Here is a 144,179-nt window from a genome sequence, read left to right on the forward strand (position 1 = left end):
AACAAAAATGATATTCACAGGGTTTCATGTATGTGCATAAGTGATCCCACAAGACAATCAAGCAATACCACAAGACCACAAGACCACAAGACAATCAACCAATACCACAAGCCCACAAGACAATCAGCGAATAGCACAAGACCATTACCTTGAAATGTTGATTGCAGAAGGCAGAACAGAGGATGACCACGACGACGGCAAAGGAGGGCGAGGGATGAGGTACGCTTCAGTGTGGGTGAAGATGCCTGCCAACTTTGGGCGCTGAGAAGACGACAACGGCAAAGGAGGAAGCTGAAGAGAGAGTGCGCGCGAAGAGAGAGTGGGAGGGAGAGTGTGCGCGAAGAGAGTGTCTGTGGTACGTTGAAGTTGTTTGAAAACTTCAGAAATTGAAAGATAAGGGAGAGAGAAAGATAGAGGAAGCTTATAAGCTAAGCCAAAGGGTTGCCTGCTGTCACATGTGCGTTGCACATGTCTTTTTTTTTATAGATATTTAGCTGTTAACCTCTAAATCTCTGTTACACAGGTTAGCTTTTTCTTGTTTTGAAAAATAGCATACTCGTCCCCCAAGTCCCAACGGAGCAGATTTGACTCACCCTGAGAATGGAGAAGCTTCCAGTCCCTCCATTGCTATTGTAAAATTCTTTACCACCAGGAACTTCTTTCCGCAATGTAAGTTGAGACCTTGTTGCTAATGGATGTTTGTACTATTGTAGGTAGTAGCTTCCCAGGATTGGCCTGAAGTGACCAAATATGTTGGATTAGTTTGTGCTGAAGCTCAGAGACAGGAACTCATTCAAGATTTATATAAAACATGGCAAGACCCTGTTCGTGGCACAGTCAGTGGTGGCATGATCAGGTATGAGAACTCTAGAATCACTTCTTTTGAACTTTCTCAAGCTGCAGTACTTCATTGGTTAACTCCCATTTGCTTGTACCAACCTTCTCTTGCCTATAGGCAAGCACACCAATATTCCCCAAAGTCTAAACTCATACAGACCCTTCAATTTGTTCCTTCGATATTCTGCTTGCATATAATGCTACTCCATGATAGAAATTGTTGCCATTTTATCTTTTTGTAAGGTGTTAATATTCTATCTCAATATCATATTCTCTTTTGTCCAGGGATCTTCTGGTTTCGTGTAGGAAGGTAACAGGGCAGAAGCCACTAAGGATTATATTTTACAGGTACATGTTTGTATTCCTAGGTCAGTCTGTGCAACAAAATTTGACATTGGCACTGCATGTTTGTAAAAAATACTTGGGTTACCCTTCAACTAGGCTGCTTTGTTCTTATTTGAATGGTAAATATTTCTGATCAGGGATGGCGTAAGTGAAGGGCAATTTTATCAAGCCTTACTGTATGCGTTTTATGCAATCCGAATGGTGATAATTGATTCATTTTGCTTCATTATCACTAGTATCAGAATGTTGGAGATAAAAAACGGAAATTTTTGTTGCAAGGAGCATCTAGATGTCTTAACACAATCATGAATCCATTATCAAATCAACTACATGTCTTAAAGCAATCTTGGAAATCCATTATCAGTTTACCCCTCCCCTCTAGAAAAGAGTTATTAAAGAAAGAAAAACAAGGATTCAACAATTCAACAAGAAGAATATAGTCTGAACTTTTCTTAAAGAAGCAAGTACCCTTCATTGTTAATTTACTTGGCATAGAAACCTACAGGTCATTCTAATTTACTTTCAATATACTTTCAGTTTCTCTCATTGTAGTTTTCTGTTATTTTTTAGTGTTTGTTATAAGTGGGTTTTGGTTGTTTAATTCTTGATTCCTCACCCAGAGGTAATGTTGCTTTTCTCTTTTATTTATTTATAATTTTTGTATGAATGTTTTATATGTTGAGGAGGAGCAGGTGTATTCTTTATTTTCTGTCATGTTCAAACAATGGATACTGCAGGCAGAAATTTGTAGCTATCCATATGTTGTGCAATTACATTCATTCATGATGCAGTAAGCCTTCAGTTGTTCTTTTGATGATCCACCTTTTTTCTTTTGGATGTGAATGTATATTCAATGTAAAGGTTGTAGCTAGAGGATTATAGCTTAGTATATTTTTCTCTTTTTTTTTTTTTTTTTTGGTTCTCTACAATTTTTTGAGACTTACCATGACTTCAATTTTGTACTAGTTATGGAAAAAAGAAACAGGGATACTAATGGTGAAAATGAATGTTTTTTATATTTTCTCTCAAAGGTGAAACTATGGGCTGCTCTCGAGCTATAAGGTATTTTTGAGATATTTCCATTACGAAACCTCAAGTCAGTAGTAGCTTAAGTGCATAATTTCACTCAGTTCTTGATTTGCTGCTAATTATATTTGGCTACCCACTCATTTTTACCCTGGTCTCCTTAATTAATTCATTACAAGTATGCCCACAAGTTTATGACTCTGCTCCCCATTTGCTTGACCCATTTTTTTTTTTTTTCATGAAGGACTCCTGGGTTAAGCAAACCAACATTCACATTTAAAGAAGTAAATCTGAAGGTGTTTGATCTGCAAGACAAGGTATTGTTGCAATTATGTTTCTGGATTAAGAAAATAATTGATATATTCTTTTCTTCCATTTCAAATTTCAAATTTCATTTATGCATATATTCAAATCTCAACCATGTTCTTTTCTTAATGATATGAAAAAAGTGCATAAATGCAGTTTTTTATTGTATGCAATTTGATAACAAAGTCATCTTTATTGAAGCATCCCAAATAATATTTAAGATATAATGTTTCAATACTTTAACTTTCTCGTTTAATTTTTTCATTTTAATCACAGCCTATTTTATGTCATCACTTTCATCTAATTACAATATTATAACATTTTACCTTTTCATCCATTACAATATTTGTCTGCGGCATCAAATATTGTTTGTTTGCCTTTTCTTTGCGTTTGCTTGCTTGCCTTCTGTTTTTCTTCCTGGGTTTGGTTTGCTTGGTCGTCTGCATTGACCTGCAAGGTCGTCGAGCCTGTGAGTTTGTTTTGGGGGTGGCATTGTTATCAAATTCCCTCCACTTAATGCATGTGAATTTAAGCTTGCTAATTTTTTCCCTTTATGTTGGCAAAGATGGCAGTCTTTGATTTTCGTTATGGACTTGATTTCATTTGGTTTGCAACCCTTGAAAGGTTGGTTATGTCTAAGGCTGGTCTTGAAAGTAGGCAAATGAATGAGATAACTATATATCTCAGGCCATCAAATATTTAGGACCCCAAAATTTTATAAACCCATTGTATATTATGTCTGCTTTTGGCAAGTTTCTACCTAAACAATAATGTTAATAAACACATAAACATGTTTTGAAATCATTTATTTTATCTTCAGGTTTCTTAAATAGTTGATCACATGCCCAAGAATAAGATGGTTTAATGGTGAATATTGTCTATGTATAGATATAGCTACTTAGCAAAATATAGACGTCGCTTAATTGACTTTGAAAGCTAATTCATTAGGTTTCTCAATTCAATTGTCCAACATAAAATGGACATGCAGTCATTTGGGCTATGGCTTTAAGTCTCTTAAAATAGAGATTAGGCTTTATGGTTTTCTTTTTTCCTTTGTTGAGGGGTGCTGTGGAAAAGTGGTTCCACTTTTTTGCCTTCGTATATAGATTATGATTTTAGTAGGTATCGATTCATGATTAAAACACTCTGATTAATCAAACAGTTTGATTAAAATATTCTGATAATTTGAATTAGTAGATCATACTTCTGTATTGCTTAGTAAGTTAGAGGTTCGTCCTTTGTTCTCAAAATTTGCATTTGAATACATTTTTACAAATCAGTTAATTTGTACTACTGTGCGAAATTGCTTTTGACTGCTGATCTTTATGCTTAATCTATTAATTAGTATACGTTACCAATTATAATAACATTTGAACTTGCAAATTCAAATAAAAAACATTTGAAAACAAAAGGTACAATTAGGATTGGTTTGGCTGCTTGGAACCTCAATTACATAAACTTTGGTAGGCTCCTAATTTCATACACTTGCTCCAAATTTTATACACTAACTGCACATTTGCACATTTTATAGGCTTCATACAGAATATTATGCATTGGTTGAAAATATATTTGCCTTTTTTTTTTTACTTTATTTCCTTGCATTGGTATCAAATTATGAAATGAAGTTCATTCTTATCTTACAGCTACTTTAAATTTGGTTAGAAATCTCATGTCCCCTTACATGAAGTTCATTCTTATTTTTCAAAATTTGCACCCAAGCACAAAACAAGCCCCTCACAGAAGGCAGCCAGCAAGAACCACAGCCCCCTGTCCCACAAAGCAATGAAGAGAAGAATACCCCAGCACAAGAGATTTAAAGCCCTCAAACATACTTCTTGGGGATGACATGTGGGCCTAGGTTGTTGACTTTGGTTTGGTTAATACATAAAGGGGTATTATTGCAGCTGGCATCAAAATACAAGCATGTGTATTGGCAAACTGTGTATTGGCACTTTTTGGTACTTTGATGTGTAAATGTGGATATGTTGCAAAAATATGTATTGACACTTTGGTAAATATTATTGGTGATACATGCGGATGTTTTCTTCAGTGATATGCCCTTATTAGGATAATGTGATACATGAACATTTGGAATAAATATTATTGCAATGTCAATCCATTGCAGCCCGATGTGCAAATGCTATATCAAATTGGCAGTTTGACACCCCTGTTTGACGCTCACATTTGGACATGCAATCAATTTATATTTTAAAACTTTTAGAATACATATATTGTGGTTTACAAAACATAAGATGTTTTCTTGTCAATCTTAAAGGATTTTTGAGTACCGATATTGACCTATAATATATTGTCTGAGTTAATTTTGATCAATTTACTTGATATAGTATGTAGTGGGATGATCGAAAGTGCTTTGTGCATTTATTGGAGGCTTGCAATAAAAGTTACCAATTTTCACCTTACAAAGTTGAAATGGAAATGAAAATTATCATTCCCCGCCCAAAAACTTAAAATAGAAACCAAAATTGCTTCCCCTCCCAAAAAATGTGTTTTTATGAAACTAAAATTCATTCCCTGCCCAAAATATTGAAATTCAAACCAAAATTCCTTCCCCGCCCAAAATTATTCAAATTAACCCACCCAAGTTGAAAAAAAAAAAAACACTGTTATCATGTCATTTATTTTTGCTTAGCTTGTATACCCTTTGCAGTCAGACTTTAATTTATGAATTACCACGTAGTTGTAGAAATTAATGTCTAAGTTGATTAATGCATAAGACAAAAGGTCTGAAAAATGTGGCTGAAGCCAACATTTTCAGAAAATTCTACCTACTTCTGGGCAAACCCAATTGTTCAAACCCCAATCACCCAATGGCTAAATCTGGCCAAATCCCAAAACATATATAAATGTAATAAAAAAAATTAAAACCACAAAACATATGTTTTATATAAATTGTAATACATATCTAAATCAATAAATGTAATAAAAAAATCGAAATCCCACTTAAAGATCATCCCTGCAAAAAAATCGGCGCAATCGGAGATGTGGAAGTTAGGCCCATTTCAACAATTGTGGTTGGTCTAATAAAAATTAGAAAAGCTGAAACAACAATCATTTAGCAATTATTTAGAAAAAGACAATATAAGTATAAGACAAATAGCAATGAGTTAACAATCATTAATTGGTCTAGGGTTTACAGTATACGATATAGGGTCTAGGGTATAGGGTATAGGATATAGGATATAGGGTATATGGTATAGGGTATAGGATTTAGGGTCTTGGGTTTAGGATTTAGGATTTAGGGTATATATCTAATTATCTATTAAATTATATGTTTTATATAAATTATAAAACACATATCAATTAAAAATTTAAAACACATGTAAATGTGTAATGTATATAGTTTTAGACTTTTAGTATAAGGTTTTTCATTAAACTTGTTAATACTTAATACCCTAAAAAATTTCTTCTAACAAAAACCAAAAAACCCCCTACAAAATTTAAAATTCAAAAAACTAAAACTGAAAAATTACTAAAACAAAAAATTAAAACACAAAAAACTGAAATTGAAACCAAAATTCCATCCTTGCCCTAAATATCAAAATTAATCCACCCAAGTTGAAAAAAAAAATGAACCTCTGGCGCATTTCCAGACTTGTCCAATATTGTAATTTTGAATTGTATGTCAAAAACTGATTGTCAAACAGGAGCTTGTATTTATTAGTCTGAGAATGTAATTGCCCTTTTGTCTATACACAGTTGCAGTGCGAAACGTTTTTTGGTCCAGTGATTTAGTTATCATTTTCTTGAGATTTGGTTCAAGAAAATTGTAACTTGGATCAAGAAAATGGTAACTTACAATTTCTTGAGAAAAACTTTCCATTTCTTGAGAAAACAAAATCCAGAAAATGGAAAGTTTGGTCAAGCTTGGGCTGGATTACCACATTCTTGAACCAAGTTACCATTTTATTGATCGATCGATCAAGAAAGTGGTAACGTGTTTTACTTGGCTGATTTGGTTACCATTTTCTTGATGTTTGGTTCAAGAAAATGGTAACTTCGATCAAGAATGTGGTAACTTACTATTTCTTGAGGGAAAAAATCAAGAAAATGGTAAGTTTGGTCAAGCTTGGGCTAGGTTGCCACGTTCTTGAACCAAGTTACCATTTTCTTGATCGATCGATCAAGAAAGTGGTAACGTGTTTTGCTTGGCGGATTTGGTTACCATTTTCTTGATGTTTGGTTCAAGAAATGGTAACTTCAATCAAGAATGTAGTAACTTACCATTTCTTGAGAAAATGTTACCATTTCTTGAGGGAAAACATGAAGAAAATGGTAAGTTTGGTCAAGCTTGGGCTAGGTTACCACATTCTTGAACAAAGTTACCATTTTCTTGATCGAACGATCAAGAAAGTGTTACGTGTTTTGCTTGGCTGATTTGGTTACCATTTTCTTGATGTTTGGATCAAGAAAATGGTAACTTCGATGAAGAATGTGGTAACTTATCATTTATTGAGAAAATGTTACCATTTCTTGAGGAAAAAAAATCAAGAAAATGGTAACTTTGGTCAAGATTTGGCTTGGTTACCACATTCTTGACTGAGGTTACCATTTTCTTGATTGAACGATCAAGAAAGTGGTAACGTTTTTTGTCCCACTGATTTGCTTACCGTTTTCTTGATGTTGTGTTCATGAAAATGGTAACTTCGATCAAGAAAATAGTAACTTACCATTTCTTGAGATTAAGTTACCAATTCTTGAAAACAAATAAAAAAAATGGTAAGTTTGGTGAAGATGTATTTTTCTGATCGCATGTCCAAACCTGATTGGCAAACAGGAGCTTGTATTTAATACTCGGAGAATGCAATTGCATGATTGTCTGTATACAGTTGCCTGCATATGTGGTTATCACATTCTTGATGTGAAGTTACCATTTTCTTGAATATAAAATCAATAAAGTGGTAACTTGGGTTTTAGGCAGTTTTGTGAAGTTACCACTTTTTTGATGGATCCCTTAAGAAAGTGGTAACTCTTAGTCAAGATTTGGTAAGTTACCAAATCTTGACTAAGTTACCACTTTCTTGAGGGATGCATGAAAAAAATGGTAAAACCCAAATCACACAGAATTTCCGCTCAGCTCACTCTCCATTCAAAATAAATAACCTAGCCTCACCTAGACTCTCTCTCGCTGCCCTCGCCCTCTTAGTCTCTCACTTGCTCACTGAATCCTCGCCCTCTCAGTCTCCCACTCTCTCACTGAATCCTCGCCCTCTCTGTCTCTCACTCTCTCATTGAATCCTCGCCCTCTCGCCACCCTCGATCTTGTCATCCTCTCACCGAAAACTTAGCAACCCATCCTAGAAAGATCAGACTCTCTCTCGCCGTCCTCGCCCTTTCGTTGAATCCTCGCCCTGTCGCCACCCTTTCGCCATCCTTTCACCAAAAAGGCAAAAAACTCAGAAACCCATCCTACCACGTTCATCGCCCATCATCCATCATCCCAGAAAACTCAGACCCTCTCTCACTGAGTTTTGAAACCTAGAAACCCAAAAAACTCACTCTGACTCTCTCTCTCACCGAGTTTTGATCTCTTAGAAACCATAAAACTCAGACTCTGTCTCGCTCACCCAGGTTAGGGCTTCGATTTGTTTACATTTGTTTTTGTAGTTTTATTCATATGTCAAACTCTCTAACTCTTTCATGAACTTAATATTTGGATTTTGAACTAATTTATTCAGGCTCAGAAACAGGCACTTGCAGCAATTTACATTGCTGCCAAGACACGTTGGAGTTTGGTTTCAGAACAGGAGCAAGGTAAAATTTCGATATATCATATATGCAGATATGCTTATATTTGTTTTTGGGAATTAAAAAACAAATAATAAAAAATTATCTTACATAAGCGTATTAGAAAGCTAGTATTTTCTAAATGAATTTAGTAAACTAAGTTGTGAGATTGGTTGCTTAATTTTATGGATTTCATTTCTGACAGGTTGATACCTGGGTGCTAACTTGTGAGTAATTTAGTAAACTAAACTGTTATTGGTTGCTATACTTGCTTGCTGCCTGTTATTGATTAGGAATTTTTAAAATTTATTGTTAATGTCAACAATTAATGAGAGTTGTAGAGCTGAAGTAGTCCTAAAAGGGGCTGCGGCGGCTGCCCCTCTTCAATCTCGTACGGAAGTTACTCAAAATAAGTAAAACGTGGGATTTTTTCTCTTTTTGATCATCTCTCTACCCTTGTATTTGTTTTTGCTGTAAAGGTTGGGTATGTTTGTAATTTGTTTGTTTGGAGTTTGTTTTTATTTTTTTCGTGTGGTCAGTTTTTTTTTTCTACTGTCATACACGCGGATGTCTAGTTATTTAGTCTTAAGAAGACAAATATCCATTTTAGGTTCTCCCATTTCAGGAAGGAGTTTGCAAAATGTTTCATGAAAACAAAATGAATGGCCATAAAAAGAAAGAAGAAAAAGCTTCTTGACAAGACTATCATTTTTCCTTCAAAAGCATTATTATCTTGCTGCAGTTGAATATTGGAAATTGCCTAAATTGTGTGTTATGGATCAAATTTCACATTGTTAGATATTTTTGCATAATATGTTTGCAAAGAATAAAGACAATGTGTTTTTGTGCAAGTAGGAACATATGGCCAACGACTTAGGTCCACGGTGCTTAGTTTGCAATGGTTCAATGCAATATATTGCCAATTTTGAAGGTAATCAACGTCCATCCTGGGGATGCGAAGGGACTAATGTAAGTGAACGTTGTTGTTAAGTTTGCCCAGTCCTTAAAGCAACCAAAACATTGAAATGTCATAATGCATGTGTTTTGTATTAGGGTAAGGCTGACTGCCACGGCTGGATCTGGGTAGATGAGTACAATAGCTGTGGATTCACCAATGTTTCGGCATCACAACCACCCAAAGATACCAAAGTCTCAAATGTCGTGGATTCATCACAAGGGTCAGCTGCCCCTGATTTATCTCAACAGTCCAGACCCCTGGATTTGGTGGATGATGAACCTGGGAACGACTATCATTCAAAGTCATCGCCAGACTGCACCCCTGCCAATTGGCGTCCATGGTGGCCATTTGACTCATCGTCGTCACCTGGTCCTGATGACATTTACTCCCCGTAATAACGAATGTAATTATAATGTGAAAAACTGGTTGTAACGTCACCAAACTTGGCAGGCTACAATCAGGAGGCTTTTTGCAATTACTCTTGATTAATTTTGCAGTTTTCATGTTGTGAGAATTGCTTCTTGGGTATCTGCTTGGTTATTGTTGTACTAAGACTCAATCTAAGTACTATGGTTGAAGTGTATGCTTGGCCATTTTATTTTATGCATTTTGTTCGTTCTGTTGTTTATGGATGTGAGTAATGTGACTGTGTATATATGAATACGTGGCTGCATTGTTTGGTAAATAAATGACGTATCGGTGTGCATCCTGAAAAGTATGACAATTAAGTTATTGAGACGTTAATAAGTTCATGTTCGTTAGTATATGATCAGGCACTCCAATTTAAACTAGCAGAGGATAATTGGGTATGTTAGACTAGACAAATACATTGATTTAAGAAGAGATGCTGAAATACATATTGTCATGGGCAGGGGCTTGCCTCCGTAATAATATGCGTTATAGGAACCCCAGTTGTGCACGATGATGCAGTAGACCTATCATTCAATTCCATGCAAAGTAAATGTGTCCAAGAAGGAGGCAGATTCTTCAACAGATGCTGTCTCTGGCATGTTTCCAGGCTAGTCAAACTGTGTAATTTTGGATTGCATGTCAAAACCTGATTGGCAAACAGGAGCTTGTATTTAGTAGTCTGAGACTACAATTGCCCTTTCGTCTGAGACTGTAATTTTGGATTGCATGTCAAAACGTTTGTTGGCCCAGTGATGAAGTTACCATTTTCTTGAACCAAATCTCAAGAAAATGGTAACTTGGATTAAGAAACTGGTAACTTACAATTTATTGAGAAAAAGTTACCATTTCTTGAGGAAAAAAATCAAGAAAATGGTAAGTTTGGTCAAGCTTGGGCTGGGTTATCACTTTCTTGAACGAAGTTACCATTTTCTTGATCGATCAATCAAGAAAGTGGTAACGTGTTTTGCTTGGCTGATTCCGTTACCATTTTCTTGATATTTGGTTCAAGAAAATTGTAACTTCAATCAAGATTGTGGTAACTTACCATTTATTGAGGAAATGTTACCATTTCTTGAGAAAAAAATCAACAAAATGGTAAGTTTGGTCAACCTTGGGCTGGGTTACCACATTCTTGAACCAAGTTACCATTTTCTTGATCGAACAATCAAGAAAGTGATAACGTATTTTGCTTGGCTGATTTGGTTACCATTTTCTTGATGTTTGGTTCAAGAAAATGGTAACTTCGATCAAGAAAGTGGTAACTTACCATTTCTTGAGAAAATGTTACCATTTCTTAAGGAAAAAAATCAAGAAAATTGTAACTTTGGTCAAGATTGGGGTTGGTTACCACATTCTTGAACCAAGTTACCATTTTCTTGATCGAACGATCAAGAAAGTGGTAACGTGTTTTGCTTGGCTGATTTGGTTACCATTTTCTTGATGGTTGGTTCAAAAAAATGGTAACTTCGATCAAGAATGTGGTAACTTACCATTTCTTGATAAAATGTTACCATTTCTTGAGAAAAAAAATTAATAAAATGGTAAGTTTGGTCAAGATTGGGCTTAGTTACCACATTCTTGAACCAAGTTACCATTTTCTTGATCGAACGATCAAGAAAGTGGTGACGTGTTTTGCTTGGCTGATTTTGTTACCATTTTCTTGATGGTTGGTTCAAGAAAATGATAACTTCGATCAAGAATGTTGTCACGCCCCAATCCGTAATTAAGAACTAATTACGGATTAAGGTGTGAATCACACTCTAATTATAGAATTAACTTCTATAACTAGAATATGACAAAGAATATTAAAATAAAAAATAAAAACTGTATACTATTAACATACCATACTGGATTTAAGCTTAATTTACAACACACAACCTGTCTCAGTAACTTAAGTTTAACAAAACTTTCAAATTAAAACAAAACTAAACTTCAAAGTCTGTTCACACTTATTTACACAAACTTCTTCTTCTACTTCTTCTAAAGGTTCTGATTTTCAGTATTTGAACCTGCAAAGCCTATAAGGGGGTAAGCTCTAACCAATGGCTCCGTAGGGACATTTCACCTTAACATGCAATCTTAATTATATTGAATCTCAATGAATCATACAACATGGTGCAGATAATATATATTTAATAATATTATAGATGCATGAATGTTATGCTGCACTTTCTTTATTTAAATTGAAAAGTAAATTGCATCGCATCTTCACTCCAGTCGCAACCGAAATGCAAGATATCCTAACTTCAGTCGCAACTGAAGGGGAGTATCTCCCCACGCACTTATGAATTTAAATTTGACACTCAATCCCTTCTCACCACTGTAACTCCAATTCTCAATGAATTATGCTTCACATTCAAATAAATGCACATAATTATATAATAATTAATTAATTTATATTGTGCTCAAATAATTCAAATAATTCATATAAGTTACATATTAGCACACATATTGTATTTTTCAACTAACATTCAATAAATCAAATTTTGCACTTTAAGGTTCCCCAGATCCCCCTACCTTGAAAACAAACTTAATCTGCCGCTAGAAATAGCCTCGTGTCTCCAGGTCGTTCTCCGAACCTAATCCCGTACAAGAAAATCACAATTAATTACGGAATAAAAATCGCTCATTTTCTAATTCTAGTGTGTGTAGTGAAAACACTAAGTTAGAGGACTCGGATCGCAAAACGGAGGCCCCCATCAGACTCGGAATCGAAAATGCAGTGGGGGGGGGGGAATTTCCCCGGTCACTGGAGCAGCTGTACGCCGCCGCCACGCGCCGGTGGTGCGAGTGGTGGTCCGGCGGCACTGTTCATCATCTTCAACCTTGCTGCCAGTTTTTGCTTATTGTTTTCCAACTTTTGCTCGCTGTTTACCCTATCAAATCAACTATAAATTGAGAAATTGAGCAAACTTATATTCGTTGTAAAGCTCTGCAACTCCTATTTACAACCATCCAAAGAACACTCAAAACGGATCTCTACAACTCAAGTTATAAGGCCTCAAAGTAGGCTACTTGAACACTGTCAAAATTTGCAGAAAAATGGCAGATTTTCCAAAATTCAACAAAACTCATTTTTCATAGATTCTCACCATCCAAATCAGTTCCTAAGGCTAAGAAATGATAAATTATAACTTAAACTTCAACCAAAATCAAAAGAAACGCAATCAAATGAATTTAAAATTCAAAAACTCAAAACTGAAAATTTGCTCTCTACACCCCAACCTGAAAATCCTTTACTTCTCCTTCAATCTCTATGTTGTTTGTGATCTTAAAGAAGACTCTAACAATCAAATAAACTTCACCAATACAGATATCATCACCTAAATTCGAATCCAAGAAAACAGAGCATATGGAGGTGAAGCTTACCTCTTCTTCCTCTTTCCCTTTATCACTCTCTCTCTCTCTGTCCCTTTCCTCTTCATCTTTCTCTTTCTTTCCTTCCCTCTCGGTTTCTCTTCTTCCTTTCTCTTTTCTCTGTTTTTCTTTCTCTCGGGTTCGCTGGGGTTATGGGGTTTTGCTGGGTTTGTTAATCAAACCCAGCCTTAAGTTATTAAACACACACACACTCTCCACCGCCACACCACCGCCTCAACACATGCACACACCTCACCTATATCTCAACCACTCACACACACAAAACTAGAAGCTGCTGGACTTGCGTCCAGCAACTTAAATTTTTTTTTTTTTTACATAATTATAAAACCGATAATATTGAAATATATATATATATACATAAATGTAAATTAACATATAATTATGTTTAATAAAAACTAATTAAACATAATAATTAAATTTTTTTTTAACATAATCAGGTTATTACAAATGTGGTAACTTACCATTTCTTGAGAAAATGTTACCATTTCTTGACAAAAAAAATCAAGAAAATGGTAAGTTTGGTCAAGGTTGGGCTTGGTTACCACATTCTTGAATCAAGTTACCATTTTCTTGATCGAACGATCAAGAAAGCGGTAACGTTTTTTGCCCCACTGATTTGGTTACCATTTTCTTGATGTTTGGTTCAAGAAAATGGTAATTTCGATTAAGAAAATTGTAACTTACCATTTCTTGAGAAGAAAAATCAAAAAAATGGTAAGTTTGGTCAAGATGTAATTTTGTGATTGCATGTCCAAACCTGATTGGCAAACAGGAGCTTGTATTTAATACTCGGAGAATGCAATTGCACGTTTGTCTATATACAGTTGCCTGCGTACGTGGTTACCACATTCTTGATGTGAAGTTACCATTTTCTTGAATATAAGATCAAGAAAGTTGTAACTTGGGTTTTAGGCATTTATGAAGTTACCACTTATTGAAACAACTCTCAAGAAAGTGGTAACTCTCAGTTAAGATTTGGTAAGACTGAGAGTTACTACTTTCTTGAGGGATGCATCAAAAAAGTGGTAAAACCCAAATCACACTCTCATCTCACTCTCGATTCTGAAGAAATAACCTCCCCTCACCCAGACTCTCTCCCCCCGCCCTCGTCCTCTCAGTCTGTCACTTTCTCATTGAATCCTTGCCCTCTCAGTCTCTCACTCTCTTGCTGAATCCTCGCCCTCTCGCCACCCTTGATCTTGCCATCCTCTCACCGAAAACTCAGAAACCCATCCCATAAAGATCAGACTCTCTTTCGCCGTCCTCGCCCTCTCATTGAATCCTCGCCCTCGCGCCACCCTTTCGCCATCCTCTCACCAAAAACGCAGAAAACTCAGAAACCCATCCTAGCACGTCCATCGCCCATCATCCCAGAAAACTCAGACCCTCTCTCACTGAGTTTCGAAACCTAGAACCCCAGAAAACTCACTCAGACTCTCTCTCGCACCGAGTTTCGATCTCTCAGAAACCATAAAACTCAGACTCTGTCTCTCTTACCCAGGTTAGGGCTTCGATTTGTTCACATTTGATTTTGTAGTTTTATTCATATGTCAAACTCTCTATCTCTTTCATGAATTTAATATTTGAATTTTGAACTAATTTATGCAGGCTCAGAAACAGGCACTTGCAGCAATTTAACCTGAAGCCAAGACACGTTGAATGACAAATATTTCTGAGCAGGGATGGCGTAAGTGAAGGGCAATTTAATCAATTCTTACTGTATGAGTTTTATGCAATCTGAAAGGTGCAAATTGATTCATTTTACTTCATTATCACTAGTATCTGATTGTTGGACATAAAAAAGGAAATTTTTGTTGCATTGATATGTAATCTCCATACAGGCATGTGCCTCCCTGGAGCCCAACTATCAACCGCCAGTGACTTTCATTGTGGTGCAAAAATGGCACCACACACAATTATTTGTTAATAACCATAAGGACAGGAGCAGCGCTGACAAGAGTGGGAACATATCGCCTAGTAAAGTAAAATTATCTTCGAAACTTGTATATGTCATGTTGTACAGACTTATGTACTAATAAAGAGTGTTATGTGTTCTATATGTTTATTGCTGTTTTGTTTGCAGGCACTGTGGTTGATACTAAGATCTGTCATCCAACATAATTTGATTTTTATCTCTGCAGCCATGCTGGTATTCAGGAAGAGAATAGTATTAATCTCTCTCTCTCTCTCTATTTGAGGGGACTTTACAAATGATACATAGTAGAGCACACTCATAATTTTTCCATGAAATCTAAGACAATCACGCTTAGAAAAATCACTTTCACAATCAAGTGAGGCACGTGGTGGTTGAGAATCGGCTTCTACAGTTTGATGTATGGGAGAGATCAACAACTCAATAGACGGTTCTTTTTGAAGGCAAAGTGGCTGAGGGGAAAAAATATCTATGAGAGCCTTAATTTTGTAAAATACTTGGTTTATTTCAAACTTGGGGAAGTTAATTCTCCTTTCTTTAGGCACAGATGTTGCTTCATAGTTATAGGGTGAAGAACAAGATGCTATGATAATGGCGACAATCATAAATAAGATATTGTAATACAATTATAGACTTTTATTTTATGGCCCGACTTAACATGTTTCTTTAGTTTCGGTTTATATTTCTGAAATTCTTGAAAACTGAATAAATTTTTATCTTATATGGCAGGGGACAAGTCGACCAGCTCATTACCATGTTCTATGGGATGAGAATAATTTTACTGCTGATGGAATTCAGTCATTGACAAACAATCTTTGTTACACATATGCGAGGTGCACGCGCTCGGTGTCTGTTGGTAAGCCATCGTTTTGCATGGCTTCTAGTAAGCCTATTGGAGCCAATGACATATCTACAACAGGAATTTTTTTTTTTTTTTTTTTTTTTTTTTTTTGGAATTGTAGCATGCAGATTGGCTTCTTAGCTTAAATTTAATGATGCAGTTGGTGTTGATCCATTATCTTGCCATTCATGTCTTGCTTATTTGATTGGTTGATCCCCATATTTCATTTGTTGATGATTCTGGTTAATTGTTAAACTAGATTTTTTTTTTTGGTTGGCCTTGCTACTTTTTTTGTTTAGGTTTGACTTTTTTGCCATCAGTTGTTAGATTAGTTCTTAAATGTTTTCCACAACAACATCTAAGGTTTGCATACTATGCATACTGGCAGATAAATGATATGTGTTGCCTATCATTTTTACTATATCAAACTAATTACTGAGTTCAAGGTTTTCTGATCTTAAAAAGAAAGTTATAGAAATACATGGCTTAGGAAGAATACCAAGTATTTCCTTTAGTCTACTTCTATAACAAAATTTTTGTCCAAGTTTTTCTTTCGTATTGTGTGGTTAATTATGTTATTTCCTCTTTTTCGCTACGGGTTAAAAGAGAAGGGGTTTTACTGCTAAGAGGTTTGAAGTCAAGGCTCTCTAATGATCTACCTTCCTATCTTCTGAAGCTTCGATGCAAGGTAATGGATGAGGGAAAATATTTGATTAGATTTATACTTTATTGATAGACTTTAGATTAGTATCATTCCTATATAGTTCTGTCTAACTTCTATTACAGAATTGAAACGAGGTTCTAGATACAGCTAACTCTAATTTCTTCTTTGTTTGACTTCAGGTTGCTTTTCATGCATTGAGGTTTGCTCCTCCAATTTTGGGAATTGGTAACAAGCTTGCATATATGCGGATGGTAACACTAGATATTCAGCTGCATCTTTTTCTTTGGTTTTTCTGAATGGTCTTGGCAAAATTTTGAATGTACGTTATGTGGATGTCTATAGGAAATCATAAAAAAGATTATAGAAGAATAATTGAAGAAATTTCATTTATTTTTTCAATTTCAGGTGCTAGATATTCTTTATTGTGGCAAAATCTTCTACACTCGTTTGCAAGTGATCTGCATAGCCAGAGCAGTGGTGACCGTAGTGAGCTTCATATATAATTAACCACACAATACGAAAGGGATATTATTAAGATAATATCCCTTTATGTGGCATCCTAATTATGTGGGGATGACAAGAGGGGTTAATTACTTCTTTGGTTAATTATGTCCAAGTTTTGATGACTTTGGTGTGGCATCAAAATACAAGCATGTGTATTGGCAAACTCTGTATTGGCACTTTTTGATACTTGATGTGTAAATGTGGATATGTTGTCAAAATATGTATTGACACTTTTTGGTACTTGATATTCAACAACATGTAAATGCTTGATTCTAACATTGCTTGTTTATTAAGTCAAAACTATTACAAGGGGATCAATTAAATTTATAGTCTTTATGAAACTAGACAAACTCACATCTCCACGAAAAAGTTAAGTACATGTAGGGAATCAAATTGTAAGAGAAATGAGCTAAAAGGCTTCCGCCAAAATATATTAGTAGGAACCACAGTTACTGTCTAAATGTATAAATATGAGTGGTTTGGGTTTTGGTCAAATTAGAAACTTAAACTTAAACCCTATATTCTATATCCTAAATCCTATTGTGTTTTTTTATAATTTTAAATCCTGTAACTTAGCAAATACCCTATACCTTAAAACTATAATTCATAGTTGGTAACTTGGTATATAACTATAAAAGCAATTTTGTTCAGAGTTTTGGATTGCATGTCAAAACTTGATTTTCAAACAGAAACTTGTATTTAGTAGTCTGAGAATGCAATTGCTTTTTCGTCTATACATAGTTGCAGTGCGAAACAATTTTTGGCCCAGTGATGAAGTTACCATTCTCTTGATGTTTGGTTCAAGAAAATGGTAACTTGGATCAAAAAAATGATAACTTACCAATTTTTGACAAAAAGTTACCATTTCTTGAGAAAAAAAATCAAGAAAATGGTAACTTTGGTCAACCTTGGGCTTGGTTACCACTTTCTTGATCGAAGTTACCATTTTCTTGATCGAACGATCAAGAAAGTAATAACGTTTTTTGCCCCACTGATTTGCTTACCAGTTTCTTGAGGATTGGTTCAAGAAAATGGTAACTTACCATTTCTTGAAAAAAAGTTACCATTTCTTGAGAAAAAAAATCAAGAAAATGATAACTTGAATCAAGAAAACAACTTTGTATCTACTTTTGCTTGCCTATAAACTTCTTTGACGAGTGTTGTCTTGCCCACACCCCCAATACCGTACAACCCAATCATGTCAGCAGTAGGATTTCTCAGTTCGTCCATGATGTTCTTCAGAATTAGATCCCTTGAAGGAAAGGCCTCATAATCTTTGGTAGATACGGTCCATACCTCTTGTGGGGAAACATCGCTTGCAAAATTGGTAAACTCTCTTTTTTCATGGAGTTCAACAACCACAGGCACCAATTTTGTTGATTTCCTGCTTAGCTGATAACAGAACTTCAGATTAGGACAAAATCCATGGAGACAGTTCATCTTTCCTTGGCCTTCAGCTTCAAAGATCTGGTTTGCCTCTCCAATGATCTTTTCCACATCTTCCAGCCAGTTGTTGACGTCGGCTCCAACTTTTCTACCTTTTCTTGTTGGAATTAAGGTCCTTAACTGATAGCTTAATTAAGTAGTTATAAGGAGTTAATCAGTTTTAAATAAAAGAAAGGTGTTAGTCATGTTAGCTGTCATTTTGGACAGGTGTCAATTCCTTATAGAGTCTTGTCTTTGTGGCTGGGTTGAGGACACAGTCTCTCCCTTTTTTACTTTTCTGTTACAACAGCAAAAAGCCTTATATATCATTGCTTGTAATTATTAGAAATAGTGGAATGAATTGATCAAAAGCACTACGTGTGCTCCAAGAGATTTCAGACTCCATTCTTCCTTCTTTATTTCTCTGCTAATTTCTACTGTATCTCAACATTTCTTTCTTCTTCAACAATCTTATGCTGCAAATTCTCTCTGTCAGCAGCCAAGTGGCGCACTTGACTCTGTAGATTCTGGAAGTTGCTTTTGTAGTGAAACAGATAACCCACTTGGCGTCCAACTGGTTCAACAGTGTACTCGGCAATTTTTCCAACAATCCCAGTACCAATTGCAATAAGACACTCCATATATTCAAGAAGAGGATGACAACAAAGCTGCAATGAAATTCAAATACTGTTGATAAATACTGCCCTATTTCTTTGGGCAAATGTTCAACCTCGGAATTTACACAGCTAAGAATTTGTAAGTTTGTTAATTGTCCAACTAGAGCTATGTCTCCCAGCAAGCATCCATCTAAACACAACGTCTGAAGATTCTTTAGAAACTGAAAAGATGAAGGCAGAGACGGAAAACGATGTTTGGTTAAATCCAACACTTTGAGATTTTTCATTTCTTCAAAAAAGTTGCATGGGATTTCCATGGAGTCATCAACTTTCCTAGCAAAGCAAAACATTTCTAGTTCTTGGCATTCCAAAACTTGAGGAAGCATGGGTATATTGCCATAAAGCAAAGAGATCTTAGTGCACTTTTTCAAGAAATCCTTATTTGGCCATTTTTTTTTTCAATTCACCTCCATATTCGATTGATAAGACATGTTGAACTCTGAATGCAATCCGGTTAGCAACATCGCGTACAAGATCATGCATCCTGACACCGAGATTATCATTAGTGTGCAACAAGAGACAAGAATCTTTAAGTTTTTCAACCATTGAATGTAACGCATCCCATGCTGCTTCCACTGTATCCATACTTTTAAACAAATCCAAACCCATACCATATTTCAACAAGTCTTTCAAAGCGATATAGTTCCCCCATCCAGCAATACTTCCACAAAGCAAGAGCAATGGCTTAAGCTCCTTATCATCCAATTGGTCGTAACTCCACTCTAGAGCCATGTATGCTTTTTTGGTCAATTCTTCTTCTTTGTCGAACTCTTTTAGTCTTCTCAAGGCATCATTCCATGCATGTGGCTTGTTTCTATTTTTTAAAGCCCTTGCAACTGTGACAACTAAAACTGGCAAGCCTCCACATTTTTGGGCTACTTTGGTTGCTACTTCTCGTATTGCGGAATGTTTAACTACATCTCCGGACATCTTCTCAAATAAACGCCAAGTTTCTTCTTTGTTTAAAACTTGCAGCAGAAACTCTTTTTGTGTGCCCATATCAGAGGATAATACATTTCGAATTCTAGATGTTAACAATATTTTGCAAGTCGCCAAACGAGGAAGTCCCAAAGACTCCAAATCAATTTTTTCCTGAATGTCATCTAAAATTACAAGAATATTTTTGTCTTTTACCCTTTCACATATACGAGCTCTGAAAGGTATACTCTTATCCTTAGGAACATCCAGACCTAACTGTTGAGCAATCTCTTGTTGAATTCTTTCCAAGTTTGAACTATTTTTCACATCCAGAACCATGACCACATCATCAAATAACTTTGTATCTGCTTTTGCTTGCCTATAAACTTCTTTGACGAGTGTTGTCTTGCCCACACCCCCAATACCGTACAACCCAATCGTGTCAGCAGTAGGATTTCTCAGTTCATCCATGATATTCTTCAGAATTAGATCCCTTGAATGAAAGGCCCCGTAATCTTTGGTAGATACGGTCCAGACCTCTTGTGGGGAAACATCGCTTGCAAAATTGGTAAACTCTCTTTTTTCATGGAGTTCAACAACCACAGGCACCAATTTTGTTGATTTCCTGCTTAGCTGATAACGGAGCTTCAGATTAGGACAAAATCCATGGAGACACTTCATCTTTCCTTGGCCTTCAGCTTCAAAGATCCGGTTTGCCTCTCCAATGATCTTTTCCACATCTTCCAACCAGATGTTGACGTCGGCTCCAACTTTTCTACCTTTTCTTTCTTCTTCAACAATCTTTTGCTGCAAATTCTCTCTGTCAGCACCCAAGTGGCGCACTTGACTCTGTAGATTCTGGAAGTTGCTTTTGTAGTGAAACAGATAACCCACTTGGCGTCCAACTGGTTCAACAGTGTACTCGGCAATTTTTCCAACAATCCCAGTACCAATTGCAATAAGACACTCCATATATTCAAGAAGAGGATGACAACAAAGCTGCAATGAGATTCGAATACTGTTGATAAAGTCTATTAATTGTGTGGTAAGGTAGGATGGAATACTGCCTTCGATATATAATTCAATTGTTTGGAATTGGATATATATGTATAGAAAACATCGCAATTAATGAAATCAAGCAAGAAAATTAAAGGCCGTACCTTATCACTCTTGTGGTTAATTATGATTGAATGATCGAAGCTAGTAACTGCTCTTCAAATTCCTTCGCGAACTTAGAATGAACAGAGAGCGAGCTTAAAGAACTGAGAGCGGGTAACCTTTTTTTTTTTGCCTCTTTTTCCCTTAATTATAAGGTTCTTTTGTAGACAAATGCAAAGTAAACTTAAGCAAACAGAAGGTGGCAATAACAGGCAGAGTAGGAATGCAGGAAATATAAGTGCTTTTTTTTTTTTTTTTTTTTTTTTTTTTTTTTTTTTTTATGGGTTGGTTTTCTTAATAAATTTGAAAAGTACGAACGTAGAGAACAAACAATGAAAACAGGAAGTAAAAGCAAAAGAAGAAGGTTGCTGCAACGTCGAACAAACTGCAATTAAATGTGCAGAGAGAAGGTACTTAAATTAGAGGACAAAATAATGAAAACATTATTCAATTAATTAATGAAACCTAGTGCATGCTTAATAAGGATCAATATAAATCAGTTGTTCTTAAGTTGGTACGTACCTTGGCTTAGAGCACAGGAGGAAGAATGTCGATCAAAACGATGAATGAGTTTCAGAAATTGGATGCGATGGAGATTTAACGAGTCAACTATTGCACGTAGCAAATGGATGGCAGAACTGAAAGGGTAAGCACAAATTGATCAGAGTTTTTGAGTATTGACTTCAAGTCTTCGAAGACAGCAAAACGTACCAACTTAATTAATCCCAACGATGAATTCAACTCTTCCTATTAATTAATATAAACTCCAACATTATTACAAGTTTATTTATTTAATTTTGTCACCATACTTAATCCCGACGACAACTTCAACCCTTCCCATTAATTAATATAAAATCCAACATTATTACAAATTTATTTATTTAAATAAGCATGTGTATTATTTTTTTGAAAGCATCTTTAAAGTTGCAATAATTACGCCACTTTCTCTCCTTTTACATGCTACCTAACCTAATCATTTTGTCACTACTGCCCGACGACTTCAACTCTTCCCATTAATTAATATAGAATCCAAAATAATTACAAAGTTTATTTAAATAAGCATGTGCACTAATTTTCTCGAAGGCATCTTTTAAGACTCACAGGGAAGCCTGAAGCGCAGGTTAGGCATTAATTACTATTTCGCGGAGACTCATCTGTTTCTCTTTTTTTTGTCAAGATAGTCTTGTTCTGTAAATTACTTGTAATTAAAGCTCTGTAAGGGGATTTTCATATTTCTCATTTGTACCAATTGGGAAGGGCACTGAATTTGCTTCCTGGCCCTTTATCTTATCATTCGCTTTTACTCCTCTATGTGTAGAGTTGGCTAAGGAAAAGGGGCAATTACGTTAAAATATTTAGGCAGAGGATTCAATCATGGGTTAGTTGTTGTCATGTCCTTTTATGATAATAATCAATACAAGGTATATTAATTTGACAATCTCATACTAGTTGATTATAAATACCCTTTGGTTTATAATTATATTAAAAGGAATGGAATCTTTAATCCTCACTGACCATAAACAGACAAAGGACAACAACTTTGCTCCATCCTCGGTTGCAATTGCCTAGTTAGGTTCTAGTCAAGCTTGATTTCCAGCAAAAAATTCAAAGTCTAAATCATAAAATTTCACTATATATAAGACATAAGCATTAATATATTAATTATTGCCTTGAATGTGTGAAGTTGTAAACCTATTGCTCGTGCCTAGCAATATAAGGTTTAAGGACTACATCAACAACCAAGATTAGTTTATTTTTAAGATAAGTTGGATAATTTTTTAATGAAAAATATTCATATCTATATATATTAAAGCAAACTGGAAGTAGAGAGCTCCAAGATCTTGGAACCATATGTAACGCCCCAAACCTCGGGCCCATAAATACACTGAAATATTGCCATTTAAACCCCTTTTCAAAGAATGAGTCATGCACTTAACATAATAAATAAATACATATAATAAATCAAAGTGCGAGCCCAAAAACATTTAAGCAAAACCATTGTGTAAAAACAATTAAATAAATCTTTCTGAGTCTCACTGCCTTGTCTTCTCCTCACTGCCTCCTCAACCAGCTTAACCTTCGATCAAGAAAGTGGTAACCAAGCCCAACCTTGACAAAAGTTATCATTTTCTTGATTTTTTTTCTCAAGAAAGTGGTAACGTTTTTTGCTTGGCTGATTTGTTTACCATTTTCTTGAGGATTGGTTCAAGAAAATGGTAACTTGGATCAAGAAAATGGTAACTTACCATTTCTTGAGAAAAAGTTGCCATTTCTTGAGGAAAAAAATCAAGAAAATGATAACTTTGGTCAAGGTTAGAATTGGTTACCACATTCTTGAACCAGTTACTATTTTCTTGATCGAACGATCAAGAAAGTGGTAACGTTTTTTACCTCACTGATTTGTTACCATTTTCTTGATCTTTAGTTCAAGAAAATGGTAACTTACCATTTTTTGAGAAAAAGTAATCATTTCTTGAGGAAAAAAATAAAAAAAATGGTAATTTTGGTCATGATTAGGCTTGGTTACCACATTTTTGAACCAAGTTACCATTTTCTTGATCGAACGATCAAAAAAGTGGTAACTTGGTTTGAGGCAAGGTTTTGGTTACCATTTTCTTGATGTTTGGTTCAAGAAAATGGTAACTTCGATCAAGAATATGGTAAGTTACCAAATCTTGATCAAGAGTTACCATTATCTTGAGGGATGCATAAAAAAAATGGTAAAACTTGTTTACCAGTTCAGCAGGTTATCTATTTTTTTATTTTTATTTGATGTGGAGGCATTAAGTTCCCCACATTAAAATCTATAACGATTTAAGATTTATAATAGTTTAAATCTATAAGTTTTAAGCCTTTAAAGTCGAGAGATTACATTGTAACCCAAAATGAAATTAAAAAATTAACAAATAACAAGGAATTAAGTCCTGAGTCTTTCGACTATCACACAATGAGTCAGTGACAGTTTGTGGGATTCACATACAATCACAATTCTATTAAAACTTATTGGTGAGTATTCAAACTTCCGAACTTATCAATGATCGATAAATGGTCTATATAATAAACACTTATAAATGATATAACTAACAAAAAAAAAAACTAATTTCACTTTGAAATTCGATTGACAAGTTCAATGATCTCTCTCATTTGGGGTTGATAAAAATCTTGTGCACGTACTATAAGGTGGACCTGTGGACCCATAAAGTAAAAATGTTGTAGCAACTAGCAAGTTTTTACTTTTGCAATGTGTATTAAGTAATTGTGGTGGACTAAGCTACATATAGGAAAGCTGCACTATGACAATCTTTGGTCTTGTCTTGCAAGTGCCGTATTTGGAAGAGAAAGGACGACAATGTATTATTGTGTTCATACCTAGCTATGCTTTGGTCATGTCTTGTAGTTGACGCTTACAATGCATTGTTGTTTACTTGTTTTCATACCAATATATACTTAGGATTTTCCTCAAAACATGCTATAGGTTAGGTGCAATCAAGTATCAAAGAAGCAATTTGAAGCATTTGAGTGTAGAGAAAAAACAAGGACAATAGCGTAATACTCGTGTGAGATATAGTGTTCTTGAAAAGTATTCTGAATGTGGGTGTACGTTTAGACATGTAAAATTTAGTAGTAAAAAAATCTGCTAGCTATCAATTATTTGGTGGTTAACAACATATAAAGTTCACCTATTTCATGCCAAAATTTGATTTAACCGTTCAATATATGGGGCATTCCGGTTGAAAACATCATAAGGTAACACATAAGAAAGCAACCCTAATTAATAGTCCTTTACATTAATTGGCTTGAACCAAATCACTAACATTACTCACAAAAGGGTGCGCATCAATTTCAAGCCGAAATTCGATTCAAGAGTTCAATGACCTCTGTCATTGGGGGCCTTTCTCTTGAAATCTCAACAGCACATAAGCAAGCAATGTTAAAATACTCTTTCACGTTCCCTACAACCAAATTCCCCTTTGAAATTCTTGAATCCAGCATTTCCATTTGGCGATTTTGGGTCACCATTTTCCTGGCCCATTCCACCACGCCCATCTCTTTGCCATCAAACTTGGTGGGCAAATTGGGCCGTCTCCTGGTCGCAATCTCCAACATCAAAACCCCAAAACTATACACATCTGCCTTCCTGGTGGCCACCGTGAACCCTTCTTTGTACTCGGGCGGCATGTACCCCATACTACCGGCAGCTATTGTGGACACATGTGAATGCCCAAACTGACAAATATGAGCCTCAAAGTCGGAGTCTAAGAGCACATTTTTTGACTTAATGTCCCTATGAATTATAGCACTGTCCAGCCCATGCAAATATGAGAGTCCATTAGCCACACCTTTAACAATCTTAAGCCTCGTCACCCATGGCAAATTCAGTTCACTTAAGTCGCCATGCAGCCAACAATAAAGATCTCTTCTCTCTACAAACTCGTAAACAAGAACCGTAAATGAGCCGGATGCTTGATACCCCAAAAGCTTTACGATATTTGGGTGTCGAAGCTTGCCAAGTGTTTCGGCTTCAGCCCGAAATTGCCTAGGCGATTCAAGGATTAGATCGCAAAGGAACGTCTTGATGGCGACTGTGAGACCATTGGAGAGTTGAGCCTTGTAGACCAGTCCGTTTCCCCCACCTCCGATGATCATGTCTGGGGAGAAGTTATTGGTTGCAGATTGGAGATTGGCCATGGAAAACTGAGACGACATGCTCAAGGAACAATGAAAATGATGCAAAGCATAGAAAGAGAGAAGAGGAAGAGAAAGCGAAAGGCAATTATAAACAAGAGAGAGTGAGAGAGGGTGTATTTATCGACAGAAACTAATTAATCAGAGAGGTAATGAAGAAGAAGCTTGTGGGAAGAAATAACAAGGAAATTGCGAGAGAGAAAGAGTGTGGTTCATAGCTCAACTCTCTCTTTATGAGGTGTCGATTAAGTCAATAGTCAGTGTTACTCTTTAGTTTTTTTTTTTTTTTTTTTTCGTACTTCATTTTTTTATAGTTTCTATTATCCACCCAAATGGTCAACATACACTGTACATAGGTTGGCCACGACAATGCCAACATCCAGTAGTTGGTCAAGAAGAAGTAATAAAAATATTTATTGCTTTTTGGGTCACTTTAGTATCTTTCCAACTATGCTAAAGTAGCGTTACTCTCACGGACTTTTAGGTCATCCACAGTAGTTGAGTGAGTGTCATAGTCATTTGAGAGTCATAAGCCGCCTAAAATGTGATTTTGTGATTTAAATAATACTGAGAGTGATAGTCATATGTGAGAGTCATAAGTTGCCTGAAAAGTGATAAGAGTGATAGTCATATGTGCTGAATTTACAGTGGTGCTGAGAGTCATCATTGACAGTCATATCTATGTACGTACCTAATTAAATTAAGTGTAATTGAGATTATTTAATTGTTAAGTTATAATTTATAACTTAAATATTTATAAAAATTATACCATTAGTTTTATTTTAAAGAGAAGATCAATATTAAATATATTTGGATTTATAATTTTATTACCCAAATTATAAATTTTATATTTTCTCTCTACCAACGGTCTTTCAGGTTATTTGGTATTTTTTAATGTTTGAAATGCATAAAAATGGTAAACACAACATAATTCATTTTATTTCATGATACGAACAACGACAAACATATAAAGGAAACCACACTAACGAACGACAAAAAACTAGCCGTTACACATTTTTTGTGATTTTTTGGCATTTTTTCAGATTTTATTTTTTATAGATTTTTATCATTTTTTTATTTTTTGGAGCGTCCAAATGAACATACGTCATCGGCGCGCACAGCAGCTGGTGCAATTAAAAAAAATTAAACACCAACGGTCAACATATCTGGACCGTTGATTAGTAATAGTCAACAGATCTTATAAATTTATGCATTCAAGAGAAAAGAAGGAAAAACTCAGACACTCAACATCACACACACACTCAGCATTCAACAAATACATACATGCTCTCAAGAAACACCCAAGTTCTCTTGTTTTCTATTTTTCTTGTTGCTTCCGTTCGAAGTGCTTTTAGGTTCTTAATAGCTCTTGTTTTCAAGTTTACTAGCTAGGTTTTGGTATCAATTTGGTTTTCGTTCTTATTTTTCATGCAAACTCAATTGTCATTATTTCAAGTTTAATGCACTTTTCCTTCATTCACTTTCAATCTAAATGCCTGTTATATTCATTGTTGCATTGAATCTTGAAAGCGAGAAGAGGAAGAGAAAGCGAAAGGCAATTATAAACAAGAGATCGAGAGTGAGAGAAGGTGTATTATTGATAGAAACTGATCAGAGAGGTAACGAAGAAGAAGCTTGTGGAAAGAAATAACAAGGAAATTGCAAGAGAGAGAGAGAGAGAGAGAATTTGGTTCAATAGTCAATAGTCAATAGTCAATATCGAAGAAGCAGCTTGCGGTCCTGTACTCCTGTGGAAGAAGCTCAACTCTCTCTTTAAGTGGTGTCGGTTAAGCTACATATAAAGTAATTGTAGTATTCGATCTTTGGTCTTGTCTTGTAATTGGAAGAGAAACGAAGACGATTAATGCATTATTGTCTTGTAGCTAGCTGCCGCTACAATGCATTGTTGCTTCAAGTATGTACAATGCATTAATATTGTCTTGAGAAGCCATTATGTACTATTCTTAGGAATTTCTTAGCTATAGGTTATGTGAAATCAAGTATCAGAGAAGCCATTTAAATCATCTGAGTGTAGAGAAAAAACGAGGTCAAGAGCGTACGTAATACTTGTGTGAGATGAGTGTTCTTGGAAAATTAATTGGTGACATGATAGAAGCATTTTGTCTTTTTGTCTAATTTTGACCACTTATAACAAGGAAATGAAGAAGAAGCTTGTGAAAAATAACAAGGAAATTAAGAGAGAGAGAGAGAGAGAGAGAGAGAGAGTTTGGTTCATAGCCCAACTCTCTTTTTATGAAGTGTCGGTTAAGTCAATAGTCATGTTACGTACTCTTTTAGTTAGTTTTTTTTTTTTTTGGATGCCAAAGAAAAAAAATTATATATCATGTCTCGATCGAGACATACCGGTTTGATTTATGTCAAAAACTAATTTTGACCTTATAGACCATAAGTTGCAAGACCATCTACCACCAGATTGGCCTTCTAATAAACTTATTGTAGATGACAAAACATACAAAATGTTGATGTAAATATCCGTCAAAGGGATGAGCTGAATGATGATTAGGTTGCTGATTTATGATGAACAAAGCTTGTTGAGTTGGTGGATGCTCTTGATGAACCCTTCCAGTATGAACAAAGATCAAAGTAATATGGACTGATGTGGTACTAACCAAATATACTCCGATGATGAAGTCAGTGATATTTGAAGGTATTTGAGTAAGAACAGAGAAGAACAAGCAAGAACAAGAGTTGAACTTGGGTGAATAATGAAGAACAAGGTAGAACTTCTAGTATTCTTCAAGTAGTTGTGTGTATTGTTTTGGCTATTTTGTGAACCTCTCCTTTGTGCATATAAGTGAGCTTATATAGGCAAAGGAGGAGCCAAAGATTTGGTTTAATTACCTACATGAGGATAAACGTTGGAGAAGAGGCCATGTCAGAGGTTCGGAACAGTAGCATGCACAACTACCAAGCACTCCTGCATTTAATGTTGCATTAAATGCTAACATATGGTTAAGTATGGTAGAACGCCCTAATAGTCATGACTGGAAGCAATTTGTCAGGTTTCATAGCATGTCACATCAAGAACACTTGAGTGTGATCATTCATACTGGTTGGATCTTCTAGAAGAGCGGTGAAATAGAGTGTCTGAACTGAACGTACAAGCCAAGCTGGACATGTGAACGTCGAGTTCTCCAGATATCAATCAGTCATATGTGAGAGATAGGCTTGGCGGGATAATAACTAATCCGAGCCGAGCTAGTTAAAGGATAATCTCTTGGTTCTGACAAATTAATAATCAAGATAGAGTTCGGTTCGGATGATAATGATATCGGATCCGAGCCCATCTCTGAGGCGTCATGGTCACATAGTCATCATTTTGATTGATCGAGTTGTTGAAAAGTCAAAATGGCATATGGGACCTTCCAAACCATATGGCGGCTTACGGTTGGTTGTTGAATCCTTGTGGATGTATCCATAAACACAAAGTAAACAGAAGAATTGAATATATATTCTAATAAATCATGAAGCTTCCATAGAATAGCTCTTGATTTTTCAAGCAAATCAATTAAGATTTTTGAGTCCCCTTCAATATAAAGATTGGTGTCATTACTCCTTAATTATGTGGAGCAGCTACAATTACATTGTCTAGTGAATTTCTGAATACAAATCCAGCAACTACATGTCTGTTTATTGGTACAAACTCATTAAATTTTAATTTAACAAATCCCATGGGCGGGGGCACCTACTTCTACTTTATAAAAGCTTGAGAATACTTAATTTTGTTTGGATCGAGTTGCAAAATTTTGGTTCCAGATTGAAAAATTTTGTTTGGATCAAGTTGCAAAATTTTGTTTTGATCCCAATATTCTTGGAGTCAACTTGATTGTTTGATTGTTAGGGATTTATGTGTTGGAAAAAAAAGTTTATTTCTCTTATTCTAAATTAATATACCCATAATAAGGCAGTGATCATCGAGCACTCAGGGTGCGAATGTTCGCACGTGAATGCGGCTGTTATATATAGCAAACAATTACCTCTATCAATGAAATTTTCAAAATACTAAAAATTATCCATGTTTAATTAATCTGTCAACATAAAAAATTAGGAAAAAATACCAAATGCTAGTAATTTTTCAGCAAAACAATAAGATACTATTTTTTTTTTTTTTTTTAGTTTAGGTACTAAGCTAGGCAAAACATTTTGGATTAGCCCAAAAATTTGTACAATATATCCTAATCTAGGTACTAAGCTAGGGCAAGATATATAACTAATCTGTTATATATCCTCATGTTTACCTACATGAGGATAAACGTTGGAGAAGAGGCCACGTCAGAGGTTCGGAACAGTAGCATGCACAACTACCAAGCACTCCTGCATTTAATGTTGCATTAAATGCTAACATATGGTTAAGTATGGTAGAACGCCCTAATAGTCATGACTGGAAGCAATTTGTCAGGTTTCATAGCATGTCACATCAAGAACACTCGAGTGTGATCGTTCATACTGGTTGGATCTTCTAGAAAAGCGGTGAAATAGAGTGTCCGAACTGAACGTACAAGCCAAGCTGGACATGTGAACGTCGAGTTCTCCAGATATCAATTAGTCATATGTGAGAGATAGGCTCGGCGGGATAATAACTAATCCGAGCCGAGCTAGTTAAAGGATAATCTCTTGGTTCTGACAAATTAATAATCAAGATAGAGTTCGGTTCAGATGATAATGATATCGGATCCGAGCCCATCTCTGAGGCGTCATGGTCACATAAGTCATCATTTTGATTGATCGAGTTGTTGAAAAGTCAAAGTGGCATATGGGACCTTCCAAACCACGTGGCGGCTTGCGGTTGGTTGTTGAATCCTTGTGGATGTATCCATAAACACAAAGTAAACAGAAGAATTGAATATATATTCTAATAAATCATGAAGCTTCCGTAGAATAGCTCTTGATTTTTCAAGCAAATCAATTAAGATTTTTGAGTCCCCTTCAATATAAAGATTGGTGTCATTACTCCTTAATTATGTGGAGTAGCTACAATTACATTGTCTAGTGAATTTTTGAATACAAATCCAGCAACTACATGTCTGTTTATTGGTACAAACTCATTAAATTTTAATGTAACAAATCCCATGGGCGGGGGCACCTACTTTATAAAAGCTTGAGAATACTTAATTTTGTTTGGATCGAGTTGCAAAATTTTGGTTCCAGATTGAAAAATTTTGATTGGATCAAGTTGCAAAATTTTGTTTTGATCCCAATATTCTTGGAGTCAACTTGATCGTTTCATTGTTAGGGATTTATCTGTTGGAAAAAAAAGTTTATCACTCTTATTCTAAATTAATATACCCATAATAAGGCAGTGATCATCGAGCACTCAGGGTGCGAATGTTCGCACGTGAATGCGCTTCTTATATATAGCAAACAATTACCTCTATCAATGAATTGCGCTCAAGGTTGGGACCACATGTGATCCCATTTTATTCTTATCAAAAGGGATCTCACTTGAAGATATATATATATATATATATCTTCAACTGTGAGATCCCACATTTAGTGTTAAATGTGTGATGGGGTGGATGGGCCCATTCCATATAGTTTTTTAACAATCTGAACCGTCTAATTTTTAAGCTTCTATTCATAAATTATCCTTGCAAAAAATTAGCCAAATCGGAAATCAGTTGCCTATCCAACTATGATTAAACAAATAGACGGTTTTATCTAAAATATTTGGTTCATCTACTTATTTGATCAAAGTTAGATAAGCAAATGATTTCTGATTTGGTTACTTTTTTGTAACGATGATCTTTGAATAGAGACCTAAAAAATAGACGGTTTGGATCATTGAAATACTACATGGAGTAAGCTCTATGAGGGATCCCACAATTAAAATTATTTATAGGATCTCATATTAGAAGGGGCCTATATATATATGTATATATATAGGCTTATTTACTATTTTATCCCCTGAAAGTAACTTCAATTCTCACTTCACCCCTAAGGTTTTTTTATATTACATTATCCTCTGAAACTAATTCTCGTGTATCACTTTGTCTACTTCCTATTTTTACAAACTTTGAAAATTAATTAAAAATAGCTTCGGACTCAGAAAAATACACCGAAAATTTCAACGGACTCGTCTGGACTAGTACTAATTTACTATGGAGTCAAATACCAATTTTTCATTCAAGTGCTTTTAGAAAATTAAAATACTCTATACTCTTAGGAAATTCTTAGGATAATCTCCAGAACTCCAAATTTTCTGGAAACTCTCAGAGGGCAAATTGGTAATTTGACCACATAGTAAATTAGAACTAGTCAAGATAAGTCCAAAACTATTTTTTAATTAATTTTCAAAGTTTGTAAAAATAAGAAGTGTGCAAAGTGATACACAAAAATTAAATTCAGTAGGTAATATGATACAAAATAAACAATAGGAGGTGAAGTGAGAATTGAAGTTACTTTAAGGAGGTGAAATAGTAAATAAGCCTAATGATATATATAAGGTTTATTTTGTATCATATTACCTACTAAATTTAATTTTCGTGTATCACTTTGTCCACTTTCTATTTTTACATACTTTGAAAATTATTTAAAAATAGCTTTGGACTCAGAAAAATACACGAAAAATTCATAGAGACTTCTCTTGACTAGTACTAATTTACTATGGGGTCAAATTACCTATTTTTCATCCGAGTGTTTTTCAGAAAATTAAAATACACTAGAGTCTTTGAAAATTCATAGGATAATGTACCAAACTCCAAAAAATACGAGGTTTGCACCGTTGGTATTCTAAACAACAACATTACCTTTCTTGTGAACACTTTCTACCCAAAGACCTCTCAGTCTTAAAGGAAAATAAATTTCCCTCTATAAAATAAATTCTAGAAAAAGTTTAGAATTTCCTTGAAGTCTCGGAAGAATTCTCTAAATCAGGTTTGTGCTAATTTCCAAAATATTTTTGAGAATTCATTCGAGACTTTACAGAAATTTTAGACTTTTTATAGAGGAAAATTTATTTCAATTTTCTAGAAATAAATTTGGACTTCCCAAATTTTTTGGAAACTCTCAGAGAGCAAATTGGTAATTTGACCCTATAGTAAATTAGAACTAGTCAAGACGAGTCCTTAAGAATTTTTTGTATATTTTTCTGAGTCCAAAGCTATTTTTAATTAATTTCCAAAGTTTGTAAAAATAGGAAGTGGGCAAAGTGTTACACGAGAATTAAGTTCAGGAGTAATGTGATACAAAATAAACCTTAGGGAGTAAAGTGAGAATTGAAGTTACTTTCAGAGGGCAAACTAGTAATAAGCCATATCATTATAGGCGTACAAGCGCTCCCAGGTTTAATCTATTTTAAATTTATGCGGAGAAGTGATATATTTGATATATAAAATTAACAAAACTATGAAAATTAATTGAAAACTACAAAAATATTTTAAAGGATTATTAACACATGCTGAAATGATATATATATATATACAACCTTTCTTTCTGCACAGTTGCCGTTCTTCATGGGTTTTTTTTTTCACCTTTTAATTTTGATGTACAACAAATGACAAAACGGTTCATGCAACAACTCGACCGCCAGAAGGCCAAGCAAAGGAACAAAGTCCGGCCCAGTGTTAGAAACGGGCCCATGATATACCAATTCGAAGGGAACGACGAGACAAATTCAAGTCATTGATAGGCGATGATCGAGGGCCTATTTTGGCCAAATTCCTTCGTTTAGGGTTTCAATAAGCAATTTAGTGTTTTTGAATAAGTTTCCTAAATTGCACTTTTTTTTTCCTTTTTTTATTTTCGTTTTGAATTTCGATCGTCTAGGGTTGTGAAAGTATTTAAACAACCTTTTTGGCTGCTTGTATTATTATTATTATCATTTTAATCAGAAAACCTTCAGATTTCTCTTATTTCTCTGGTGGACTCTAGATTCTTTTTTAAGGTTAACGATGGTTTTCCCTATTCTTTTTTACTTGCGTGCTACGCTGCGTAAAGATTTATTCTTGCACGGTTGCCATTGTAAGCTTACAAATGATAAATTAATATTGATAATTAATTCTACATTAAATCAATCTAGGCCTATTAAAAGTAAGGGAAAATTGTACCAAAATGATATACCCCATGTTACAACTAAGGATATGATATTCACTTTGTGTCAACTGCAGATTAAAACTATTATTTTGTGTCAAGTCAAGGTTATCCGTTACCTCTATTATAACTTCTGTTAAAAATTGATCACGTACCTAGCACGTGAGCAATTTTCAAGGATAAAAGCGTCTATTTGCTTAAAAAAAAAAAATTTATAAAAAATTAAATTAAAAGAATTATAAATATCTAAATATTAAATTAAAAGAAATAATAAAAAATTAAACTAAAAGAATTATAAAAAACTTAAGCTAAAAGAACTAGCCTCTCCAATCTCCACAATTGCTAACGCAAGTGCAAATATATATTGCAGGTGTCTATATTTTAGCTCGCATAATGTGTTTAATAGGCTTTTTTTTTTTTTTTTTCTTCTAATTTCACGCATACAAGAGACTTTCTATTGCGTATATGTTGAAATTTGTGATAGGTCATAATTTTCTTTCATAGTCATAATTTATGAATAAGAAAATTACTTAAAATAAAATGAAATATGCAAGAGTGGATATATATATATATATATATATGTTTGTGTTAAACACGATGTTACAAAGAAATATGTTTAATGTATTAGCTTGTTAACCATGGTACATAAAATTCAAACGAAACATTTTGTATTTCATTATACTGAAATCATAATATTGACTTGCAATATTAAAATATATATATTTGGTTAAGGACGTTAAAGCAATATGAGTCCATTTTTGCTCAACATAAAATGGTGGTGGTGATCATTACCGGTCACCATGGTGTATGGATGACACATGTCACAAAAAAATGGTCAGGTGACACGTGTGAACAAAAATGATTCCAAGCAATTATAAGAAAATCTTAACAATAATATATTCTAATACCGGATCTTCTCCTTTTGTGGACTGGAGACTCAATATGTCAACAAACCAATAGTCAGACATGCACAGCAACAAAAAAAATTACCCAAATCTTATAGATGAAGGTCATAGCATCATAGCATGTAACCCGTTGTAAAAGGAAAAAAAAAAAAGAGATAACAATGATGAAAATATTTGAAAAGACTCAATATGTCAACCCTAAACCCTAAATAATACTCAAGGGTTTAAATTTCAAAAATTTCGCTGAAATTTTCGATTTGAGGAGGGGTCGAAATCGAAACGTATAATTTTCGATTTTTCGTGATAATTTTGCCGAAATTATCGAAATTATTGAAATTTCGCCGAAATCTTCGAAATTTTGGCGAAATTTTCGGCGGGTGAGATCGAGAGGGCGGCGGCAGGGGGGCCGGCATGGGGGAGATGAAGGAGAAAGAGATAGAGGGAGAAAGAGATAGATGGAGGAAGAGATGGTTCAAACTTTTTGTGCATCATTCGGTGGGTTTCGGCGGCAGGGAGCGGCGGCGGGGGGGGAGACGAGGGAGAAAGAGATGAGGGTGAAGGTGAAGGTGAGGGTGGTGATTGAGATGCAGAGAGAGAAATATAAGAGTGTGTGATTGTGTGAGAGAGAAAAAAAAAAAGTCACAGACTCACAGGCGCACTGCAGCAGCGAAGAAGAAGGAGAAGATGAAAGCAAAGGAAAGAAAAAGGGGGTCAGCCCACGGGGAGAGATAAGGAAGGAAAGAGAAAAAAATAAAAGAAAAAAAAGAGAAAAACAATAAAAGACTTTTTTTATTGGAGTTTGAGACTTTTGGGCAATTTGAACAAAAAAATGATCTGGGGTTTCGTTTGGCCATTTTGGGGTTTCGTTTAGTTGTTTTTAAACTCTAATACATTTTTATATAAAAAATAATTAAAAATATCCTAATGGGCCTAAACCCTAATATCCTATATTATATCTTAAACAATATAGAGTATAGATTATAAAGTATATAGGGTTTAGTGTATAGATTATAAAATATAAAGAATATATTAATTTCATTTAATCATTATACTAATTTTATTTAATAGTATTTGCCTTCAGCGCGCATTATATATATCTTATATTACATGAAACTTACTATATAATTTGGTTTCTTCAATGTTTTTTATCAATGTAGTAGATAATATGTTAAATAAACATATGGTAAAGTTTCATTCAAAATTTTCGTATTTTGATAGTAATTTCCGTCGTTTCCGTCTAATTTCTGTCGAAATTTAAAAATCATCGAAATTTCCGTCGAAATTTCCATCGAAATTTCCTTGAAACCCAAAATTTTATTCCTTGGTTAGACCCTAAGAAAAGCTTAAGTTCACACATGCACAACAACAACAACAACAAAAAGTTATCGAATCTTTACTATCACCCACTAATGACTAAACCCATCCCCACGCCCCCTAATGACAAAAAGTTATATTCTCTCTTTCTCTCACTCTCCTTCTCTCTGTCCCCTTTTTGATTGTGTTTCACATGAATCAACTGATTCAGAACCCAATTACCCAAAAGCAAAGCATAGGTAACAAATTGAAGAAACTTGTCGGCTTGTGGGGAGAAAGAGAGGAGGAAATAATAAACACGATTGAGTGAGACTCAGAGAGGTAATAACCAAGAAGACGCTTGTGGAAAGAAACAAGGTGCGAAGGAAATTGCAAGAGAGAGAGAGAGATTGCGTATGATAAGATGGGAAGTGGTCGTTAATTGACTGAGGCTGTTTGCATTGACTTGCCCACGACAAAAGTAAGTAAATCAGTAAAAAGCCACAAAAAATTACAAGTTTCACTCTTATACCCATGTAAAATATGTATTTATTTTTTTCAGACGAAATATATAACTCTCACAGAGTTACATTTTATTTTGTTCTGATTTAGTATATGATTCTTGTAGCTAGAGTTACATTTTATAATTTCGCAGAGTTAAGTACACTTTGTTAAATGATGTAGTATTGTTATAAGGTTTAAACTTTAATTTAGAGTTTAGGTTTATGACTTCATACTTATGGTTTTTAGGGCTTTAGCCCTAAATCCTAAAGACTACACCATAAATCAAAGCTCTAAAAAGAATTCAAAATTTATTTAATTAAAAACGTAACTCTCATTGAGCTATATTTTATTTTATAGAATTACACTTTGTTGAACTAGGTAATTTTCACCAATTAATTGTATTTGTATTAGTCATTCGAACACTTTATTTGGGTATTCGAATGCACACTTAGCTCAACTATCCTACTTGAAAGTTACAATGCTCTATGCTTGAGTTTGAAAAAAATAATCATAATAGAAATTTTCAATAAAAAAAAATAAAAAATTGGTTAAATGTGTCATTTGTTGAATACCTTATTGGGTAGGCTTGAGTTTGAATTGTATTGAATGTTCTGCATGTACTTGATTTTTTTCTTGAATTGTGGCTTAAAAATAAATATATTAGAAGTTTGAGTTTATGATTAAAAAAAATTTTATTTTGTAGCTTAAAAATAAATGGATTAGAAGTTTGAGTTTATGATGAATTTTTTTTTTATTTTGTGGCTTATTAATAAAAAAACTCTTGAAAAGATAATTTTGCAAGAGAAATTAAAAATAAAACAAAAAACTTTTACATTAACTTCGCCAAAATCTTTTTTCTTTTTAAACTCACCAGAAGAGGAGGTAACAAATTTTTAGTTTATTTACCAATTAAATTTTGGGAGAAATTTTAACTTTTAATTTGATTGTAACAAAATTTTAATTATAATGACTTGATTGGAAAAATTAAAACTATAGTATAAAATTGAAACAATAATCAAATTATTGGGAGTTATTTGCCCGTAATCTTTTTCCTAGCCCAATTCTGATTGACAAAATAGACATATAGAAACAATTACAAACGGTACAATTGTCCTACCTCTTTTCATATGAGAATATCATTCAACATTAGAACAACAATGCTCATTGTAGGGCGGTCTCTAGAATTCTCACTAGCACACAATATAGCGATCTTAAAGTACTCCTTAATATTGACTTCAACCAATCTCTCCCTTGAAATATTCCGATCAATCATTTCGATATGCCTATTATGTGACGCCATTTTCCGGGCCCATTGCACCAAGCCCATCGATTTCCAATCAAACGGCGTATAATTAGGCCGTACTTTTGTTGCAGTCTCCAACATCAAAACACCGAAACTATACACATCTGCCTTGACTGTCGCCTCCGTGCACCCTTCTGTGTACTCCGGTGCCATGTACCCCATAGTGCCGGCAGCTTGCGTTGACACATGTGGAAGCGTGGAGTCAATGCTCCTAGACAATCCAAAATCAGTAATATGGGCCTCAAAGGCCGAGTCCAATAGCACATTACTGGCAGTAATGTCCCTATGAATAATAGGCTTTTTCAATCCATGCAAATATTCTAGCCCATTAGCCACACCTCTAACAATCTTGACCCTAGTTCCTCATAATAAAAACGACTCCCTTGAGTCAATGTCATGCAAGTATGCAACCAACTATAAAGATCACCTTTCTCCATGAACTCGTAAGCAATGAAAGGCCTTTTTTGTTTGGTCGAAAAACAATGAAAGTCTTAGGTAACGAAGAAGAAGCTTATTGGCTTGTGAGGAGAGACAAAGGCAATATATAAAGAAGAAAGAATGAGAGAGGGAGTTTTTGTTGACGTACTTGAGGCGGACCAAGAGCCAGCATGCTGCATGCCTAATACTGAATTGCAAGATTCTTTTCTGGGGGAGATGTAAAACAAACTTTAATTAAATATATTCGTTAATGTCATTTGAAAGTCAATAAAGGAGTAGACTTTTATGATATGTTACTATCCGGCTTGTGATAATTATCGACTATTTCTAAGTTTTGCAACTTATGCATGTTGTCCTATACGGCCATACTTGCTTCTAAACATAAAAACACAGAATAATTTAAGGTTGCCCTAATAACTGGGGCCCTAATCATGCCTTAATGACATGAAATTTCCATGTCAGTTAGAATATCTAATATAAGTAAATACATTTCATAATTCATTTGACACATAAGCTTTTAGAAAAACTTATTTAACCTTTCTTAATCTCTTGCAAAACTTAAATTAAAAGAAATGTTGAAAAAAAAAAAAAAATTCTTAATAAATTAAACAAGGGAGACTTCCATTTAGGTCCTTTAGTTTTATAATATATTGACTAAAGCCTTATGACTTTTAAAATTCTAACTAAAGTCCAATAATATTATAATCATTCCATGTTACATAATATTGGTGCATTATTTTCTAATTTTTTCACACATACGAGGCGCCGAGTGTTCGGCAGTCATTTTCGAGTGTTCGGCAATGCATTTTTACTTATTCCTCAAGCCCTGGTTTGTTGGCTTTATATTAGGTTTTAACTCTGAGAGTTTCAGCGCAGCCTCCACAAATCTCATTTTATACCCTAGGAAGGTATGAGTTGAACTCGTACCCTATACCCTAAAAAAAATGACATATTTATTTGACAAGTCAATGATCAAAGGGCTTTATTTAGAAAAAAAAAAAAAAAAAAAAAAAAAAAAAAAAAAAAAAAAAAAAACCCATAAGGTTTTTTTCAAATAAAAAATAAAGTAAATGATTATAAAACCCAAATTTGGGATCTCTATACCTTTAAGACCCATGTGCTTTTTTTTTTTTTTTTTTTGAAGGAGGTCCAATAACACCTAACCCGGTCCACATTCTAACATTCCTCTTCTTCTCCGTCTATCTTTGTTAACCTCATTCTCTCTCTGACCTCACTCTCTCGTCTTCACCATGGAGCACAGCCCAGCGGCTTTTCCACTGGATCGGATCGACGAGCTTTGAGATCCAGCCGCCATTGGATATGGGTATAGGTGTGAGATCGCTCTTGACGAACCAGGAGATCGCTTGCAGGTCTACACCACTCCTCTTTTTTTTTTCTCTCTCTCTCTCTCTCTCTCTCTCTCCGTATCAAGTCTCCTTTTTCTCTCCGTATCAAGTCTCCTTTTTCTCTCTCGTATCTCGGCGAACTAGGTAGTTCATCTCTCTGGGTCGTTATGATTATTGATGTGTTTCTGTTTTTTACTTCTTTTTTTTGTTTTGAAATTTTTATAGGCAGGAGGTTGATGATGAATTGATGGGTATTTTGTTGATGAAATTTGATGTTAATTGGTTAGGGATATTGGATGATAGTTTATAGAAATTGGTTCTAATAGTTTAGGAAAATTTGAGGCACAATCTGAAAATATTATTCCTGTTCTTGAGGACAATATATTTGTAATTTAATTTTGCAAGCTGTTTTAGGGAAACGTGATAGTTTGATTTTATTGCAAATATTATGCACCATTTATGTTTGTGCAGTGTCCTCAATTCTTTTGATGCTGTTATTTTATTGAGGATTTGATGTCAAATAGGTTTGATAAAGTGACAAGGCATGGAAGGATTGTAGGGAATAGAACTGTTGCTGGCAGGGTTGTCAAAGAAAGCTGCCAAACAACAACATATATTTACGATAAGGCTTAGGCTTAACTCACTTAAGGTTGTTTCGGGGGATAAATTAAGCTGATTTTGGGTCTACATGTGGATTATAAGGAGGAGCTAAAAACAATTGGAGTCATGTTTGAGTATGGAGAAGTATGTGAGTATATTGGGAAGCATCTTATGTCTCTTGCAGCTTCATCCACTTTGACTAGAGATAATGTACTTTCAATACTGCGCTTTATCAAGTTTCTAAGGGATAAATATCTTTCCCCTAACAACTTCATCTGCTCTATAAAAGAAGAAAAATGGCTTAAGACATCCCTTGGCTTCAGGTCTCCTGTAGGATCTGTCTTGTCAGATAAAGAGTGGAGTGTAGCTTCAAAAATTAGTGACGACATTCCCTTCATTGATCTGAGGTTCTATGGTGAAGAAATCTGTCAATTCAAAATAGAACTTGAATTGCTTGGTGTGGTCGTCTCCTTTGAAAAAAGTTACCAGCTTATCATTGACCACCTCAAGTCACTGTCTTGTTTAAATTCTTGGACACCTGAGGTTGTTCTCACTACAAGAAAAATTTATTTGGGTGACGAAACTTTGGGAGACGAACTAAAATTCGTCGCCCAAAGCAACTTTGGGCGACGAACATGAAAATTTGTCACCTAATCCCATACAGGTTTGGGCGACGAATGTTTTCGTCGCCCAAGATCACTTTGGGCGACGAATATAATGCTCCTCGCCTAAAGGGACTTTAGGCGACGACAATACTTCGTCGCCTCAAATCACGCACCAAAACGGTGGTTGATCTATACATTGGGCGACGAATATGTAAGTTCCTCGCCCAAAGAGACTTTGGGCGACGAACAGTACAATTTGTAGCCTAAAGTAACATTGAGCGACGAAACATTTCGTCGCCCAAAGTCATTTTGGGCAAGGAACTTACATATTCGTCGCCCAATGAATGGGCGAGGAACATGCATATTCCTCGCCCAAAGTCTCATTGCCTTTTTTTTTGTACAATTTTATGTAGGTTATTCATATAATGCGATCATGTTTCCAACGATCCGAACCGTTCATTTTTTAGGTAACGGTGCTCGAACTTATGAACGATTGTGAATTTTCTAATACTAATCGAACGAGTAGATGAATTCTGATTTGACCAATTTTTTGCAGAGATGATCTTTAAGTATAAACGAATAAAATGAACGGCTTGGATCGTTGTAATCCCATTGCAGTCTTCACAATTGTTGAATCGACAAAGTTTCAACGAAAAAGCTAATAGAATTATACTCTTGAAGTGTATTTGTATGTAGAAGCTCACTTTTCTATTGTGTTTTTAACTATCCCAACCGATCATTTTTTGGTGCCCCACTCAAAGATCATCCATGCAAAAAATTATCTCAATCGAAGATGTAGAAGTTATGTTTGGCTCTTAGGGAGTATGAACGATCGTGGTTCTTATAATAATAATTCAACGGGTAGATGAACTCCAATTGTACCGATTTTTTGCACGAATGATCTTTGAGTATGAACAACTTAATTGAACGGCTTTGATCGTTGTAATCACGTTGTGGTTTTCACAATTATTGAAATGACAAGATTTCAATGAAAGAGTTAATGAAATTTTATTCTTCAAATATATAAACCGTTCATTTATATATAGAATCTCATATATCGATCGTATTTTCAACGATCCGAATAGTTCATTTATTAGTTTCCCACTCAAAGATAATATATGCAAAAAATTAGCTCAATCAAAGTTTTAGAAATTAGGTATCGGAGATTGAACGTATGAACGATCATGATTTTAATAATAATAATCGAACAGCTAGATAAATTCCGATTTGACCGATTTTTTGCAGGGATGATCTTTTAGTAAGCGACTAATAAATGAACGGTTTGGATAGTTAAAATTAATAAATTGATTATATAAAATTAACAACATAATTGATTATGTAAAATTAACAACATATTTAATTATTTAACATTAATTATTCGGACAGTTTTTAGGCCACGAAGTGTGAAAGTTGTCGCCCCAGACTCTTTTGGGCGACGGAATTTCTTCTTCGTCCCCCAAAATCTGAAAAATTTGGTGGGGTTAAACCCGCTATATATTTTAATGTTTGAGCGACAAACTTCAAGTTCGTCACCCAAGTGGTTCTTAAACGACGACATTCCTAGTTCGTCACCCAAGAACGTTTTGGGCAACGAAAATCCTTCGTCACCCAAGGGTCTCGAAATTTTTAAAATGGTTTCTTTTCTTCTTCTTCTTCTTTTCTGTTTTTTTTTTCCTTTCTTCTGTTTTCTCTCATCTTTCTGATCTTCTCTGATCTCTCTGATTTCCTCACCCCGCCCCGCCCCATCCCCGCCCAGCCCAGCCCAGCCCACAGAAACCCCCATCTCTGATCTCTCTCTTCCCCTCGACGCCGTTGCCGCTCCTGATCGCCCAAAACTCTCTCTCCCGATCTCTCATCCTATTTCTCTCTCCCTGAAACCCATCCCTATCCCTACCCCTTCCTCTTTTTCTCTCCCTGGAACCCATTCCCACCCCCTCCTCTTTCTTTCTCCCCGAAACCCATCCCCACCCCCATCAAAACCCTCCTCGGCTTCCTCTTTCTCTCTCCATCCCCTCTCCCTGCCGCCTCCCTCGATTCCCATTCTCCTAAACCTATCCCCACTAGCAACCCCTACCCTGACCAGCAACCCCACCAGAAGCCACCTGCAGCAAACCCATTGTGGGTTTTTAATGGGTTTTTTTTTTTTAATTTGTTTTATTTGGGGGTTTTTCTGTTTTTCTGTATTCTGTGTTTTTTGCTCATTAGCTTCAGATTTTTTTCCAGAGGGATCAAGTGCAAGTGGCCAGGGGAATAGTAATACCCAGGGAAATTTTTCAGGTCAGACTTATGACTTAATCGCTCCTTTAATATTCTTTGGCTGGTGTTTGCTGGTATTTGTTGGTGTTTTTAATTTTTTGTTCTTAAATTTGTTAGTGTTGAATAAATTACTTTAATCCTCATCATTGTTCTTAGGGAAATTAGTGTGCTGGTACTTTCTTATGCTAGATAGCAAATTAGTTTTCATATAAAATTAGTTAGTTTTATATGTTTTTAAATTATAAAATTTATTAGGTCGTTTGTATGCAGATTAATTAGTTCGTTACTTTTTAAATATAAAATTTAGTTTAATTACAAAATGTAGATTAATTAATTTGAGAAATATAATTTAGTTATAAGTTGGAAGGCGATGGAGTCAACTCCCGATGATGTGTTTCAACCATCCTCGAGTACTGGGAGCCCCTCTATGCCACGGAGGGCCCGTCGATCTCACCGCTCTAGTCAGGTCACCGCTTCCGCTTCATCTACTGCGACGTCATCAACTGTGACGAGGGGACCATGTAGTGGGTTCAAGTCCTTTCGGTTCGTGCGCAGTACTGGGGCGCAAATTGAAGTCATGTGTGTGCAAAACGGCCAACAATCGTTAGATTCTAACGTCGACAGTTTGTTCTCGCATGCCGAGTGCGCCATAGTTGCAACCACTTGTTAAAAATTGCCGGCTGAGATTCAACACAAAGTGATACGCTCCATCTCAGTGAGTATAGCTTAATAATTAATTCAAAATGATAAATTTGATCATTCCTAACAATTTAATATTTTTTTCAGGTTAACTTTGACATTCAAATGGATGATCCCCTCACCGTTACGTACATGACAAATTTACTCATCAAGTCCTACAAGCAGTGGAAGCACGAACTACACGTGCATTTCAAGGGATTTTCATCCGCAGTTGAGGCATTGGCGAACCCCCCTATGGAGTTGGTAGAGCGGCTTGAACAGTGGCGTTTTTTGTGCGATCATTTCATGAGCCCGTCGTTTTTGGTACGTTTTGTCATTTTAAAACTTTAAAAAGTCGATTATTGTTTTGTTATTCTATTATTGTATACATACACAAACACATTTATAATTTACTTAATATTTAATAGAAGAAGTCGGTCGCCAACGCCAGAAACCGGAAAGGAAAGCCGTTTAACCATCATTGTGGTCCGACGCCCATCTCATATTGGGTGGAGTCGCAACGTCGGGTACGCCATTATTTAATTTAATACATATATATTCTTTAATATTGTTTGGGTCTTTGACAAAATTATTTTCTTTTTCAGCGCGGGTCGCAATTCCCGGAGATAGACACTTTCGGGGATATCTATGTTCATCCCGGTTGTGATGCAGCCAAGGCAAAACATGTTAGTTTTTTATATTTTAATTTTTGATATTTATTTTTCTAATTGGTTACTTGTATATATAACATTTTGAAGAATGAGATGGTGGCCAACTCAAGAATATATTTGGAGAGCTTGGCCGAGTAGCACCCTCCGGGTACTCCGTTGTAGTCGATTCCAATACCCGATCCCAATGTCGGACTTCGTATTATGATAGACTCATTGAGTGTTAGGCCCGGTAAGGAAATACGCGGCATGGGATATGGGCGGATTCGTGACGTTTGATCCTCGTCTTCGTCTTCATGTTCTTCTCAGCCATCTGCAGTCATCGCAGGGTTGTCCGCTCAAGTGAAGAAGTTGTAGGAGGACTTACGAGCCAAGAGAACGGAGAAGGAGGCGTTGTACGCTGCATTGACCAAGGCGATACCTGGGTTAATTTGTCCCGCCACCATCCTCTCATCAACCTCCACCAGATATGAATGACAATGATGCTACTGGTTTAGAATAGATTGACCATTATGGTTATTACTACTTTGTATGAAATTATAATTTTTCTAATTTGTATTAATAAAAATTTATTAAATAAAACAACTTATAATTGTGTTAATTTGTGTTCTATTATATAGGTTTTGGATAAAAGGTAAAAAAAAAAGGAAGTAAAAAACAGTTTGAAACCCTAGCAGTTTGGACAAAATCAATACTAAGAACAGTTTGAAACCCTAGCAGAGCTAAAAAAACAAAGAACAAGAGCTTAAAATTTTGAAGAAATTGAGATGCTTGTAGTCTTGAATATTCTAGATCTGAAACTTGTTAGGTGTGTTGAAGGTCTTCTCTTTGTGCCAATCACTTGTATTTATAGGGATCAACCACTTGTATTAATAGGGATCAACCTCCCAATCTTCTAAAAAATCCTTTTCCTGACAGGACCGCCTCCGGATTCCACCCTGAAACCTGGAGAGGTCTTGCGGGAATCCAAATTTAAGGAAAATCCTACCGAAAATTCGGCATAACCTCCCCTGAAAATGGACTAACCCAGAAATTTCAAAACCTGTTAAAAAAACACTTCTAAACAGCAACCACCTCTACCACAACCAAAATAGGGTCTCAGACCCAACAATTTCACAGAAATCCAACTTAAAATTTTAAAATAGTTATCATAGCTTCTATTCTATTACAAGGAATTTCTACTAAAAATTAAATGGCGCCTACAGGGTCCGACTAGGGAGATGGATGCAGCTGCCTCGACGTGTTTGGCTCGACCTCTACCAAAGCTACTACCTGGGGGACATTTTAAGACAAACAAGAAAAACCGTGAGATAACTCAGTGAGTGGACAGTTTAATAAAAACGAAAACATAAGTAAAATTCATGTTTCAAAAAATCCTTCAAAAACTACGTTTAGCTCTAAAACCTCACGTCACTCTTTGAAATCCCCCAGTTTTAAAACCATTTCCAAGCTTTAAGAATGTTATAAAACTCATGGAACTCAAGAAAAAGATAACTCAAAACACATTTCTCAATAACCAGCCATTTAAATTAACAAAGTCATAAAAATAATAATAAAATCGAAATCATTATAAAACTCGAAAGATATTTCTCACTTAAAATCCATACTTAAACTCTGAAGATACCAATTTCATTTTCCACCATGCTATATACCCTGAATAATCCTGGCCATACACCTGTGCGGAATTCCTGCATCGCACAGGCAGGCAATATCCTGGCCATACACACGCGTGGAGTAAATCCAACACGTGCAGGCAATATCCTGGCCATACACACGTGTGAATAAAATCAGCACGTGCAGACAATCCTGGTCATACGTGCACGCAGAGCAGCCCCCAAAGGGCGAAGCATCCCGACACACGGCCCAAAGCCTATATGTGTGCCGTGATGGGTCCCAAAGACCTATTAAATCTGATACCTGGAGGGTACTGCAAAGGCGGTTTGAAAACCATCTTTCATAACCAAATCATAAAATCATTTTCTCATCGAAATAAAATATTATTGAAACCTTCCTTCAAAACTTAAATCAATACGCCAAAGTATATTATTTCAAATAAATTTAGTATACATAAAACCATGCATAATATCTCAATGCCGCGCGAGATAATTTCTTAAAATGAAGAATCACAATAAAATCATCACACATTTTGCTATCAACTCCAAGCTTACTCAAAACTTTGAAAACGATTTATTTCCAATAAACTCTTGTATTAATCAAGTTTGAAATCGTATATCTCTCTCGACCCTTAAAACCAAATTAATTCATCAATCTCTTATGAAAAATCATTTAATAAGACTTAAAGTAATGACATTAATCAAACGAATGGAAATGTAAACTTTGAAAATCACAATCATTTTTAACAAGTCCAAATCCCAAAATATTCTAACTTCATCCATACTCAAATAAAACTCGGAATAAGCAAATAAATTCAACCATAAAGTAAACAAATGTTTTTTTAAAACAAAAGTCCACTCACAGTGATAGCCCTAGCTTCGATCCTCCGCCGGATCGTCACGAGCCACGGTCGTCTCGCCTATTAAAATACACAACAAAACCGTAAAATTAGTCTCCAATTATGGTCCGAAACACTTTTCGATTTCTCTAATCACTTCCAACCTACCCAAGATCAACAACCAACTCAACAATGGCTCTAAATAATCCTACATTCAAGAGATGACAGTGGGTGTTTGAGACCACTGCGATTGCCGCCCAAAGTGGCGGCTCCAAACCCAAATTTAACCAATTAAATTTAATTTCAACCAAACCCACAAATTTTCTCAATCCTAGACAACTATTGAGTCTCCTAGGGACGAAATTTGTCCTAGACAACACCATTAAAGCCCCCAAATCCGAAAACCCATGATAATCCCGAAATGGCTATAACTCCCAAAATTTCAAATCCCAAATTACTCAAAATTAATCAACCTAAGCTTAGGAGAATGAAAGCCCAATGAAAGAGGAAGAAAACCCACCAATTAATTTCATGATTGGAGCTCCGGAGTGGTCGAAATCGACAAAATGGCCGGCGGCTTGACTAGCTTTCTCAGGCGAGTTGCTGCGCACAGGGGCGGCGGGCAAGCGAGGGGAGGCACGGAGGAGGACGGCCGACTCAAGGGGGTCACGACGGTAATCTTGTGCCGCCGGGAAAATGGCCGGAGGCTGCCCTCCGATGATGATGTCGCGCGCACACAGAGGAAGAGAGAGAGAGAGAGAACTGGGTCAGTGGGGTTAGCTGGTCGCCGGCCTCTGGTCGCCGTGAAGATGGCCGGAGCTGGCCACGCCGGTGAGAGAAGAGAGGGGGAGGTGAGTGAGCTCGGGGAGAGAGAGATAAAAGGGAGAGAGAGAAGTCACTAGAAAATTCTAGAGAGAGAGAAAAATCAGAAAATTTTTTGATTTTGGGTATTTAAAACCCACTTTTATAAATTTACAAAATTGCCCTCACTTCACATGTCCGTATCTTTCAAGCCGTAACTCAAAATGACGCGTGCTACGTGTCTATGAAATCGTGGGCTCGAAACCTTTCCAACGGACCCAAAGTCAAAATCGAAAGTCCATTAGTTTTAAAAGTCAACTTTTGGGTCAAGCCCAATTTAAAACAAAAATAAATAAATCAAAACTTTAAATCAAAACCCTTTTTATTTTCCAAATAAATCTCAAAATCTTTAAAATACAATCCAACATCTTTTATAAACCTCTTAAAAACATAGTTAAATAAAAATTTAAATTTCTAGTGAAAATTTGGATCGGGTCGTTACATTTCCTCCTTCAATAAGGCGTCTATCTTACTTTTGCTTCACACCCAAGTCTCTCTTCTTCACTTGCCTTATTTGCTCTCCTAGTCCACCAAGGAAAACTCAGCGCAACCTGACTTGGATTCTTCTAGACCTTGCAATCTTTTTGGAATTGGTTTTGACTAGTGGGCTTCAAAACCAATCAAAATTGGGCCTGACCATGAATCCGACCCAATAACTAAAACAGGGTGTAAACAATAGGAAACCAATTTTCTTAAAGAGGGACAAAAAGTATGCAACTATGTAAACACACCTTTCTAATTCCCTGCATAGATAATATATATGTATGGGTTATAGGAATGTCATTATCTTCCCTTCTAGATTATGTGTAGACTTTAAAGTGACAACAACAAGAACAACAATAATATCACAATAGAGGCAGCACAAACAACAGAAGCAGCATCACTTTAAAAGTTGAAGACAAAAAGGAATGCAACGGAATTTCTTAATTTGAACATGCATCCCTCAACTTAAACCTAGTATTCCGAAAGGGAAATAAAAGAAAAATTATAAGTGATAAAGGAAAAAAATACAAGGAAGATCAATATAGATCTCCACCCTCAAAACAGCAGAACGTACATCAAAGTGAAATAGACCAAAAACAGCAAAACATCAAAGTCAAATACCTTTATGGTTTGAAATACACGTCCCATGATTAAAATTAAATCGATAAAAAACCAGCAGCCACATTAATTTATTTGAGATTTCAAGTGTTCATCAATTTGTTTGAGGTTTTAGTTATACCCAATAGAACAGTTGTTTGTTGGAAAAGCATTGGGCAAAGGCAAATTAAACAGTTCAGTCATAAGAATCCTTAAGTACCCTGCATTCCCAATAAGCATAAAATGATTTAAAAAAAAATCAATTAATGTAAATTTACAATGTAACCTTAAAGTAACATGCTGTTAACAACATGTAACCATAACACAAGTGTCAAGTATATGAACACTTTGTTAGATAATTTTCAAATATTTGTAATTTGAATTGAATCAGTGTGTCTTTTGGGAAAGGTTACTAAACTTTCTGTAGAAGTTTTATATTCATAGAGTCATGACCTTTCATGAAAAGATATGAATCAAATAGTATCATACCTCTTGAATAAATATTTCAAATGAATGGTTGCTATACCATTTCAGAAAGGACACGTTGGATACATTATAAAAAGAAAAGTTCTCTGCATAATTTTTTACTAAAAAAACAACTATTATCTCATTTTCCATCTTTTCACCAAAATCAAATACAAAGAACTAATTTCTACAGTTTTAGTTCTTTGTGAAACTTGAGTATTCTTGTTATATCCATTCGTGTGTTTGGTTTGTTTTTGGCTGTGCAGGACATTAACAAACAATAGTTTTACTAGGCTTCATTGTATCCACAAGGCATATTTGCAAATCCATCTGCACACAAGAAGTAGGGGCAAATATTGTCTGAAAGAAAGCGTTGTTCAACATGCCTTAAAGCAAGTTTCTGTCATCCTTTCGGCAGCCACAACTCACAAGAACTCCAACAATTTTTCCAATAATTTTCAGACAATATATCTGATGTGGCTATGTCGTCCATGAAGGATTTTACTTCTAATTTCGTGAAGCTTAAGAGGTTTGAAGGAGGGAATTTCAGATGTTGGCAGAAAAAGCTACACTTTCTCCTTACAATTTTGAAAGTGGTATATGTGCTGGCTACTCCAAGCCTGAGGAAAATGATGATGAGTTCATTGCTGCCCAGCGTGAACGTGTCAAGTGGGATCAAGACGACTACATCTGCAAGGGACATATCTGCAATGCTATGACCGATGCCTTGTTTGACATCTACAATGAGATGGAGAGCTTTAAGGAAATCTGGGATGCACTTGAGGCTAAATACATGACTAAAGACGCAACAAGTAAGAAATTCCTTGTTTCAAAGTTCTTCAATTATAAAATGACAGATGATAGAAATGTTATTGAACAATTCCATGAGATTATACATATGCATAACCAACTTTCTCAATACAAAATGTCTATAGATTAGTCTATCCTTGTTTCTGCTATTATGGAGAAATTATCATCTTCATGAAAGGAATATAAGAAGAACCTCAAACACAAGGAGGATCTCACCATAGAACAATTGGGACAACACCTTCGGATTGAGGAAGAGTGTAGGGTCCAAGAGAAAGTTGATGATGATTCATCATCAAAGGTTCATATGATGGAGAATGGATCTAAACAATCCAACAACCACCAAGGGAACAAAAAGATGAAGGAAATTTTCAACAAAAACCACCACAACACAAAGAAGGCAAAATGAAGTTGATTCCATGGTGGTAAACCAGACCATTTCAAGAAAGATTGTCGTCATTTCAAGAAACAACAAGAGTCAAACTCCAAAGACAAACTTGCTACTATGACTTCTGAAATCAATATGTTGGAAGACAATGATGCTTGGTGGGTCGATTCTGGGGCAACCAAGCATGTGTCCATGGAAAATAAAATGTTCAAGACTTATGTGCCTAATGAGGAAGCCGATATTCTCTACATGGGAAATGCTTCTACTGCTGTTATTAAGGGAAAATGCACAATAAAACTAGAGTTCACATTCGAAAAGGTGCTTACTCTCAATGATGTTTATCATGTTCCAGATGTTAGAAAGAATCTGGTTTCTGGAAGTCTCCTCAACAAATATGGTTTTAAGTTAGTATTTGAGTTAGATAAATTTATCTTGACCAAGGGTGGGACCTTTGTTGGAAAAGGTTACATGTACAATGGAATGTTCAAACTCAATCTCAATAAAATTTCTATTGGTTCTGTTTATATGTTTGACTCGTTATCTTTATGGAATAATAGATTAGGTCATGTTAATATTAAAAAGCTAAATGATATGTGTGACGCCCCGAAAATGGCTACGTCACAGCGGCACCCGTTCTAGAAATTCCGAGAATATAATACTTTTTCCACTAAGTATTACATTCCCAAGCTCCCTAAAACGAGATAAGCCTATTTTAAAATTTTGTTTGGGTTGGACCAGAGTATAGAATTTACAGCGGAATATACTTCTGAATACTACCTCAAAATATTATAAACAAACATAAATATAAAACCAACCTGAGAGGGTCATGAGTTTCAAATATAGATAACCCTACTAAAACATTACGTAGATATTCATAACATAAACAACAGAGATATCATAACCCATATCTAGAGTGATTTGACAACTGGATGTGCCAAAAGGGACAGGACTTTGAAATCTGCATAGATAGAACATCTATAGCAAAAGGACGCGAGACACCACCGCGGATCTAAAGAAAGAATCTAAACTAGATAGACAAAAGGCTGAAGCTGAAACTGGAACTGACAAGGTACAGATGCCACGCCACCGGCCTCAGTCCAAGTCATCATTCATTGGGATATCTGCACTCACAATAGTACAGTAGGGGGTAAGCATCACATACGATCATTGCTTCCCCTCGGGGGAAATCCCAAATTAGGTTTTAAAAATGATATTGACGGTATAACATATATATATAATTTCAATAAAATGATAAAACAAGGTGAAACGATGCAACACAACAAAATATCCACAATAATAATCAGTGAGTAAAACCTTTGCATGCTTTCAAACATTTTCTATGAAACTCCGACACGTGTCAAGTTTAGAATACTTACTTGCCGACCGAACACGAATGACCAACTACCCATACCGGAATCCAATCAATCATCGATACGGTAGCGAGAGTATCCATTCCTGGTGAATACCACAGAGGCTAGCCTTCCCAGAAGGACATTTGACTAAATCGTCCATAAACACCGCCTCATGAGGTTTAGGGGATCGAAACCCAAGGACACAACACTAGGGCATTTTACTCTCAGGTCGCAATGGTAATCACAATAAAATCCATACAAGTAGCCATACAAAAACTCATGCAATATTTGAAAACAATTCCATAATATATAGCATTATCAAAATACGGGAAAACCCTATAATCGGGACGTGGTGTTTTCCCCGTACCTGTTACCAATGTGAAAGTCCTGCCTGTCTCCATGTTTGAACTCTCCACGCATGCCTGTTGGGAAAATTGGAGTTTCAAATTCGACGATAGCTATTAGGAACGTACAAAGCGTACCCTCAACCTTGTCTGTTAAGACGAAGTAAAATTCAGAGGTTCGGCACTAGCATAACTGCTAGGCTTCTCTAAATTCTTAATCCGGCATGACCTTGCTCTCCAAGGCAGACAATCATGTCAGATCGCTTGGTTTCTACTTAGGTTCATTTTAATTTAAATAGAGGAGGTTGATCAATGTTCACCCATAACGTGTCCAAATCAGTGCATGGGAAATTGAGGGAGCTCCGGCTCAGTCCCCAATGCCTGTATGCTCATGGACCGGTCTTAGACAACACGTTGTTGGGTTTACCACAGATATGGCCTCAATATATTATTTAATCCATTTTCAGTTAAACAGTTAAACAGCGTTTCGTCTAAAACCTCAACTTAAATAAACAATTGTTAAGGAAGTTGGGTTACGAACTTACCTGTAGAAGACGGTGCATAGGCAGAACCTCGGTACAATTAAACTAGCAAAATAACAAAATAAAAGAAACTAATTTACAAGAGTAAAAATCTAATAAAATTTCAGCAAGGTGTCGACAAGGGTTGAAGAGGTTACCGAAGGCTAAAAATGGAATTTCTAATTTTTGCAGAACTTCAACTCTAAAAGGTGGGGCTCGGCTCCATGAACGCTTAGGCGAAAACGGCTGGCCAATCGGACCTCTAAAACTCCACTTATGATCAAATAGATTAATTTCTATTTGATATTTAGAGAGAGAAAGAGAATAACTAGAGAGAGAGAGAGAGAGAGAGAGAGAGAGAGAGAGAGAGAGAATTTCTAGAGAGAAAAGCTCTAGAATTCAAAGTTTAGGTGTGAATGAGAATGATGGTTGTGGGGGGTATTTATAGATGGGCAATGGTGGATTTAATGGCTAGGATCAATTGGAAGGATCTAAATCCATAATTAAAAATAAAATAAATACAAATTAAATAATAAAATAATAAAAACCAGATTTTTCAAACATCCAAGAAAAATTTGGGGAATTCTAGAGAATTCCATGAGTTGGGCTTTTAGGCTTTATGGAATAGGCTTTGGGCTTTGGGTTTTGTGGAATGGGCATTCAAAACTTGAAATGGGCTTAGAAAATTTAGTGGAAAGGTGTAGCCCAAAAGAGAGAGACATGGGCTGGGCTTAGGATCAAAGGGTGTCATCCAATCACGGTGTGCTATGTGGCACCATGTTTCCCGCTTTTTATCCCTTCTTCATAAATTCACCAAAAATAGCTCGAGACTTGAAAAAATTCATCGAAAAATCCTACGGACTCGTCTAAGTGAGTACTAATTATCTAAAGGGTTAAAACACCAATTTTCTCCTTTTATATTTTCCAGAAAATTTGGGAACTCTAAATTAATTTTCTAGAAAATTAAAATACTAAGAAATCTTTGGAAATTCATAGGATAAATTCCCGAATTCCAAAAAATATGATGTCTGCACCGTTGGTCTTCTAAAAACAAACATAACCTTTCTCGTGAAGGCATGTTACTCAAAAGACTTCTTGGTCTTGAAGGAAAATAAATTTCCTTCACAAAATAAATTCTAGAAAAATTCTAGAATTTCCATAAATTCTCAGGAAAATTCTCAAAATACTTTTGGGAATTCCCGGGCTTCAAAATATGTCTAATCCTGAATTGATTCCAAAGCATGTGAATGATTTGAACGATAAGTGTGTTACTTGCTTGCATACCAAGATTACTAGGAAATCTTTTCCTAAGAGAGAAAGAACTTCTACTTTATTGTAACTTATTCATAGTGATGTTTGTGATCTGCATAGTACACCCACAAGAGGAAATAATAAATATTTCGTTACTTTTATAGATGATTTTAGTAGGTTTTGCTATGTTTATCTTATGCATACTAAGGATGAAGTGTTAGAAAAATTTAAGATTTGTAAGAATGAAGTAGAAAACCTTTGTGAAACAAAAATCAAGTATCTTAGATCTGATAGAGGTGGAGAATTTCATTTTCAATCTTATTGTGAATCTGTTGAAATTGTGCATGAAACTTCTATTGCGTATACATGCACCACAACAAAACGGTGTGGTAGAAAGGAAAAACAAGACTCTTGTGAAAATGGTTAACGCCATGATGTTGAATTCAAACCTTAGTAAAGGTTATTGGGGAGAGGCAATGCTAACGACATACCATCTCTTGAATAGAGTTCCTACCAAGAAACTAAAGGTCACACCATATGAACTATGGTTCAAAAGAAAACCAAATCTAAGTTATCTTAAAGTTTGGAGGTGTAGAGCAATCGTAAAGTTACCCGAACAAAAAATAAAGAAGTTAGGACCTAAAGCTATTGAATGCATATTTTTGGGATATGCAACACATAGCAAAGGCTATAGGTTTCTTGTCATAGAACCTAATAACTCCATAGGGGTCAATACCGTGATTGAATCTAGAAATGCTGAATTTTGTGAAAATATATTCATGTCTATTTTAAAGGATACGAATGAAGTGGTGGAGGATCCACACAAAATGGAAATATTTTACCAAATATTTCTGAAATACCCTCAACTGAAACACCACCAATTGATAATGAAGAACCTTTTGAACCTAGAAGGAGCAAAAGAATAAGGACTGAAAAATCCTTTGGTCTAAATTTTATCGTGTACCTTGTCGAAGGTACAAGAGACTTTCATAGTAAACAAACTATGATTACACCAAGTGTAGAGTCGGATCCTCTAACATTTGAGGAAACCATGAAATCTCAAGACTCTGCTTTCTGGAAGGAAGCAATAAATAATGAGATGGACTCAATCATGAGAAACCAAACATGGAAGTTGGTTGATTTACCCCTGGTTCAAAACCTATAGGGTGTAAATGTATTTTCAAAAAGAAAATGAAAGTAGATGGAATTATTGACAAGTTCAAGGTAAGGTTAGTTGCCAAAGGCTTTACACAAAAAGAAAGCATAGACTACTTCGATACCTATGCTTCGGTTGCAAGAACTGCAACTATAAGAATGCTAATTGCATTAGCATCTATATACAAATTTGAGATTCATCAAATAGATGTTAAAACTGCATTCCTAAATGGTGAATTGGATGAAGAAATTTACATAAACCAACCCAAAGGTTTTGTCATCATGACTGGACAAGAACACAAGGGATGGAAATTGGTTAAATCATTATTTGGTTTACAACATGCAAGCGCCAAAGCAGTGTCATGAAAAGTTTGATAAAGTGATTGTATCATTGTATCCAATGGTTTTAGGATACATGAATCAGACAAATGCGTTTATAGTAAGTTCCAAAAAGATAAAGGAGTAATTATTTGCTTGAATATGGATGACATGTTAATCTGTGGAACATATATGGAATCTATAATTAAAACAAAAGAATTTTTGTCATCAAGCTTTGATATGAAAGATATGGGCAGTGCCGATGTAATTCTTGGCATGAGAATCAAAAGATCGATGTCATGATGGATTGATGTTGACGTACACAATCACATTACATAGAAAAGATACCAAAGAGATTCAATTTCTTGGATTCGAATCCATTATCAACACCTTTTGATCCAAATATAAAGTTATATCCTAACAAAGGTAGGGTTATGAATCAATTAGAATATTCTAAAATGATTGGTTGTTTAATGTATGCAATAACATGTACTAGGCCGGATATTGCATTCGCAGTGAGTAAACTAAGTAGATTTACTTGTTGTCCTAGTTCATTGCATTGGAATGCAATTACAAGAATATTTAAATATCTAAAGGGTACTTTGGATTATGGAATTTGGTATAGTGGATATCCTAATGTATTAGAAGGATATACTGATGCTAATTGGATAAATGATTTTGAAGATCATAAGTCTACAAATAGCTGGATTTTTTTACTCGGTGGAAGAGCCATATCTTACGGCTCAAAGAAACAAACATGCATATTGGACTCCACTATGGCAGTCGAATTTGTAGCCTTGGCTTCTTGTAGTAAAGAAACTGAATGGTTAAGAAACTTATTAATAGAGATTTCAGTTTGGTCTAAACCAATGCCTCATATGTCTCTTCATTGTGATAGTCAAGCAACACTATCAAGAGCTTATTGTCAAGTTTACAATGGTAAATCGGCCTAAGGCATAGTTCTGTGAGGCAAATGATTACTGATGGAGTTATAACCATCAATTTTGTAAGATCATGTCAAAACTTGGCTGATCCATTAACCAAGGGACTTGCAAGGGATATGGTGTGGAAGACATTAAAAGGGATGGGGTTAAAGTTCACTCCTATATGATTACCAATGGTGGAAACTCAACTCGAACTCTTGAAACATCAAGTCTTTGAGTTCAATGAGCAAAGTACATCATATGATTGTAATCGCAAGCATTTAGTGTTGTCATTTTAAATGACACACTCTAATTATTTTTCCATCCAAGGTTAAAGTTCTTGATACCTGTAATGTATGAAAGAGGGTGAGTTACAACTCTTAATAGATATGACTGAAAGTACTTGAGTTGCAGGGGTACTACATGTCTACCTATATGCGTGTAGGAGGTGGTGCCGGTCGCTTCCTATGAGACAAAGACTTGTCACTAGAGCACGCATGAAAGTGGGTATAGACACAAGGCCAATCCACGTGTCGGTTTATAAACATACAAAAGGGGTTGCAAAGTTTTGTGTGTGAAATATGTCTGGTTAGTCATATAAGATCGTAAGTTCAAAGCAATGCTACTTCTCTATCTTGATTAACTTTGATATGTTTTCACTAAGTTAAAGTTCAAGTCCAAAAGACACTTTAATTTATGCACAACGCTTCAATAAATTGCTCAAGAAAGTTTTTAAATGTTTTTTAAGTTTGAGTCATTGTATATTTTGAAAATGGTGGAGGATTGTTAGATAATTTTCAAATAGTTGTAATTTGAATTGAATCAATGTGTCTTTTGGGAAAGGTTACAAAACTTTCTGTAGAGGTTTTATATTCATAGAGTCATGACCTTTCATGAAAAGGTATGATTAAAATAGTATCATACCTCTTGAATAAATATTTCAAATGAATGGTTGCTATACCATTTCAGAAAGGGCACGTTGGATTCATTATAAAAAGAGAAGTTCTCTGCAGAATTTTTTACTGAAAAAACAACTATTATCTCATTCTCCATCTTTTCACCAAAATCAAATATAAAAAACTAAGTTCTGCAGTTCAGTTCTTTGTGAAACTTGAGTATTCTTGTTATAACCATTCGTGTGTGTGGTTTTTTTTTTTTTTTGCTGTGCAGGATGTTGAGCTTAATTTATATACATATTTTATCCTTAATACCATATATTTTTGTCTATGTCTTTGAGCATTTTTAGTGTTTTAAATTCTTATTTTTATTATTTAATTAATTAGTGGGTTTTATTAGTTTGTCTTAATTCCTAGAATTTATAAAGTTTTATTCAATTGTCTATTAGATTTTATTTTAATTAGTTTATTTTAATTTTAATTTTGATTTTGTAGGTTTAATTAAAGAAAAAAAAACACAAAAGCCCAATAAAGGAAGCAGCTGGCCCAAATTGAAAGAATGAAGACTGAAGCCCAGCCCAGCCAAAGGGAGGCGAAGAGTCACTCGCCACTTCCGCTCAAATTGGTTTGATTAATCATTCTCTCCTCCAATGACGGAGTGACACGTGGGCAGCTTTCTCTCCCTTCCGCATGCCATCTTTTGTTTTCCTCACCCATGTGAGCCAAGCCAAGCCGCCTCTCCAGCCGCAAGCCACTTCCTTTCTTCTCTCTTACATTTGCCCATGCAGCCGCAAGTCCAAGCTCCGAACCAGCCTCCAAGCCGCTGCACCCTCTTTCACGCCCAGCAGAATTGCTTGATTAATCTCCTTTCAACCAACCACACTGCGACACGTGGCCATCTTCCAGCTGCTTCCAGATTGCTCCAGCGCCAGCTCTTTGTGTTGATCCTTATCTCAATAGCTGTCACCAGCTCTCCCCCCCCCCCCTTCTGATATTTTATACCCTAAGTTTTGCCTATATAAAGAAACATTCAGCCCCTTTACCACATCTTTTATTCTAGAATTTAAATTTCTGTCTTTTCTAGTATTTCTCTTAAGATTTCTTTTTCAAGCCATTTGGCTTTGATATTTGAGAGAGAATAGAAATGTAATTTTTCTTGCATTTTAATTAATGAAATTTTAATATTATATCTCTCTTTTCTCTTCTCTTAATCCTTTATTTACTTTATGTCTTTTATTTTATGTAGTTCTTTATTTTATGGTTAACTTTATATTATGTCTCTCTTCTCTCTTCTCCTAATCTTTTTACTTTATGCCTTTTATTTTATGTAGTTATTTACTTTATTGTTAGTAGTGTTATTTATTTTATTGTTCTTTATATTACATGTTCATTTATTTATTTATTTATTTCTATTCAAGATATAAAATCATGGGTGGTCACTAAACCCCCTTACCAAGGTTAGGGTTCCACACCACTTATGAACATATTAAATGAGATTTTTAGTAATTTCCCCTTAAAGGAGGACACCCAAGAGTCACTTGATGCCCTCTTACAAAGATAACTATGAATTAAGCACAAAAGTTGAAGATTTATATGGTATATCTTGATTTTGCTTAGAAAATACAAACTTTAAGCAACTCAAGTGAACCAAAACTAAGGAACAACTAGAGTTCAAAAAGTCTGTGTTTAAAACAATTAACCGTAAAGCTAAAATGTAAAAAGAGGATCTAACTACCCATACTATATGACATTATGGGTGAAAGGGAATCTCATTCTCATTTTAATATCAAAATCTAGAGCTTGTAGGATTTTAAACAAGGGAAAATTTAACATAAAGACCTCACTTAATAATGTTCATGATTTTATAATTGGTAAGTGTGTTGGAAAAATTGTTGCAGTTCTTGTGAGTTGTGGCTGCCGAAAGGATGAGAGAAACTTGCTTCAAGGCACGTTGAACAACGCTTTCTTTCAGACAATATTCGCCCCCACTTCTTGTGTGCAGAGAGATTTGCAAATATGCCATGTGGATACAATGAAGCCTAGTAAAACTATTGTTTGTTAATGTCCTGCACAGCAAAAATATTGAAATCGTCAGCAGGGCTTGCTTCGGGATTTGCGTCGATTCACCGTCTACAGTCATTGGCTAGCGAAGGGGAGGGCTATTGGGGGTCGGCAATGGCGAGATGAGTTCGTCGGTGCCTGTCGCTGGTCATGTGGTGGCCGGACGACGAATCTGCCGAGGGAAAGAGTGGGCAGAGATGGAGAAGAAGAGAGAGAAGGGAGACTCGGGAGAGAAAGGGAGAGTGCGTGAGAGAGGAGAGAGAGAATGAGAGTTTTAAAAAAATGATTTTTGAGTTATAAAAAAATCCTTGGGTACAAAAATACAAAATCACCCCTGAAACTTTGAACATCCGTAAACCAAAACCTAAACCCCTCATTTGAGTTATGGTTTTGGATCTAAAATGAAGTGTTAAATATATTTTTAGTCCACAAACTTTGGGGTATTTCTAAATTTGGTCAACTAATTTCAAAATATGACAATTAAAACGGCCCACGAATTCTCCATTTTCTGCCAAATCAGGAAAAACGTTAGCTTCCATCCACAAAGCTAACGGAAGTGGCCATGTGCGCAACACGTGACTACTTTTCTACAGGTAGTTCCGTCCATTTAGACCCCCTTTGACCCAATGCCCCATCTCCCTCCATTCCTCATTGTTCGGGCCTAAATTCAATAATTGACTGGTATTGAAACTTATGGGATTAATAAAATGAGATGGAGGTCGAGTTACCTGCTGGCCGAAGTCAAAAGAATCTTGGAAGTAGCTATTCACTTGTTTTCGGCCATGGTTGGTCGGAAGCAACACTTTGGGCCGTTTTTGTATGAGTACGAGGCGTGCCACTGTCAAGCCAAGTTTTAGCTCGATCAGAATGTGATATTGATTAAATTGAGTGATTGCACCTAAACTGATTCTATCAAATGATTGATCAGCCGAGCTAGGAATCGCTCTCGGCCTAGGTTCTTTTCTAGCCTCGGGGACAAGGCTTTTCAAGGCCTAGTCGGAATCGGAATCCAACCTACTAGTTGGCCTACTAAGAATTACGTGATCGAATTCATGCACAAAGTAATGTAATTGTCCAAGGAAAACAAAGAACTAAACGACAAAGGTATATTGAAATTCAATGCGATTCTCACCAATCGAACTAAGTTCAAGATTAAAAGCAACTAAGAAAATAGCAGGCATTTAGATTAAAAGCAAACGAAAAAAAAAATTGCTTTGAAGTTAAAATAAGAACAACCAAAATCGCATGGAAAGCAAAGAACGAAAATCAAATCGATACCACAAACCCTTGGATGGAGAATGGCAGAGCTACAAACCTAGTGAAACTTGAAACTAAGAGCAATTGAAAATCTAAAAAGCGCTTCGAATAGAAGCATCAAAGAAAATACGAAAGCAAAAGAATTTTGAGTAATTCTTGAGACTTGAGAGTTTGTGAGTCGATTGATGTGTGTTGAATGTGTGTCCTTTTTTTTCTCTCTCTTCTAAATACGTCTATATATGAGGGTTAGGATATCAATGGGTCATTACTTGGCCCGGAATTCCCTCTAGATTCCTTGTACGGATGAGATTTGGACTCTCTTAAATTTAGGATTCGACCGGACTCTTCCTTGATAACCACGTGATCTTGAGCATTGATGATTGATCAAAATCCTTTCTAATTAATCTTGGACTCTTTACTTGAACGTCTTGGCTTCTTGATTCAATCGGGATACTTGGTCTTCAAGACTTCTGAATTCTTCCCTTGGTAGGATTTGTATTAATCATGTATTGAATTTTCGAATTCCTCTCCAAGCAAAGATTTCGACTTAAATTCTGATCGTGAGCAAAGTCCTAACTCGAGTAGGATTTAGTGGCATATTAGAAACTTTCTATCACTTGGGTTGAGCCATCATTGGCTAGTGAATTGCAATCAGGAGTCTTTTGGGCTTGATCGAACTCATTGAGGCTTTAGGCTTTAATTAATAAAAATCCGGCCCATATATTGAGACCTAAAGCTTCATTAAAAAATTAACAATAAAACGAAACAACCTAGCCTCAAAACTAGGCCGGAATCATCTCTTTTATTTTTCTTGCCCAATAATAAAATAGCTCGGCCCATTTTTATCTTCGATTAAGCCGATTTCGTTATTTTAAAAACATAACCCGATCTCAAAACTAGGCCGAAATTATTTCTCTTGCTTGGAATACATGGCCTTAAAAATTGCATTTAATCGGGCCAATACACTCTATTTTGATAAAAATTCCGATCGAAAGGTCAATCGGAATTTATTTGAGCCAAAGTTAATCGAAATGAATTTTAACCAATCCAATCGACATTATAAAATCAATTGAAACATACTCCATGGTGCCGGCCAACAATTCTAAAAATTGATTGGACTCAAACAGAGTCGATCGATATTTCTTTTGTCAGGCCGCTTATCTCTTTTTAACCATCGATCAGAATAAATCCTATCAGACTAAAACGGGCGAGGTCGACCAAAATGGTTTTTTCTTATCGGGCTACTTGTGTTACTTGACCTTTTATTTTTATCTCATATTTCGATCGAACTCCGAACCAATTTTCTTGTTCGAAAACACAAATCTTGGCAGGACCTATTTTATCTTGGTGGTTTGGAAGTAGCCCAACCACTTTTTACGATTTTGTCCTTCACTTGCCCATTTTATTGATACAAAATAATTAGGGTTAAATACATTTTTGGTCCACGAACTTTGGGCGGTTTCTCAATTTGGTGTACCAATTTTAAAACGTGACAAAAATAACCCCGAATTATCCAATTTGTGTCAATTCAGGATTTTCCGTCCAAATATCCAACAGAAGCTGACGTGGCCGTTAAACGCTGACGTGGCGCACATTCACACGTGTCACCTCTTTTATTTTATTTTCGGATTTTTTCTATTTTCTTATTTTTATAAACTTTAAAAATTAATTAAAAATAGCTCCAGACTCATAAAAATACACAAAAAATTCCTACAACCTCGTCTTAACTAGTACTAATTTATTATGGGGCCAAATTACCAATTTGCCCTCTGAGAGTTTCTAGAAAATTTGGGAAGTCCAAATTTATTTTATAGAGGAAAATAAATTTTCCTCTAATACCGAGAGGTCTTTTGGGTAGCAAGTGTTCACGAGAAAGGTAGTGTTAGTTTTTAGAAGACCAATGGTGCAAACCTCGTATTTTTTGGAGCTTGGGAGATTATTCTATGAATTTCCAAAGAGTCTAGAGTATTTTATTATTTTAGAAATAAATTTGGACTTTCCAAATTTTATGGAAACTCTCAGAGAGAAAATTGGTAATTTGGCCCCATAATAAATTAGTACTAGTCAAGACGAGGTCGTAGGAATTTTCCGTTTATTTTTATGAGTCCAAAGCTATTTTTAATTAATTTTTAAAGTTTATAAAAATAGGAAAATAGAAAAAATCTGAAAATAAAATAAAAGAGGTGACACATGGGGCACATTCAGTGCGCCACGTCAGTGTTTAACGGCCACGTCAGCTTCCGTTAGACATTTGGACGGAAAATCTTGAATTGACACAAATTGGATAATTCAGGGTTATTTTTTTCACGTTTTAAAATTGGTGGACTAAATTGAGAAACCGCCTAAAGTTCATGGACCAAAAATGTATTTAACCCAAATAATTAATTAACCATATGTTGGCTAATATTAATACTTAGAATGATACCCAACCACGCAAAGAAAAGTCCAAGTTCTTTCTAAGTGTTGTCTTCAATACTCCAATCAATGTATATATATATATATCCAAGGCCAATAAGTAACTGGCTGACAACAAAGTCCACTGCACCTCTTCTATCTTTCCTTTACACACACACACACATATATATATATATATATATACACATCAATCCAAGGTCAAAAAAAAAAAAAAAAAAAAAAAAAAAAAAAAAAGCTGCCCGTCCATTTGAAGCCAAAACAAATGCTGCCCGACAACTATTCAACATATATATATATAGGCTTCTTCTATTGAAGTATATCTCAACTTATTTATGTTAAGGTATACCCTATTAGGGTCCACACGAGTCGTTTTGTGTCGATCCGAACCGTTCAATTTGTACATCTTCATTGATAGATCATCCATACAAAAAATTAGCCAATAATTGCTTTGCTACAACACGGGATGCCAATGATTTATATATCAATTATCCATAACAATACTCATTAGATTAGATCAGATGCTCTTGTACATTGATTTCAAATGCATAGATGTAATCATTGAATCAATACAAAAATAGAAACAACTACATTTGGAATTTCCAATTGCCTAGCCCATCTAGATCATATGAGAATTTCATTCAGCATTTGGACAACATTGCTCATTGTAGGTCTATCTCTTGAAATCTCACTAGTACACAATAAAGCGATCTTAAAGTACTCCTTGACATTGGATTTAATAACCAATTTCTCTCTTGAAATTTTCCGATCAATCATTTCCATATGCCTATTGTGTGACTTCATTTTTTTAGCCCATTCCACCAAGTCCATCGCTTTGCCATCAAACATGATGGGCAAAATGGGCTGTCTCCCGGTAGCAACCTCCAACATCAAAACCCCAAAGCTATACACATCCACTTTCACAGTGGCCTTGGTGAACCCTTCTTTGTACTCCGGCGGCATGTATCCCATGGTACCTGCGGATTGTGTGGACACGTGTGACTGTGAGGCATCAATCGTCCTTGCCAATCCAAAATCGGAAATATGTGCCTCAAAATCCGAGTCCAATAACACATTACTAGCCGTAACGTCCCTATGAATAATAGGGTTTTTCAACCCATGCAAATATGCGAGTCCATTAGCCACACCTCTAAGAATCTTAAGCCTGGTTACCCATAAAAAAAACGAGTTCCTTGAGTCGTGATGCAGCCAACTATAAAGATCACCTTTCTCTAAGAACTGGTAAACAAGAAGAGTGACTGAGCCGGACGCCTGATACCCCAAAAGCTTGACGATATTTGGGTGGCGAAGCTTGCCAAGTGTTTCGGCTTCAGCCCGAAATTGTCGAGAATCAAGGAACACATTAGAGCAAGGCTTTTTTATGGCAACGGTGAGACCATTGGAGAGCTGGGCCTTGTAGACGAGCCCCAAGCTCCCAAACCCAATGATCATGTCTGTGGCGAAATTGTTGGTGGCAGATAGGAGCTGGGTCATGGAGAAGTGAGACGACATGTTCAAGGAAGAATAAAATGATGCAAAGCTTAGGTAACAAATTGAAGAAGCTTGTCGGCTTGTGGAGAGAAAGAGAGGAGGAAATTATAAACAAGATTAAGTGAGAAAAAGGAATGTTTGTTGACTGATCGAGACTCAGAAAGGTAACCAAAACGAAGCTTCTGGAAAGAAACTACAAGGAAATTGCAAGAAAAAGAGTTTAGGAATGGTTAAAAGCTTAGGTAACAAATTGAAGAAGCTTGTCGGCTTGTGGAGAGAAAGAGAGGAGGAAATTATAAACAAGATTGAGAAAAAGGAATGTTTGTTGACTGAGACTCAGAAAGGTAACCAAAAAGAAGCTTGTGGAAACAAATGAGTTAATTACACTTACACTTACACCTATGAGGTTTATCATGTTTCCACATACACTGCATGAGATTTCAATAATTATATATACACTCCCTGAGGTTTTAAAACTGTTACATATAACCCCCTACAAAAAATAAATAAATAAATAAAAAAGAAAATATTTGTATTCAAGTTGGACATTTTACCTTGAATAATCTTATTAGGTTATTTAATCTCTTAGCATGCTTTTTTACATAATTTTTCATCATTTTCGTCTCACTATAGGAGGTTATATGTAACAGTTTTAAAACCTCATGAGGTGTATGTGTAATTATTGAAACTCAGAGGATGTATGTGAAAAGATGATAAACCTCAAGGAGTGTAAGTGTAATTAATTCGGAAAGAAACTACAAGGAAATTGCAAGAAAAAGAGTTTGGGAATGGTTGTTGACTAAGAGTTTTTACATTGACTTGCTGACCCAATAGACAACGTGCCCAATAATTCCAAGATACTTTTGACGTTGGAGATGTTGAAAAATAACTTTAAACAAATTTTATCAACTTCCTTTCCATTTTTTAATTCGTAGGTTCAAATCCTACATAGATACCACTTTAACTATCACGTCGTAACTGAAATTTTGTTTAAAAACTAAAACTTTTATTTTGGTCAAATAAAAGTCAAATCTTAAATTGTTCCTTAAAATGTAATTGTTTAAAATAAATATTTCTGAAAATTTCCATTTTTCGTTTTATAAAAGAAACAAATAATAAGAATAATTTTGAAATTTTTTTTTTCTCAATTAAAACTTGAAAAATTATTTTAACAATTTCCAGGATCTCACATTCTACCCCTCTTAAAAGAATTTCGTCCTTAAAATTTCCAAGAAATATGTAATGGCAGAACGATTCTTTTTGTTCAACTGTTCGACAAGTACTATATTTCGAACTAAAGGATTAGTTTCCGTTCTTGCTAGGTCTAATTACAATGAAATAACTTCACTAATTTGAAAGGCAACATTTTCTTAAATCTAGATGTATATGAAGTAAATGATCGAGAAACAATTCATTTTGGGTCACAAGTTAAGGACATAATTTATTTATTAGTGTTCAAAGGCCTAGCCCAAAGTTCGAACAATTAATATTTTTTATTTGATTTATTTTATTATATAGTTATGACGACTTAGTAATCACATATTTCTGATAGTCTCATTCATTCACATTAAAATCTATGAAGATTTAAGATTTATAATAGTTTAAAACTATAAGTTTTAAGCCTTTAAAAGTCAAGAGATTACATTGTAACCCAAAATGAAATTCAAACATTAACAAATATCAAGGAATTAAGTTTCGAGTCTTTCGACTATCACACAGTGACAGTTCGTGGGATTCACATACAGTCACAATTCTATTAAAACTTATTGGGTGAGTATTCAAACTTCCAAACTTATCAATGATCGATAAATGGTCTATATAATAAACACTTATAAATGATATAACTAACAAAAAAAAAAAAAAAAAAAACTACTTTCACGTTGAAATTTGATTGATAAGTTCAATGATCTCTCTCGTTTGGGGTTGATAAAAATCTTGTGCACTATAAGGTGGACCTGTGGACCCATAAAGTAATAATGTTGTACCAAGTTTTTACTTTTGCAATGTGTATTAAGTAATTGTGGTGGACTAAGCTACATATAGGAAAGCTGCACTATGACCAGTCTTTGGTCTTGTCTTGCAAGTGCCGTAATTGGAAGAGAAAGGAAGACAATGTATTATTGTGTTCATACCTATGCTTTGGTCATGTCTCGTAGTTAACGCTTACAATGCATTGTTGTTTTCATACCAATACTTAGGATTTTCCTCTAAACATGCTATAGGTAGGTGCAATCAAGTATCAAAGTAAGCATGTGAGATATAGTGTTCTTGAGAAGTATATATTCTAAGTGTGGATGTACATGTAGAAACGTAAAATTTGGTAGTAAAAAAAAATCTACTATCAATTATTTGGTGGTTAACAACATATATTACTCATATAGAGTGCACTTATTTAACGCCAAAATTTTATTTAACGGTTCAATAACTTCTCTTATTGGGGCCTTCCGGTTGAAAATATCATAAGGTAACACATAAGAAAGCAACCCTAAAATAGTCCTTTTACATTGGCTTGAACCAAATCACTAACATTACCCACAAAAGGGTGCACACCAATTTCAAGCCGAAATTCGATTTAAGAGTTCAATGACCTCTCTCACTGGGGGCCTTACTCTTTGAATCTTAAAAGCACATAAGCAAGCAATGTTAAAATACTTTTTTACATTCCCTTTAACCAAATTCTCCTTTGAAATTCTTGGATCCAATATTTGCATTTGGCGATTTAGGAGCACCATTATGGTGGTCCATTCCACCAAGCCCATCTCTTTGCCATCAAACTCGATGCGAAAATTGGGCAGGCTCCCGGTAGCAATTTCCAACATCAAAATCCCAAAACTATACACATCTGCCTTTACAGTGGCCACCGTTAACCTTTTAGGTACTCCGGCGGTATGTACCCCATACTACCGGCAGCTATTGTTGACACATGTGAATGCCCGAAGTCAATACTCCTAGAGAGCCCAAACTCACAAATATGGGCCTCAAAGTCGGAGTCTAATAGCACATTTTTTGACTTAATGTCCCTATGAATTATAGGACTGTCCAGCCCATGCAAATATGAGACTCCATTAGCCACACCTTTAACAATCTTAAGCCTCGTCACCCATGGCAAATTCAATTCACTTAAGTCGCCATACAGCCAACAATAAAGATCTCTTCTCTCTACAAACTCGTAAACAAGAACCGTAAATGAGCCGGATGCTTGATACCCCAAAAGCTTTACGATAATTGGGTGTCGAAGCTTGCCAAGTGTTTCGGCTTCAACCCGAAATTGCCTAGGCGATTCAAGGATTAGATCGCAATGGAACGTCTTGATGGCGACTGTGAGACCATTGGAGAGTTGAGCCTTGTAGACCAGTCCGTTTCCCCCACCTCTGATGATCATGTATGGGGAGAAGTTATTGGTTGCAGATTGGAGATTGGCCATGGAAAACTAAGACCGCATGCTGAAGGAACAATATATATTGAAAATGATGACAAAGCTTAGAAAGCGAGAAGAGGAAGAGAAAGCGAAAGGCAATTATAAACAAGAGATCGAGAGTGAGAGAAGGTGTATTTATTGACAGAAACTGATCAGAGAGGTAACGAAGAAGAAGCTTGTGGAAAGAAATAACAAGGAAATTGCAAGACAGAGAGAGAGAGAGAGAAAGAGAATTTGGTTCAATAGTCAATATCGAAGAAGAAGCTTGCGGTCCTGTACTCCTGTGGAAGAAGCTCAAGTCTCTCTTTAAGTGGTGTCGGTTAAGCTACATATAAAGTAATTGTAGTGATCGATCTTAATTTGGTCTTGTCTTGTAATTGGAAGAGAAACGAAGACGATTAATGCATTATTGTCTTGTAGCTAGCTGCCGCGTACAATGCATTGTTGCTTCAAGTATGTACAATGCATTAATATTGTCTTGAGAAGCCATTATGTACTATGCTTAGGAATTTCTTAGCTATAGGGAAGAGCGTAATACTTGTGTGAGATGAGTGTTCTTGGAAAATTAATTGGTGACGTGATAGAAGCATTTTTGTCTTTTTGTCTAATTTTGACCACTTATAACAAGGAAACGAAGAAGAAGCTTGTGAAAAATAACAAGGAAATTAAGAGAGAGAGAGAGAGAGTTTGGTTCATAGCCCAACTCTCTTTTTATGAAGTGTCGGTTAAGTCAATAGTCGTTACGTACTCTTTTAGTTGGTTTTTTTTTTTGGATGCCAAAGAAAAAATTATATATCATGTCTCGATCGAGACAAACCGGTTTGATTTATGTCAAAAACTAATTTTGACCTTACAAACCATAAGTTGCAAGACAAATCTTAAATGGTTCCTTAAAATGTAATTGTTTAAAATAAATATTTCGGAAAATTTACATTTTTTATTTTATAAAGAAACAAATAATAAGAATAATTTTTGAAATTTTTTTTTTCTCAATTAAAACTCGAAAAATTATTTTAAGAATTTACAAGATCTCACATTCTACCCTCCTTAAAACAATTTAGTCCCCGAAATTTCCAAAAAATACGTAAAGGTAAAACGATTCCTTCCGTTCAACTGTTCGACAAGTACGTACTACATGCATTTCGAACTAAAGGATTAGTTTCCATTCTTGCTAGGTCTAATTACAATGAATATTTTTTATTTGATTTATTTTATTATATAGTTATGACGATTCAGTAATCATATATTTCTGTTAGTCTCATTCAGTCACATTAAAATCTATGACGATTTAAGATTTATAATAGTTTAAAACTATAAGTTTTAAGCCTTTAAAGTCGAGAGATTACATTGTAACCCAAAATGAAATTCAAAAATTAACAAATAATAAGGAATTAAGTTTTGAGTCTTTCGACTATCACACAGTGAGTCAGTGACAGTTTGTGGGATTCACATACAATCATAACTCTATTAAAACTTATTGGGTGAGTATTCAAACTTCCGAACTTATCAATGATCAATAAATGATCTATATAATAAATACTTATAAATGATATAACTAACAAAAAAAAACTAATTTCACGTTGAAGTTCGATTGACAAGTTCAATGATCTCTCTCGATCATTTGTTGTTAACTTGTTTTCATACCAATATATACTTAGGATTTTCCTCTAAACATGCTATAGGTTAGGTGCAATCAAGTAACAAAGAAGCAATTTGAAGCATTTGAGTGTAGAGAAAAAACGAGGTCAAGAGCGTAATACACGTGTGAGTTATAGTGTTCTTGAAAAGTATTCTGAGTGTGGACGAACGTTTAAACGCTTAAAATTTGGTAGTTAAAAATCTGCTATCAATTATTTGGTGGTTAACAACATATTAAGTGCACCTATTTCATGCCGAAATTTGATTTAACGGTTCAATAACCTCTCTTATTGGGGCCTTCCTGTTGAAAATATCATAAGGCCAGTAACACATAAGAAAGCAACCCTAAAATAGTCCTTTACATTAATTGGCTTGAACCAAATCACTAACATTACTCACAAAAGGGTGCACATCAATTTCAAGCCGAAATTTGATTTAAGAGTTCAATGACCTCTCTCATTGGGGGCCTTTCTCTTGGAATCTTAAAAGCACATAAGCAAGCAATGTTAAAATACCTTTTCACTTTCCCTACAACCAAATTCCCCTTTGAAATTCTTGAATCCAGCATTTCCATTTGGCGATTTAGGAGCACCATTGTGGTGGTCCATTCCACCAAGCCCATCTCTTCGCCATCAAACTTGATGCGGACATTGGGTTGTCTCCCGGTAGCAATTTCCAACATCAAAATCCCAAAACTATACACATCCGCCTTTACGGTGGCCAACGTTAACCCTTCTAGGTACTCCGGCGGCATGTACCCCATACTACCGGCAGCTATTGTGGACACATGTGAATACCCAGGGTCAATACTCCTAGAGAGCCCAAACTGACCAATATGAGCCTCAAAGTCCGAGTCTAATAGCACATTTTTTGACGTAATGTCCCTATGAATTATAGGACTGTCCAGCCCATGCAAATATGAGAGCCCATTAGCCACGCCTTTAACAATCTTAAGCCTAGTCACCCATCGCAAAGTCAATTCGCTTAAGTTGAAATAGAGCCAACTATAAAGATCTCTTCCCTCTATAAACTCGTAAACAAGAACCGCACCTGAGCCGGATGCTTGATACCCACAAAGCTTTATGATATTTGGGTGTCGAAGCTTGCCAAGCGTTTCAGCTTCAGCCCGAAATTGCCTAGACGACCCAAGGACTTCATTGCAAGGGAACGTTTTGATGGCGACTGTGAGGCCATTGGAGAGCTGGGCCTTGTAGATCAGTCCCCTTTCCGAACATCCTCCGATGATCATATCCGGGGAGAAGTTATCGGTTGCAGATTGGAGATTGGCCATGGAAAACTGAGACGACATGCTCAAGGAACAATGAAAATGATGCAAAGCATAGAAAGAGAGAAGAGGAAGAGAAAGCGAAAGGCAATTATAAACAAGAGAGCGTGAGAGATGGTGTATTTATCGACAGAAACTAATCAGAGAGGTAATGAAGAAGAAGCTTGTGGGAAGAAATAACAAGGAAATTGCGAGAGAGAAAGAGTGTGGTTCATAGCTCAACTCTCTCTTTATGAGGTGTCGGTTAAGTCAATAGTCAGTGTTACTCTTTAGTTTTTTTTTTTTTTTTTCTACTTCATTTTTTGATAGTTTCTATTATCCACCCAAATGGTCAACATACACTGTACATACGTTGGCCACGACAATGCCAACATCCAGTAGTTGGTCAAGTAATAAGCAAGAAATAAAATTTCGATGAAAATTTCGATGAAAATTTCAAAAATTTTTAAATTTCGACAGAAATTAAAAGAAATGATGGAAATTTTTATTAAAATATGAAACTTTACCATATGTTTATTTCACATATTATCTACTAAATTGATAAAAAATATTGAAGAAATCAAATTATATAGTAGATTTCATATGATATAAGGTGAATATAATGCACGCTGAAGCAAATATATATTGTTAAATAAATTAGTATAATGAATAAATAAAATTAGTATATTCTTTATACTGTATAATTTAATTATACACTAAAATATAAACCCTAATACTCTAGATACCCTAATACTCTTTATACTCTATAATCTATACATTAAACCCTATATACTCTATATTCTTTAGGATATTAGGTTTTAGGCCCTTTAAGATATTTTTAATTATTTTTTTATATAATAATGTATTAAAGTTTAAGGTTCAAAATAACTAAACAAAATCTCAAACCTTTTTTTTTTCTTTCAAATTGCCCAAAGGCCCCAAACCCCCCCCCCCCCCTCATTTTTTCTCTTTTTTTTTTTTTCTTCCTTACTTTTTTAACCCACGCCTCTCTCTTCAGTCTTTTTTTTTTTTTTTTTTTAATCTTTCCTTCCTTTTTTCCCGTGCCTCTCACCTAACCAAGCTTTATCTTTACTAAGTGTAATAACCCAAATTTTGGCTTATGGTAATTTTGTTACTTAAATTTTTAAAATTTGTTTAAAGGAATTAGAAATTTCTTTAAATTTATTTTAACTAACTTAGACCTTTGGTTGTGGTTCTAGAGCTTAGTTGTGTGGAAATGAATTTTAGAAAATGAAAATTTAAGAATTTGGCGATTATTATTTTTTTCAGAATTAAATTATAAGAGTAGGATTTTTCATAATTTTTTTGAAAGTAATTTGACTATTTTGAGGTTATAAGAAATTAGTACTCATCAATACGAGTCCGTAGAATTTTTCGGTGAATTATTTGGAGTCTCGAGCTATTTTTGGTGAATTTCTGAAGTTGGAGAAAATATGAAAATTTCGATAAATTTTGGTAAATTTCGCCAAAATTTCAAAAATTTCGAAAATTTCGGCGAAATCTTCCCGAAAAATTATTAAACATATGTTTCAATTTCGGCACCCTAAAAAAACGAAATTTAATACCTTGGTAAGAAGTAATAAAAATATCTATTGCTTTTTGAGTCAGTTTATATATATCTTTCCCACTACACTGAAGTAATGTTACTCTCACCGACTTTTAGATCATCCACAGTGGTTGAATGAATGTGATAGTCATTTGAGAGTCATAAGTGACCTAAAATGTGATTTTGTGATCTAAATAATACTGAGAGTGATAGTTATACGTGAGAGTCATAAGTGGCCTGAAAAGTGTTAATAGTGATGTCATATGTGCTGAAACTGTAGTGGTGCTGAGAATCATAGTTGACAGTCATATCTATGTACCTAATTAAATTAAGTGTAATTGAGATTATTTAATTGTTAAGTTATAATTTATAACTTAATATTTATAAAAATTATACCATTGGTTTTATTTTAAAGAGAAGATCAATATTGAATATATTTGGATTTATAAATTTTATATTTTCTCTCTATCAACGGTCTTTCAAGTTATTTGGTATTTTTTTAATGTTTGAAATGCATAAAAATGGTAAACACAACATAATTCATTTTATTTCATAATACGAACGACAACAAACATACAAAGTAAACCACACTAACGAACGACAAAAAACTAGCCGTTACACATTTTTTGTGATTTTTTGGCATTTTTTTCAGATTTTATTTTTTATTTTTTTTTATCATTTTTTTATTTTTTGGAGCGTCCAAATGAAGCTACGTCACCAGCGCGCACAACAGCTGGTGCAATTAAAAAAAAATTTAAACACCAACCGTCAACATATCCAGATTGTTGATTAGTAACAGTCAACAGATCTTATAAATTTATGCATTCGAGAGAGAAAAAAGAAAAACTCAGACACTCAACATCACACACACACTCAGCATTCAACAAACACCTACATGCTCTCAAGAAACACCCAAGTTCTCTTGTTTTCTATTTTTCTTTGTTGCTTTCATTCGAAGTGCTTTTAGGTTCTTAATAGCTCTTGTTTTCAAGTTTACTAGCTAGGTTTTGGAATCAATTTGGTTTTCGTTCTTATTTTTCATGCAAACTCAATTGTTATTATTTCAAGTTTAATGCACTTTTCCTTCATTCACTTTCAATCTAAATGCCTGTTATATTCATTGTTGCATTGAATCTTGAAATCAACTTAGTTAGTAAAGATCGCATTGAATTTCATTATATATATATATATATTTTTTCATTCATAGCTTCTTTATTTTGTTTGGATAATTACATCACTTTGTGCATGAATTCGATCACTTAATTCTTAGGAGACCTACTCGTGATTCAAACTCCGAATCCGACTACACTTATAAGAGCCTTGTCTTCAAGACTTGAAAATAACCTAGGCCGAGAACGGTTCCCAGCTTGGTCGTACAACTATTTGATAGAATCAATTTTTAGGAACAATCACTCAAATAATCAGATTTTCATTCCGATCAAGCCAAAATTTGGCTTGACGGTGGCACGCCCTGCACTTACACTTAAACGGATTAAAGTGTTGCTTCCGGCCGGCCAACCTTGGCTGAAAACAAACAAATCATTATTATTTTTAATTACATTGGAAGAAATTGAAGACTTTTGGACCTATTCTAATTCTAATCGAGACTTTGCCCACCTTCACTACTTTGACTAACCCAAAAACTTATTACAATCATCCATTTTCATTTTATCGAATATCCCTGCAAAACATCAGAAGAGAAAATATCCCTTTTGATTAACTCAATTACAAAACTCTTTGGTGAAAAGTGATAATGTGACAATTACACAAAAAGTGCCTCTAATAATAGTCCTACTAAATAAGAGTGACACTTTAACTTATCCTCCTACTTCTGTCATTTCCTTGTTTAATTGGCTCTATATCCCATTTACATCCTTTTAATGATTTCATACATGAACACTCAAAAACAAATTTTATTCATCATCCATAAACACTATAAACAACATGACTCACTAAAAATGCATTCATTTCACGTTGAAAGTCGATTTAAAAGTTCAATGACCTCTCTCATTGGGGGTCTTTCTCTTGAAATTTCATAAGCACATAAGCAAGCAATGTTAAAATACTCCTTAACATTCGCTTCAACCAAATCCTCCTTGGAAACACTAGAATCCACCATTTCAAATTGGCGATTTTGGGCCACCATTTTTCTGGCCCATTCCACCACGCCCATCTCTTTGCCATCAAACTTGGTGGGCAAATTGGGCCGTCTCCCGGTCGCAATCTCCAACATCAAAACCCCAAAACTATACACATCTGCCTTCACGGTGGCCACCGTGAACCCTTCTTTGTACTCCGGCGGCATGTACCCCATGGTGCCCGCAGATTGCGTGGACACGTGTGAGCACGAAGCGTCGATCCTCCTAGCCAGCCCAAAATCAGCAATATGGGCCTCAAACTCCGAGTCCAACAGCACATTACTAGCCTTTATATCCCTATGAATAATGGGCTTCTCCAGCCCATGCAAATAAGCCAGCCCATTAGCCACACCCCTAACGATCTTATTCCTCGTTTTCCAAGGTAGCGGTAATCTGAACCCGGACGTTGAGTCACCACCATCACCGTCGGATGATGACGAGTCATGAAGCCAACGGTCCAGATTGCCCCGCTCCATATACTCATAAATCAATATCCGATCCGCGCCCGAGACGCAGTATCCGAGAATCTTAACGATATTTGGGTGTCGGAGCTTACCTAGGGTCTCCATCTCGGCCTGAAACTCCCGAAACCCTTGGAAGGCATTGGGATCGAGCTGCTTGATGGCGACCTTGAGGCCGTCGGAGAGCTGAGCCTTGTAGACGAGGCCGAAGCCGCCATCGCCGACGACGAGATCTTTGTTGAAGTTCTTGGTGGCCTTGACGACCTCGTCCATGGAGACCTTGAGAGAGGGGTCGAAGGACGCGCTCTCGTCGACGGTGATGGAGGTGAGATTCGGGTTCGGGTTCGGGTTGCGGATGGCCCGGGTACGATGGCGGGGACGGGATTTGCGCTTGGTGCCTTTGCAGAGTATGTAGACGACGGCGAAGATTATGGTTATGACGAAGAAGCTGCCGGTGGCCGCGAGAACGGCCTGCAGAGTTTTCTCCATGGAGATCGAGTAATCGATCGATCGATGAAGAGAGAGAGAGAGAGAGAGAGAGAATTGAGGGGTTTTCTGGTGATGTTTAGAGATAGAAAAAGAGTGGGTGTGTCTGGTAAAAGAGGGGGGTTTCGGTGAGAAACGTGTTGAAGAAGAAATGGATTGATTGACTGAGTGTGTGTGTGGGTGTGAGGGTTGAATACAGAGAGAGAAATATAGTGGGTACAGCAGAGCAGGCTATGGCTTCATCTCCCATGGAAGAGGTGAGTTTCGCGGAACTTGGTGTTGAGTCCTCTGACTTAGTGACTATGAATACGAGTCAACTCCAAATGGATTTGGATTAAAAAAAAAAAAAATACAATTATTGGGAGGTTGCGAGATTCTTATTCTTTGCTCTTTTTTTTATTTCTTTTTTGGACAGTATCCTTTGACCAACTTTTACGTTACAAAAGAAAAATATGAGGATATATATATATATATATATATATATATATATATATATATATATATATATATATATATATATACAAAAATGCTCTAAAATTAACTGTTTAATAAGTTAATACAAAACTAACTATCATGTTAGGCACACCGCATAATGTAATTTCAAAATTCGAATTGTTTATTTTTTAGGTCATACTTCAAAGATCATCATTGTAAAAAATCTTCAAAATCGAAAGTCATTTAGTCATTAATTATAACAACAACTATTTATATACTTTTATCAAAAACACTGATCGTCTATTTATTTGAACTCAATTAGATGACTAAATGATTTTCAATTTAGTTGATTTTTTGTAATGATGATCTTTGAAGTATGACTTAAATAATTGATGGTTCGGATTATGAGATTAGTTATGTGGTTGTCCCAAAAGTATGATTAGTTTCGTATTAATTTACTAACCAGTTAGTTTTAGAGCACTCCTCATATATATATATATATATATACTATTTTTTGTTACATTGAAGGAAATCGAACTCTAAATCTAACCTAATCCTAAATCTTATTTCATCCACTCTCACCACTTGGGCTAACCCCAAAGAATTTTTGAAACTTATTATTTGGGTCAAGTTTTATAAATTAGGTTTTTATAGTTTAAAGTGTGTTAATTTTATCCCAATAATTTTTAATGAAAAATGACCATTGTTGGCCCTATAGTTTTGCCATTGTTTTAATTTTGTCTAGAGTTTTTTAATTTTTTCAATAAAATCCTTGTAGTTTAGATTTTGTTATAGTCAAATTCAAAATTAAAATTTATCAAACTTTAGACAGAAATTTAATGTTAAAACCACGTGTAAGTTAGCATTTGAGACTTTAAGAGCTAAATGGTCATAAATTTGTATCGTTGCACTTTCGTATTGATAAAAGCAAAGATTTCACCTTCTGAATATGATAAAAAATTTAATTTGTGAAATTTTTAGCAATAGGACTCCAACTTATAGACAATCACAATTCATGGTACGACTTTCATTTTGATCCAAATTAGGACTTAAATTTCTCTTTTGACTCAAATCTGTTACAAGTTCCGTAAAAAATTAATTACGTGATCAATTTTTAGGGACAAAATTGTCATTTCTTCACTACAAAAAATAGTTATAAAAAAATTAAAAACATAAAACTAAAAGAAAAAGGAGGATGCAGAATCCCTCCCGCCACCCCAGCTGACGACCCCCCCACCCCCTTTCTGGCGATTCCTCTTCCCCTTATCTCTCTTTCTATGTCTCACTCTCTCTTTTTTCTCTCTCTGTCTCTCTATCTTTCTCATTCTCTCTCTCACTCTTTCTTTCTATTGGGCTCGAACGCCGTTGTCACCCTTGGGTCCACCGCTTTGGCGCCAGGCAAGAAATGAAATTTCAAAAATTTCGCCGAAATTTCGGCGAAATTTTCGTTTTTTAGGGATCCCGAAATTTTATCACATATCCGTTATTTTTCGTAAAAATTTCGCCGAAATTTCGCTTAAATTTCGCCCGAAATTTCGAAAATGCCCCAAGCACATTTTGGTTAAATTTCACCGAAATTTCGTCGAAATTTCGCGTATAAATCGAAGGGAGGCAGAGATCGGAGGGAGAGAGGGCCGCCGTCGCCGGAGGAAGAGAAGAGATCGGGAAGAGGAGGTCGCCGTCGCCGGAGGGAGAGGAGATCCGGGGAAAAGGAGATCGGGGAGGGGAGGGAGAGGGAGGAGAGAAAAGAGAAGGAGATCGGGGAGGGGAGGGGGAGGGAGAGGGAGGGAGAGAGAGGAGAGAGAAGAGAGAGAAGAGATTAGGGAGAGAGGACGGAGGAGGGAGGAGGGAGGAGTGAGGGGGGAGGGAGAGAAGTTGGTCTGCGTGAGTGAGGGAGGAGAATAGAAAGGTAAGTCTGCAGTCACGGGTGAAAAGGAAGAAGGAAAGAAAAAAAAGGAAGAAGGAAAGAAAAAAAAGAAAAGGAAAGAAAAGAAAAGAAAAGAAAGAAAAAGAAAAAGAAAAGAAAAGGAAAGAAAAAAAAACATGTTTTATTTACGTCTATGCGCTCGTTGACCCGAGACTTTTCCAACAAGACGAAAATCAAGACTGAGTCTTTTCTAATTTTTATTGTTCCTCAATGACTTGCCAAAATCACTTAAAATTCAAATAATTTACCAAAATTAACTTCAAGGTTCGAAAAACGTTCTGTAAAATCTCGTGAGCTCGTCTTAATAAATTTTATTTTTCTACTACTTCAAATTCATTTATTTCCTTCCAAAATTCCTCATAAAAATTCTAATATCTCCGAATTAACAAGATAATTATCAATAAATCACTATTTACTTCAAAATAAATTATAAACCAACTTTTTGGGATCTCACAATCTATTTAGATTGTTTTTGGTTATTAGATTAAGTGGTTTAGAAAATTACAATACATGTCATTTTCTTATTTGTCCACATATGTTTTAAGGACAATTGGATTCAAAATGATTAAATATCCCTTAAAAAGAGGTCATTTTTATGTAATTAGTAATTAATGAACTATTTTTATTTAACAGTATTTGCCTCCAGCGCACATTATATTCACCTTATATCATATGAAACCTACTATATAATTTGATTTCTTCAATATTTTTTATCAATGTAGTAGATAATATGTTAAATAAACATATGGTCAAGTTTCATTCAAAATTTCCGTATTTTGATAGCAATTTCCGTCGTTTTTGTCTAATTTTATCGAAATCGAAATTTTAATCGAAATTTCCGCGAAAATTTCCGTCGAAATTTCCATCGAAAATTTCCTCGAAACCGAAATTTTACTCCTTGGCGCCAGGTAGAGAGAGAAATAGAGAGAGAAAGAGAGAATAGGGAAAAGGTCGTAGCGCAAGAGGAGTCACCGACCGAAGTGGGGCAATGAGGTGGAGTGGGGGTGGGGAGGGTCGGCTATGGGGGAGGAGTTCTGCATCCCCCCCTTTTTTTTTTGTTAGTGTTTAATTTTATAATTTTATAATGATAATTGAAATGACAATTTTACCATTAGAATGAAGGACATTTTAATTGAACTGATGGTTTATCCTTATTTGAGTCAAAAAACAAATTTATATCCTCGTTTAAGTTAATTTGAAGGTATCCTGAATTGCAACTGACATATAAGTTAAAATCATGTTTCCAAAAATTTTCCTTTTCATTTTAGCCTTGATTAGAACAAAAGGTATATTACGAGGACTTGATTGAAAAAATTGAAACAACAAGGACAAAATTGTAACAAACACCAAACTACGGCAATCGAAATGGTCATTTCCCAATTTTTAAGAATTTCAATTCGAGAACGTATCTTTTTTGAGGCCTTGAAATTTTTTAGAATTTATTTTGGAGTAGTAGTGATTTGTTTATAGTTATTATATAAATCTTGATCATGTATCAATCCTGATCTTCTCTCCCTACTCTACATGTTAGTTGGTTCAGATTGGCTCGAAAATGAATAGAACAAAAAACCCTAAACTATAACCCATGGCCACTGCGAGCTCCGTCGCGTGTGGTGGCTGATTTAGGCTTCCTTAACTTGATTTATGTCCTCTTTCAACATATTTCACACTTGTGATATGATATTTGAGCTTAGAACACTCGAATTAGCTGCTGTTTTGGTATTGAAATTATTTTGGCAGCAACTGTTACCAGCGAACACTACCATATATTTCAGCTCTTCTTCCTTTTTGTTGCTACTAAATTGTTGTTTGGTCCGTTTCTAAATTATTGGTAATGTTGGACAAGTTGCGTGTACCCAAAAATTCTTGATTTGAAGTTGACCGGTTACCGAGACCCTAAACCGAGTCACAGAGATTATTGCACGTGAGCAAGGTATAAATCATTTTTGTGTATTTTACTATACTTGTGTTGATTGTGTGGACTAGATTTGAATTAGTTTGATTGTTTTTGGTGATTAGAAGTTTGAGAATGTTTGAAAAGCTCCATTATGAGGTTGATCGGTCATCGAACTTGGAACCGAATCAGTGATGTGATTTAGGTATTTCTCGATGAGGGTTTGATTCCATTCTTTTTATTTATATTACTTATAATAATTTTAGAGTTGGATTAATATTGAGAATATTTTTTATTTTAGAGAAACAACGTTTGAGGTCGATTCGATAAGTGAAAGATGAATTAAAGTTGTGTCGATTAAGGAATGATTTCCGTTAAGGTAAGGTTTCACTCCATTTCGTTTACATAAATTGTTGTGGGACTTGAAATTAATTAATTTGGACTTATTATGGGACTTGGTCAGTTTGTTATCGAGAATTAGGGTTTTGGATCAATCACATAGATGGATGATGATGGTGTTGTATGGACAACTTAAGGATTGATCGAATTAGCATGTGGGATTAGGCTAAGCTTTGGATGCTAGGTAGGGGGCGCACATGCCCATGCTTTGGCTAGTGGTTTTTCAGTGTGTATGAAATAAGTAAATATGTTGCATGACAAATCTGCATCTGTTTTTTGTTAGGATGATTGTGTCACTTTGTGATAATAAGATATCTGCTTGAGCTATCGTGATATCTCTTGAAATGACCTGAGGGTGAAGGGTCACATTCCATGACCTAGGGTTTCAATTTCCTAAATCTTTAGAGGGGTTATAAGGACTGACTAGTGTTGAGTGCTCAAATTACATCATTTTTACATACTAACTCTCAAACTTAGAGTTCAAACTTAGAGTGCAAGAACTCGACGTTTTCGTGTCTTTTGTGTTCTTTTAGTGGTTTATATGTTAAATGAAGCGAAAATGGAAAAAGAAGCATAATGGGGCAATTTGGAGCTAAAGAATGTTAAAAATAGAAAAAAAAAATCTTGAGGAAATCTTCTTGAAGAATCTAGAATCTAGAAGAAATCTTTGGAAAATCTTGGACAGAATCTTTTTGGTCAGGTTGACTTTTGGTTAAAAGTCAAAGTTAATAGACAACCATGCCACCTCATTAAGTCACATGGACCTCATATGAGAGCCATGCACCAAGGAAATCAAATCTCACAAGGAAAGTGAAACCCTGAAAAATGGAACAGCAAGTTCAAAAGCAATCTTGTACTTCTCCAGATCGAAATAGATGGCACCCATATATCATTGGAAATGTACGGATGTTAGCTTCGCAGAGAATTTTACGGATCTTGATTCTGAGATGCCTAGCTCAAGATATGGCCGTTTTAATAGAGGCAATACAACAGTTCCGAGACCAGAAAATATGTGACGCCCAAAACAGTCCAAGGCACCTCAACCCAAGTCGCAAGCCCAACAAGGGGAAAACCTAGTGATGCCACCCAAGCCTTCTCTTGTGCAGCAAGGAAAATCTCTTTCCTTGATTCTTAAGGACTCTCCACCTCCTTACTTCTATATAAACCCTCAGTCTCCCATAAATCAAGGGACTACTCTTTACATTGTTATATAGGGTTTTATTTTCAGAATTTTAGAAGAGAGAGAGAGAGGATTTCGACATTGAGAGGAAGAAGAGAGAGCTTGTCGCAAGTCCTAGCTAACCTTAGCCTTGAGCCTCTTTGATTGTGGTCTCTCTCTTGCTCCCTTCTTTGTGCCGAAATTCTTTGTTTGTTTTTAATGTTTTCTCTTATTTTTCTTATTTCAATTGTTTTGTTTTGTTTAGTTTGTTGGCAATGGATTTAGATTTTCATTATAATCTAGTAGCTTATTCTCTGAATTTGTTTATTATGATTAGTTAGTTGATTATTCTTGCATGTTGAGATGAAAATTGAAGTTTCAATTATGTGATTAACCGAGAGTCTAGTTATTGGTTTGATGTTTGCATGTAACAAAATTTTTATTACCTCTTAAAATTGTCATGCTAGGTTGTATGATTCCTTTGATTAGCCACCTTAGGGAAATTGCATCTAGTTTAAGTTATGAAATTAAACAAATTCAAAAGGATGATAATTTTAATTGATAACAAGTGGGTAACCTAAGAACCTATCCATGATAATTAGAATTCATAGAAGTTCATATAGATTGATAATCAAGAAACTCTATGCTATATGTGTTTGACATTCCCCAAGAACAATAATGACTCTTGCATGGTTAATAGTCCTAAGTATAATCAAGCTCTAGGAAACATGTGTAATTAACTAATTAGGATAAGCCTAGGAAGTTCTTAGTTATGTCATAGAAAAACTATTGCTTAAAGATAATAATCAAAAATTTTAGTAGTCAAACTTTGTTATATTGTGTTCAAATTGATTGCTAGTAAGGTTTGTGATAGGGGATTGACATTCAAGCTAAAACGTATACCACAATATGCAATTCGTCCATGACATTTAGATCAAATTTTAACATGAGTGATTCATTAAACTCTGTGAAAACTTTTTGATAACCCATGCAATCCTTAAGAGAGTGACATTCACCTTAAGAGGAATTACAATTCTCAATCACAAGAAGCTGTGGCCAATTTTAATGTGACATTCATTCAAAATTGCATCAAATTACTTTTCTAAACACCCTAATGATGATCAATCATCAAGACACAAAGGTAGTATAAACTTAGTGAGTGAAAATATCAAAGTAAACATGGACCACACTTAAGCAACCGAAAGAAAACTCTACGTATTCATGTTAAGGCTCACGGCCTCACCCTAGCAAAGGAATTAGTTCTGCATAGTCATATTAAACAAAAATAAACATAAGAAAGTAAAGACACCCTTGACAGAAAATACAGAGGCTGAATGTCCCCTGTTGCACGCAGTTCCCAGAATTTCTTTTTTCCCTTCGTCTCTCCCCCCCTTTTCCTTTTCACTATGGCATCCCTCTTATAGGTTTTTGAAAACAGAATCCTTACTTCAAAGGGACCTCAAGACCGTCCAAGCAGTCCTTGGCGGTGAGGGAAACTTAAAATAATAAATTACTAATTTAAACTTTCCTATTCTTGGTTGGAAATCACAGCAGTGCACCGTCTTTGATCGTTGGATGACCAAATCATCTTAGAATTGGACGAATAAGATGGCGTTAGAAAGGTATGGACGTCAGCTTCCAAAGTCAAGAAGGAAGTTTCTTTCAATAATGCTTTTTAGAGTGGACTTTCTTCACCCGCAAGCTTCGGAGGTCCAATCTGTCCAGTCTGGAATTTGGGCTGACTTCGCTTGAAAAACTGTATCAATTGGCTGGGTGGAAAAATCTACAAAAATCATACAATGAACTTCAAGATGTGTTCTTTCATCTCCAACCAACTTTACTCAAAAATTCCTCTGTTTGCATATATTTTCATCAAATGCCATTATGCTGCTCCTGAGACAGAAAATGTGAAAAAGTATCAAAAACACTTAAAATCTGCTAACAAAATGGCACAAAAACTAAGTGAAAGAGGTATATACATATAGTATAATATTCGTCTTATCAGGGATTATATGATTGAAATGGATTTTGGATTCTCAACATTGCAAGATAATTGTATGTGTGTGTGTGTGTATTAATTTGGTGGTGTGCGTGAGCATCAAAACCTACAACCCCTTGCTATGTGTGTGTTAGTGAGTTCTAGTTGATACGTAGAATTGGTTTGTTGTATATTTAGTCATTCCTCGTGAGATCGACCTCGTACTTATATCCTTTGTTATTAATATGATTCGTGCACTTACGAATATACTTAGAGCCGAAATATGTTTTAATTGATTGATTTAATTTTTCTTTAAGAAAACAACAATAAGTTTTTTGCGCCGTTGCTGGGGAATGGTGCTAAATATCATTGAAGTGGTTTTACCGATCACTAGAATTAGGTTAGAGTAGTTGTTTTTGTTTATTTTTGCTTTTTTGGTTTTAATAATGCCAATCTCTATTTAAGTTTCTTTTCTACTTATTGGATGTGTTTTTTGTGGTAGATACTTGTTTATGAGTTCCGATCTTGAAAGAAGGCACAAGGAAGCCCTAGCACAAGCTTTTGAAGAATTAAAGAAGCGTCTGAAAAGTTCGTCAATTCTTATTTCATTCGAGTGCAGTTTTGAAGGAGAAGAGATGAGTAATAACAATGAGAACAATACCAACCTGTGCCATCCTTTGAGCCACTACTCATCTCCATTCCTATCCATGCAACCCTCATGTATTAGCTATGCCCTCGTGGCAAACGACTTTGAAATCAAGAGTGGTACAATCTATTTGTTGTCGAGTTTCCATAGGCTGAATGGTAAGGATCCTATTCACCATTTGAAGGAATTTTCTGGAGTATGTAAGACCGCCAAGCATCAAGGTGTGATGAGAATCAATACCATCACTGGTTTTTCCCATTCTCATTGAAGGATAAGGCCAAGAAGTGGCTGTTTTCTCTTCCTAGTGCATCAATCACTACTTGGGATGATTTGTCTAGCAAGTTCTTGAAGAAGTTCTTTCCCGCAGCCAAGACCAATGAAATAAGGAAGGAGATTATAGGATTTGTGCAAAAGGCTGAGGAACCGTTCATGAGACTTGGGATCGCTTCAATGAGTTGTTGAATGTTTGTCCACATCATAATTTGGAGCCTTGGTATTTGATGAGTTGCTTCTATTAGGGATTATTGGAAAGAGACCAATCTATGGTGGATGCCGCTCTTGATTGAAGTGAAGACTAATGATGAAGCAAAGACGTTGTTTGAGTTTCTTGCTTTAAATTCTTAACAATGGAACTTCAATCGTGCAAGAGGAGCACCAAAGAAGGGTATGTATGAATTTACAACCGTGCCTAGTGCTATTGAGAAGTAGATTTCCGAAATCAAGGGTATGGTGCAAAGTTTGACTCTTGCTCAAGAGAATCTGGGTGTGCGAGATCAAGAGAGTTCAATAGAGCAAGTCAATCAAGTTGGAAGCTTCCAAAGAGGGCTGAATGATTCTTTTTCGAATACCTATAATCCTGATTGGAGGAACAATCCTGCTTTTAGGTAGAGCAATAACAATGGGCAAAAAGTTAATGAGAATAACAATTTTCTGCCCTATGGGCATCTCAATGCCGATAATTCTAGTTTGGAGGACAAGATTACACTATGACCATGCTCTCTAACACCTTCCTCTCTTTGAACAAGAGAGGTAGTGCTTTGAGAAATTTGTTCAATCTTGTCCACCAAACTAGACTTATCGGCATTAAGATGCACATAGACCAATGAGGATTGCGTGAACAGGAATGGAGATGAGTAGTGGCACAAAGGATGGCACAGGTTGGCATTGTTCTTATTGTTATTACTCATCTCTTCTCCTTCAAAACTGCACTCAAATGAAATAAGAATTGACAAACTTTTCAGACGCTTCTTTAATGCTTCAAGAGCTTATGCTAGGGCTTCCTTGTACCTTCTTTCAAGATGGAACTCATAAACAAGTATCTAACACAAACAACACATCCAATAAGTAGAAAAGAAACTTAAATAGAAATCGGCATTATTAAAACCTAAAAAGCAAAAATAAACAAAAACAACTACTCTAACCTAATTCTAGTGATAAGTAAAACTAATTCGATGATATTTAGCACCATTTCCTAGTAATGGCACCAAAACCTTCTTATTGTTTTGTTAGAGCAAAATTAAATCAATCAATTAAAACATGTTTCGGCTCCAAGAATACTCGCAAGTGCACAAATCGCATTAATAGCACAAGATTAAAATACAAAGTCGATCTCACGAGGAATGGTTAAATACACAACAAACCAATTCTACTTATCAACTAGAACTCACTAACACACACATATGGCAGAGGGTTGTAGGTTTTGAAGCTCACGCACACCACCAAATTAACACACACACATACGATTATCTTGCAATATTGAGAATCCAAAATCCTTTTCAATCATGTAATCCCCTTCACAAACCTTACTAGCAATCAATTTAAACACAATATAACAAAGTTTGACTACTAAAAGTTTTGATTATTATCTTTTAGCAATAATTCCTCTTATTATCTTCTAGCAATAGTTCCTCTATGACATAACTAAGAGTTTCCTAGGCTTACTCTAATTAGTTAACTACACATGTTTCCTAGAATTTGATTAGACTTAGGACTGTTAACCATGCAAGAGTTATTATTGTTCTTAGGGAACGTCAAATATATAGAGCATAGAGTATCTTGATTATCGAGCTATATGAACTTCTATGAATTCTAATTATCATGGATAGGTTCTTAGGTTACCCTCTTGTTACCAATTAAAATTATCATCCTTTTGAGTTTGTTTAATTTCATAATTTAAAGTAAATGCAATTTCCCTAAAGTGGCCAATCAAAGGAATCATACAACCTAGCATGACAAGTTTAAGAGGTAATAGAATTTTGTTACATGCACACATCAAACCAATAACTAGAAGACTGATAGCTAGACTCCCAGTTAATCACATAATTGAAACTTCAATTTTCATCTCAACATGCAAGAATAATCAACAAACTAATCATAATAAACAAATTCAGAGAATAAGCTACTAGATTATAATGAAAATATCAATCAATTGTCAACAAACTAAACTAAACAATTGAAATAAGAAAAATAAGAGAAAACATTAAAAACAAATAAAGAATTTCGGCACAAAGAAGGAAGCAAGAGAAAGACCACAATCAAAGAGGCTCAAGGCTAGGGTTAGCTAGGACTTGCGACAAGCTCTCCTTCTTCCTCTCAATGTCGAAATCCTCTCTCTCTCTCTCTCTTCTAAAATTCTGAAAATAAAACCCTATATAACAATGTAAAGAGTAGTCCCTTGATTTTTGGGAGACTGAGGGTTTATATAAAAGTGAGGAGGTGGAGAGTCCTTAAGAATCAAGGAAAGAGATTTTCCTTGCTGCACAAGAGAAGGCTTGGATGGCATCACTAGGGTTTCCCCTTGTTGGGCTTGCGACTTGGGCTGAGGTGCCTTGGGCTGTTTAGGGCGTCACATATTTTCTGATCTCGGAACTGTTGCGCTACCTCTATTAAAACGGCCATATCTTGAGCTAGGCATCTTAAAATCAAGATCCGTAAAATTCTTTGTGAAGCTAACATTCGTACCTTTCCAATGATATATGGTGTGCCATCTATTTCAATATGGAGAAGTACAAGATTTTTGTTGAACTTGCTGTTCCATTTTCCAGAGTTTCACTTTCCTTGTGAGATTTGATTTCCTTGTAATCTTTGACAGAATCTTCCAAGATCTTCCTTCTAGGACTAGGTAGCTTGCGCATGGCCCATGGTCCATGGCTTTCATATGAGGTCCATGTGACTTGATGAGGTGGCATGGTTGTCTATTGACTTTGACTTTTAACTAAAAGTCAACCTAACCAAAAAGATTTCCCCAAAGATTCCGTCCAAGATTCTCCAAAGATTCATTCCAGATTTCAAATTCTTCAAGAAGATTTCCTTAAGATTCCTTTTTTCCATTTTTATCATTTTTAGCTCCAAATTGCCCCGTTATGCTTCTTTTTCCATCTTCGCTTCATTTAACATAAAAACCACTAAAACAACACAAAAGACACGAAAACGTCGAGTTCTTGCACTCTAAGTTCGAGAGTTAGTATGTAAAAATGATGTAATTTGACCACTCAACAACTAGGTTGATTGACATAAGGGGAGGCCTAGTCTAAGTGATATAGCCAATAAAGTGGACATTCTCGCTAGCTTTCTTACCGAAGATTTCGTTATTAGGTAAGGGTAGTTGGCATTCTGGCCGGTCGCCAGGTATGTATCTGGAGCTCCTAATGTTGTTAAGTGGATGTATGAGCATGCCACTAATTCATTTTGTGAATAAAGTTAAGAGGATTTGTGATGTGCATTGTTTTAAATTGTTTTATGTTGAGCTTACTATACATAGTAACTATTTGCGTAACGTTTTTTCTAACCTAGCCGGGGTAGCCCCTGTTGGGCGATGAACATATGTAATGTTCACCCCTATATGAATTTTACAAGTACTTTGCATGTGGACACTAGGAAGTGGATTGAGGTCGAGTGGGCACCTCTATATCAAGCTCGTCAACTCTGTGAACGTTCTATTGGGAACCTTCATTTTTAATCACTATTTTAGCTTTTATTTTATTAAATCATTTCGAGTTATATAAATCATTCTGGTTCAATAGTCTACTATTTCCTTGTTTTCTCATGGGATTATAATAATTCCTTAATTCTTTTTATTTCCTTTCCAAATGCGCCAAAAACTTTATTCAGGGTTGTGTGTTTTAAACTAATAGACTTTATAAAATGTGCTCAAGGTTACTTTAAACATTAGAGATGATGAGTGGGGTTGGTTGCTCAAAATAAACATTTAAATTAAGCGTGTTAAATTTTTCGCTGTCATTAAAAATTTGAACCAACCCATTTTAAAATAAAAGGGCTTAACGTATTTTAAGGAACTTGGGTTTACAATGCTTTGTCGATTAAGTGTTGTAATCTCGAGAACTTTAAAGCATGTGCCGATGTCACATGTCAAGGTTTTGGGGCATGGCATCTTGAATTTTATCAATTTGGTCGATGGAATTAGTATCTAACATGCAAGCAAGATTCTAGGCTTTTAAAATAGTGAAAACTACCACAACCCAAATCCCAGCTATGTAACAACAGCAATCACCCTAAGGATCTTGAGTAGAATATTTTTCAAGGTACTTTAAGACAAGTTAAGCCCTTTAAGTGAAATATAGGGATAATTAGGTCTTACCTGTATTTACTTTCTGGATTTAACTATTATTCTAGCATCTAAAAGAATATATATATAATTATGTTATTTGCTATGATCAATTGCTACTGGATTTCACCTATTTTTTATTTGATATATAATGAGCTAAATTATGTATATTGTCCCAATAGCGAGTCAATAGATTGGGTTGGGATCTAGATGAGAGAAAGAGACCGTGAACATAAATACATTTTGTAAAAAAGATAAAGTATTAAATGTTAAGAAAATAATGTATAAAGGTAAATTTTAGACTTTAAATAATAAAAACTTATAAAAGAAATATATAAGAAAAAAACAAGAGTACAAGTGGAGAAATAAAAAGTGCGAAAATCGTCTCTCTTAATTAATTTATAGAAAGTAGGTTATACAAAGACGATGTGTGTGAAATATATAGGTTATACAGCTGTTGGATAGCCCAGTTGAAAGGACTGTAGAATTGCCCACTTTGCACCCAAGTTTGATCTCTCCTTCCCTTAAATAAATTTAAAACAAAACATGTAAAAGTTTCCCTCGGAATGTGATAGAGGTTACATAGAAACAAAAGATGTTGAATAGTGCGTAGAGCCATAGATTGAAAGTGGACTAATGTAATTACTAAATGATCCGTCTAACCAAATAAAATAATTGTATTACTCTTAATTTATTTAAATTTATTATTGAAATTGACTAAAGTAATGAGAGTAAAGATGATTTTATATTCGTTTGAGGTTGACAAAGATACTTCTTTTAAGAAATTGTAGATTTTTATTTTTATTTTTTTATACTTTTTTAAAGAAAGTATAGATTTTTGTGTTTTTTCTTTTGTATGGAGGAAGTTCGAACTTGAGACCTTTTCATTTAATTGAGAAATAATATTGTAAATTGGGTATGTTATATTATCAAATTATTAATTTAGATCTCAGTGACCACTTGATTTAGTGGTAACACCAAATCTCTCCCTCAACATGTTGAGAGAAGGTTATGAGTTCAAATTTTATGAACACTAGCTATTGATAATAGAAAAAGTTGTTAATTTATACCACACATTCAAATTATAAAAATTAACCTTTTTTTTTATTATTATTAAAAGGTTAAATTTCACTTTTGATTCATGTAGGTTGGGTCAACTTTTACTTTTATCTTTGTACTTTTAAATATGCCGATCAAATATTTTACTAACTTATTTTTTATTTTTTATTTTTTATTTATTTGCAATTTTGTTAGACGGTTTAATAAGTGAATATCCCTTTCATGGTCAACTGCAACTCTCTTAGCATTCGATTCTAATTATTGGTCAAATCAATTAGCTGCTTCCACCTGCTTAGTTGATTATTAACTTGTATATACAATAATAATACAACTGTGTACACTACAATCAAGGAGTAAAATTTTGGTTTTGAGGAAATTTTCACGGAAATTTTGATTTCGACAAAATTAGACAAAAATGACGAAAATTGTTATTAAAATACGAAAATTTTGAATAAAACTTGACCATATGTTTATTTAACATATTATCTACTACATTGATAAAAAACATTGAAAAAACCAAATTATATAGTAGGTTTCATATGATATAAGATGAATATAATGCGCGTTAGAGACAAATACTGTTAAAAAAATGGGTCAGCAATTAATAATTATATATATAACACCTCAAATTTATTTATATTACAATATTAAATCATGAATTAAAAAAGTATTCAATAACATAAATATAATGCGTGTTGGAGGCAAATACTGTTAAATAAAAATGGTTCACTAATTAACAATTACATAAAAATGACCTTTTTTTAAGGAATATTTAATAATTATGAATCCAATTGTTCTTAAAACATATGTGGACAAATAAGAAAATGACATGTATTGTTATTTTTAAACCCCTTAACCAAATAACCAAACACAATCAAAATAGATTGTGAGATTCCGGAAAGTTGGTTTATAATTTATTTTGGAGTAAATAGTGATTTATTGATAATTATCTTGTTAATTTGAAGATATTAGAATTTTTCTGAGGAATTTTAGTAGGCAATAAATGAAGTTGTAGAAAAAAAAAGATTTATCGAGAGGAGCTCACGAGATTTTACAGAACGTTTTTCGGACCTCGAAATTAATTTTGGTGAATTATTTGGATTTTAGGAGATTTTGGCCTAAACCCATTTTTAAGTAATACCAAATTACCAATCAACCTTAAACTTTTTTTTTCTCTTTTTTCTTTTTTTTTTCTTTTCCTCACGTGACTATCTCTTCTTCCCTCTTATTTCTCTCTCCACCCAGTCCACCAGCTATCACGAAGACATGACTATAGGAGCTTCCAGGCGCATCTTCCTCCCTATTCCTCCTTATCTCTCCTCCCTCTTCGTCATTCCTCCTCTCCCTCCCCGATCTCTTCTCCCTCCCAGATTTCTTCTCTCTCTTCCTCTGTCTCTCTCTGTGATCTGTTGTCAGTGCCGCCCTCGTCGTCGGAGGGCGCCACTTCCTCACCTCTCTCCCTCGATCTGGTCTCCGCCTCCCACTGAAAATTTCGCAAAAATTTTGAGATTTTCGGGAAATTTTCGAAACTTAGGCGAAATTTTCTGAAATCTAAACGAAAATTGTTTGGTATTTTGATAAAATCTCTCCCTCCCCAAAAAACGAAATTTTCCTCCTTGACTACAATAACAATATTTCATGTAATATTCTATTTATTTCATTTAACATGCGAAGTTCGTGTAATATTATAATATCACATTTATAATTTCATTTTATAATTAACAACAATATATTATTCTTGATACCAAAATCATTGGTTTTCTTTTCCTGGTCATTTGTTTAATAAAATAGGTTTATGTACTTTTACGAAATTTTCTTTTGATCCTATATTTTTATTTTTGGTGATTTTGGTGCAGACTTTTTATACAATAGCAACTAAGTCTAAATAGTTAATATCGTATAAATTGTTGATGAAAAATCTGACTTAAAAGCACGTGCTTCGCACATAAGTGACATTTCGAATATTTTAGTCAACCTAGATGTCGATTTAAATTCATACCCGTCATTTAATATATTCAGTTTGATATTAAAATATTTTATTTTTTCAAACTAATTGAATTCAATGGTGGGTATGGGCTTACAAAGACACTAAGGTGAAGTAAGATGTTTGAAATGCTACATCAGATTTTCTATCATCAATTTAAATGAGGTTAACAATTTCAACTTAATTGTTATCGTATTGAAAACATAGAACTGAAATTGTCAAAATTAAAAGTATAAGACGAAAATGAAAATTTTATGAAAGTGCATCATTCACCATGAAATAAAACAAAAATAATTGAAAGAAACAAAGAAAAGGACAACAATATACTAACTAAATCAATTAAATAGTTGATTTTGGCCACTACTTCTCCAGAAAAAGCGATTGAATAGGGGAAAAAAGTGTGCAGTGGCCTGATGAGGACCCCATACGTCATTGTCTGGGCCTGGTCTAGGATGCATATGCCCAAAGCAAAACCAAATTAGGAGTGCCATCAAAAACCGCATTTCATTACATTATTGATTGATTATACACATGGACATTATGATATGCTACGAACCCTATCACTTAAATTTATCTCGAAAGAAAAAGAAAAAAGAAAAAAGCTTGAATAGGACTGTCATACTAAGCGGGATATACACTACCACCCAATATTAAAATTATGATATGATATGTGTTTTATTTTATTTTCTTTTATAAAATTATAAATTTTACTTAAAGTAAGAATACATGTCATTATATCAATACATCAATGAAAATTATCTCAAACACGCGACATGACTTTTCCACTAAAAAATTTCTAAAAAAAAATACAATATTTTTAGAATTGGCAATTAGTGACATCCAAATTAGATTTATCTTTCACCTTTATAAAAGATGTGATGTGATCTAATGCTAAAAATTGTATCGGTTGCGTACTTGCATAAGTCTGATGTGATGTGATGTAGTCTTACTTACTCCTTAGCATTAGAATTCAAAGTCTTACAAGTCGTGCTGCCAAAATCCTTGTCAAGTTTCCAAGTCTTCAAACTCCTCTTTCTGAGAAGTTTTTGATGTTACTTCATACATATTTTCTTATTCCCTTAAACAAACAAAACAAAACAAAAAAATTGTTGTCTTAGGCCTTTACTTTTTGGAATTGGCCAAAAATGCCACCATCTTTAGGAAACGAAGAAGTCAGAATGAATCTATGATGCTGCAAGCCTGCAAGTCTACTATTTGCATGTTTTCTCGATGTTAAGCACTTCTAGAATTTAAATCTTTCTCTCCAAAATCTGAAAAGGTAAAGTTAGACCATGTGCTATTAAGCAAGACTTAAAACGTCATATTGTTGTATCATTCTTGTATGAAACTTTATGCTGTAATCATTTTTTGCGTGCATCATTTTTTGCTTTGTTTTAGGGGCTGTATAACTTAATTTGAATTTGGAGTTGTTAATTTTTATTGGCACTCCACTTTTAGCCTCCTACACTCCATCATGAAAGTGCTGAAAAATGATATAACATCCAAATTGGTTGCCATTAACGCTATCCCTATTGATGTATTTTGCAATCCAAGCGTACCCAAAAAGAAATCTCAATCAAGAAAAAGTTTACAAAAGTATAGCACGAAAAGTTAACAAGACCAATAATCAAGCAAAACAAGGAAACTCCAAACGAATAAGCCTAAAACGTGAATTTGGCAGGTACATAACTCAGCATAAGCATCAACTCGGCACGTACTTAATTTCATTCTCATTGTGGCTATCGGGAGGATTGGCTTGGCTACAAACCCTTTGTGGAGTGCAGACAACGCTTTTAACGATTGAAGAATAAAGATCGAATTCCGCCTTCAGTTTCGAGCAGCAGGCTTCTATCCACTTCTCAGCAACACTGGTAGCTACATTGTCTTGGCTGTCCCTTTCATGTTCTTCAATGGCAGGTCGTATCTCATTGTATAAGGATTCGAGATGAGTTGCAGCATCATTTTTCATATCCTGTAAGGAAAATTTTCATCGTGAACAATGATAATAATATCATCATGTGATAGAGTATGATAAAATCATAAATGTAAAACTACACTATAAGAAGATTAAGTGTTAAAAACTCCTGAAATTTTTTTTTTTTTTTTTGAAAGATATGGCATGACAATGTCAATTTTGTAACTTAAATCACATAAGTTATATGTCCCTAATAACTTTTATGTTCATGAAATTGGGATTGGAGATTTAAGAAAAATATACTAAGTATATATATGACATGTTAGAAATATTAAATTATATACTTTTTATCAAATTGAGAGAAAGAGAGTGAAAAATTTAAAGTTAATCTACAAAATGATTTAATTTGTTAGATAAGTATCCACACTATATTCATGGTATCTAAGCCATATTTAATGAAAGAAAAATCATTTTTATATTTTACACTTCTGAGTTTAATACAGTTGACCAAAAAGACATGTCAAAGGAGTGTCGTACAAGTCTGCACATCATAGGTTAACACTATTTATAGGATAATTTTAATTATTTGATTTAAATACATAATGAAAATTAATATATGTCTTGAAACATTTTAATACATAATCAGGACTCATTATGCAAAGATATAAAATTCTGTAATAATAGAATGACTAGACTCTATAAACACACTGTGCATGCACTTGTTTGATAAAAAAAAACAAACATTTTTAAAAAGTCTTTTAAAGAAAATATCAAAATATTGAAAAGGTAAAATTTTTATTGTTTAATATTGGAGTGTGGAATAAAAGGAAAGATGCAAGTAACACTGCAAATCCGATTGGGTGTTGGCTAAAGAAGTGCTGGGGTAAAAAAATACATGTTTTTTATTTTAATTATGTTGTCTGTTACTATTTTAACCCAATATTTTTATCAAACATTTGTGAAATCAATGTAAATCTTAGTTCTTTGGGTGGGAAATTGACCTTACTACCTCAAGCCGAAAAACTAATGTTTGCTTTATTGCTTTATATCCTAAGAATTTAAGAGTAGATATATTAAGGCTATTTTTGCCTGCTGAATATTTTATGGGACATTAGAGATATACATTATTCTAAACTGAAACTATTAGTAAAGCGTACCAAAAGTAAGCTTTGATAATACACAAAAAGAATGATAGCAGAAATAAATAACATAAAAGAGATAGTGAGATTTATTATTATTAGTATGTGTACTTTTACTCAATGAATGTTTTTGTCCAAAGAAAAAACGTACATACCTCATATTTTAAAATTTCCTCTTGCGCCTCCTTTGATGCTAGAAGCAAAGCAACAGATTTAGCATCAACTTGCTTTTGCGCAGAATGTTTCAACCTTCCGTGAGTGTATTGTTTTGATCTTTTGTTTGGCATGGACCCTGATCCAAAATGATAGTTTCGGCATGCAGTATTACTGCGGATACGAGATATCATTGCATTCTTTTTTGTAAAAGCCGGTTGATTTCCATGTGAATAAAGTTTGGTCTCCTCACTCACTTCAGTTTTTACCTCCATAATTACACCCTCCATTGGAACTGAATCAAGTGACTGAACAACAAGAGCAGTGGACATCAACTGATGTTCAGAATCCACATTTACATTGATCATCATCCCACCAACATCAAATTCAGAATTTGAGGAGCTGACAGTCTTGAAGAGCCTCAAGGAAGGCTCATCCTCTGCAGAATCATAGAGCGGAATTTTCTCAACTGAATACCTGTCATCAACAGGGAGTTACAAATAAAGGGAGTTAGGCTGAGCAAGGTCAAACCAAGTTTAATTTTCTTTATAGGAAACACAACATTTTATTAAAGAGAAAAGGTACATAAAGAGATAGACAAGGTGTCCGAATATGCAACATAGACAAACTATAGAATTACAGAAAAAACATACAATCTACACAATCTATAAAGCAGACACTGACACACAACACGACAAACACATCACGATTCATTACATCACACGACACAACACTTACATGCCGACACAGAAAATCTCAACAAATTAGGACATGACACGGTGTGGACACCAAAAAAAAGTAAAATATATTTTTATAATTTTATATTTAAATTTTCATCTTTATTCATGAGTAGTTTGTAATTAATTGATCCGGACTTAAATGGTCAAATGTTTCATTGCAGGCATGTAAAACTCAAGTCCTAGCTCCATATACAAGGTCATAACAATAAAATCCAAATCTAACAATCAAAATACAAACAATAATAATAACCAAAATCAAAATAACAATGATAATGATAATAACAAGAACAACAAAAATAGTAAATAAAACACTACAATATCATGTTCCTCTTCACCGAGTTTATAAGAGAATAAGTACTCAAATATTTCCCAGAACATGAAGAATACAGTTGGCTTTGTAAGCTAGTAGCTACAGCTTGAACTTTGGGTGTGGATCTATAAGCAACCCACCATAACTTTGGATCCAAGACTCCCTTTTCAAACATAAAATCCCCTAAGTTTTTACAATCACAGGTGAACTCCCTTTTTTAAGATAGAAAATTATTTTTTTGCCTCTACTGTTGGTGAAGTGTTGTGAAAGTGTCGATGTAGTGTTTGCTGGAGAAAATGTCGACATGCCATGTGGAGTGTTAGCATCGTGTCAGATACCGACAAGGACACAACAAATTCGAAGAAAGTGTTGGTGCATCATAGATTACAATTAATTCATAACACTCACTCAATCAAGATGAATTAAAAAAATGGGAGTCAAGTCAAAGCCCAGGGAAAGACATTTCACAAGAGTGTGATCAGTTTCTAAGGTGTTGTCAATTAGTAGTTGGGAAGGGCAGTAAGGTGAGGTTTGGGGAAGACATTTGGGGGAGAACAGGTTGCAAACTTTGTTTTCAAGACTATACAATGTAACAAGATATCACAATACTGCTGTTGCAAAATTGGTAGTGGTACCAAATTCTTCTGTATGCTGGACTTTGGGATTTGAAGAAATCTAAATGATGCACAGGTGAAATTGGACACAATTGCTGCAGTTACTGAGGAGTTTAGGTTGACAAAGGCTAGATTCCAGAAGATTGAGATTGGAAGCTACAGGCTCCTTCTCTTGTAAGTCATGCTTTAAATTTCTTTGTGAGATTGAAGCCTATCCTAGATTTCAGCCAGCTGGGTTATTTGGAAAGCAAACATCCTCCCAAGGTAAAGGTATTGGCTTGGATTGCAGTGCATGGAAAGCTTAACACTTGTGATTTGCTTCAAAAAAAGAAGGCCAAATGCATGCCTCTCTCCTCATTGATGTATCATGTTTAGAGGAAGTGCAGAAAGTGGGGACCGTGGTATGACACATTGCCCAGTAGCTTTGAGTTTGGGGCTAAAATTCTTTAGGGAAGCAGAAGTTAATTGGAAAGGCAGTGATGGGTGCTTTTCTTTACTTAGTGGAAGGCACCGAGGGTATGGAGGAGGGAAGAAGGCCAAAGTGCTTTGGAGGTGTAGTCTTTTGGCTGTGATTTGGTTATTTGGATGGAAAAAAACAAAAGAACATTTGAAAACTATGCAGGCTTGGAGGTGGAGGAATTGTGGGATAAAGTTCAGTATTGATCAGCTCTTTGGGCTTCTATTTCAGGGGAATTTAGAGACTGTGTTGTGGTAAGATATTCTATTAGACAGGAAAGCAGCTGTTCGGTGGTTGAGTTATGCTTTTGTTTTGATAGAAATGAGATTCATATTAGTGTATCTATAATGCAATGAGAGGTGGATGCCTTATCCACTGTTGTTGTACTGTTTTGGTGTGTCAATAAAAGTCTGTTTCTGTTCCCAAAAAAAAAACTAAAGGGAACTAAATTATACACTTAAAAATTAAATTATTAACAACCACGACTAAATTACTAGCAAGTGCATGCAGTACATCAGTTCTGCACAAAACATGATCCATTACGGGATCAATCAAGAATGTAAACCCAAAAAAATAAAAATAAAAATCTTTGAAGATAAATGCATCAAAATACATGTGTAAACATTACCTGTCATCATCATCTTCCCATAGATAAGTGTCCTCCTGTTTGGAAAAAGTTGCATAACAATGGTTAAAAAGAAACAAATAAATTGTTAGGAGCAAAAATTATATTGAACAAAAGAAAACCAATAGAAAAAGCAATTAAGATTACACTGCAAGTGAACTATGCTAAAACAATTAAATTAAAAGAACATGGATCAGTAAATACCGAACAACATAGAGAAGAAAAATTATATTGAACAAAAGAAAACCAATAGAAAAACCAATTAAGATTACACTGCAAGTGAACTATGCTCAAACAATTAATTAAAAGAACATGGATCAGTAAATACCGAACAACATAGAGAAGCTAGTTTATTTCATGCAAAAATTAACTCTGTAAATCACAACTGTTCGTGAACCAACACACTATAACGTGGAGTTTTGAAGTATTTCTAATTCTTCTTGCTTGTGCTGATATGTGCTACAAAGATCAGAGTTAATTAAAGGCTAAAAAGTTTTAGCCTATAATAAATATAGAAATAAAAACATTAAATATATTACACATTTATGATAGTTATAATAAAGTTAGATTTTGGCTTTTATACTCTCTAAAGAGATTAAATTTTTCTGGATTTGGCACCACAAAAGTGGTCATTTCTCATCTGTGCTTTTCTCCAGGAAACCTACGCTTCAAAAGAGTTCCATGGAAGCCATCATCATACAACACTCTGGACTATATCAGCAGTTACTAAAACTGAGGCCAGTACGAGGACAACACATGCAATGCGCAGCTACAATCTTCCATACAACAGAAAGACGTGCAGCTACAATTACCCTCAAGCTAAATGTGATGTGCAGCTATAATTAGCCACACTGAACATGAAACTTGCAGTTATATACAACAGCACAAAGCAACTCAGAATTGTTTTGGTTTTTCTAGGGCATCTAACACCCACAACAACCAAAGTACAGAGTGTGCAGCTAGCGTATTGGTCGTATGTATTGGGTTGTACAAACTTCGTTGATAAGCGTGATGTGCAAGCATGTGCAATCTATTTCGAATGCCTATGGACTTGGTGAGATGAGATGCTATGCACGAGATGTTATGGCTCTTGCCTACACGTATCAACCAGTTGGGGTATGTATGGTGTTAGACGGATAGCAGGGTACTTGACACTATTAAAGGCATGAGTATATATGAGCATTTTTAATCTCAGACTTGGTCAGAACATGACATGTATATCAGGCCAGCCGCTTCGTTATCGTTGGATTCCACGATTTTCAAAAGCTACCATTAGGAATGATTTTCAGGCATGACGAGAGGATCTTGATGTGTTCGAGGCTGATGAGGTATGAGACGTCCTATTCCCACACTATTTGGTTTATTTGTTCCCTTTAAGTATATACCATTTCAAATATTGTTTACCAGTATCTGTGCAAGTAATCTAGGATCCTTATGGTGGAATTCGGGAGCGACATCCACTTCATGAGGTCTCCTATTTGGGGTGCATTAGATGCATGGATCGATAGAGCCTTACCATCCTAAACGTGTCTAAGACAGTTTGGACTTGTGCAGTACATTCCCACTCTACTTGCACCTGACTGAGTCAAGTGTGGTCCAAGCTGACTAGAGACTTGAAGCGTTCAATACAACCTGTATACGATGTTTGCCACCCTTGTGCGGCTGACGTATGATATCTGATCCAACTAGATGAAATGGGAGGTACAGGATGTTCTGGCCTTAAGAACACCTACAAAACAAATATATGATATTAAGCTAAAACAAATTTATACAAATAATATAGCACACACTACTATTATTAGTATCATACCTCCACATAATGGCAATCATTAACAAAACCAATAGCAATGTGTCTACGTGTTGGCAAAGAAACTGGTGTTGACCGAAGTGGTAGAAATGTAAGGCACTGAGCAGCTGACAAGTGGAAGAGCACCACCTTATAGCATGAAGCTATGAGATGACCCATGTCAGGCATCGTCATACATCTGTTGAGTGGTGCTCTGCCCTCATCAAAGAATGATAATGACTGTGCCAACTCACGAACCCTGTCTGTGGTGCCATACAGCTCGCCATAATGCACAGAATACGAAGATAGCTCAGTAAGTAAGTCATTACGCACTTGCAAGTAACCATTCTCACCCAATCCCATTAAATCAGCAATTGCTCTAAACCCACAGTTACCATCATCACATACATCCTTGATTTGCTGGATGTATGGCCTCAACCCAACTGGGAATGCATCCATATACAAAATACCTTTCACTGGAAGTGTATAGTACACCTGTATGTATAATGTAAATTGTTACGAATAAATGGGTAATATATGAGAACTTACATTTAGGAATGGGAATCTTTATTACCTTCTCCTTTGTGCACCCCGTTTGCTCATGTGTAGATTTTTGTGGAACATCCATGGTATCACCTGTCACACTAGGTGAGTGACTATCCACAGATGCAGATATTACCAACTCGAATGCCAATGGGTCCCGTCGAGTGGACATATCAACGTTCTCTTTCATTTGATCTCGTGTTCTGGACTTGACTACTGGATCAGCAAGACTTGTTTGGGACGCTACAAGTTCTTTCACTCTTTTCCTTAGCATCAACCTATTGTCTGCATTTGACTTCAAAAAGTACTGTTGAAGCAACTCCAACTCAGGAAACTCATTCACATCCATAGTATCATGAATCGGATCAGAAGGAGGCAGCACATCGATTTTCCTCCAATGGGGGTCGAGAGACTCGAGTGGAATTGGACGACAATCCCTCTTGTATTGAGCAATCTCATGGGCACAAGGTAAGCCGTGGGTCCGACGTATGACACAACCACATGTTGAAGCATCAACACCACTTGAGTTAGCTATCTTGGACTGAGATAGTATTTTTTCCAATGCAAAGATAGAAACGACTCCTCTCAGAAGTTTGAATTCTGAAGAGCTAAAGCTATGTAGCATGGCTGTCAAACACTTTCCGAAAGATGCCTTTACCTCAGTGAGCTGTAACTCAAGAAGTGTGTGTATCTTCTCAAAAGAACCCCCAAAATTCCCTTGACTCAAACCAAGTTGCCTCTTAAGCTTGGAATGCGCATTCTCTGCCCTATTAAAACATAAACAAATACAGACATGTAACATGACTTCATATTAAACCAATGCTATAATATTGAAGTAGTTATATTATAAGTTCATCAAATTACCTATTTGATGTCACATTACCAAAATGCATGATCATATCAGTCCAGGCTGACACAAATTTGTCCTTGAAAGGATTCAACCATGTGTTTGTAACATACTCCAAGACCTCAGTGTACCTACTAAATTCACTTTGTAACACCGCTAGCTCCCGCACATAATCATCTTCAGTAGGAGATGTCACAAGCACATTCCACTTCATAATAAACTTATCCCACTTTTCCTTGGACTCAAAAAGATTTTTGCATTTGGCCAACACATTCTTATTAATATTCCATTTACATAAAAGATGCCTAGTTGTGGGGAATACTCTCTCAATGGCTCTCATCAATGCCAAATCCTTGTCTGTGACAATAGCATTAGGCCCAGCACACCCCTTCATCACATCACGCAATCTATTTAATGCCCATACATAGTTATCTTCCTTTTCAGAATCCAAAAGAACAAATGCAACCGAGAATGTCATATCAGTGGATGTGACGCCTACAATCTCTAATAGGGGATAACGATACCTATTGGTCTTGCACGTGCAATCCATTAACAAGATGGTTGGAAATGCACGTAGCAATTCCAAACTCACAGGGTGTGCCCAAAACAAGTCCAGCACACTTTCAGAAATGGGGCAACTCCTATGCCACTCAACATATTTATGCTCATTCAACTTACATAAAAGTTGTTGCATTTGAGAGCTCCCCGCCTTCTCCTTAACTTTTTGTCTTTGGCGTGCATTGTAAATGGTCCTAATGGTTGTAGCGTTGAGCTCATCTCTTTGCTTCAATGTGCTCAGGATTTCTTTGGGTCGTACTAAACTCTTTGACAAGTCTATCAAGAGTGAAGTCTCCTCCACTGATAACCGCCCTGCATAAGAATGGCCCTCAAGATGCTCAGTTGCCACATGGTTGTGCACTCCACATACCACCTTTAGCATCCATCCATCACCAATTGTTAACTGCTCCCCCTTCAATGCGAAAGGGCACTCACACTTCTTTGTTCCAGTCCTGGATCTTTTTTTCCCTTCGTTATCGCCTGTATTTTTGTGCTCCTTAAATCTCCCACCCCTCTCACACCCCAATGTAACTCTTGGCTTCATACTACGAGCCAAATCAGATCGTCTTATCACAACAACAAATCCATTTCGCTTCCCAGCTTCACGTGCCCACTTAACTAAGGACTCTCTACAAGTGAAAATCTACAAAACGAAAGAAAACGGTGCATGTAAGCATCCAAAATATGGGTATGACTTCTCCTGCATCCAAAGTTATTTAACAACAAAGCTGGTTACCTCATAAGTAGTAAATTCACTCGTGTAATCCATTACACATTCCAAGTCAACCTCACTACCTCGGATAGAAGTGTTGACCTGCATAAGATAAAACAATTTTAAATGAATAATTATGTCAGTGTTCGGTTAGTGAATACAATACAAGTGTACAAACATTATTGGCTGCACTTACATGTTTCTGCGCAGCCAATTTTGGCCACATGCCAAAGTTATAACAATAAATTTGGTTACCTCACAAGTAGTAGCTTCACTCGTGAAATCCATTGCACATTCTGAGCCAACCCCACTACCTCGAGTAGAAGTGTCGACCTGCATTAGAGAAAACGAGTTAACTTCAGAATTTTGTTAGTGTTTGGTTACAGAATATAGTGTACAGAGAAAACTGTGTGGCCATTATTGGTTGCACTTTCATGTTAGTACGGGGCCAATTTTGGCCACACACCCAAGGTACTGTGTAGCCATATTTGGCCGCACTTAAGGAACATTGCTTGACCATATGTAGCCGCACACTATTAAGACTGAGTGGCCATATATTGCAACACAGTACATTTGGTGCTCAGCTCTGGCTAGCCGAACAAAACACGAACCTTTAAAAAAACTAAACAAAACAAAACAAAACCTCAATTGATGTTGCAAATAACGTACCTTTTCATCCTCATTGTCGTCATAGATGATGATTTGATGCTCCATTGACCAAGAAAAACTCAACGTGGTATAATTTGATTTAGGTTTATAGAGTGAGAGAAGTTTGAGTTTGAAGATGGTTACACGGTTTATATTTTGGCATCGGGTGGTAGATGTTGAGCACCAGTCCCATATTGGCTGGGCTGGTGTCAAATAAGACTATAGTTTCCACATAATATTTTAAGTTTTTGGGATAGGTATTCAATGTGGTATGAGAGCTACCAAATGTAGGTCACCCTTAACAAGGACTGCACATGCGAACTCCCAGTCATCCAAAAGAGGGATCACTTGTTCACATGTATAACCACCCAAAAGAGGGGTTTCACGTGAGAACGAGTGTTGAGCATTAGTCCCCATTGGTTAGGTTAAGTGTCTAATAAGGCTATAATATATACACTCATTAGGTTTCTCCACCTAAAAGCTTTTTAACTTTTAGGATAGATATTCAAAAGTAGGGTGGGTATAAACTTCCGCATGAACAATTGGTATAGTGAGTTTTGCAAAATGGTACAATTGTTATTTAAAAAAATAATAATAATCGGAGCTTGGGTGCACTGATCAAATTTAAGGGTGCATATAGAAGGCCCCCCTGATGCTTATGCCACCCCCTTAGAAGTCCAGGGGACAGCCTAAAATCAATTAGACCATGCACTAGATAAGCCCACATTTTCAATCCATTACAGAATGTTAAAAACAGCCGCATTCAAGTCCCAAATTTAAAAAAGCCAGAACTATTTTAGAAACCCAATAAAACAGTCCATATAGCAATAGCAATGTGTCTACATGGTGGCAAAGAAACTGGTGTTGACCTGAGCAGTAGAAAGATAAAGCACTGAGCAGCTGACAAGTGGAAGAGCACCACCTTACAGCATGAAGCTATAAGATGACCCATGCCAACCATCATCATCCATCTGTTGAGTGGTGCTCTGCCCTCATCAAAGAATGATAATGGCTGTGCCAACTCAACCGCTTGCGCAAATGGCGTCCAAAGATAAAAGCATGCAATCAATCGTGTGACCAAAGGAGAGTGTTTTTTTCTTCAGGTTGTTACTAGTCTTGTCGCAGAAGATCAGGAAAAGAAACCAGAGATTTCTTGCCAAACACCTCAAACTTGTATTGATTGTCTTGATTACAAGCCTAAATTAAATATTTGATCTCTAGCAAAATGCTTTTTGCATGGAGTAAAACAGGTAGGAACCAGAAGCAAATTCTAAAATACAAACTATTCAACTCCCAACCGATGATGATTATGCTGCCATGTAGAAACGATCAAGTTTGTCATTGCACACTTCTAAGGGAGTTGTTTGGTTGTGTTTAGGGCATGAACGACCGAGAATTGTGGTTTTTTCACTAGGCTTTTAAAGATAAAATAAAATAAAAACCCATACCACTACAATGTCATTTTCAGTACATCATTTTAAAAAATGGCACGTGAGTTTGCCAAAGCATATGCCTCAACAAAAAGGCTTCAGCGTGCCTCCTATTAAGGATGTTTAAATTTAGGTCATTTGTGTTTGCTAAGTGAGACAAAGCCTCTAAACTCTAAGCACTATGCCTTCAGAAATATATTCCACATAAAACTTTATAGGATGGTTGAGCCAAAAAAAAAAAATCACAAAACAGAAAGAAACCTAAAAGACTGGGCACTTGCATTAGGCATCCCTAGCAAGATGTTTAATTTTCTATTTCATTCTAATCGTTGAGTATCACCAATCTCCTAGACAAGAGCCCATTTAAACCAGATATATCTGCTAGTTCTAGGACAGTGCAATACAATTCCAGACAAATTCATTATAAAGAAAAGAAGATAATGTGCAGCTATGCAGATATCAGGCACTTGTAAGACAGCTCAAATCGACACTTTCTTTCTTCATTCAATATCGAAAATCAAAACTTATATCTCAAATTGTCAACCAATAGATTACCTGAAAACCACGAGACTTTGCCCCAAGAAATCCTGAACAGTTGGATGCACCACAGAGGCAGCGTACCTTAGCACCTCCATACCATTCAAAATTGTAGTCATATGCCAACTCGGTTCCAACTAATATATCTTGTTTTGCAAATATTCCAACCCTAATTTCCCCCAACACATGCCACTTTCTTGTCTCACAATTTGGTTGGCTAAAAACATTAAAAACAATTACTCAATCTCAACTTGGGGTAAATAAAATTAAAATAAAAGATACAGCTTTTTTCTTTCTAATGATTATATTTAACTTTCTGAAGTTTAATATTATGACCAAAGTGGCTCACCATGAATGATTTATAAATCTAGCAAGGCTTCCCTTTTTAGTGGCATCAATAGACTCAGAGGCATTGAGACAAATAATAAATGCATCCCTGAGACCTGCATCAAGGCACAAATGTTGAACCCAGTTCCCAAATAAAGTAATGCAGATATATTTGATAAATCTATTAAACCACCTTGAATTTCATAAGCTTGAGCTCTTTTCTTTGCTTCTTTCCATGATATCACTTCTCCGCAGTATTCAATAATAAACTGCCCTGCCTGCATTGGATAAGCAAATACAAAAAGCTTACAGTAAGTTAACACACTCATTCAACAGAGAAACGATCACAGAGCAAGATGCAATATAAAATTTGTATGTTCCAAAGATACTCATATAATCAAATCGAGTAAATATTAGAATATCCAAGTAATGAGAAGTCATTTCATGATTGTAAGATATCAAGATAAATTAGTAAGCTATTACCTTTATATTCTCATTAGCTAAAAGACCCCAACCACGGCCTTCTGTTTTAAACAGCTTTGACTTGGCATATTCACATTTCTGAAATCTCTGTTGACAGGAAACAAATGAGACATGATGGGTAAAATAGTTTCATAGCATTTAAACACAGAATTCAAGAATCGAACAATCTTACACACTAAGTGCATCACTATAACAATATTACCAGGAAAAAGAATAGGTGTTTAAAATAATTTATTAAAAAATCATAAAGAATGTTAAAAAGAAAGTTACTGATGCACCCATGAAAGAGAAACATTGAAGAGTAAAATTATTGCCATCCCTAACTTAATCTCCCCACCCACCTTTTAATAAATTTTTATGTTACAATTTATCCTTTAATAAAATTACTTTAGAGGACAAAGTTCCAAAAAAAGAAGAACAAACAAATGGAGTTTTTAAGTGTGTCTGTGTTGTGTAAAATTATCAAAAACCCAAACACAACCTATTAACTTATTATGTCAACCCAAATTCATTCACTAATTTAATGTCTCATATCATATTTTATCCATTTCTTTTTTATTTTCAACCAAACAACTAAATACTAAAATCTACAAAGCACCTCAATAAAGGTTTAGCTTTCATCACCAACACCCCCAAACCCTTCAGCAATCTCTCATGTGCAATCATTATGTTGTCATCAAATCTGAACCTGCCCCACATTTGATACCAAACTCTCACATCTAGTGACAACAATGGTCTGACCACCAAATTAACCTGTTTTTTTAATAAGAAACAGAAACTGTAATAAACCAAACTACAAGGAATGTTCCTAACATGTTCTGTCAATGAAGCCCACACAAAGATGCCAAACATCTGCTAATCTTCATGGAAAGAAAAGAAAACTACTCGTCTCGATTTGAAAACTCTCTACTTGAAAACTCTATTGTTTCTTTCCATCCAAACAAGCCAAAAACCACCAAGACTTCACAACGCCACAGAGTAAACATGTTCTTTTATGTCATCTGCATACTATAAAAGAGAAATTCTATGTATGCCCCAACCCACCACAAAATCCTTAATCAATCCACACTTCCTAAACTGAAACAACAAGCTATTTAAGACATGGGCAGTAAAATAAAAAAGAACATGGAAGATAATGTTCAAATTCGCCATTCTTATATCTTTCTCAGGTTAATAGGCAACGAAAAAGGAAGCTCAAGAAAGACAAATTTTGAACCCAAATCCCCGAATCATGAGATAAATAATTGTTTCCCTCTACTCAAGTCCCGTTGAAGCCTTTTTGGATGATTTAACAGTCTCACTGCCCACTAATTAATTTCCTTGCAGATAAAAAGGGAAAAGAAAAACCTTGAAAGAAGCTTCATGATGCACAATGAAAAGCGTGCCCAGGTCGTACACTAAATTGTCCACTTACAACCTTGTGTCTGGCTGGTCTTCTTCCTCAAACTTGGTCATGCAATTGGAATTTGAATCCACACTTAACTCACACGTATGTCGTCCACATCATCAAATCCATCCACATTCATTTCCACCTCACCCCCTTGGACTTACAAAGCCAATTTCACCAAAATTGTTATGATTCTCTAGAATAAATTAATCAGCTTCATTGTTGCAACCAAAAGGGCCCTTACCACACAGTTTCCAACAGTCTTTTCCCTGTAGACTAGGTCAGCAAATCGTGAAACAAAAGCTGAAAGAAGACCTCAAAACCAAAGACTGACTTGGATCTAAGTTGCAATTCACCTTTACACCCCCAGCACAGCTGTGATTCACCCCTGTTCTCCCATTGCTATGGCCTCTAGGTTGTCAAGAAATATCTTCAGCCATCAAAACACTAGCGGGCCTGGCCGATACAAGCCAACTTTGGGGGCATAAATTTAATTGGGCCAACAACTGATTCGCTATGGCCTCCAGGCGATTCACCCATGTGATTCATCGTTTCACCCATAGCACATGTTCAATAAAATGGTAAACTGAATCATCTCACAATAACAGGCCTCTCATATTTTGTAATGATTGTGGTCATAGTTTTTATAACTTGGATCTCACTGGGAAAAACCTAAGATCATTAACATTGAATCAATCAATCAGTTTAGATTGGATAATTTGATGGATAAATTTTGAGTACTTGACTATGGAGGAAGCTACCTAAACTCCCTCTCTCAAACATATGCAGGCACTATCAATTCTCTACAGTGATACACTCATTTTACTACTCCATAACCACCCTTATTTTGATTAATTTTCATCATAAAACTGTAAAATCACAATCTTATATTTTCAATCCAATAAAAGAAGACCCTATGCGTGTTTATGCCCTCATTGGAGTGTGTTGTGTAAAGAGAAGGGAGAGAATGCAGTTCATATTTTTCTGCACTGCAGTTTCACTAGTCAGATTTGGAGTAGGCTGCTGACTATGTTTGGAGTGTTGTGAGTGCACCCTAGAAATTGTTATGGGTTGCTGTCTGGGATGTTTTTGGGTATTGGGGCTAAAAAGAAAATGATTACTCTCTAGAGATGTGCAGTTTTGGCCCCTTTGTGGTATATTTGGTTGGAGAGAATAAGCGCCTTTTTCAAGATAAGGAGGAGGAGGTGGACTGGTGGAGTTCATTTGGGACACTATTAGATTCTTAGCCTCGATGCGGGCTTCCCTATCCAAGCACTATAGAGACATCCCTCTTAGAGTTAATCTCCTAGATTGGGGTGGAGTGATGTATTGAGTGTTGTTTTGTGAAGTTGGTGCGCCTTAGTTTTGTTTGTATGTTTGGGGGTCTCTATTATGGGTTTCTTGTGGTAGTGGACTAGTGGGTTTTCTTTCCTTGTTTTTGTGTCTTGGTTCTGTTAGTTGAGGATAGTTTCTTTTGTGGATTACTGGTCCACTTTTGATTGTACTAGTTTCCCTTATTACTACAAGTTTCTCATATCCTATCAAAAAAATCCAAGAGCTCATCCAAATAGTCACAGAACCCATAAAAAATATCCATTGTCCAGAATTTCCATCTACATGCCAACCTCTATTCCTTTGAACCATAAGCAGCTTACAAACCCTAAATGCCATACCAAACCCAAAAGTTTCAATTTTCAATCCCTAGCCAGCCACATAAGCAAGGCATAGACAACTTTCATATGCACGCATGAGTAAAAGGCAGGTATGCATACATGCATGTGTGTGTGTTAACATCTCATCTTTTTTGCGATGATAGGAGAGATGATGTGAGCTTAACACAACTAAAAACAATAATGTTGATAAGCATCACAAGAGGATAGTGTGAATTGGCATATGCTAAAGCATATTGGCAATAAAATAACATATGAATTAGTTAAGTATTAGAATTCTTACCATCAAAATAAGTGCATATTAATGATAAATACATGGCCACATCATGAAGACTTACGTATAAACGGAAGAAAAAATTATACACACGAAACACGGACCCATTTTCTCAAACCCAGCTGAAGGAGGTGGGAGAGAGGAGAGAGAGAGAGAGAGAGAGAGAGAGAGAGAGAGAGAGAGAGAGAGAGAGAGAGCAAGAGTTTACCTGATTCTTGCAATAGACACCACAAGGGCAATATCCAGGAGTGCATTCCGTGCTGGTCAGTACATTCAAGCATCTCTCCCCACATGCACTTTCAGGATCATTTTCATCACAATTGCATTCACATATAGAAATATCCTCCTCCTTCTGCTTCCTGTGTCTGCAAACAAATAGAGGGGTGACAAAGAAAACAAGTAATGCTAGTATGTGTGTGAATATATACATTTTCAATTGCTAATGCAAATAACTAAGTACTTAAGACCTGTCACCTCCAACCCAAAAAACAAAAGTAATGAGGCCAGCAAAGATGTCAAGAAACTTGCATTAAAAGGTAACATGGTTCTGTGCATGGACGAGAGGGAATTAATTTAACAAAAGGATTTCTTATATCTCAGTTTTAATTCAACAAAGAGCATTATCCAAACTGCAGAAATTCTTACATTTTGCAGGACAAGCAATCAGTTTTCTCAATAGAATACTGAATGCAATAAGCTCTGCATCAGATAAATAGATTACTTGTGTGGTAAGATTTTTTTCGAAAGTGACTTGTATGCAAGGATGTATGAGTCAAATTGCATCCCCCCGTAAGATATATTTTAATTCCAAACGCTTTCAGTAGAACATAGTTGGTGGGTAATGCTTGAACACCCCATCCAAAACCCAAAACGGTAACACTGTATTTTCTCATATTGTGGGACCAAAAATAAAATGAAATTTACAATTAATCCTCTCAATGATATCATTTTCTAATTCCTATGTTGTCGACACTTGACAGACCCCAAGATTCGCAAGAAAGATGACAAATTGAGAAACCCAGAAGACCAAATTGACAAGGCATCAACCAATTGCATAAATGTCATGCCAAGCTAAAAATTATACAGAAAAAATTGAAAGACAAATAAATAAAGAGAGAGATTTTACTTACCTTCTATGTGAGTGTGAGAAATCATTTTGGTCAATGTGTATATACTCTGGCTGTTCTTCAGTACGTTGATCAGTTAAACACGGCGTAGTCCCTGACTCCATGTTTCTTGACACACAAAATTTGGGAAAGAATTATTCAATTTCTGAAAATAAATTCTCAATCACCAAAATGAAAGCAGAAATTTCTCCGAAATAAACATTGCCGTCTACCGTCGTTTGGACCAAAACTCTTCCGCTCTTCGTTTTTCCCTCTTCCTCACTATCCCTCGACTGAACCCTCTTTATCGGTAAATATCTTCTGTTTCTTCATCGGACCCCCTTCTAATTTCTTTCATTGCATAATTTGCATTGCATGTTTACTAACCTATAATCGAAATTAAAATAAATAATTAGACCCGATTATGGATTACTCTTTCATTAACTAATCAAATGGAAATAAAAATATAAATGGAGTCCATATAAAATTAGAAATTCAATTTTTTATTTTGATGAAATTGGATTTTTGAGTAGAAGGTAATAATCTAATTTCTGAGGAATTCAATTCCTTTTTTTTTTTCATTATAGCTTCACATTATTAACTATTATATAAAATAATTTATTTAAAATAAGAGCAATTTAGTAATCAAATGCTCACATAATATTATTCATACTCTTATTCTAATTAGTTTAATAAACAGTTTCAATGAGAATCCAATTCTTTTGTAATTCAATTCATCCTCAATTTAATTCCTCTCCGATCAAATTCCTCATCAATTCAATTTCTCATATTCTAATTACGGATTAATAAATATGCCAAAATTCTATTCATGCCCACATAAATTACTCAATTTACCCTTTATTTTAAAAAAGGGTGCCGTTTTTTTTTATCCAGAGACACATAGAGAGAGAGAGAGGGGAGATGAAGGGCTGCCGAAGTGGGTGGTTATGGTGATGTTTTGGGTATAGAGAATAGAAATAGGTAGTGTATTGGGTATAATAATAAATTTTTATAATTTGGTGTAAAAAATGTGATGGGGGATAAAGATAAATTTGTTGGGTTTAGAGAATAGGAATAAGTTGGGTTTGATGTTGGGTGTGTGTCAAATTTTTATAAGGGTAATTGTGGAAAAATTGTTGAGTGGTAATCTTTATAGTGTTGGGTATTATATGCATGCATTTAATGCACCATTGAAATGTTTTCGATTGATTTAGAAAATGAATTTAATACAGTTCTTGCTGCAAATTTTAAGGTGAACTTGAATCTTTCTTCCACGTTTTACATAACTTAGAAGCTTGGACAATAAAAAAAGGAAAAAATAGAGTAGTACCATTAAGTTTATGGAATGGGTAATATTTGAACACGTGTGCTTTTGTTTGAAACTAGGAACCATATACATGTTATATTGTCTTTGTTCTAAAACGTGTTTAGAGTTTGAGAATGCTTTAGGTCAATAATCATCAATTGTCCTTTTTAGTGTTTTAGAATTTGAGATTATATTTTATTTTTTCCAAATTTGATCAAAAATACCCATAAATAAATAAAAAGTTACAATTAATTTTTTAGGTACATGCTTAAAATTGTTATCTAAAATAAGAAAGATTATTAAGCTTAAACCTAGCTGGCCCAAAACTTAAGTTCTAGGCTAAATTTTAAAAAGTTTGCTACGGTTCACTTATACTATTCACGCATTTTTTTTTTTCAAAAAAAAATTAAAACAACAACAAGAAGCATCATATGCAACAATATTTTTAAAAAAATCATATGCTTACAAATGCATCTACAAAATGACATACAAAAATAATAATAATTATTAAAAAAAAATTCATATGCTAAATCTGCATCTACAAAATGATGCAAATTATAGTGGTAATCTTTATAGTGTTGGGAATTATAAATTTATAACTGTTAATTTATAACTGTTAATTTATAATTTTTCTTAAATCCCATACACTTAAATCCATCCCGGCTCAGATCCAAACATCACCCACACATTTTAATCTGTCAATTTTATCCCAATAAACTATGTACGATATAGAAACTGCCACTTTGGGCGGCGACGGTGGTGGTTCCGACCACCCAACCGTCAAATTCTTTAAATATTAAGAAATTGAATTGAGGGTAGATACCATTTGCAAGATAGTATGGAATTGTGTAGTTTATCTCATTCACAGTGAATTTCACCATGTGGTTCCGGCCGGAAATCATATCATCAAATAGATGCGAATAGTCCAGCACGTTGATATCATTATTCGACCCAGGTATACCAAAATTTGCATGTCATATCTACGTGTCATACTCGGCAACAACTTCAAGGATAACTGTTGAGACACGATAATGCCCAAAGTAAACAGTTTGCTCGTCCATTGGGTAATTTTGTCATACCCATGCAATCCAAGCTACCAATCATACCTGGAAATCCTCTTCGGTTCCCCTTTCACAAAAGTTTTCACAAATTGGTCGGATTAGGCCTTCGAAGATACTTTGGTCCGAAGATGTCAGTGATGACTCTCAAGAATGACTATCGTATAGTGGTTTGACTAATGGTCAGTAATTGACTTTGAGACCAAATCATATGGAATGTCGACATCGTCGGTGGCGGGAGTGTCTGAATCACTAAACTGGATAGGAGCATGAGCCGCAGCGTACTTTGCACTTTCTTTTATTTGTTCTCAAATGTGCACCCATGGAAACTTGAATCCAATCTTGTTTCAAAAGCCTTAAAATGCTTGCGTAAACTACAATAATAAAATAATAATACAAATATATAAATATGCTTGATAAATAAATAAAACAAAAAATAATAATACAATTTTATAAATATGCTTCATAAATAAACAAAAAATAATAATCATACACCTATATAAATATGCTTGATAAATAAATAAAACAAAAAATAATCATACACCTATATCAATATGCTTGATAAATAAAGAAAACAAAGAATAATAATACTATTATATAAATATGCTTGATAATTTGATAAAACAAAAAATAATCATACAAATATATAAATAAATAAAAACTTACCACATTGACATTATTTGCACCGCTTGTGCGCATTCGCTCGCCCTCCAATAGGCAATCATACAATTTGTTGCAATCACGTGCAATATTTTTGAATCGTGCTTTAACGCCGTCAACCTTACGAATGGTTTCACCCCCCATGTTACGCTTTAAAATTTAATAAATTTGTTCCCATTGTACGACAGCTCTTGCCTGGGCGCCAAGACAACCGTCAGGAAACCTCTCTAGGTATGCCATCACTAAGTCTTCATCTTCAGCTACCCCCCAAACATTTCCTCTAAGAACCATGACGAAGAAAATATTTTTGGAACCAAATTTGGTAAACAAAGGTTGTAGTTTGTGATGAAAATCCATGGGTGTTGTATGGTATCTATAGACCCATTTGAGAATATAGCTGTTTGAGGGTTTGAGGAATTGTTAAAAAAAATTTTAACAATTCACATTATTTTAAAATAATTTTTAAATTTTTAACAATTCACATTTTTCTGAATTTTTTTAAAAAAATTTCAGGTGTTATTTTTATTTTAAAATAATTTTTCACATTATTTGTTTAAAAGAAATTAAGTGTAGGGCGATTTAGACCATTGATTATGAACGGTCCATTAATTTGGCCCGTTTATTTCATAATGGGCTTTTAAAAAAAAGGCCCAACGGGCAATTAATCCCAGCCGCATATCACCAACGGTCAAACAATCCAAGCTGTAGGTGATGTACACGCTGTACAAACTGGCGTGGAACAAATGCAGGGGACAATCACTATTATTGCGTCAGTCCTTCTCTCTCTCTCCTCTGCTGGAACACATGGGGGGCCCAGCTTCAATTTGGGTCATGCTGCGACCTTGAAGTGGGTTACACTACAATTTGACTCTCTTTTTCCGGCCCATAATGAGTGGGTGTGAGCCAATTATGAGCCATTTTGGGTTTTTGGGTCACATTTACTGGTGCATAGTGGAAGGCTTTACTGAGACAAGTTGTGTGTTGTAAACTAAGCTTGAATTAAGTGTGGTATGTTAATAGTATGCAGTTCTTTTTTTATTTTATTATTCTCCGTCACATTATGGTTATAGAAGTTAATTCTATAAGTAGAGTGTGATTAACACCTTAATTCGTAATTAGTTCTTAATCACGAATTAGGGAGTGACAGTTGTGTTTTGTGGGGCCTTGTTTATGCGTGCTTACTGTCCACTAGTGGCCTAATTGGGCCTCGTTTGGTTCATTTTTCTTTCAAGTACATTCAGAAGCCCAATTGTATCTCTAAAATTGTACGTTTCAGCCATTTCTCTTCATTATGCCCTCAAAAGCCTAAAACACAAAAACAAACAAAAACTTACAAAAATATTGATTTCTAGCAATCTATGTGAGGAAATAATTGTATACAAAATAGTATAAAATGTGTCCAACATGTATATTTTTTTTTAATTTTATTTTAATGGTTATATTTTACAACTAAGCTTAATTATGTTTTTACTACCCATAATTTTAGTTGATTTCCTCTTTACCACCTATAACTATTTTTTTTGTCCTACTTTACTTTTTTTCGTCCATTATGTCAGCTAATTAGTTAATATTGGTGACAAATATGCTTCTACTACGTCATCATTTTTGACAACTTGGTTGAAGGAAATGAACAAAAAAAAGGTAAAGTGAGACCTAAAAATCGTTGTAGGTGGTAAAGTGGAACAAATAAATATCTGGGTGATAAAGTGAGAATCAACTGAAACTATGTGTGGTAAAAATATAATTAAGCCTTACAACTAACTATACCCTTATTTATTAGGTTGTTTTTATGTGGCTGTTTTGTTGAATGAATGATATTTTAAGCAATTTTATTTTGGGAAAAATTAACAAATAGGACACATACTTTGATGGTTATTTCATTTCAGGACATTAATTTTGCTTTGTGCTAAATTTTTTCCTAGAAGTCCGATTGTATAGTTTCTAGTACCCTACTTTTGGGCCAATTATCTGGAGTTGTAAATATACGATTTGAGTGATTTTTATATGGTTGTAAAGAGGAGATGCATAGCTTTAAACCAAGTATAAGTTTGCTAGATTTGATGGAGTTTTGATGGATCCAATGTCGATCCAAAGTTTAGATAAAATATGGTCCTTAATTGATATAAAATAAAAGTATGTGTTCTTCATTAACACGAATCAAAATTAATGTTCTGAAATGAAACAACCATAAAAATATGTGTCATATTTGTAAATTTTTTCCTTCTTTTTTGGTGAAACATATAACACCAAATCCTTTTCCTGACTTTATAATAGTAAACATATATATATATTTTTATCAAAATTTATTTATATATTTATAGAGTAATATAGTTTCATTTATTTATAACAAACAACATACTGTTATTCGTCAGATTATTTAGTGACCAAATTTTAGAATATTTTTGTGACTTTAGTATTGCTGCAGACTTTCTCAAAAATAAAAAAAGTATTGCTGCAGATATTAATCATTGATATTGCATATTCAGATATACTTCCTGGATTGGATGGATGATGGACGATTTTGCTTTCAAACGACAATAAAACAGCACTTTACTCCAGAAAAGTATGGAAGACATGCAAAATGCATAGAAGGGGGATCTTGATTCTTGACCAGAGAATCTCGTAGGCTGGCTTGTCATGTATTCTTTGGTATCCTAAAAAAACCCAAAAGAAAAAGGAAAATAAAAAGTGAAAAAGGAAAAATATTCTCTGTCCCTCTCTGCCTCTGGCAAATCATTTAAAATTCCACCAAAAGCTCAGCAAGAAAAAAAGAAAAGAAAATCCAAGTAAAAACTATTACCATTCTGATCATACACATCAGACATGGCCCACCTTTTGTTACTGATGTGGCAGCTAATTTTGAAAAGTTTAAAACTCCCAAGGGGTAGATTAGTATATTCACACATGCTGTTTTAATTGTTTCATATCTAAATGAATAACCTAAACCCACAAAAGTCTAATTTTGAAAAAGTTTAAAACTCTCAAGGGGTAGATTAGTATATTCAGACATGCTGTTTTAATTGTTTCATACCCAAATGAAAATCTAAACCTACAAAAGCAGATCAAAATTCAGAGAGAATTCCCTTTGTATTTATTTTTCTTGCTGGGGCCTGGGGGTTTGTATTTTTCCCTATGTATTTTGCGCAGGGGATTTTCCACAAAAACAAAAACATTCCACATTTCCACACGCAAAAAGCACACTCCCAACATTTCTGAAATTTCAAACCGCCTTCTCAAAGATCACCTCTCTCCCTCTCTCTCTGTCAGCCTCTCTCTCTCTGACCATTTGCATCACATTTATTTATCTATTTTTGGAAGTCCATAAGAAAACCCACGTCGAATTTACCTTTCTATCGCCGAATAACAGAGTTGGGGTGGGTGGGTTTTCATTGTGGATTTGGGTTTTGGGGGAGTCTGTGAATGCGAATGAGATGAACGCCCACAAGTTCCAAATCTTCGACTCTGTTCCTGCCTAGTCTGTGTAAAAGAAGCGCGTCGAGTTCTCTCATGGCAAAGCGCGTGTACGAAGTCTGGAAAGGAAGTAATGTAAGCCTCTGTTTATTGGGTTTCAAATTTTGGATCTTAAGCTGGATTTTGTCATCTGGGTTTGCTTTAGATTTGTGGGGTTTGTGTGAAAGTTAGTGGTTTTGGATTGATTGAGTGGTTTGTTTGGTTGCAGTCTTGAATTGGGTTCGAATTAGGTTTTTTAAGTTCATTGCCTGCTTGGTTGCTGAGAAATGGAGACATTGACTTTTGTTGAATTGCATACATGGATTACAAGGAACTATGAACTTCAGGTGTTAGGCACAGTTGATTGGTATTGGTTTCTGGGTTAGTTTGTTACGGGTCATTTAAAGCTTATACTTTTAAATTTTTTTCTATTTCTTTTGCATATTCTAGGCAAGCAAACGAAATTTTAGATCATAATTGAGCATCTAGTCTATTCCTTCTGGTGTTTGTTTTCTTGTTGGTGCTTACACTCTTACTTGGGCAAAGTTTGGGTTTTTATTCATTTATTTTTCATTAAGTTTCTATCTCTAGTTTTTATCTTTTGGTTACCGAGAAAATGGAAAAAATTGGTAGGAAAGGAAATTTGGAGTCTTTTTTCAAGTGAACTAAGTTGAATAGGTGTGTTAGGCTCAGGGCTTGTCTGGGAGTCTATGGAAGCACTTTTGCTCAGTAGTGCTTTCACCAAAAGCGCTTTTGTTAGAAACACATAAATTTGTTTGAAAAAAATCCAAGTGCTTCTTATAACCCAAATGCTTCTTATAACCCAAATGCGCTTTTAATTTTTTATGCCAAACACAGGTAAAAGCGGTTTTGACTATTTTATAAGCGCTTTTAAGCCTTCTAAAAGCACTGCCAAACAAGCCCTTAATTGGGTGGAGTAATGTGTTGTCTGGTGTTGGAGTACTGAAATTCCAAACTTAAATTGCGATGTACTTTTATAACTTCAATATTTCCCATAGAGAAATGAATGGAGGCTTGATGTTGGGTGTGCATGAGGATTTTATGAGCAGATATGGTAGTGACGTGATGGTATACCACTTTTTTTTTTTTTTTTTTGTGATTTTGGGTATTCATATTGTGAGATTGTGATTTTACTTGTGAAAAAGAGGTTGTGGTTTTGATGCCCACGTCTTGTGGGGTAGGATTTGGTCTGCAGCATTTTCATGTGAATATGATTCTATATATGGCTTTGCAATACTCTTGAGAGTCATCAAAGTGTGTTCTAGTAGCAAATTATGTCAAGCTCATGGGTCGTCTTCTGCTCTAGTTTTGATTTGCCACCTTATTGAGGCCGAAGGATGCGTTATCTGTGCAACAGAGTAGAGATGCTGTAATATTGTTTACTTTGATTTAATTAATTTTCTCTTTGGCCTAATGTTAAAGTAGTTCCTTCAAAATTCATGTGTGATTAGTGAGAATGAAGTAATTGTTTAAAATAATGTAGTATATGGTCATACACAAATGGAGCTCAAAAGAAAGGACGTTCTATATGGTTGAGAGTACAATGAACTGAGCTAGTTGGAGAGTGGAGATAGATGGGTTAAGGCTTAGGGTAGAATAATTGAGTAGAGTGTAAGTTATCTTGTCTTCACAATAGTTATTTGATGATTGCGAAAACTTATAGCTGGCTGACTATCAATTTAATCATTCATTATCCATGTCAAAGTTGAAATTGTACTTTTCTTTAGAGGGATCATTCAATGACTACATCTGGATGAATGGTTTTGCTGGATTGCATGCTTTGTGTAGAAGACTACTTCCTCTCATATCAAATGTCCACAGTGCATCTTTTTTTGGTTGTATTCTTGTAAAACTGATTTATGAGAAGGCATACAAGAGAACATTGATTATAAGGATGGCAACTGCAATTCTCGATAAGAGTTTATCATGTTATCAAAGCCATGCATGAGTCTTTAGTCTTTATTGTATATGCATGGGCATTTTTAATAGATACAACTCATTAAATTGCAGGAATTTTTTTTCTAAATCAGACCCATTATAGACCGTCTTCTAAAACACTTTCTTATCCCAACACTCTTTCTTTACCATTTTCATTATTTGATTTCTTTATTGTTGCATAAATAGTTATTGTTCTAATTTACCTGGTGCTTATATTTTTAGCTTATCCAGCCTTTTATTACGGCTCATTTATACAGTTCCATGAATCAATGCTGAAACAGCTTTTAATGGTTGAATAAAATGGAGTTATTAGGGAAGGAATCAAATGGAGTGCAACTGCTTTCGATTATAGTTGACCATAAGTTCAGCAGATATGTGAGCTTCACACATTTTGAAGGGTTGGGGGGGGGGGGATTAAATAAATTTTTTTTCTATTTATTTATTTATTTTTGACATTGTTTTTATATGATCATGAGAGATTCATGTTTCTTAGCTTCTGGAACATCTGATACATGACCTTAACCTCCAAGGCTCCAACAATCCCCCCTTCCTGCCAAAAGTTAAGGGACAAATAAAACAAGGGAAAGATTTAATCATGGGAGTGATTTGTTGTATAGTTACTTACTGATTCTATGTCAGAGATAAATTACTTTGATGGTCAAGTTGCTGGCGTTGTTACTTTATAACCATGTGTCATGACAGAACCAAGTTTCCTGTTTTTGATGATTCTCATGCTTATCTTTCTAGGGTTCTTCCATGAACTACTCTTAACAAGCAGACATTTATATCAGCTGTTGGAACTTGGATCTATTTAAATGAGATCCAATGGCTGGCAAAACAAAAACCCAACTAAGCTATAGCTTGTTTTTGGGAAACTTTAGAACCTGAACTTGTAATCTAATGATAACCAGTTCTAGTGTCTCTCCATCTCTCCTTATCCATTTTTAATAAACAGGGATCCCTTAGTTGTGGAGCCCCCTTCTAAACAGGGACCCTTCTTTTTAATAAAAGAAAGGGACAACGTTGTTGGGGCCCACCCTGCAATGTGGTCCAATGATATTGTTCATTTTTCTAGGTCCCTTTAACAATCATCCCTTACAAAAATCATATAAATCAGAAATTGTTTAGCTATTCGATTATCATCATGATCATATCTATGTTTATCAGAAACACTGTGTTCATCTATTGTGTTCCTTTTTTATTTGATTGCAGTTAGGTGACTAAATGGCTTGCAATTTGACTGATTTTTGTAAGGATTATCCTTTAGTTAGAACCTGAAAAATAGATGGTTTGATCATTGGATTGCGTTGGAGGTTGGCCCCAACAATGTGGTCCCTTTCTTAAATGGTATACCGACACATATGTAGATGAAATTGTTCCTGGCTACCATTGCTAGATTGGCCAATTTCTAGTTCTTCTGCTACTATGAAAGATGGTAGCCAGTTTGTGCGCACTAGAAAGACCATATCTCATATTTATGATGTGGTTTAAATAGATTCCAGATGTGCAAATATATGACTAGTGGCTTTATGTTTTGTATTTGAATGATATGACAAAAAGAAAAAGATTTACAGAGTTCTGCTTGATATCATGAGCCTAGCTAGGGCTATACTCTCAATTTGTCTACTGTAATTGTTCCAGTCTTATTTCACTGTGATTACATCCTCTTCTTCTCTCTTCTTCTTCCCCTCTCCTTCTCTCTCTCTCTCTCTCTCTCTCTCTCTCTCTCTCTCTCTCACTCTCTCTCACTCTCTCCCTCACTCTCTACCACCTCTCACTTGTGATATTGATTTCATATTTTAACTTTCCTTTTTATCCATCCTTTTGCAGAAGTTCATCCTTGGTGGAAGGTTGATATTTGGGCCTGATGCTAGGTCACTGATTGTCACATTATTGTTGATCATTGCTCCACTTATCATCTTTTGTGTATTTGTCGCCTGGCATCTTCGGCATGAATTTTCGTCATATAATGCAGGATATGCAATTATGGTGGTAGCTATTGTATTTACTATCCATGTAAGTTCTCTTAACCCCAACCTAAAAAGAATTGTCCTTTTAACCTTTTATTTTTTTTTATTTCTTAATTTGACACACATCATGTATATGATTATTTCATGAGTTCCTGTCAAAAATAATAAATGGTCATGTACCTGGCATGTCAACATGCAGATGGATGATTAGATAATGTAATGTGGTCATTAATAGGCACCTAATCTCTTAATCTTTGCATTAGAATGTTAGACTGTTTGCCGGGTTGCCTTGTTTTCTTCTATTTAGTCTGCAAAGTTGATTATTAATGAGTTCATTTTTACTTTGGTGTAGCATTACCACGCTATTCAGAATGTGCCATGTGTCATAATTGTTAAGTATGGTTAAATCTATCTAATAAATACAATCAAATACCCCACACCAATAATGATGAGAGAAAATTACCTTCAAACAAGAAATATATTGATTCTTCTATTGCCCATCAACATAAAGAAACTTTTCATCTTCATTTTCTTTCATGTATAGATAATTTCCTTGTTCATCAAAATCTAAGTGAATAAAATTTGCAGAAAAAAAAAAAAAAAAAAGAACAAGAATAAATAACCCAGCAGTCCTCCATGACACTGTTGTAATGGGTTTGGATGGCCGTGGAAGCTAGAAAGCTATTCAAGATGTTCCCAATTCCAATCCCACTTGTGAAGAACGTTGTCCCAAGACTCTGCATGTCCTGTGGAGACTCATTGTAGAACTCTAGCAATCCAATGGCATTGAACGCATCAGGTATCCCTTGCACTAGCAGTACATATTGAGGGAGTAACCAAAATATGGTCATGAGGACCATTTCTTTTGGGCCTGGGCCTGCAACATTTTGTGCCATGATGACAAGCATTTGCTAAACTTCCACATCATAAGCAATTCCAATGGCTACAACTTGGAGGACAAATCCAATGCCAATTGTTTGAAGCATAGTGATTACCCTGGAGTTTCCAATTCTAGCCCGCATGGACGGTGCAAGTAATGGTCGTACATAGGAACCGAGAGAAGCATTGAGAGCGTGATGAACCTGCCTAGGGAGGCTGTTGGTATATGGAAGTGTTGGCCAAGGCTTTGGTCTAGGTTGGTACCTTGTTTGACAAAAAGAGTGTTGATTTGTGCCCAAATGGTGCTGCAATCACTGACTCGTCTAATAGATAATGCTTAATAATGTTTACAGGCTTGAGAGTGTTCATGGCCCTCTAAACCCAGTACGACAGTGTCATGAAGGACTGTTGGGCTGTTTTTCTATAAATTTTAATCTCTTAGATTTTGATGAACAAGGAAATTAACTATACATGAAAGAAATTGAAGATGAAAAGTTGCTTATGTTGACAGGTATATAAAAGTAGAAGATTCAACATATTTTTTGTTTGAAGGTAATTTTCTCTCATCATTATTAACGGTGGAGTATTTAATTGTATTTATTAGATGGATTAGTTAACAAATATTACACATGGGCCACATGGCACATTCTAAATAGGGTGTACACCAGGGATAATGGTGGTGAGCAAAAATGAACTTAACTAACTTTCAAGCGAATCATTTACATCAGAATCCCAAGTTTAATGAGCACTGTTAGTGTGGCATGTGATTGATGGTGTTGTATGGTGATAAAATTCACATCAAAGTGATCATAATTCATTGTTATAAATCATATATTTAAATCTTGAGGCGTTTACTCGAATTGAGTTTTCTCTATAATTGTGAGGAATTTTTTTTTATAGGAAGTTGTAAAGATTAAAGAGTAAACTCTATTGGTTATACTAAAAAGGACAGCAAACTTTTGTCAGTACATAATCATATTTCATGCATAGAGCCTTATCCTGCTAGTTTGATTCTGTTAGGTGATTTCTTCTCTCTCCATTTATTCTAAGGCCTTAGTTAAAAGTCACCTAAATTTTTGGAATTTATGTGTGTAATTGAAGTTAGGACATGCTCTTATTGGTTTAATCTTCTTCTGACATTCTGCAAATTCATGAAGTGTAGTGTTTATGCAACTCTAGCATTCAAATTATGATATTCATCACCCTCTGAAATGTTTTTTTTTTTTTTTTTTCTCACCATTGTTGCTTAACCTTCTTTTTCATATCGGTGCCTGTCTTTTGGATGGTGTTTCCACTGCAGTTCTCTCTTTACTTGTTGTCCTAGATTTTGTCATAAATTAATTCTTTAGTTGATGTTGATAGGTGTTGGTGCTTCTTTTTCTTACTTCAGCCCGGGACCCAGGAATTATTCCACGAAATTCACATCCACCAGAGGAGGAGTTTCGTTATGACTCTTCAGTGTCTATTGATGTTGGTGGAAGACAAGGAGCTGCTAATGTTGGTGGAAGACAAACTCCAAGCCTTCAATTCCCTAGAACAAAAGAAGTGATGGTCAATGGTCTTCCTGTGAGAGTGAAGTATTGCGACACTTGTATGCTATACCGTCCTCCTCGTTGCTCTCATTGTTCTATTTGCAACAATTGTGTGGAACGCTTTGATCATCACTGCCCTTGGGTGGGCCAATGCATTGGGCAGGTATGCTGTTAACATTCAATTCAAAATTGTGTTTGCGAGATTTGTACTTTCCCCAGTAGTATTGTCCTGGACTTCTAGATTGATTCTTGTATTCTTGTTCGTAGTTGGTTCTTGTTTCCTTTCTCCAGGAGGCATTTGTATTAGAAATCTAATTGCCTGGGTATATGTGCAGTGCAATTATCGTTACTTCTTTATGTTCGTTTCTTCTGCAACTCTTCTCTGCATCTACGTTTTCTCGATATCAGCTTTATACATCAAGATTCTGATGGATGACCCTCATCATGGGACAGTTTGGAAGGCAATGAAAGAATCTCCTGCATCCGTGATACTAATGGCCTACTGTTTCATCTCTCTTTGGTTTGTTGGTGGACTAACTGGCTTCCACTTGTACCTTATAGGTACCAACCAGGTCAGTCATCTTTTCTGGGTGTATATATTGGTTTATCATGAGATTTTTTGTATCGACTCTACTCAATTCGGATATATCTTATCATATGAAAGCCAAGGGGTGGACTTGATGTCTAAGTCCCTTTTGAATGAGGTTCATAAAGCATGAGAGCCATTGCTCAAGTGGCAGTGGTAATTCCACCAGTTGTTAACATGATTCTTGATGAAGTTGATTATGACAGCATTTTGGATACATTTGTCATCTCATGACTGTTGTCAAATACATGCAATTATGCAACTTTCCGTCACTTTCTGTCACTTACCAAAGTGAGGAAGGAAAGCTGGACTTTTATACCGTCACTTATTATATTTTCTTACTGGTGTTTCTATGTTCATGTTGAGGTGTCAGAATTTTAATCTCTTAACGGTGGTTTAAATGATTGAAAGTTTGAAACTATGCAAAGCGAGTAATAAATTTAGGGTGTGTGTTTGGTGGAGGTGCTCCACCATCTCCTGCAACTTGTACAACAACTTGAAAACACATCCACTCCCTTGATCTACAATGGAAGTGTACAGTTGAATTGGGTTGGTGCCAGTTGACATTGCAATATATGTACTAAATGAGATAGCCACTAGTTTCTTTCCACTATAAAGTGTGGGCTTTTCGCTCACCAATGTAGATTTTGTACTTAGTCAATGTCACTGTGGGGCAATCATGAAGATTCGCTCACCACCCCCAACCCCAAAAAAATGTCTTTAACAAAGGGAAAAAAGGAAGAGCACAGACAGAGGAACCTGGAATAACATTACTTATTTGGTTATATGGTTCATTGAGTGGCTTTCTTTTTCCATGCGTGCAAAGTATGTTGAGCCCCTGGTTCAGTTTAACAATCTTCATTTCAGTCTTTGATATTTTAATCATCATTTTGACCACTTTCCGAGGAACATATTTGTTGCTTTACAGTCTAATGTGTTTGATCAATTATTTATACTAATATCATTACACTTTCTTCAGACTACATATGAAAACTTCAGGTACAGAGCTGACAACAGGATCAATGTTTACAACCGGGGTTGTTTAAATAACTTTATCGAAGTATTTTGCACAGAAATGAAACCTTCGAGGAATAACTTTCGGGCTTTCGTAGAAGAGGAGGTGCCAAGGCCTCCCCCTGTGGCCACTCCACGGGAAGCAGAACCAGATGATTCAGGCGGGGATCCACGCTCAAAGGTAGAGGATGATTTAGATATTGGTGAAGATCTGTTAAAGATCTCACAGCGTCGTAATATTGAAGAAATTGATGAGGACAGACGCAGTAGAGGGAGCAACGGACCTCATAATACCTCAGAGGCTGACTCTGTTTTAGGTTCAGATCACCGGGCTCCTACCATTCGATCTGATGCTCGGCACTCGAGTTGGGGAAGGAGAAGTGGGAGCTGGGAAATTGCACCAGAGGTCCTTGCTAATGCCGGCGATGTCACTGAAAGTAGAAGTCATGTCACTCCGAAGGATGTGCCTCAATGATGGGGTAGAGTTTGTATTATTTGATCTTAAGATGGTGTCTGTTTTGGTGATCTGTGATTATTAGATTGTTCATTTCCAGGTTGGGAAGGAAGTGCTATTGACCAGAAAACTTACCCTTATGTCTAGGGAGTTAAATGTATTCCCCTAGGTGTAAAACATATATTACCCTTCCTTTTGTGAGAATGCTTGTTTCTATATTTTCTTTTTCCTATAGAATAGGAATGTGTGGTTGTAATTGTTTGGGAATGAAGGGGATAGCGTCATTGCCTTTTTTTTTTTTTTTTTTCATATAATGTTTTTTGTTTTCTTTGTCTTATGCAACTATTTGCGACTGTGAATCCATTATGGGTATAATGGTATTCTTTTATGTAAATAGTCTCCTCCCGGGACTACCAAAAAAAAAAAAAGGAAAAAAAATCAATTCTTAATTAATTTGTTTTACTGCTTGCTATGCTTATAGTGTCTTCATTTGCTACTGTTTAGGTTTTTTTTTTTTTTTTTGGGGTGCAGAATTTGCTACTGTTTAGTTGGTAATTACAATTTGTTTTGATGGAGGTGTTAATATCCTGACAAATTGTTACTATCACCAATTTTCGTGGGTTAATTAAGCAAAGGCCAGGTCCTCCCATTGGTGCTTAACACAGATGTTGGGGTCATACGATTCGCGTGGGAAGAGTGACCAGCTGACAAGCCTAGCAGATTGCAAAAACACAGAAATTACTTTGACTATATATTATATATACAATCAGTCCCCAAGGAGGAGGGACAGAGAGAGAGAGTGAATGAATAGAAGCCCCTCTTTGCTACCTTTTACCACACTCATTCATACAAGCCAAATCAAACTATTTGCTTTTCATCTTTTTATTTTGGGTAAATACAAACCATTTTCTTCTTGTTGTTTGAGAGCTGAGAATGTGAGGAGGAAAAGAGATAGGTGTAAGGAGGAAAGGGAGGAGTGGGAGGGAGTTATGGGAATGAGAGGATTGGGAAGAAGAAGTTCACACAAATTCTTGTTTCAAATTATGAGACAGAAAAAAGACTTTTCCCCCAAGCCACTTATTCCAATGATTCCCTACTGTGCATCTCTTTCCCTTACTTTTCCTGCTTTTAATTTGTTCCATCATAATCTTGTGCTCAAACTTCTCTTGAGCTAATTAATTTTCTACTTAAATATTTTTGTAATTTATATATTTTTTTTCTAATGCTCTTCATGATTCATATATATAATTCATTTCTACTTGGTTTGTATACCCTCTTGCTGATTTTATGTGTTGTTTCCTTGCTTAGTGTTTTGCATATAATTTTTTCTTAAGAATTAGAAAAGGAAATTTCTTCTGAATTGCTGGTCAAGTTAAATCCAGAATAGAACTCCTTTTGGAATAAGGCTATCTTTGATCCTGAATTCTCTATTCCCAACTGTTCAGGATCCATTAATTGTTGAGTTTTTTTGTGCCAAAGGAGTGGATTACAAACACTGCCCTATTAGACTGAACTAAGTTTTCTCCTTCTGAGGGTTGGATCAAAATTAAACAGGCTTAAGCCTGCACTGTATTGTGTATAGCTTAAAATTCAACTGCATACTGGGATACTGGGATGTAATTGCATCACTTTATTTTAACCAAAATCAATGACAAATCTCTTAATCTGCACTTAAACCCAGAAATTCCCTCTGATTTCTCAATCTTTTTCTTTCACTAATTTCTCTCATACTTTTTTTTTGTTTCTCTGCTGTCATGAATTCTTCAATTTTTCATGGTATTAGAGCTCTAAACTGATGGTTTCTTTTGATCCAACTCTAATCTATACACTAACAATCAGTTCAACTGTAAAAGAACAATCAGTGATCTTGTGATATTATTGCATGATTACATTAATTAATGTCGTGGACTTGTGGGTGCATTATTGCATGATTGCAATACACATTTGTTGATTATGGTATTCCTTTCACCAAAGAGAATAAGAGATGCATATATTGCATGACACAACATTTCACACAATTAATGGACAGCAGATCAACCATAGCTTGTGGATATAGAATAGGAATGTGAGAATGCTTGTTTCTATACTCTCTCTCTCTCTCTCTCTCTCTCTCTCTCTCTCTATTTGATAAGTGTGTGCAACAGTGCATGTATATACAAGCAATCAATCAACAGATACATGAGGACTACAATGATAAGATTTCAATCGAACCATCTAGGTGCAACAAACATGAAAAAGCCAACCCAAGTCCATCCAAATCACCTTCAGTGAAATTTCTTGTACTGAAAAGAACTCCATATAAAATGGAATCTGACCCCAATCAGCTTAGCAGTTCTGTAGCTCTTAGAAGAGGAATACTTGTGTAGGTTTTCCAGAAAAAAAAAAATGTAGTAGCTGAACTTGAGGGCAAGGCAAGGCAGTCAAAGCGTGAGTGGGGCAAAATCTGATGTGAGAGAGAAAGAGATAGAGAGGGGGAGAAAGAGAGAGAGAGACAGAGGAGGGACAGTAAAAATGGGGACTGAGGATCCAGACTCATTGGTGGTAATCATTAAAATGCATCACTCATCTTCTCGAGAAAGGTCGCATATAACCATTGCACAATCACTTCTCATAAAGTCGGTCACATGACTGGTATATGACAAGTTGAATGTGAGACAGGAATTGCATATAATAGTTAGTATATGAATTTTTTTTGCAATAAAAGATAATACGTACTTAGTTTCCCTTTATAGCCTTTAGGGGCCCTTAATTATTTGTCCCCAAAATATATAGTACTAGCCCATTCATTGCCTTAAGGGCTTCGGGGTTGAGCACTTGAGCTGACCCTTGAAGCCTCATGCTCAGGGGCAGATCCAGGGTGGAGTCAATTGACCCCATGAAGCTTAATTGGGTCTTGGTATCAGTTGAAGGGGTAAAGTGTTTGTGTTTATGTTTGAAAGAGATAAAAAGACCAGAGAAAGGAGCAAGAAAGGATGACTCACGTGATTTACACATGAGTTTTTTTATTTTTTGAATTCTTAATTTGCCAAAACAACGACGTTTTGACAAATTAATTTGAAAAAAAAAACTGAGTAGAAGAGATCTTCGAAGGAAAGACTCAGACCTAGAAGGCAGAAACGAAACCTAAACCCTGAGTCATGCTTTAAACTTTAAACAAAAACTTAGAATTATAGGCTGCATACATATATATATATAATAGAGGAGTACTCTAAAACTAACTAGTTAGCAAGTTAATACGAAGCTAACCATGTTTTTGGGACCACCACATAACTAATCTTATAATCCGAATCGTCAATTATTTAGGTCATACTTCAAAGATCATCATTACAAAAAATCAACTAAATCGGAAATCATTTAGTCATCTAATTGAGATCAAATAAATAGACGATCAGTGTTTTCGATAAAAACATATAAATAATTGTTGTTATAATCAAATGACTAAATAATTTCCGAATTTGAAGATTTTTTACAGGGATGATCTTTGAAGTAGGGTCTAAAAAATAGATGGTTCGGATTTTGAGATTACATTGTGTGGTGGGCCCAACATGATGGTTAACTTTGTATTAACTTACTAACTAGTTAGTTTTAGAGCATTCTTGTATATTATATATATATATAATACAAAGTATATATATAATTACGCACTTAATTACCCAATTAAGCTAAACACAGATCGATGCCCATGTTACAAACAAAGCATCAGTACAACAAATGGAAAAAAAGAAAAAAGAATAAAGAAGATATATAACATTTTGAAGGAGCATACAATTCGTGTGACTGGGAAATTACAGAAAAGAGCAGTCAAACTAAAGCCACAGTGCTTTGACTGTCTTTGACTGTCCCATTTGATTCCCATATTCCATTATATATACGGTCAGTCCCAAAGCCATTGAATTGGAGGTTCATGGACATCCATACAAACCAAGCTGTTTTCTTGTTGATGTTGTTTGGGAGCTGAGAATGTGAGGGGGAAAAGAGAAAGGAGTAAGGGGGAAAGGGAAGAGTGGCAGAGAGTTTTGGGAATGAGAGGATTGGAAAGAATAAGAAGTTAGCACACAAATGTTTGCTTGAAATGACTTCTTCCCAAAACCTCTCGTTCCAATGATTCCCTACTGTTCATCTCTTTCCCTGACTTTTCCTGCATGCTTAATTTGTTTCATGATGTCCTTGTGCTCATACTAATTTTGATCATGTGAGCTCAATTTTTACTTATTCTTGTCTTCCTTAATAGTTAATACTTTGCACTAGATTTATTTAATCTTTTTTTATTTTTTAATTTTTTAATTTTTTATGTTCTTCATGATTTATATATATATATATATATAAAATTCATTTTCTACTTTATTTGTACACCGACGCTCTTGCTGATCTTGTCATCTTATGTGTTGTTGTTCAGTGTTATTCTTTACATATAATTTCTTCTTTAAGAACTTTGAAAGGGAGATGATTTTGGCACTTCAAAAATGACTTCTTACACTTTACACTCTCACAGATTAACACACAAATTAATATTTGCTTCAAAATATTGAGATAAAAAGAAAAGACTTCTCCCCAAAATTAACCACTCATGCCAATGATTCCCTATTGTTCATCTCTTTCCCTACATTTCCTTCTTAATTTGTTCCATTAATCGTAATCCTGCTTTTCTATTTTTTGAGTGTTTTTCATGATTATATATATATATATATATACAAGCCCCTTTCATTAAGAGATCCTTCATGGGTCCACTCAATATAGTATTTCAACGATCCGAACCGTTTATTTTTTAGAGTTATATTTAAAGATCATCCTTGTAAAAATTTAAGTTCATTGAAAACTATTAAGCTATTAAACTTTGATCAAATAAATAGACGAATAAAATATTTTCGATAAACACTTGAAATGGTAGTCATTTAATCAATGGTCAATTGGTTTCCGATTAACCTAAATTTTTACAAGGACGATCTTTCAATAGAGACTAAAAAAATAGACGGTTCCGATCATCAAAATACAATGTGAAGTGGATCCCACAAGAGATCCTTTAAATAAGCTTATTTAAGGGATCCCTCAATGGAAGGGGTCTAATATATAATTTATTTCTACTTGGTTTGTATGCCCGTTTGTGGATCTTAATGTTGTTTAGGGCCAGGGTTGGACATTGGATGAGATGAGACGAAATAGACCTCATCCCATCCCATCCCAAAGTTTTTGGTAGGGATCGGGATTAGGATGGAACGAAACTAGATGGTATGGGATGATGCCAACCTTTTTAATTTTTTTTTTGTCAAAATAACATATAACGACCTATTTCTTATTTATTTATTAATTTTTTTAGTCAACACTTAAATTTAACAACCTAGAATTTTCAGAATATATGCAGATCTAATCTAATCCAAAGTTCAAACCTAACAAATAGAAATATAGAATGCCCAAATTCATAATATATGTAATTGGGGTTTCAAACTTTCAATTAAAGTTATTATAGTATATGTTATAAGTTGAGTTAATTATACTTACACCCTTTGAGGTTTATCGTCTTTTCATATATACCTCCTGGGGTTTCAAAAATTACACATACACCCCCTGAGGTTTCAAAACTATTGCATATAACCCCCTACAAGAGAAAAAAATAAATAAACAAAAAAGAAAATATTTGTATTGAAGTTGGACCTTACACCTTAAGTAATCTTATTAGGCCATTTCACCCCTTAGCATGCTTTTTTGCATAATTTCTCATCATTTTTCATTTCATATAGGGGGTTATATGCAACAGTTTTGAAACCTCAAGGGGTGTATGTGTAATTATTGAAACCCCAGGGGGTGTATGTGAAAAAACGATAAACCTCAGGGGGTGTAAGTGTAATTAACTCTTATAAGTTATATACTTATACATATTTCAATTGGGGTTTGGGGTTTAAAGTTACTATAGTATATGTTATATACTTAATTATATATGTTACATATATAAATCATTGTATTATAAACTATCATATAATATATGTTATATTATATATAGTATATACTTAATTATATAGTATATGACAATATGTTATATAGTATATGTTATATGTTATATGTTATATGTTATAAACTATAAACTATAAATTATATAAAATATAAACTATATAAACTATAAACTAATATTCTTAGACTTTTTTGAAATGATAATATTTAAATAGAGATCTAAAATAATATCTTAAAGTCCAAAGGAATGATATATAAAATATATTTAATTTTATGAATTATTATATCAAGTCCAAATGATTATATATAATTTTTGTTCACACTTAATTAAAAAAAAACAAAAATTAAATATTTTTGATACGGTACGGGATGGTATGAGATTGAGATGTTGAAACCACTCTCATCCCATTGATGATTGGTACGGTACGGATTCGGTATGTGATATTGGTCGGTATCATTTTTCGGCACAAAATTGGCACAGAACAGAATGTAATCGGTATGGTTTTCGGTATACGGTATTGGTGCCTAGCCCTAGTTTAGGCCTTGTTTGATGCATATGATTAGATTGAATAGACTTATTTAGGCTTAATTAAGGGATCTCTCAATGGAATGAGCCTAATATATAATTTAGAGATAATTAGGCTTAGGTTCTTTAGAAAAACAGTTTTTAGATGGAAACCATGGGTGTTTTAAAATTTATAAGAAAATCTTTTTAATTTATAATAATTTATAAGAAAATTCTTTTAATTCATAATAAAGTCTTTCCCCGATTTGAAGGGTATTTCCCCTTTTAGGGTGTAGAGTGGGCTCTGTAAAGGCTGCATGTTAGGTTTTAACTCCGAGATTTTGGGCTAATATAAAGTCGTCAAAGAAGAAAAATAAAAGGACTTAATTAAAAAGCCTAAATTACTATCGGTTTTAGTCTGAGAAAGACTCATAAAATGGACTGGAGTCTAAGTCTCCCTATAATTTATTTCTACTTGGTTTGTATGCCCGTTTGCGGATCTTAATGTTGTTTAGGCCTTGTTTGATGCATAAGATTAGATTGAATAGGGTAATGACTAAATTCATGTGTATTCAAGGAAAAAGTTTGTAATTAGATTGTAGTAGTAATAACTTGAAGGAATGAGATGAGAAGAAGATGGACAAATTATAAGGGGATACTTATCCCTTTCAATCCCCCTAAAAATGGTGGGATTAGTGGGGATAAATTTCTTCTTATAAATAATCGATCTTCTTTTCATCACTTCTTCCATCAAGTTAGAAAACACTCTCTATGTTCTTCATTGAATATACATAAATTTAATAATTTATCTAATCCAATCCAAATCTATATATGCATCAAAGGAGGCCTTAGTGTTTTAGATGTAATTTCTTTTTAAGAATTAGAAAAAGGTAATTAATACTTTTGAATTGCTAGCCAAGTTCAATCCAGAATACTAGTACCACTGCTTTTGTATTTTCGCATTTTGCAATTTTTGTATCTATTATCAATTTCTTGCAGATCCAAATATCAGAATATATTGAAATTGGTGCAGTCCCACAAAAAGATAGAGCAAGGAATGGCCGGATAAAGAGCAAATTGATTGCACGTAATTCTTAGCCAAACTATAAGGACAAAATTGATCATTTGGCCTATTAAAGCATAATATATTCCAATCTCACCAACCAGATTATCATAAATCAAGGATTCTAATCCTATGATAGGGTCACACCCTTTATGAATTACAATCTCAGACCCCAACATTAATTACCTTCCAATTTATCACAAATGTAAAATAATATTACTGCATTAATTTATTCTTTCAGCTTCTATCAAAGGCTATGCCAAACGCCAGTCATGCCGATTATGAGTTGAAAATATTACTACATTAATATATGGTGGTACGAATTTGGTAACATCAATCCTTAACCTTATTGATTACCTTCCCATTTATTACAAATCTCCTATATATATATATATATATAAACCCTATTAACAGTCGATCGATCTTATCATCTGTTAATTGCCATCCAGTCATGCCTCAATCAGCTTAATCACTTCTATTAACAACTTACTTTTCTCTTTAATTTTGTTATTAATTATTATTCATTCTCCTTTCCTAGTGACATTTATTTGTATAAATTCGCGGCGTTTCGCACCTTATAAAAAAACACTTAAAGAATTGTTCTCCAAATCCTTTGAATATAATTAACATCATCAACTCCCATACTATATACTCGCTTCCAATGCCAATGGACTCCCCAATTGGTTATACAGTGTTAACATTGCTCTTTGCTTCTTCACTCATATTTCTCTCTTCTCCTTCAACCTCAAAAGCCTCAACTCCTTTGGTTGATCAAGCTGTTGCAAACAACGAATCCTTAAAAGCTTTCGATTCGTATACAAAAACTCCATCCGCATCCGCATCAGCATCAAATCTCCTCAATTATCTCGGTAAAATCACTCTTGACTTGTTAATGAAGCGTGCAGCAGATTGCCTAGTTTTCATTGGACGGTTGCGATTGCACATCCTAGAAACTGTTGAAAAGTGTCCTGATTGTTTCAAGAGAATTGTGATGACAATCTTCGATGCAAGAAGGGGGTTCGATGACCAAGTCAATAACTGTGACTTGGAGTTGATGAATGAGACGTACAAAAATGAGCTATTGCATGCCAAAAACTATAACGTCTCCTTATGTTATTAGCATTAGAGAAGCTATATATCACAGCTGAGCTTTAACAAAGTCTGTAGAAAGTAGAAACATGATTCTCCTTATGTTCCTTTTTAATAAATGCTCGAATTGATATCCCAATAACTCTGCAGCAATCAATAATTCTCCACTGTTTCTTCTAGTGACTCTAGCATAAGTACTGGCTTTAATGGAGTACATGAAGAGCCGTCCCTGAGCAAGGGCACCAGGGGCGACCGTCCAGGGCCCAATTTCAAGATGGGCCCAAATTTTTTATTTTATATATATATAATTGCTGCTGATTAGCTGAGTGTGTTGTTATAAAAAAAAACGTTAGTGTGTACGTATATATAATTGCTAGTGGTTAAAAATTATAGTTTTTTTTTTTAAAAAGTGGGGCCCAAAGTTATTGGCCCAAAGTTGCATAATCATTGCATGCTGGGGGAAAGAAAAAGAGCTGAAAGTTGAAATGTTTTTTTTTTTCTTAAACAAATATCTCACTCTCTCTGTCAGTCTCTCTCTCTTTTAGGCTTTTAGCTCGTCCAGACTAACCCAGTTACCTAGTCGCCCTCTTCCTCAATTCTCAATCAATTAATTCAATTAAATTGAAGACTTGAAGTTAATTCTCAATACTTCAGCCTTCAGCTTTCCTCTTCAGTCTTCTCTTGAGTCTTGATCTCTTTCTTAGCCCTGTCTTCCGGCATTTTCATTAACTGTTTTGATCCTTATCTTATTGTAATTGTTTTTTTAGGTGGTGCATTTGATCACATGTTTGCTTAGATTGTTGAAGAACCTTTTTTTGACAAGTCTAAAAGCTGCAACTTTAATTTCTTTTTGTTCAAAGTTTGTATGTTCGAAGGCCTTGTAACTTTAATTATTTTTTGTCCAAAATTTTTTGTTCAAAATTTGTATAAACTGTGATATTATCTTATGTTTAAAGAAAATATTATTTTCTTTTTAATTTTCAAGCAAAAATAAATGAAAAACATGTCTATAGAATTATATATATATATATTGTACAAGGGCCTATTTCAGATTTTCGCCCCGGGTCTCTAAAATGTCAGGAACGGTAACATCAATGGAGTTTGAGCTTTATTTTCCGTTTCTTCTTGTTGTTTTGTACCTAGAGATAGTAATGGTGCAGCACATATGCTGAGGGCCGGTCCAATAAAAAATGAGCCAATGGAGAATTTTTATTTTTGTGACAGCCTAAGGTGGACGAAAATTCAAATGAGACATTCTTAATTTGAAATGCCACTAAAATTTTATGTTGCTTTTTTCCTTGGATTTTAATTTGGGAATATTTTTCATTTAAGAAACATACTTTGGTGCAATCGTAACTTAGGACATATATTTAGAAGTACTGTCTTAATGTAGGGCATATACTTATATGTTGTGTTAATGTAGGCCATTTGGTGGATTCCGTCATGTCAGACCTTAATTTAAGGGTTAAAATTGTCATTTATATTAAAAAAAATTAAATTTAAAACTAAAAATAAAAAATATTAAAACTAAAAACAAAAAAACAAGAAAAAAGAAAAAAGAAGAAGAAGAGGTGCAGATCGCACCCCCTCCCCACCCATCCCCAACCTTCGGCGGAAACCTATTCGATGAAGGTGAGGTGAGGATGGATGGGTCGGGCTTGGCTGGGGCGGAAGGTCGGCGTGGGCTTGGTTGGAATGGGGTGTGGCAGAGGGAGGGGCAGGTCAAGGCCTAGGTTGGGAATAAAGGGGTAAGGGCGGGGAGGGCTTAGGTTGAGGGGGAGAGAAGGGGAAGGGAGGAGAGGGGAGGAGGTGGGTGCGACAGAGAGGGGGTGTGTGGTCGAGTGAGGAGGAGTGCGACTGGGGGAGGGGGTGCGTCGGGTGAGTGGGGGTGGGTCGGGGCTGGTTAAGGCGGGAGGGAGGTGGTCGGGTGAAGGGGGAGGTTGGGGTTGGGTGGGAGGGGGGTGTGACGGGGCGGATCTGGGGCTGGGTGGGTGTAACGAGGATGGGCTGGGTTGGGGCGAGGGGAGGAGGAATGAGGTAGGGGATGAATTTTGTTTTTGTTTTTGTGAAAACTATATTATAAATAGTTTATTTTTTTATTAAAAATAGTTTAGTTTTTAGTTTTACTATTTTTTAGTTTAATTTTACTGTTTTTTAATTTAGAAATAGAATTGAAATCTTATTTAATCTGAAAGACCAATTTATCCCTCATTTTGATGGAGTTAGTAACAGAGTTGACAGTTCTAAATACACTTCTAAATATGTGTCCTAAGTTACGATTGACACTAAAGTATATGTCCTAAATTAAAAAAATTCCCTTTTAATTTCATGTTGCCTTGCTAAAAGGTAAATAAAGTAAAAAGCCTGAATATTTTTATAACAATATCACACACCCATTAACATGTGTGTTGAAAAGAAACTAAAAGAACATAGTAACAACCTATGGTAAACGAAGAACTAGGGTTCTTGATGCTTGTGATCTCTGGGATTTTTATGGGGGTCAAAGTTGTGTTTTTGGAGTCTCAAAGCCTCTATTTATAGTGGACAAACCCTAATCGATGACTTCGATCCCAAGAGTCACGATTCTTTGAGAGGTTGTAACAGGCAAGAATCTTGAATGGTTATGACTCTTGATCTCCTAGGATTCTTCGGTTCCTTGTTCAAGTGGGAGTTAGCTTCTTCTGGGCCTAATCATTTTGTTGTTAGTGGGCTCGGTCCACGATGCTTCTGCATGGACTCCTTGGTTTGGGCTTCGTCTTGTATTCGTGCAGCCCATTTCATCAAGTACTTTCTCCATTAATTGGGCCCATTTCATTGATGGCCCAATTAACCCCGCAATAACTGGTCCATTTAAGAAAATGCAAAATTTTGCCCAAACAAGACCTATCATTATAGGGACAATATATTTAATATCCTTGGAGAATATTTGACAATGAAACTTGGAGGAGAAAAAGGAGCAATAACCGAAATACCTAAGGAGTGGGTATTCCATGGTGGTGCTGAAATCACTAGTGAAATGAAGGGCATTTCTCCATGAAATCTTGTGTACTTGGTTTCTACAAGGATAATTTCTTTATCTTGCAGTTTGCCTTATTATTATGTGTAGTACCCATGAGGATCAAAATAGGAATATGGCTAGGTTAGGTTAACATACTTTCGCTATTCAATTTTGTTTTGTTGCCTATAGAATCCACATAAGCCTCCATGTACGACACAAGAACATTGCGGACCAAGTACGACACGAGCACGAGCACTAGTACGAAATGCACCTAAACTAGGCACGACTCGGTTAACATTGTTTTTTTTTTTTTTCCTTTTCTATAGTTCTTTTCAACAAGAAAATTCAATTTCTAAAGCAAAAAAATTGTACTATTTAATTATAACAAAGAAAAATATCATAAGATAAGTTCTCACCCTAAAAACAAAAAATAAAAAAGGGCTTGTGGTATCGGCCTAGGTCTTAGCCATCCACCCAGCCCATTTGATATCTCTAATCTAAACACAAACCCAAAAACACAAAATGTTTTACCCAAATATTTGATCCAATATATTAGATTTGTCACCTAAGCTTATTTAAACAATCCGTCATTGGGATAAGTACGTAGTAACAGTCATTGGCTCACGTGGAATATTATCTTCTTCTTTTTTGATCATCATAGGTCTGTTTCATAGGCTGTAGGTATGTAAGCATTCATTGTGTTCCTACAACAAGTACTCATACGTGCCTGATGTTGATGTTGGTTTTGCATTAATGCAGTAGTGCTAGTAGTAATGCTCCTAACATCAAACAGCCCCAGTTCAACCAGGTTGGGCTAAATGGTTGTTAGAAGCACAATTAAAGAAAATATGAAGGAAAGTATGAGTGTGTGAGCTAGGCACATATACATGACTTTATATAGAGGTTTCTAGAGAAATTTTCTTGTATAATGATCATATATACAGTCATTTTTTTCTTTTATGCATCCAAAATTTTAATGGGCCTTTTGCTATATGTACATTTATTCAAAGTACAGACTAAACCAACATAAGAGACCAAAAAAGGTAACTATTTTCGTGATAAGAAGGAATCTCTGCATTTCAAAATATAAGCTAGAAGGGTGAAAGTGCACGAGATAGACTAAAGTTTTGAAACTTTGCATGATTTCCTTGCATACCCTAAGATCCAGTTGGTTAATATGGAAGATAAACTACGGAAAACATAAATGTGTGAAGTTTAGTGCATTACCCATTTTATGGACTTTTTAGTGCTGTCAACAGCATGACACAAACATGACTTGATTAAATCAGGCACGGAAGGGCATGAGCATGAAACAATCTGAGCTGTCACGAGCACGACACAAGTTAATGCGCCGGGTAAACCAAAGTTTTTAACCCATTAAGAACGGCTTGACACGAGCACATCATGGGCTAAGCACAATACTAGCACGAACAGTACAAAATGGGTCTAAACTAGGCACGACTTATTTAACATTTTTTTTCCAAGCCATAAATTTTTAATATTTAATTATAAAAAAATATCATAAGATAAGTTTTCTCACCCTAGAAACAAAAAATAAAAAAGGACGCATGTGGGCCTGGCCTAGGTATTAGTTATCCGCCCAGCCCGTTTGACACTGTTAATATGAACACATACCAAAAAACACAAAACTTTTTATCCAATATACAATCAGATTTGTCAATACTTAAAACTAGATTAAAATTCATATAAAAAAGATACATGGAATATCAAGCCAAAACAGGAGAAATTATTCTATATAACCAATATACTGCCACGTGGTATAACCAACCTATGTGTTATAATATGAGTGGAAGTTATTAATACTATACCTTACAAATATAAACATGACGTCTAATAATACCGTTACATGCACGTTAGATTAGTTATACTGTGTGGCGGTCTATCGGTTATACCTAATAATTTTTTCCAAAACAAATACATAAAACCCTAAGTACTTCTAGATCTCCTCATTCTTGTGCCTTCACCTTGACCTCTCCTTGGCCTCTCGACTTAATCGCCAGCTGCCAGAAAATCATAGAATGCGTTGCCCCTATCTCCACCAACTGAGATTATCATTTTTTAAAAAAAGAAAAGAAGTAGCTACATACTAATTAAGTAATTAATGTCCGAGAACTGAGAACATTCAAAGCGGTAGCTATATACATAATAATTAAGGAAGAAAAAAAAATAGTAGCTACTTACTAATGTCCGACGAGACAATCATGTTCAAATATAGTAGTTACTTTAAATTTTAACAAAAAAGGATTAGCTAATAACGTGATCGAGTTAAAAATTGTATATAGTAACAAATTTGTGGGATGCAGACAAAATTATCTAATAAGGTACTATGTGTGGTGGTCTAAAACATACCAATATATATGTAAGTTAATACAAAATATACAATCCTTTGAGACCCATATATCTCATAATCCTTATTATTCATTTTTTAGGTTTCACTTTAAAGGTCATCTTTGTAGAAAATAAATCAAATCTGAAGTCGTTTAGCCATTTATTTATAATTACAATCATTTCAATGCTTTCACAAAATATTGTGTTTATCTATTTATTTGTTTATAGATGACTAAACGACTTCTGATTTAATTAATTTTTGTAAATATGATCTTTGAAGTGAGACCTAAAAACTTATGAGATACATTATATTGTGTAGTGAGTCCAAAAAAGTGGTATGTTGCATATTAACTTAATGGTATTGTTTAAAGCACTCATGTTAGAGACATTAATTACTTTAAAATTAGGTATTAGAGACTACACATATGGACATGGATAGTGGCCATATATTTGGATTGGATTGAATTATGCAAGGGCTTCGTTATTACCCTATCCATATGTCTATTAATTATAAATAAATGGATAGACGAATTTTGATTCTAATTTGACCACGGAGAGAATTGTGGATAATTGACGAAAAAAATGGTTAGCTACTTATTAATAATGTGATAGAGTAGAGAATTGTGGATAATAATTAACAATTTGAGAGAATTGCAGGCAGCAGCTATATCTAGCAAAATCTATAAATATACAATGAAAAAAAGTTGCAAACTCACAAACAAGAAGCTATCCAACATCTCAAATTATTCGTTTTATTCATATATATATATTATCAAGGTATGTAATTTTTTTTCTCGTTAATTTCACGTCTTTCAGAATTATTGTTCTTTCATGCAAAGGAGTTCCTTCTCTTTCCTCTTTTTTGAGTACGTACTTATCTGCATACTTTCATTGTTAATTATGCAACACATGCACATTTTTGTTACCTTTTAATTGCAAAGTATATACAATCTTGTTAGACGGTCTGATATATAATTAATATTATATTAGAACGTATGAAAATTTCGATATATATAATTGATAAAAAGGTGAATTAATTTAGGTTTTAATGTTTTATGTTAGATTAAGCAATCGTTTGCGCTATGTCACCTTTCTGGGTTGTATTGCTTGTTCTGTCGACTGCAACTGTAAATAGTCAGCAACAAGTCTGCGAAGCTACTGCATCTACTACTAGTCCGGTAGGCGTTTGCTATGGACAATTAGGAAATAACCTACCTACGTACATCAAATAAAGCAGTTGATGTGTTAGGAAAGTATGGCATTTCCAGAATTAGGCTCTTCGATTTCAACGAATCAATGTACCAAAGTCTATCGGCTATGGAAATCTCCGTAGCCCTAATAATGGAAAATAATGTTGTACTTGAAGCCCAAAACAACGAAACCGTTGTCAAAGAATGGTTAACAAGCAATGTGTTCTCAAGGAGTGGCATGAACATCAATTATATCGTTGTTGGGGACAAGGCCATCCAAGGGATTAGCTCGGCAATTTTGCCGGTAATGCAGATTGTTCGCTGAATGCTCGACACTCAATTTCTTGGGCGGATCAAGGTGACAACTTCGTTTCCTCACAGGGCAGCATTCGATACATATTATCCACCTTCAACTGCTGTGTTCATAGGAAGTGCAATTGAGGACATAACAGGCATTCTCAAATTTTTATCAACACAAGGAGCACCTCTCATGGTTAGTTTGTATCCTTACCTAGAATATGTACGTAATCGGTCTATGGACTTGGATTATGTACTATTTAGGGCAAAAAAACCTGTGCTTGTGGATCGGTCGGGCAGAGACAACTATTTTAACTTGTTTGATGCCATGGTGGATGCTTTCTACTATGCAATGGAAAAACAAGGGGTCTTGGACGTCGGCGTAATCATCGGCGAAACTGGTTGGCCGACTGCCGGCAGGAATGGAAACATAACAACTCCGCAGATGACGGCTACATATAATAATAACTTGCTCAAACATTTGGAGAAAAGGAAGGGGACCCCAAGAAGACGTGAGTTCATTATTGAAGGGTATATTTATTCCATGTTTGATGAAGATTTAAAGCCCCTAGGCGACTCCCAATACTTTGGAATTTTCCAACTCAATCAGGAACCCAAATATCCTTTATTTACTCTTAATTCTTAATCAAATTCCACTACCATTTCCTTGGTATTGTACCTTTAAAAATGGAGGAATATATATATATTTTTCCCCATAAATAATAGGATTAGTTTTTCTTACTTAAATAGCTGAAAAATCCATTCCCAATGTTCGAGATAGCAATTTGTTATACCGTGTTCTTTTTTGGGAATATTTTATGCCATTTATTATACCTTACCACTATATATTTCTCGTACCATTTTGTTATACCGATTTATTATACTTATTTATCATGTACGTGCTACAAATATGTAGGTTAATTTGTTGGTAGTTTTCTATATAGCTGAGGATTATTTAAGTTTTTCCACATTTCACCAGGCCAAAAAAAAAAAAAGTTTTTCCACATATCACAGTATGTTCAGTTAGGGTAAGTCTTGTATATATATATTTTTTTTTGTTAATTACGTCTTGTATTTTTTTACTACTCCTTTTACTCCCAATTAAATATCAACATAGATAGCTCATCACCCTTTTGCAACATCTCAAGTAACAACAACTCCATCTTTGCTGTCTCCAATATCGATCTTGTGCTCTTTCTCCCTCAATCCAGTAAGAAATATGATCGTGAGCAAATTATAATTGCATTTCTTAGAATTCTGAGTAAACTAAATATCAAACATTAACTAACTAACTGATCGAAACTCCACAACATAAGGTTTTTCATCCATGGTTACGATAGTCAAACACAGTGTTCCTACAAGTGGAGAGTGTTGATGCAAAAAACTAGAGAGTCAAAAGCATCAACGTAGAACATTAAGTCTAGTCTTCTATTATCTTCTCTTTGTGATGAGATCCTTAGGGCTTGAGATGATCAAGCATGTACACAGTGTAGATGGCGAAAAACCTTGCACAACTCAGAACAAACATTACCGAATCAAGATGGTACCGGTGTGGTAAAGTCAGTATGATCTAGGGAAATTTTGGCTGAGTTTGTGTACTAACTCTTGTGTGTCCTTTCATGGAGTTTGTGCGATCTTCCTTTTATAGGCAAAAATGAGGGAGGAAGATATTTACCTGCACTTGGATGGAGGGTGGAGGTGAGGCCACGTCCTAGGTCGGAACAATGCTATGCACAACCACGTACCAAGAGAGCTTGTGCATTTGAGGAGAGTTGGTAGCGCCAGTTGTCCCATCCAGACTTACACTTGTCAGTCAACTCAAGTGTAAAACTATATGTAAAGTATAATGAGAAAATTAATATCCAGTTCCCATAGTTCTAAGGTGGTTGTTGACCTCGGGTATTGTTCTCAACGATACCGACACGATATGGTACGGTACGCCTAGATACTGATCCCGCCTTAAGATCTCTCGGTGGGGTCAATCCAAGATCGGGTTCGGTGGTGGCCGGAGACAACTCCTCCGACCCGATTCAGCCAAATCTTCCTCATGGGAATGGCATGCGTATGTCAAGGGCTAAGTCCATAACTTCAATTGCGGTGTGCCCCAACCTTGTCTTGACTGGGTCAAACCGTTGAAAAGTCATATCTCCATTAGGACGCTTGTTAGGCCAGATGTCAAGATGTCAATACGTGGTTCATCAATTTTAAAAAGTGAATTTATCCACAAGCATAGAGCATAAATAAAGACTAGCCATTTCACTACAACAAAATTGTCAATAGATATCACCAATTTTATATCAGATTTGAAGTTGACTGATATTGTAAAAATTATAATATCAGATAATTTTTTAGCTGATTTCTAAACTCTATTAGAAATCACATGGTTTTTATCAACTGATATATAATGTTTTTCTTTTTTCTAAGAATTTATAAAGACGTCAGTTTAAACTGTCAACTAATATGTTAAGTTTACATTTTTTAATTTTTTTTCCCATCCACCCAAACACCTGATATAAATTTTTTTTACTTTTTCTTATATATTTTTATCATATCACTGTAACATGTCAACTGATATCATCTTAAGATCAATTGACCTAATTTTTGTATTTCCACATCTAGGTTTAATTTAAACAACCCAAATTTTTTTTTATATTCTCTCTCCTCTCACCCGCATATCTCTCTCTCTCTCTATTCTCTCGCCTCTTTCCTCTCTCTCTTGCGCCGATCATCTTCCTCAGAAAATTCGTCGTCGTTGTCGTCCGAAGGCCAACGACGACGGGAGTACCACCAAAAGGCTCGATCGTCTTCTTCTACTCTCCATCCTCGTGTCTCTGTCCATCCCAAACAACCGCTGATCATGGCGAATCGAAGCTACAGGGCCGATGGCCACTCCTGCGGCAATCCATCGATCCCGGCGAAGTTGAGATGCCAGGCCTTGTGGGTTTTGAAGCTGTCGTCGTTCTGAACATGTTGGTGGCCTCCGATTGTTCATCGGACCACTGTACAAGGCGAATCGACGCCAAGAAGCCAGCGGCGGCTTCGACGCGATTTTGACGGTTCCGGCGGCCAATTCCATTGAGTCAGGTATCGATTTCAATCTTCTCTTCATCCTCTACATGTTTGTTGGCTCCGTTTTGCTAAATTGTTAATAGAATCGAAAAGCCCAATTTGGATTTGAGAATGAATATGTGTGTGCGTGTTCCCGATGCACTCAAATTTTACAGACACTTCTTTGAGGAAATAATTAAATGTGCTCTGGTTTGCCCTCTAAATGGACATTTTGAATTGATATTAACTAGGCCTAACAATTTGTTGAACAATGGAAGACAGTAAAACAATGCTCGATCTATACATATGTGTTCATGCACATGCCACATAATAGATAGTATTAAGACGTATTACCCCTATATAAGGGGCTAGGGAGGCTCCCTGTACGGCCCTATTTCTACATCATCTAACCTTCTCATAATAACTAGAAGAAGTCACATTATTCTTGCATCTGTTCAATGTATTATCTGCTTAAAAACTAACTTCGTCACTTGATTTGCTGAGCAAATGATAAGTTCTGTTCTGTACTTTATAATTCAAAAGAAGCTCCTATATGCTTATTTTCTTAGTTCTCTGTTGTATGATTCCTGTAAAGTTCTGTTCTGTAATTTATAATTCAAAAGAAGCTCCTATATGCTTATTTTCTTAGTTCTCTGTTGTATGATTCCTGTAAAGTTCTGTTCTGTAATTTATAATTCAAAAGAAGCTCCTATATGCTTATTTTCTTAGTTCTCTGTTGGATGATTCCTGTACAGGGCTGACATTTGGTCATTTGGTATAACGGCATTGGAGTTGGCCCATGGTCATGCACCATTTTCAAAATACCCTCCAATGAAGGTACTTAATTCTGTTACAAGGGTGTTTAACTAGAATGTATACAAATACATGGTAGTGCTTTATTAAAACCTCTGACATATCAAACTCTCTTTGTATGTTCTCATAGGTTCTCCTCATGACCATACAGAATGCCCCTCCGAGACAGGATTATGATCGTGATAAGAAGTTCTCTAAGGTATTGGTTTTCTTTCTAGATGGACAATTATATTGACGCATATATGTG

The 144,179-nt window shown here is 35.2% G+C and overlaps 6 protein-coding genes, 1 non-coding gene and 7 pseudogenes across 18 annotated transcripts in view; 5 read left to right on the top strand and 9 right to left on the bottom strand.

Moving 5' to 3' along the window:
- Positions 1–455: 455 nt before the first annotated feature.
- Positions 456–16,951, top strand: LOC147277571 (protein argonaute 10-like; annotated as a pseudogene).
- Positions 16,952–18,052: 1,101 nt separating this feature from the next.
- On the bottom strand, positions 18,053–21,507 carry LOC147277572 (disease resistance protein At4g27190-like; annotated as a pseudogene). Its single transcript, XR_015124097.1, has 4 exons — positions 21,129–21,507; positions 19,062–20,967; positions 18,812–19,008; positions 18,053–18,521 (listed from the first exon to the last, which is right to left on the bottom strand). The product of XR_015124097.1 is annotated as a disease resistance protein At4g27190-like (transcript).
- A 3,315-nt stretch (positions 21,508–24,822) lies between these two features.
- LOC147277573 (putative serine/threonine-protein kinase At1g01540 pseudogene) lies at positions 24,823–25,937 on the bottom strand (annotated as a pseudogene).
- An 11,749-nt stretch (positions 25,938–37,686) lies between these two features.
- On the bottom strand, positions 37,687–38,303 carry LOC147277574 (LRR receptor-like serine/threonine-protein kinase FEI 1 pseudogene; annotated as a pseudogene).
- Positions 38,304–63,624: 25,321 nt separating this feature from the next.
- Positions 63,625–64,512, bottom strand: LOC147277575 (putative receptor-like protein kinase At2g42960 pseudogene; annotated as a pseudogene).
- Positions 64,513–66,970: 2,458 nt separating this feature from the next.
- LOC147277576 (putative receptor-like protein kinase At2g42960 pseudogene) lies at positions 66,971–68,105 on the bottom strand (annotated as a pseudogene).
- Positions 68,106–69,881: 1,776 nt separating this feature from the next.
- On the bottom strand, positions 69,882–71,115 carry LOC147277577 (putative receptor-like protein kinase At2g42960). Its single transcript, XM_086254819.1, has one exon. It carries the CDS (start codon positions 70,854–70,856, stop codon positions 69,966–69,968), a length of 891 nt encoding a protein of 296 aa, XP_086110945.1. The 5' UTR covers positions 70,857–71,115; the 3' UTR covers positions 69,882–69,965.
- Positions 71,116–74,072: 2,957 nt separating this feature from the next.
- On the bottom strand, positions 74,073–75,761 carry LOC147277578 (phytosulfokine receptor 1-like). The gene has a single exon (XM_086254168.1). The coding sequence runs from the start codon at positions 75,464–75,466 to the stop codon at positions 74,348–74,350; it is 1,119 nt and encodes a 372-aa protein (XP_086110294.1). The 5' UTR covers positions 75,467–75,761; the 3' UTR covers positions 74,073–74,347.
- An 8,518-nt stretch (positions 75,762–84,279) lies between these two features.
- Positions 84,280–84,385, bottom strand: LOC147277579 (small nucleolar RNA R71). The gene has a single exon (XR_015124128.1). It is a non-coding gene; the product is annotated as a small nucleolar RNA R71 (small nucleolar RNA).
- Positions 84,386–93,031: 8,646 nt separating this feature from the next.
- ASHH1 (SET domain group 26) lies at positions 93,032–110,107 on the bottom strand. Of its 4 annotated transcripts, XM_086253807.1 has the most exons (15): positions 110,003–110,100; positions 109,794–109,898; positions 108,872–109,028; positions 105,333–105,419; positions 105,043–105,127; positions 104,872–104,965; positions 104,541–104,739; positions 102,163–102,240; positions 101,932–102,009; positions 100,655–101,838; positions 99,822–100,557; positions 99,272–99,742; positions 98,978–99,190; positions 97,465–97,499; positions 95,087–95,192 (listed from the first exon to the last, which is right to left on the bottom strand). In XM_086253807.1, the coding sequence occupies exons 2-13, from the start codon at positions 109,892–109,894 to the stop codon at positions 99,047–99,049; spliced, it is 3,414 nt and encodes a 1,137-aa protein (XP_086109933.1). In that variant the 5' UTR covers positions 109,895–109,898; positions 110,003–110,100; the 3' UTR covers positions 95,087–95,192; positions 97,465–97,499; positions 98,978–99,046. The 4 variants fall into 4 exon arrangements, with proteins under 4 accessions (XP_086109935.1, XP_086109933.1, XP_086109932.1 ...); XM_086253806.1 differs by having other exon boundaries at positions 109,794–110,107; XM_086253809.1 differs by lacking the exons at positions 98,978–99,190; positions 99,272–99,742; positions 99,822–100,557; ... (1 more) ...; positions 101,932–102,009; positions 102,163–102,240 and adding an exon at positions 93,032–93,480 and having other exon boundaries at positions 94,718–95,192; positions 109,794–110,107.
- A 5,802-nt stretch (positions 110,108–115,909) lies between these two features.
- LOC147277581 (protein S-acyltransferase 8-like) lies at positions 115,910–125,079 on the top strand. Its single transcript, XM_086253947.1, has 5 exons — positions 115,910–116,339; positions 120,033–120,218; positions 122,414–122,746; positions 122,919–123,155; positions 124,149–125,079. Exons 1-5 carry the CDS (start codon positions 116,301–116,303, stop codon positions 124,656–124,658), a joined length of 1,305 nt encoding a protein of 434 aa, XP_086110073.1. The 5' UTR covers positions 115,910–116,300; the 3' UTR covers positions 124,659–125,079.
- Positions 125,080–140,099: 15,020 nt separating this feature from the next.
- LOC147277582 (putative glucan endo-1,3-beta-glucosidase BG5 pseudogene) lies at positions 140,100–140,717 on the top strand (annotated as a pseudogene).
- Positions 140,718–142,742: 2,025 nt separating this feature from the next.
- The window catches only part of LOC147277583 (putative LL-diaminopimelate aminotransferase, chloroplastic), a 5,329-nt gene continuing 3,892 nt past the window's right edge, over positions 142,743–144,179 (top strand). For 7 of the 8 annotated variants that reach the window (XM_086254863.1, XM_086254866.1, XM_086254864.1 and 4 more), the window contains exons 1-3: positions 142,743–143,155; positions 143,875–143,956; positions 144,063–144,131. The gene's annotated coding sequence lies outside the window, so the exon portion shown is untranslated. The other variant, XM_086254865.1, reaches the window with a different exon arrangement.
- Positions 143,627–144,179, top strand: part of LOC147277584 (uncharacterized) — a 1,274-nt gene continuing 721 nt past the window's right edge. The window contains exons 1-3 of the mRNA XM_086255665.1: positions 143,627–143,643; positions 143,875–143,956; positions 144,063–144,131. Coding sequence (XP_086111791.1) covers positions 143,627–143,643; positions 143,875–143,956; positions 144,063–144,131 — 168 coding nt within the window. The remainder of the gene's footprint in view (positions 143,644–143,874; positions 143,957–144,062; positions 144,132–144,179) is intronic.

The sequence above is a fragment of the Dryas octopetala genome, chromosome 8 (assembly GCF_963921425.1).
Source record: "Dryas octopetala chromosome 8, drDryOcto1.1, whole genome shotgun sequence".
Classification (NCBI taxonomy): domain Eukaryota; kingdom Viridiplantae; phylum Streptophyta; class Magnoliopsida; order Rosales; family Rosaceae; genus Dryas; species Dryas octopetala.

What these genes read in the sequence shown, in the direction of transcription:
- LOC147277578 (XM_086254168.1), bottom strand. Translation starts at nt 75,466, where the DNA reads ATGGAGAAAACTCTGCAGGCCGTTCTCGCGGCCACCGGCAGCTTCTTC.
- ASHH1 (XM_086253806.1), bottom strand. Translation starts at nt 109,894, where the DNA reads ATGGAGTCAGGGACTACGCCGTGTTTAACTGATCAACGTACTGAAGAA. An exon ending in AGATTTATAAATCATTCATG is followed by an intron (nt 104,740 to 104,871) that starts GTGAGCCACTTT and finishes TAATGTTTTTAG; the next exon opens with CCAACCAAATTGTGAGACAA. An exon ending in CGGGGTGCACAAAGGAGAAG is followed by an intron (nt 99,743 to 99,821) that starts GTAATAAAGATT and finishes TTATACATACAG; the next exon opens with GTGTACTATACACTTCCAGT.
- LOC147277581 (XM_086253947.1), top strand. Translation starts at nt 116,301, where the DNA reads ATGGCAAAGCGCGTGTACGAAGTCTGGAAAGGAAGTAAT. An exon ending in AAGTCTGGAAAGGAAGTAAT is followed by an intron (nt 116,340 to 120,032) that starts GTAAGCCTCTGT and finishes ATCCTTTTGCAG; the next exon opens with AAGTTCATCCTTGGTGGAAG. An exon ending in CTATTGTATTTACTATCCAT is followed by an intron (nt 120,219 to 122,413) that starts GTAAGTTCTCTT and finishes TGATGTTGATAG; the next exon opens with GTGTTGGTGCTTCTTTTTCT.
- LOC147277577 (XM_086254819.1), bottom strand. Translation starts at nt 70,856, where the DNA reads ATGTCGTCTCAGTTTTCCATGGCCAATCTCCAATCTGCAACCGATAAC.